At 40.1% G+C, this 111,747-nt stretch overlaps 1 protein-coding gene across 1 annotated transcript; it reads left to right on the top strand.

Annotated features, from left to right (window-relative positions):
- Nucleotides 1-36,248: 36,248 nt before the first annotated feature.
- Nucleotides 36,249-110,898, top strand: mov10l1 (Mov10 like RISC complex RNA helicase 1). Its single transcript, XM_059988486.1, has 26 exons — nt 36,249-36,333; nt 38,238-38,425; nt 43,098-43,266; nt 43,990-44,102; nt 46,327-46,517; nt 47,568-47,714; nt 49,349-49,846; nt 50,247-50,447; nt 67,892-68,006; nt 68,093-68,270; nt 68,907-68,977; nt 72,889-72,980; nt 73,071-73,129; nt 81,146-81,267; nt 82,682-82,760; nt 84,705-84,889; nt 85,501-85,647; nt 88,308-88,429; nt 90,113-90,212; nt 97,425-97,586; nt 100,713-100,886; nt 103,407-103,556; nt 104,768-104,875; nt 109,855-109,998; nt 110,258-110,347; nt 110,866-110,898. The coding sequence occupies exons 1-26, from the start codon at nt 36,249-36,251 to the stop codon at nt 110,896-110,898; spliced, it is 3,723 nt and encodes a 1,240-aa protein (XP_059844469.1).
- The last annotated feature ends 849 nt before the right edge of the window (nt 110,899-111,747 follow it).

The raw sequence follows: 111,747 nt of genomic DNA, 5'->3' as shown, positions 1-111,747 counted from the left end.
ACTATGATTACTTAAAACATACTCCCAATTAGCAACACACACAAAATGTTGGAGGAATTCAGCAGGCCAGACAGCATCTATGGAAAACAGTAAACAATCGATAAATCTGTACATAGCTAGGGTGCCTAAGACTTTTGCACAGTACTGTAGTAATTCATTTATTGCACTATACTGCTGCTGCAAAGACAAAATATTTCTTGACATATATGAGTGATGATAAACCTGATTCTGATATGGGTCTCTATTGTGGACTGAGAGTGGAAAGGGGGCAGGGAGAGGGAAATCATAGTTGGGAAAGGGGGAAGGGAGAGGGAGTGGGAAGCACCAGAGAGGCATTCTGTAATGATCAATAAACCAACTGTTTATAATGACATGACCATGCCTGGTGTCTCAGGGCTGGGTGTGTGTCTGCAACTGTGCCAACACTGCCCCCCCCCCCCACCCCTGACACTCCATCTCTGCCTCTGCCACTTATCCCAATTCCCTCCTGCAGCGCTCCATTCTCGCTATTCCCAACAGCCTTTGCTCCTGCCATATTTATAAACTCACTCTCCATTCCATGTCGACAAGTACAGCACTGCACACAAGTCATAAGCACTCCAGCTATATATATATGTGCCTAAGTACTGTACGTGGGAGTCTGTGTCCCTCTGCACCTGGGTTCAGTCTTCTGTCAGCACACACCATGACTTGGATGGTCTTTAAAGCCAGGGTCATTCCAGTAAACTTCTACAAAGAGGAAACTGTGTGCGTAGGGGGGAGGGGAGGGAACAACAGCCAGAGTCCTCTCAATGAATTACAGAGTACAGTACTGCAGAAAAAGGTGAGATATAACTTGTCAGCTTAATAGTACAAAGGAGATCTTGTCTCAAGTTGTCAAATCAATTAAAAGCAGTTCCATAGCAAGAGGCATAAAGTAGTAAATATGCTAAATCTACTAGTTTATATGCTGAAAGCGTTAGTGTCTTCCAGTTGGAGTATTGTTCTCCCAAGGATACCAAAGAGAATTTCCTGAATAGTTCGGAGGATCAAGGATTACAATTACAAAAATAGACTGGAGTAGCTCGCGTTGTTCTCGTTAGTGTAAAGAAAACCAAGAGAGGGTGAAATAAAAGAGTTTAAAATCATATTAGGTAGGGACAGAATGAATAATAATAAACTAGAATTACTAGAGGTCATAGGTTAAGGGTGAAAGGTGAAATGTTTAAGGGGAGCATGAGAGGGAACTTCTTCACTCAGAGGGTGGGTAAGAGTGTGGAATGAGCTACAGCACAAATGGTAGATGGGGTTTCAATTTCAATATTTGAGGGAAATTTGGATAGGTACATGATTGGGAGGAGTGTGGAGGGCTATGGTGTGTGTGCAAATCAATGGAATTGAATTGAATTGAATTGAATTGAATTGAACTGACTTTTTTAAGAACATCCTTCACACATGTGGAGTAAAAATCTTTACATTACATCGCCATCTGAATGTGCAATGTGCAGTTATATTAATTTGTAATAAGTAGTATGTAGAACAGGACAGTTAATATAACATAGAAATACAATTGTATCAGTGTGAGTTCATCAGTCTGATGGCCTGGTGGAAGAAGCTGTCCCAGAGCATGTTGGTCCTGGCTTTTATGCTGTGATAACCATTTCATAGAACATAGAATAGTACAGCATATTACAGGCCCTTCAGCTCACAATGTTATGCCGACCCTCAAACCCTGCCTCCCATATAACCCCCCACCTTAAATTCCTCCATATACCTGTCCAGTAGTCTCTTAAATTTCACTAGTGTATCTGCCTCCACCACTGACTCGGGCAGTGCATTCCACCCACCAGCCACTCTCTCAGTGAAAAACCTTCCTCTAATATCCCCCTTGAACTTCCCTCCCCTTACCTTAAAGCCATGTCCTCTTGTAATGAGCAGTGGTGCCCTGGGGAAGAGGCACTGGCTGTCCACTCTGTCTATTCCTCTTAATATCTTGTACACCTCTATCATGTCTCCTCTCATCCTCCTTCTCTCTAAAGAGTAAAGCCCTAGCTCCCTTAATCTCTGATCTTAATCCATACTCTCTAAACCAGGCAGTATCCTGGTAAATCTCTTCTGTACCCTTTCCAATGCTTCCACATCCTTCCTATACTGAGGCGACCAGAACTGGACACAGTACAAGTGACAAGTACAAGTGACAAGTACAAGTGACAAGTGTGGCCTAACTAGAGTTTTATAGAGCTGCATCACTACATCGCATCTCTTAAACTCTATCCCTTGACTTATGAAAGCTAACACCCCATAAGCTTTCTTAACTATCCTATCTACCTGTGAGGCAACTTTAAGGGATCTGTGGACATGTACCCCCGGATCCCTCTGCTCCTCCACACTACCAAGTTTCCTGCCATTTACTTTGTACTCTGCCTTGGAGTTTGTCCTTCCAAAGTGTACCAGCTCACACTTCTCCAGGTTGAACTCCATCTGCTACTTCTCAGCCCACTTCCGCATCCTATCAATGTCTCTGCAATCTTCGACAATCCTCTACACTCTCTACTATACCGCCAACCTTTGTGTCGTCTGCAAACTTGCCAACCCACTCTTCTACTGCCACAACCAGGTCATTAATAAAAATCACAAAAAGTAGAGGTCCCAGAACAGATCCTTGTGGGACACCACTAGTCACAACCCTCCAATCTGAATGTACTCCCTCCACCACGACACTCTGCCTTCTGCAGGCAAGCCAATTCTGAATCCACCTGGCCAAACTTCCCTGGATCCCATGCCTTCTGACTTTCTGAATAAGCCTACCATGTGGAACCTTGTCAAATGCCTTACTAAAATCCATGTAGATCACATCCACAGCACTACCCTCATCTATATACCTGGTCACCTCCTCAAAGAACTCTATCAGGCTTATTAGGCATGATCTGCCCTTCACAAAGCCATGCTGACTTTCCCTGATCAGACCATGATTCTCTAAATGCCCATAGATCCTACCTCTAAGAATCTTTTCCAACAGCTTTCCCACCACAGACGTAAGGCTCACTGGTCTATAATTACCTGGACTATCCCTACTACCTTTTTTGAACAAGGGGACAACATTCACCTCCCTCCAATCCTCCAGTACCATTCCCATGGACAACAAGGACATAAAGATCCTAGCCAGAGGTTCGGCAATCTCTTCCCTTGCTTCGTGGAGTAGCCTGGGGAATATTCCGTCAGGCCCCAGGGAATTATCCATCCTCATGTATTTTAACAACTCCAACACCTCCTCTCCCTTAATATCAACATGCTCCAGATCATCAACCTCACTCATATTGTCTTCACTGTCATCAAGTTCCCTCTCAGCGGTGAATACCGAAGAGAAATATTCATTGAGGACCTTGCTCACTTCCACAGCCTCCAGACACATCTTCCCACTTTTATCTCTAATCAGTCCTACCTTCACTCCTGTCATCTTTTTGTTCTTCACAAAATTGAAGAATGCCCTTGGGGTTTTCCTTTACCCTATTCGCCAAGGCCTTCTCATGCCCGCTTCTTGCTCTTCTCAGCCCCTTCTTAAGCTCCTTTCTTGCTACCCTATGTTCCTCAATAGACCCATCTGATCCTTGCTTCCTAAACCTCATGTATGCTGCCTTCTTCCACCTGACTAGATTTTCCACTTCACTTGTCACCCATGGTTCCTTCTCCCTACCATTCTTTATCTTCCTCACCGGGACAAATTTATCCCTAACATCCTGCAAGAGATCCTTAAACATCGACCACATATCCATAGTACATTTCCCTTCAAAAACATCATCCCAATTCACACCCGCAAATTCTAGCCTTATAGCCTCATAATTTGCCCTTCCCCAATTAAAAATTTTCCTGTCCTCTCTGATTCCATCCTTTTCCATGATAATGCTAAAGGTCAGGGAGCGGTGATCACTGTCCCCCAGATGCTTACCCACTGACAGATCTGTGACCTGACCCGGTTCGTTACCTAATACTAAATTTAGTATGGCATTCCCCCAGTCAGCCTGTAAACATACTGTGACAGGAATCCATCCTGGACACACTTGACAAACTCTGCCCCATTTAAACCCTTGGAACTAATCAAGTGCCAATCAGTATTAGGGACGTTAAAGTCACCCATGATAACAACCCTGTTATTTTTGCACCTTTCCAAAATCTGCCTCCCAATCTGCTCCTCAGTATCTCTGCTGCTACCAGGGGGCCTATAGTATACCCCCAGTAGAGTAACCGCTCCCTTCCTGTTCCTGACTTCCACCCATACTGACTCAAAAGAGGATTCTGCTACATTACCCACCCTTTCTGCAGCTGTAATAGTATCCCTGACCAGTAATGCCACCCCTCCTCCCCTTTTCCCCCCTCTCTATCCCTTTTAAAGCACTGAAATCCAGGAATATTGAGAATCCATTCCTGCCCTGATGCAGCCAAGTCTCCATAATGGCCACTACAATCATAATTCCATGTATGTATCCAAGCTCTCAGTTCATCACCTTTGTTCCTGATGCTTCTTGCATTGAAGTACACACACTTTAGCCCTTCTACCTTACTACCTTTATAGCCTTTATTCTGCTGCTCTTTCCTCAAAGCCTCTCTATATGTTAGATCTGGCTTTACTCCATGCACTTCTTTCACTGCTCTCCGCTCTGTGTCCCATCCCCTTGCAAATTAGTTTGGTAGCAGCTGGAACAGTTAGTGGTTGGGGTGACTCACGTCCCCAATGATCCTTCGGGCCCTTTTTTACACACGTGTCTTTGTAAATGTCCTGAATTATGGGAAGTTCATATTTACAGATGTGCTGGGCTGTCTGCACCACTCTCTGCAAAGTCCTGCGATTGAGAGAGGTACAGTTCCCATACCAGGCAGTGATGTTGCCAGTCAGGATGCTCTCAATTGTGCCCCTGTAGAAAGTTCTTAGGATTTGTCGACCCATACCAAACTTCTTCAACTTTTAAGGTGAAGGAGGCACTGCTGTGCGTTTTTCACCACACAGCCGGTATGTAAAGACCACGTGAGATCCTCAGTGATGTGTATGCCGAGAAACTTAAAGCTGTTCACCCTCTCAACCCCAGATCCATTGATGTCAATAGGGGTTAGCCCGTCTCCATTCCTCCTGTAGTCCACAACCAGCTCCTTTATTTTTACGACATTGAGGGAGAAGTTGTTTCCTTGACACCACTCTGTAAGGGAGATGACTTCTTCTCTATAGGTTGCCTAGTTATTAGTTGAGATTAGGCCAATAAATGTAATATTGTCAACAAGTTTAATTAGCAGATTGGAGCTGTGGGTGGCAACACAGTCATGGGTATACAGAGAATTAGGACACGGCTCTGAGGGCACCTGTGCTGAGCGTCAGTGGGGCCCACTCTTACCACCTGCCAGCGATCTGACAGGAAGTCCAGGATCCAGCTGCACAAGGGAATTATGGTGTTGAATGCTGGACTATAGTCCAAGAACAGCATTCTCACATAAGCATCCCTCTTCTCCAGATGTGTACAGACAGTGTGTAGAGCTGTAGCTATTGTGTCACCTGTCGATCGGTTGAGTTGGAAGGCGAATTGTAGGGGATCCAGTGTGGGCAGTAGCATGCTGCAGATGTAGTCCACGACCAGCCTCTCAAAGCATTTGCTTATTATTGGGGTGAGTGCAACAGGATGCCAGTTGTTCAGACATGTTACCTTGGTCTTTTTAGGTAAAGGGACAAGTAGGCAGATCAATGGTTTGGCATGGACTGTATGAGCCAAAGGGCCTGCTTCTCCGCTGTAGTGCTCTGTAACTCTACACTGCTCCCGGTGGTGAAAGTGTGAATAACTAATGTGGTCAGATTTAAGATGAGGCAACACGAGAAATCAGGCTCAGTGGATGGCTTTCAATAGGGAACTGCATAATTTCTAAGAGATACAGGAAAGCAACCGATGAGCAAGATTAACTAGAATGTACCTTCAAAGATTTGCTGCAAACAGAGAAATAGACTCCATGTTACACTACTTTTTATCAATGCATCCATATATCTGTTGTAGAATCTGAAACTGAGACAATGTTGGACAGAATCCACTCAGGGAAGATCTTTGACCACGAGGGTGACTGGCTTATGAGTAACCTAGCAGTGACTCTCCCTGTAATCAGACTTCTTCTCGTTCTTGAAGATGTTCTCCATTCTAACATCTCATCTTCCCAGATGTGGATAATGAGACCACGGACCCAAGAATGAACCATCTGCTCCTGAGACCTCTTTATTTTCTAGTTGGGATATGGCCTTGTTCAATTCTTGTAGGTCAAGGCAGGTGGCAACTTTGGACAAACTAGGTGGCCATGGAATAGACTCGAGGGCATTCACGAGAAGAACAGGGTCATAATCGAGGCACCCCTCCTTCCATGATGCACTGTCCCTGATAAGTTCAACCAGTTCTTGGGTTTCAGTTAAATGGGACACTTGGTATTTGGGTGCAGATGTCTTGACAGTACTTAAGAACTCACGTACATCATGGTTGTCAGCAAGTTACTGCATCTCCAACAGTCTCTACATCCATCATGTTTTTGTTTAAATTATGAGTTCTGTGCAAGTGGAGTGTTACCTTTACACTTGGGTAACAGTGGGGCTTCCTGCCCAGGATGCCTTATATTTGTGAATAATTAGCTCCTGTTCATTCTTATCAAACCATTCTTTGTTCTTCTTGGTAGTGTTATGAATGCACCAAAGCTCTGAGGGGCCGAAGGGGCGGGAGGAGCCCCCTCCTTTGTGAGAATTGCAAGATCACTATTGAGTCCGTTCAGGAGACCCAGGAAATGGGAGAGAGATGTGCCGAATACCTCATTCCACCGCAATGCAAAATAATGCGACATTGACCATTGTCTCCTGGAGACCATGTTTGTGGATTGGGGTCTATGCTACGTGCAAGCCCTCAGGCAAAGTGGGCTGGTTGAGAGAGAGATTGCATCATCCCAACCTGATTGACACCTGAGACCCCGTGAGGAAGTATAAAAGAGGGTCTGGGGGAACACCCCCTTCAGACGCACCAGAAGAAACGCTAACGATCCCGTAGTAGCGGGAAGCCATTTGAAGGAAGTCACGTGCGTTCAATTCCGTTACTGGAATCGGTGACTGGAACCACGGAAACCAGCTTTTAGCTAACAACGGGGAAGTCCACTCCCCTGATTCAACGGATTCGCTTCATAAAAGACCCGGGCAAGTTTCTTTTTTCACCAACCTCTCTCTCTCCAACAAGTGAAAACCCAGCGATCCCCCCCCCCCCAAAAGGCTGAGGCCTGCAGGAACTGAGTGACTTTTATATTTCCATCAGACAAAATATTATCCCCTAGACAAAGGATAGAGCTGTTTCTTGTTGATGGTTATTATTAGACCCGCGCTTTTAGATTGAGTAGTGACGATGTATATTATCTGAATGTTTGTCTTAATCTTATTTTTGTGCCCCTTCATAAATAAAGACTTTTAAAAATAGTACCATCAGACTTCAACGGACCTCTCTATCTTTGCTGGTAAGTGATCCAGTTACGGGATTTCGTAACAGTAAGAAAATAGAAGTCTGTTCAGGAGAGCGAAGTATTGCAGACTCCAGAACAGCCCACATACTGTGGATACCTTCTGAAGTCTGGGAGGTGACAGATTATTTGTCAAACACCCTCCAGGAAGCATTACCGATGGAGTGTCCTTCTTCTTACTGCAACATTTTAGTCACTGCTTATGCTTTGAAGTCATATTGATGGAAAAAGGGAAAGTGTACTTGTAGATGAAGGGCCATGGTCTTCTAGGCAGCAGTTATCTCTGATCTTCTATATACATCAGACAACAGGACTATCTACTCCAGGTGTCTGCTGCCTTTCTTATGCCATGGAACAATACCATCAAGCAAGGGGCCCATGGACTCCAGATTGAGAATGTCGAATATTTCTCCACTAAATCTCACAAAACACAATACCAACACTGAGTGCATCTTTATTAAGCGCATTTATTCTTTATTACTTGCAAGGGGAAAGTACACCACCACTCCCACCGGGGATGAAAGGGGACTTCCAACACACTGTTTATAACGTTTTCCTTTTGTACATAAAAACGAGGTGGGGTTACTATTTCCATTGAGTTCAGTCCTTCTGATACATTTGTTGTAGTCTGCCATCTGACTCACCTCTTCTATTGCCTTATTCTTGGACAATGTTCAGTACATTGGATGCTTGTAAACACATATTCCTTTAGTAAGCACATTTTTGTAGTCACTATATATAAATTGCAACATAAAAGCTTATCACTCTGGGATTTGTATAACTTCATTTTGTCATAATTTAAAATTCTCTTCCATCACTGTGGCAGCAAAGTTGGGATCAGATGAAGAAAAAACAGCATTTATATAAAATTCAAAGGATAGTTGGTATTCAACTGGGAGATGGATATAAAAGGAGGGAAGTAGTTATATTTACACCTTTACATACTGTCACGGTGCACGCTGGCATCCACAGAACCCAGATGTGGAGGAACGACAAACTCCCTTGTAGAGATGTAAACAAAAGCTTACACATAAGAACTCCAACAGAACTTTTGTGGCTTGACTGAGCAGCACCACAAAAAAAAATCAATCAAGACAAAGACCCCGCGATAAGCGCTAATCAGGAGTTTGCTTTAAATAATCACAGAACATGGAAAACCTGTGTCATTCAAAATAAACTTGACAACATTAAGTAGAAATCACAACTCTAGTTAAGACAGCAATTAACAAGTACAGGAGGCCAGCGCAGGGCTCCTGACATGCATTGGACATAATAGGTTCAATAATTCCTTGTTCCTAATTAATATGCATGATGCAGGAATTTGAAGGGAGTGCACTTGTCAAGAAATGCTGCAGCATATTTTGTTTGGACGAGGTGCAAATGAAACATCTAATCATTAAATTGAGACTTTCGGAATAGACAGTTTAACATGGAAAGTTTGTTAGTATATCACTGCCATCAGAATGTACATAAGTTCATATTTGAATTTCTGAAAAGCTTTAGACTTTTTGATGTTATTTGAAGTTTTTTGGGAAAAGAGGTAGTCAAGTCAAGTCACTTTTTATTGTCATTTCGACCATAACTGCTGATATAGTACATAGTAAAAATGAGACAATGTTTTTCAGGACCATGTGTGTTACATGACACAGTACAAAAACTAGACTGAGCTACATAAAAAACAACACAGAAAAAAACTACACTAGACTACAGTCCTACCCAGGACTGCATAAAGTGCACAAAACAGTGCAGGGCAGTAAGGTGTCAGTCCAGGCTCTGGGTATTGAGGAGTCTGATAGCTTGGGTGATGAAACTGTTACATAGTCTGGTCATGAGAGCCCGAGTGCTTCGGTGCCTTTTCCAGATGGCAGGAGGGAGAAGAGTTTGTATGAGGGGTGCATGGGGTCCTTCATAATGCTGTTTGCCTTGCAGATGCAGCGTGTAGTGTAAATGTCCCTAATGGTGGGAAGATGATCTTCTCAGCTGACCTCACTAACTGCTGCAGGGTCTTGCGATCCGATTTGGTGCAATTTCCGAACCAGGTAGTGATGCAGCTGCTCAGAATGCTCTCAATACAACCTCTGTAGAATGTGATGAGGATGGGGGGTGGGAGATGGACTTTCCTCAGCCTTCACAGAAAGTAGAGACGCTGCTGGGCTTTCTTTGCTATGGAGCTAGTGTTGAGGGACCAGGTGAGATTCTCCGCCAGGTGAACACCAAGAAATTTGGTGTTCTTAATGATCTCTACCGAGGAGCCGTTGATGTTCAGCGGGGAGTGGTCGCTCCATGCCTTCCTGAAGTCAACAACCATCTCTTTTGTTTTGTTCACATTCAGAGACAGGTTGTTGGCTCTGCACCAGTCCGTTAGCCGCTGCACATCTACTCTGTAAGCTGACTCGTCGTTCTTGTTGATGAGACCCACCACGGATAGGGGAATTTAGTGGGTATGCTTCCTGTCTCATTATTCCACACTGCAACTCAGTAGGTGATGATAATGCGCCTTTATATTGGTCTGCCAAAAAGACATTAAATGTTGCAAGAAGCAGTGTAGGCTCAAGGAACAACACATGAACTTTGAAATTGAGCACATTGTCAATAATGAGTTCTACAATTTCAGGTAATGATTCCGTTGTTCCCTACAGAGTCCTCTTTCCTAATTCCATTTTCACTCTCAATGACCTCAAACCACTATTGCTCTTATTATTTAATCTCTCCAGCCTTCCAGCTTATCGCTTTCCTTCCCTTCCCACTTTATGTATTTACAGTACTGTGCAAAAGTCTTGGGCACATATATATAGCTAGGGTGCCTAATTCTTTTGCACAATACTGTAGTAATTTATTGCATTGTATTGCTGCAAAAAAAACAAATTTCATGATGTATGTGAGTGATGACAAACCTGATTCTGATATGGGTCTCTATTGTGGACTGAGAGTGGGAAGGGGGCAGGGAGAGGGGAATCATGGTTGGGAAAAGGGGAAAGGAGAGAGGAGGGAGCAGGAAACACCAGAAAGACATTCTGTAATGATCAATAAACCAATTGATCACTTCCTGGAGTATATGACAAATAAGCTCTTCTCAGGCTCCCAGCCGTGTACAGGTATCGATTATAACCAAGGTTTCGATGACCAACTCTGCCATCTTCATCAGGGATGATGCCTGGGAATGTCTAGTCTGGTGGTATTTTTACCCACGTAGTCCATCCCTCCTAATTGGTTCGTCCTCATCCAATCAGGTTTCCGTTCTCCCACCTTGTTTACAATTGAATTCTAGTTCTTACTTAGGGTGAGACACTGTATATTTATTTCAAAGCCTTGCTACCACAACTCAAGAAATGAATGCCTCCATGATAATTCTTTAATGGAGGAAAATATTATTCTAAACCTGGAGCAATATACTTAAAATGCCAGAGGATCTCAGCAGGTCAGGCAGCATCCTCGTCCCGAAACATCGACGGTTTATTCCTTTCCATAGATGCTGCCTGGCCTGCAGAGTTCCTCCAGCATTTTGTGTGTGTTGCTCTGTCTGCAGAATCGCTTGTGTTTACCTCTAATACATTGTGTCTTTCTTTTTTTCACTTTGATCGTGGCACTAGCAGGGATCTCATCGTTGGTGCATTAGTGAAGCTACATCTGAAATAGGGTCTGTGGAGCTCACTGCTGGAGTCTACATTAAATGCAGCAACACATGCAAAATGCTGGAGGAACTCAGCAGATCAGGCAGCACCCCTTCAGGACTGATGAAGGGCCTCAGCCCAAAACATTGTCTGTTTGTTTATTTCCGTAGATGCTGCCTGATGTTGAATTCCTCCAGCATTTTGCGTGTGTGGCTCTGGAATTCCAACATCTCCAGAATCTCTTGTGTTTATTATAGTTCAAAGTACATTCATTGTTGAAGTATGTATACAACTCTACACAATCCTGAGATTCATCTTCGCACAGATAGCCACAAAACAAACACCACAGAACCCACTAAATAAAAATCAAACAACCAATGTGCAAAAAAAGAACAAATTGCACAAAACGTGAAAAAAAGAATATAAAACATCAGACCACAGAGTATAAACTCACATTTTGATTTGGAAGGATGAGAGGTGTTTGCTGTATATCTGTAGTCCGGAATGATTATTACAAGTCCAGACTCTACACTAGGCACTGCACCTTCTGGAATACAGAGTCCAAGATTGACGTCCAGGTTCTGACACTAGAGATAGCACCTTCTGGAACATGGAGCAGAAATCAATCTGCTAAATGCTGGAGGAACTCAGCAGGCCAGGCAGCATTTACGGAAAAGAGTAAACAGTCGATGTTTCAGGAAGACTTTTCATCAGGACTGGAAGGGAGGGAAGAAATTAGAGTAAGAAGCTGGGAGGAGGGGAGGAAGAAGTACAAGGTGGTAGGTGATTGGTGAAACTGGCAAAGGGGTGCAGGGGCAAAGTAAAGACAGGGAAGCTGATTGGTGAAAGAGATCATGGGCCGGAGAAGGGGGAATCTGATAGGAGAGGATAGAAGACTGCGGAAGAAAGGGAAGTGGTAGGAGCACCAGAGGGACATGATGGGCAGGTAAGGAGTTAAGGTGAGAGAGGGAAAAAGTATTGGGGAATGGTGGTGGGTGGGAGGGTAGAATTACTGAAAGTTAGAAGAATCGAATTTTCATGCCATCAGGTTGGAGGCTACCCAGGTGGATTATAAGGCCAACCTGTGTGTGGCCTCATGGTGGCAGTAAAGGAGGCCATGGACTGACATGTTGGAATGGGAATGAGAAGTGGAACTGAAATGAGTGGCCACTGGGAGATCTGCTTTTTCTGGCAGATGGAGCACAGGTGATCGGCGAAGTGGTCTCCCAATCTATGGTGAGTCTCACCATTACACAGGCAGCCACACCAGGAGCACTGGATACAGTAGATGACCCCAAAAGACTCGCAAGTGAAGTGTCACCTCACCTGGAAGGATTGTTTGGGGTAGTTAGGAAGGAGGTTTAGGGGCAGAGGTGGCATTTGCAAGGGTAAGTACCATAAGGGAGATCGGAAGGGAGGGATGAAGGAGCAATCTCTGCAGAAAGTGGGAAGTGGGGGGGGAGGTGGGAAGATGTGCTTGGAGATGGGATCCCATTAGAGATGGCTGAAGCTACGGCGAATTATGTGCCAGACGCAGAGGCTAGTGGATGATAGGTGAGGACAGGAGGAGCCCTATCCATGGTGTGGCGGTGGAAGGATGGGGTGAGGGTAGATGTGCTCAAAATGGAAGAGATGCAGGTGAAGGCAGCATTGATGGAAGAGGAAGGAGAGCCTCTTTCCTCCCCTCTCTCACTTTATCTCCTTACCTGCCCATCACCTTCCTTTGGTGCTCCTCCTCCTTCCCTTTCTTTCGTGGTCTTCTATCCTCTCCTATTAGATTCCTCCTTCTCCAGCCCTTTTATCCCTTTCACCAATCAACTTCCCAGCTCTTTATTTCACCCCTCCCCCTCTCAAGTTTCACCTATCACCTGCCACCTTGTACATCTTCCTCCCCCCCCCCCCCCCCCCCACCACCTTCTTACCCTGGCTTCTCCCCTTCCTTTCCAGTCCGGATAAAGGTTCTCTGCTCGAAACGTCGACTGTTTATTCATTTCCATAGATGCTGCCTGAGCAGCTGTGTTCCTCCAGCATTGTGTGTGTGTTGTTTTGGATTTCCAGCATCTGCAGATTCTCTTGTGTTTGTGCTGAAAGAACTCAGTGGATCAACCAGCGTCTGTTCAGAGGGGGTGGGGAGCAAGGAGCTGTTGAAACCCTGAGTCAAGGCCCTGCCTCAGGACTGCACGTGGGGAGGAAAGATAATTACTATAAAATGCAGAGGGAAAGGGTTGACACAGGAGTCTGCAGGTCATAGTCAACCGAGAAGGGATGAAAGGTGATATGCAAGTGGACCCAGAGGGGGAGGGGAGTTTGGGGTAGGGGAAGAAGAAGGAGGTTGAGGGTGGAGATTCTGTCACACAATTCCACCCCTCACCCTCTCCCTCTCCTCCCACCATCAGTCCAGATACAGAGTTCCGACCCGAGATGTCAGCAATTTATTCCATTCTGTTCCCACCCCACAAACAGACAGACATACTTTATTGATCTTGAGGGAAATTGGGTTTCGTTACAGCCGCACCAACCAAGAATAGAGTAGAAATATAGCAAAATAAAACCATAAATAATTAAATAATAAGTTAATCATGCCAAGTGGAAATAAGTTCAGGACCAGCCTATTGGCACAGGGTGTCTGACACTCCGAGGGAGGAGTTGTAAAGTTTGATGGCCACAGGCAGGAATGACTTCCTATGACGCTCAGTGTTACATCTCGGTGGAAAAGAGTCTCTGGCTGAATATACTCCTGTGCCTAACCAGTACATTATGGAGTGGATGGGAGTCTCTCTCTCTCTCTCACACTCACACACACACACACACACACACACACACACACACACACCTTGACCCAGGGTTTCTCCAGCAATTTGATCTTGAAGTCTAAATTCTGCTTGCCAGATCAAAACTACAGCAAGGTGTTGACTGTTTTTTTTCAAAAGATGATTCTTAAATATGTAATGTCAAACTAACACAATTAATCCAATGCCAATATATCCATGTAATTTAATATTTCAGGTGTGATCATTAGAATTCCTTTCAGTATTGTTGGAACTTTCAGAAATACATCAGAGCGATTTGTGGTTAGGCATTTAGCTCAAGGCATAGGTGGCAAAACTCTCAAAAGATTTGTGCTTAGATTTGCAATACAAAACCACTGGAGCATAAAAAAATGTTACCACATCCTGGAAAACAATTTGGCCCTTTGAATCCATAACAGATCTGTTCTGCTGTTTAAGAAAAGACTCTAAAAATAAAATAGGGAATTACAGGCCAGTGAGTCTGACATCAGTAGTGGGAAGGTTATTGGAAGGTACTCTAAGGGACTGTATTTAGAGAGTATTATGGATAAACAGGGACTGATTAGGGAGACTCAGCATGGCTTTGTGCATGATAGGCCATGTCAATCCAATATTATGGAGTTTTTTCGAAGAAGTTACCAGGAGAGTTGATGAGGCAAGGCACTCTGAAAAACTTTGTTCTTGATAGCCCTATTTTACTTAATTTTTTTTTCAAACCTTCTTTGACAGATCAAGCCTTTAGCAGATGGAAAAGGAAAGGTATAAAATGCTTTCGTGATCTCTTCTTTGAAGGTAGTTTGATGTCTTTCGACCAACTTTCCAACAAATTTGAGTTACCTAAATCTAACTTTTTTAGATATTTACAAATTAGAAATTTTTTACATAAAATTCTACCATCCTTCCCCAATTCAACTTCAATGGACTTTTTAGGTATGATTTTTACCTTAAATCTCTATCAGAAGGGATTAGTGGCTTTTATTTATAATATGATTATGAAGATACAACCAGAAATATCAGATAGAATTAAACAAGAATGGGAAAAAGAACTTCAATATAATATATCAATAGAAAAATGGGAAAAAATTTTACAAATGGTTAATTCTTCTTCTATATGTGCTAAACATGCTTTAATACAATTTAAAATTGTACATAGAGCTCATATGTCTAAAGATAAGCTTGCTCGATTCTATTCTCATATTAACCCTCAATGTGACAGATGTCATTCAGATGTGGCTTCATTGACCCACATGTTTTGGTCATGTCCCACTTTACATAACTATTGGAAGGACATATTTGCTACCATTTCCTCAATTTGGAATATCGATTTACAACCTCATTTCATTACTGCAATTTTTGGTATACCAAATGAGGATGATAATCAGTTTTCCCCTTCAATTAGACGAATGATTGCTTTTGTAACATTAATGGCCAGAAGGTCTATATTACAAAATTGGAAAGAAGTAAATCCTCCTACCACGTTCCAGTGGTTCTCTCAAACTATTTCTTTTTTGAGCTTGGAAAAAATTAGAAGCACTATTTTTGACTCACCAATTAAATTTGAAGAAACTTGGGGACCATTCATTCGATATTTTCATATGAATTAATTTGGCCTCTTCCAGACCTTCTCTTTACTTATTCTTGTATGGAGTTCCGGAGTTTTTGGCACTATCCTATACAAATAAACTGTTATTATTGCCCATGTTAGTTTAGTTTAGTATTTTTTTTATATTTTTTGCCTGTATTTTTATATTTTTTTCTTTTTCTTTTGATGATTATTTTTATTTTTTTCATATAATTATTATAGACTTGATTGATAATGTACTATGTTTTTCTGTTGATATTTTAATAGGATATTGTTATCCTACTATTAATTCAATTTCAAGTCTTATGCATTTATAACCTATTCATTATTATATTATGTTTTTTTTATATATGAAATTCAATAAAAAGATTGAAAAAGAAAAGAAAGAAAGAGGCAAGGCAGTGGATGGAGTCTACGTGGGCTTTAGCAAGTCATTAGACAAGGTCCCGCATGGGAGTTTGGTCAGGAAGATGAAGTCACTCGGCATTCAAGATGTAGTAAATTGGATTAGACATCGGCTATGTGGCAGAAGCCCAGAGAGTGGTAGTAGAGGGTTGCCTCTCTGACTGGAGGCCTGTGACTAGAGGTGTGCCACAGGGAATGGTGCTGCATCCTTTGTAGTTTGTCACCTATATCAACTATCTGGATGATAACGCGGTTAACTGGATCAGCAAATTTGCAGATGACACTAAGATTGGGGGTGTAGTTATCAGCGAGGAAGACTGTCAGAGCTTGCAGTGAAATCTGAACCAGCTGGAAAAATGGGCTGAAAAATGGCAGATGGAATTTAATGCAGACAAGTGCAAGGTGTTCCACTTCGGTAGGACTGACCAGGGTAAGTCTTTCACGGTGAATGATTAGGCACTGAGGAATGCAGTAGAACAGATCTGGGAATACTGGTCCATAATTCATTGAAAGTGGCGTCACAGGTGGATCGGGTTGTAAAAAAAGCTTTTGGCACATTGGCCTTCATAAATCAATGTATTGAGTACAGGAGATGGGATGTTATGTTTAAGTTGGATAAGACATTGGTGAGGCCTAATTTGGAGTATTGTGTGTAGCTTTGATCATCTACCTACAGGAAAGATTTAAATTAAGATTGAAAGAGTGCAGAAAAAAATTACAAGGCTGTTGCTGGGACTGGAGAACCTAAGTTATAAGAAAAGATTCAATAGGTTAGGACTTTATTCCTTGGAATGTAGAAGATTGAAGGAACATTTGTTAGAGGTATACAAAATAATCAGGGGAATAATCAGGGTAAATGGGACTACAACTAGAGGTCATGGGTTAAATGTAAAAGGTGAGAAGTTTAAGAGGGACATGAAGGGGGGACATCTTCACTCAGAGAGTCGTGAGAGTGAGAATGAGTTGCCAGCACAAGTGCAACATGTGAACTCGATTTCAATGCTTAAGAGAAGCTTGGATAGGTACATGGATAGTACGGGTATGGAGGGCTATGGTCCCAGTGCAGGTAGTTGGGAGTAGGCAATTTAAATGGTTCGGCATGGACTAAATGGGCCAAAGGTCCTGCTTCTGTGTGTACTCTTTTATGACTCTGTCTATCTGCCTCTTTCCACCTTTGATCAGGTCGGGTTGTGGCATCTTAAGTAGGGGATTTCTGCCACCACACCCACTTCAGAGAATAAGTTCCAGTCTCTTATACCTTATGGGTGAAAGAAATTCTTCTGTCTCCTCTAATCCTTCTGCCACTTCCTTTAAATTGAACCCCAGTATATACCAAGGACAATTTGAATACTATCCTCCTGCTCTTAAATACATCTCATAATAAAGGAAAGAGTCTCATATGCCTTTTATGCCACCCTGTTGATCCACCTTTCGACCTTTCTTGATTAGTCAGGTCATGTAGGGTCATGGGGAGAAGGCAGGAGATCAGGGCTGAGACAGAAATGGATCAGCCATGATGAAATGGCGGTGCAGACTCAGCGGGCTAACTGGCCTGATTCAGGTCCTATATCTTATGCTCTTACATTTTTTTTAAAGCTCTGTGGACATTGTAACAAGGATGGTGGTTATGGTTGGTGGTGAACCCAAGTGCAGAGTAAGGATTAAAATTAACTCAGACTCAAACTCAAAATAAACAAGATGACCCTTCAAAATCCAAAGGCAAAAACACAAACTACAGCACTAGAAATGGAACTCCTATGATAGAGCACTGAGTGCTCAGCATGGGACCTTAAAGGTGAGACTTTCCATGAAGGAATGTGGAGGTAATAATTGGCAGTCAGAGTCTTAAAGGGACAGTAGCAGCTAACCATACTCCTGTGAATTGGAGTGCAGAAACTTGTATGCCTGCCACTGTTCAGTCAGGACTATGACAGACACAAGCCCCTCTATTCCTTCGCATCCCTCTGCATCCACCCACTTATCGCACATTCCTTTGCCTTGTTGGATCTTCCAGGATACATTGCCTCACATTTCTCTAGTCTAAAAGGATTTCAATTTGCCAATGACCAGACCAAATGAAAAAAACATTCCACATGAGTTCTATACCTTGCATGTGTCCAGTCACTTGGTGATGAAATGCTTTTTGTCAGTCAAAGTTGAAACAAAAATATATTTGAACAATTCTATCCTATTATGTTATCTAACAGAGACAAAATAAGATAAAGGATTCCCTTGTTCAAGTATAAAATATTATGATCTAATTATTTCCCATGATTAAATCCACAAGACAGTCTCCAGTCATGCAAGATTTGTAGAAAAGCACGATCTCTCAGCGTGAAATAGTCCGCTGGAAATCGCTTCTCTGTTATATATTTTGTATGGAACAGAGAGATAGAACTAGCAACAGAGCATTAGGAATAATCAGTTGTCGGTCGGAACCTCACCTCGATGATAAGCTGTCACTACAAAGACTTCATTCTATAAGTGCCATTACAAAGAAGGCACAGCAGCGCCACTTCTTTTTCATAAGTCTCTGCAAGTTTGGCATGTCATCTAAAACACTGACAGAGTTCTACAGATGTGGAGAGTATCCTAATTGTATTGCGGCCTGGTGCGGAAACACCAAAGGCCAAGAATGCAAGAGTCTCCAAAAAGTAGTGGATACAACCCAGTCCGTCACAGGAAAAGCCCTTCCCACCACTGAGCACATCTAAAAGGAGTACTACTACCATCTATCATCAAGGATCCCCACCATCCAGGCCATGCTCTCTTCTTGCTATTACCATCAGGCAGGAGGTACAGAGGCCTTAAGACTCACACCATCAAGCTCAGGAGTGGTTATTAAAATTCAACATCAGGCTCCTGAACCAATGTGGATAACTTCACTCATCTCAACACCGAACTGATTCCACAATCAATGGACTCACTTTCAAAGACTCAACAACTCATGTTCTCAATATTACTTATTTACTTACTTATTTATAGTTGTTGTTGTTATTATTATTATTATTTTATGTATTTGCACATTTTGTCTTCTTTTTCACATTGGTTGTTTGTCAACCTCAATTTGTGAAGTGGTTTTTCATTGATTCTGTTGTATTTCTTTGTTCTACTGTGAATGCCTGCAGGAATCTCAGTGTTGTATATGGTGACATATGTGTAGCTTGACAATATATTTACTTTGAACCTTGATGCTGTCTTACCTGAGACTTGTAACAACACAACTGACACAGTCTGGGCCATCAGAATTATGCAGGCTTCAATGATGAGGGAGGGGTTAATGTGTAATCCCTCTCTATATATTTTTCTGAAATTCTGAAGCTCATTCCCCCTCACATTTGCCCCTCAACCTGACTTGGATTCCATACCCAGTTTATGCTTATACAGTAAAATCAGATCTGCGGCGTTGGAGGTTGAAAAGGAACCCATGCAGTCAAGGAGAAAAAAAAACACAAACTCCACACTGACAAGTCAGGATCAAACTCACGTCACTGGGCTTCTGAGGCAACCGCACGAACTGCAATGGTATTCCATTCAAAATGAGACGCTCTCAGTAAATGTCATTTGAATCACAATCTCGTGAATCTTTAAATCTTCATTCAAGAACTTCAGGAAGCTGCATTTTCTTAAGTACTACTCTCGTAATCTATAACGTATAAATAAAAACAGAGGAACAGCTCAGCAAATTCAACAGCATCCATTTTGAGTGTGTTAGCATGTTAACACTATCTTTCTTAGTGTACTAGTTTTAGCATGAAGACTAATATTTTACTTAACTTGATTACATTTTCATTGAACAAAAATCCTTAAGCTGTAGAGTTCCATCGGCCCAATCAGCAGCAAGAGCAACACACAGTGAGGTGGTTTCCCGCATTTAAAAGGAGAGTTTCGCGGGCTTTTGGTGTCATTCCAGCAGCTCAATCAGCAGTGGGAGCAGCGCAGAGAAGAGTAAATAAAAGTACAGAAGGAACAAGTGGGGCAGCCATTGTTGGGAGTGGGCCAGTGCTGAGAGTGGGAGTGTCAGGTTTTGGCCCAAAGGAGGCTTCAGCTCAGTAGAGGTGTTAGCTTTGGAAAAGTTGTCTGGGTAAGTTTTTGTTAAGTTCCCCTTTTTTCTTACTGTGTCAGGGGTACTTAGTGTAGTTTAAATGGCCACTGTGTGTTCTTCATGCCGGATGTTGGAGTCCTGGGAGACCCAGAGTCTCGTAGGGAAGTACATCTGCGTGAAGTGCATCCAGCTAGATGGTAGATCCACAAACCTGCCTGTCCAGGTAGACCTATTGTCTCAGCTTGCTCCTGCCCCACTGAACTCATTTCTGCATACCTTGACACTGTCTTATCCCCCCTTGTTCAATCTCTTCCCACCTATGTTCGTGACACTTCTCACGCTTTGAATTTTTTCAATGATTTTAAGTTCCTTGGCCCCCACCGTCTTATTTTCACCATGGACGTCCAGTCCCTATATACCTCCATCCCCCACCAAGGTGGTCTCAAAGCTCTTCGCTTTTTTTTGGATTCCAGACCTAACCAATTCCCCTCTACCACCACTCTCCTCCATCTAGCGGAATTAGTTCTGACTCTCAATAATTTCTCCTTTGGCTCCTCCCACTTCCTCCAAACCAAGGGTGTGGCCATGGGCACCCGTATGGGTCCCAGTTATGCCTGCCTTTTTGTTGGCTTTGTGGAACCGTCCATGTTCCAAGTATATACGGGTATCCATCCCCCTTTTCCTTCGCTACATTGACGACTGCATTGGCACTGCCTCCTGCACGCATGCTGAGCTCGTCGACTTCATTAACTTTGCCTCCAACTTTCACCCTGCCCTCAAATTTACCTGGTCCATTTCCCTCCCCTTTCTGCATCTCTGGAGACGACCTATCTACTGATATCTACTGATATCTACTATAAGCCTACAGACTCTCACAGCTACCTGGACTATTCCTCTTCCCACCCTGTCTCTTGCAAAAATGCTATCCCCTTCTCACAATTCCTCCGTCTCCGCCGCATCTGCTCTCAGGATGAGGCTTTTCATTTCAGGACGAAGGAGATGTCTTCCTTTTTTAAACAAAGGGGCTTCCTTTCGTCCACCATCAACTCTGCTCTCAAACGCATCTCTCCCATTTCCTGCACATCTGCCCTCACCCCATCCACCCGCCACCCCACTCGGGATAGGGTTCCCCTTGTCTTTACCTACCACCCCACCAGCCTCCAGGTCCAACATATAATTCTACGTAATTTCCGCCACCTCCAACGGGATCCCACCACCAAGCACATTTTTCCCTCCCCCCCTTTCTGCTTTTCGCAGGGATCGCTCCCTACGCAACTCTCTTGTCCACTTGTTCCCCCCCCCCCCATCCCTTCCCACTGATCTCCCCCCTGGCACTTATCCTTGTAAACGGAACAAGTGCTACACCTGCCTTTACGTTTCCTCCCTCACCACCATTCAGGGCCCCAGACAGTCCTTCCAGGTGAGGCGACACTTCACCTGTGAGTCGGCTGGTGTGGTATACTGTGTCCGGTGCTCCTGGTGCGGCCTTTTATATATTGGTGAGACCTGACACAGACTGGGAGACTGTTTTGCTGAACCTAAGCTGGGTCCACCAGAAAAAGCAGGATCTCCAAGTGGCCACACATTTTAATTCCATGTCCCATTCCCATTCTGATATGTCTATCCATGGCCTCCTCTATTGTCAAAATTAATCCAAACTCAGGTTGGAGGAACAACACCTTATATACCGACTGGGTAGCCTCCAACCTGATGGCATGAACATTGGCTTCTCTCACTTCCTTTAATGCTCCTCCTCCCCTTCTTACCCCATCCCTGACATATTTAGTTGTTTGCCTGTTCTCCATCTCCCTCTGGTGTTCCCCGCCCCTCCTTTCTTTCTCCTGAGGCCTCCCGTCCCATGATCCTTTCCCTTCTCCAGCTCTGTTTCACTTTCGCCAATCACCTTTCCAGCTCTTAGCTTCATCCCACCCCCTCCGGTCTACTCCTATCATTTCGCATTTCCCTCTCCCCCACTACTTTCAAATCTCTTACTATCTTTCCTTTCAGTTAGTCCTGACGAAGGCTCTCGGCCTGAAACGTCGACAGTGCTTCTCCTTATCGATGCTGCCTGGCCTGTTGTGTTCCACCAGCATTTTGTGTGTGTTGTTGTCAAAAATAAGCAAATGCTTTGAGAGGCTGGTTAAGGATTACACCTGCAGATTGCTACTACCCAAACTGGACCCCCTACAATTTGCCTACCAACACAACCAATCGATAGACAACGCAATAGCCACAGTGATGCAACATCAATAACTCTGAGACGTGGGTTAAGGTAGGCTTTTATTGACTGGAAGAAAGCACAAGCAGCAAGTCACCAGCACACAATATCCTGGAGACTGAGGAAGGGTCTCCAATCGCCTTTATACCAGGGTCTGTGGGAGGAGCCACAGAGCCACAGGAGCAGTCAGTGGGGGGGGGGGGCGTGTCCAGACAGGTATATGTAGTTCACCACACACAGCTCTACATACCGTCTTTACACATCTGGAGAAGAGGGATGCTTATGTAGGATGCTGTTCTTGGACTACAGTTCAACATTCAACACCATTTTCCATCCAGGCTCGACAAAAGGCACACAGACATCGGCCTTGACCCTGCCTTGTGCAGATGGATCCTGGACTTACTGTTAGATCGCCAGCAGGTGGTAAGAGTGGGCTCCCTCACCTCCACCCCTCTGACTCTCAATTCAGGAGCCTTTAAGGGCTGTGTACCAAGTCCACTCCTTTACTCCCTGTATACCCATGACTGTGTCGCCACCCACAGCTCTAAGCTGCTAATTAAATTTCCTGATGTCACTACATTGATTAGCCTTATCTCAAACAATAACAAGGTGGCCGACAGGGAAGAAGTCATCTCCCTGACACAGTGCTGTTAAGAAAACAACCTCTCCCTCAATGTCGCAAAAGCGAATGAGCTGGTTGTGAATTACAGGAGGAATGGAGACGGGCTAATCCCTATTGACATCAATGGATCTGGGGTTGAAAGAGTAAACAGCTTTAAGTTCCTTGGCATCCACATCACCGAGGACCTCAGTGGTCTGTACACACCAGCTGTGTGGTGAAAAAGGCACAACAGTTTGGCATGGGCCCCCAAATCCTAAGAACTTTCTACAGGGGCACAATTGAGAGCATCCTGACTAGCAACATCACTGCTGGTATGGGAACTGTATCTCCCTTAATCACAGGACTTTGCAGAGAATGGTGCAGACAGCCCAGTGCATCTATAGTTGTGAACTTCCCATGATTCAAGACGTTTACAAAGACCGGTGTATAAAAAGGGCCTGTAGGATCACTGGGGACCCAAGTCACCCCAACTACAATCTATTCCAGCTGCTATCAACTGGGTAATGGTATCGCAGCACAAAAGTCAGGACCAACAGGCTCTGGGACAGCTTCTTCCACCAGGCCATCAGACTGATTAACTCACGCTGATCTGAGTGTGTTCTATATGAAGGATGTAAGAAATAAAGTCAATTCAATTCAATTAATTCTTTGGTTAATCGCACCTTTGACCATTGAAAACAATTTCTAATTTAGTTCTTTTAAGTAAGCCATGCATAATTTAATCAACTGTTAAATTTTGCCAAGTCTCACTTTGGAGAAGCATCCCAAATTGTGATCCCTTGTTTATGCCACTACTCCAGCCAACACATTCTTTTTATATACTGTATACATTTTAGAGACATAGCATAGTAATAGGTCCTTCTGCCCTATTGAGACCACACTACCCAATTACACCTATGTGACCAATTAACTTACTAACCCAAATGTTTTCGGAATGTGGGTAGAAATTGGAGCACCTGGAAGAAACACATGCCATTACAGGGTTTTATCCTAAAGCAGGGGTTCCCAACCTTTGCTTAATTGTATTGGTCCATAGCATAAAAATGGTTGGGAACCCCTGCTCCAAAGTATTTTTCCATTCTTCCAAATGTATATTATTCTGCTAGATATTCTTAATAATTATGGTCAGCAGTAGTTCCTGCCTATTTTACTCAAATCCTCAATTTATGTAGCATAAATCCTATTTGCTTTATTGTAAATTCATTCATTACCAAACCCCATTTAAAATCAACTTTACTACTACCGTCTGTGTGCATTGCTCAGATTTCCTGCATCTGCACGTTTTCTCTTGTTCCCACTACCCTCGTTCATCTGACTAACATCACCAAGCCACTTATCAATGTCAATTTCATCTGCCTAAACTTCATTTGTTATTCCACCCTCCTGTTCGTAAATTTGTTAATGTGTAACAAAATTCCAAGTTTTGTTTCGTGCAGGATTTATGAATTTTAGTCACTAGACGCATTAAGTACATTAGTTGTCTAGGTTTTGAAGCTTGTAGTGTACTGCTCAGATGAGCCGGCCTATTTCCATTCTATATAACTATGTGATTCTATAATTCAATCTCCATAATTCTTGATGTATTCTGCTCTCTAGTCAAAGAAGCCAACTACTTTCTGCTTCCTTTTTCCTTTTTCCTTTTCTGCATCTATGCTGTTGTTGTTGCGATGCTAATGCTTTATAAGGCAGTGGTGAGGTCTCACCTTGAGTATTGTGAGCAGTTTTGGGCTCCTTATCTAAGAAAAGATGTGCTGGCTTCGGAGGGGGTTCAGAGGAGGTTCACAAAGATGCTTTGGGAATGAAAGGATTATCATGTGAGCAACCTTTGATGGCTCTGGGCCCGTACTTAGAACTTGGGAGTTTGAGGAGGGTTCTCATTGAAATATTGAAAGGCCTAGACAGAGTAAATGTGGAAAGAATGTTTCCCACGGTGTCTAGGACAAGAAGGCACAGCCTCAGGCTAGAGGAGCATCCATTTAAAACAGAGATGGGAGAAATTTCTTTCACCAGAGGCTGGTGAATTTGTGGAATTTGTTATCTGTGGAAGCCAGGTCAATGGGTGTATTTAAGGCAGAGATTGATAGGTTCTTGATTGGCTACAACATCAAAGGTTACAAGGAGAAAGCTGGGGAGTGGGGCTGAGGAGGGGAAAAAAGAATCAGCCATCATTGAATGGTGGAGGAGACTCGATAAGCCAAATGGCCTAATTCTGCTCCAATGTCTTAGGGTTTTACTATCTTATACAGTAATTGTAAACTCAGTCATCTCCATCATGGGTACTAGCCTCCACAGTATCTAGGACATCTTCAAGGAGGATTGTCTTAGAAAGGCGGCATCTATCATAAAGGATCCCCATCACACAGGTCATGCCTTGTTCTCATTGCTACCATCAGGAAGGATGTTCAGAAGCCACACACTCAACAATTCAGAAATAGCTTCTTCTCCTCTTCCATCCGATTTCTGAATGGACATTAAACTCATGAACACTACCTCACAAAATTTTTATTTCTATTTTTGCTCTATTTATTTAATTATGATACATACATAAAAAACATCAGGTATAAACACACACGCACGCACGCACGTACACACACACACACATTATGAATTGCGTTGTATTGCTACTGCAAAGAAACAACTTCCACAAAATATGCCAGTCATATTAAACCTGATTCTGATTATGAATGCTACCACTGAATGTTTCAAATTCATGGTACTGAAATGTTATGAACATGTTATTAACATGTCATTAACAAGAATCTTCATTTTCTTCAATGACTAATAAGGAGCTGAATTGACATAAATTTATTTGCAAAGCTTTACATATTTCAAAAAGTATTCTCTCCCAGCACTCCTGCTATTTTTAATGCAGGGACGTGTTGGGGAACAGGGAGGGAGTTGCTTGTAGCAGAGGGCAATGAGAACAAGGAAGAAGTTCTTGGAGATAATGCTGAGAGATAAAACATCGCAATTTTGTCCTATGGTTGATTGGATCCATTCATATCATGGCGAAATGATTTTCTAAAGTAAAAACAAAATTTAATGGAATATCAATGTTATCCTATTATGTTACCTTAATGAAGGTATGAAAATAAAAGTATCATTTAACATATTATACTATGCAATGATATTCTGAATCTCCTTCATGATATTGAATTGGTTCTTCCTAAAACCATAAAGTCTTATAGAAAAGTACCTTGTTCTTTTACCTTGCATAGTTGCTTGACAACTGGTGATTCAGTACTTGTAAAATAAGAATCTTTTTGAAAGGGGTAATTTAAAAGCAATCATATACTTTAGTGCCCTACAAAAAAATCATGAAAAGTTCAAAGTACATAATTATCAATTATGCGATTCATGTTCCCCATAGACAGCAACAAATTAGAACCCTGGAACCGGTTCAAAGGAAAACATCGACCCCTACCCTTACAATCAACACACAAATAACATAACAAGTTGTGCAGACGACAAGAAACAAAAAGAGCAAAAACTCTGAATATAAAACACGAAATCAAAAGGCATATTTCAGTTCGGTTTAGTGTTCATTATCTATATGAGGCCCAATTCAAAAATCCCCCAGAAACAGCAACAATAAAAAGGAGTGATCAGAAATGCAACACATCATACCTCCTGACTATTTCCCCAGGGACCATTACTCCCAAACACCACCTGACCATTTCCCCGGACCATTATTCCCAAATCCCTCCTGACCATTTCCCCAGGGACCATTACTCCCGAACACCTCCTGACCATTTTCCCAGGGACCATTACTCCCAAACACCACCTGACCATTTCCCCGGACCATTATTCCCAAATCCCTCCTGACCATTTCCCCAGACCATTATTCCTAAATCCCTCCTGACCATTTCCCCAGGTATCATTGATTCCAAATACCTCCTGACCATTCCCCCAGGGACCATTACTCCCGAATACCTCCTGACCATTTCTCCAGAAACCATTACTCCCAAATCCGTCCTGACCATTTCTCCAGCTGACCATTCCCCCAGGGACTATTACTCCCAAATCCCTACTGACCATTTCCCATCACCATTACTCCCAAATCCCTCCTGACCATTTCCCATCACCATTACTCCTGAATACCTCCTGACCATTTCCGCAGGAACCATTACACCCAAACATCAGCTGACCATTCCCCCAGGGACCATTACTCCCAAATCCCTCCTGACCATTTCCCATCACCATTACTCCCAAATCCCTCCTGACCATTTCCCATCACCATTACTCCCGAATACCTCCTGACCATTTCTCCAGGAACCATTACACCCAAACACCAGCTGACCATTCCCCCAGGGACCATTACTCCCGAATACCTCCGGACCACTTCCCATCACCATTACTCCCAAACACCTCCTGACCATTTCCCCAGAGACCATTACTCCTGAATACCTCCTGACTTATTGTTTGCATGATTTGTGTTTTTTCTCTTTCTCTGTACATCAGGTGTTGGCCTTTTCTTTAATTAGGTTCTTTTGGGTTTCTTGCTTTGTGGTTGCCTATGTGCAGACAAATCTCAAAGTTGTATAATTTATGCATATTTTGATAATAAATGTACTTTGAATCCTTGAATACCTCCTAACCATTTCCTGTTACAGCTTCTCCAAAAGATGTTGAGCAATTACACCAAAAAGAAAATATTAAAGTTCAGTGTGCAAAGAATCAGAATCAGGTTTTATATCCATGGCAAACAGTACTTCATGAAATTTGTTGTTCAGAATCAGGGGCAGGTTTAATATCACTGGCATATGTCGTGAAATTTGTCGTTATGCGGCAGCAGTACATTGCAATACATAATAAAATCTGTAATTACTGTAACAATTATATACATATTTGAAAAGTTAAATTAAATAAGTCATGCAAAAAGAAAAAAAAGAACAGTGAGATAGTGTACATGGGTTCAATGTCCATTCAGAAATCTGATGGCCGAAGGGGAGAAGCTGTTCCTGAAATAATGAGTTTGTGTCTTCAGGCTCCTGTATCTCCTCCCTGATGTTAACACTGAGAAGATGGCATGTCCTGGATGGTGGGGGTCCTGAATGACAAATGCAACCTTTTTGAGGCATCACCTTTTGAAGGTGTCCTTGATGCTGGTAGGCTGCTGTCCATGATGGAGCTGACTGAGTTTACAACTTTCCACAGCTTTTTCTGATCCTGTGCAATGTACAGAGATGTTGTCAGCCAGGAACTTGAAACTGCTCATACTTTCCACTACTGACCCCTCAACTTCCCCTTCCTGAAGTCCAATATCAATCCCTTGGTCTTACTGACATTGAGTGCAAGGTTGTTGTGGCACCACTCAACAAGCTAATCCATCACACTCCCACACTCCTGCTTGTCACCATCTGAAATTCTGCCAATCAATAGTTGTGTCAGCAGCAAATTTAGAGATAGTATTTGAGCAGACCCTAGCTACACAGTTATGGGTGTAGAGAGAGTAGAGCAGTGGGCTAAGTGCATATCCCTGAAGTGTGCCTCAATTGATTGCCAGCGAGATGTTATTTCAATCCACACAGATGGTGGTCTCCCAGTGAGGACGTCAAGGATTTTGTTGCAGAGGGGTGTAAATAGGCCCAGGTTTTGGAGCTTGTTGATTAGAATGGAAGATATGATGATGTTGAACGCTGAGCTGTAGCCAATCAACAGCAGCGTGATGCAGGTATTGCTATTGTCCAGGTGATCCAAGATCAAGTGGAGCGGGGAGCCAGTAAGATTGCATCCACCATAGACTTATTGTGGTGATACACAAATTGCAGCAGTTCCAGACCCTTGTTTTGACAGGAGTTGATGCTAGCCATGACCAACTCCACAAAATACTTCATCTCAGTGGATGTGAGTGCCACTGGGCAATAGTCTTTCAAGCAGCTCACTCTGCTCTTCATGGGTACTGATATGATTGTCACCCTTTTGAAGCAGGTAGGAACCTCCAACTGTAGCAGAATGAGATTGAAGATGTCCTTGAACACTCCTACTAGTTGGTTGGCACAGGTTTTCAGAGCCCCTCCAGGTACACCATCAGAGCCTGATGTCTTGCGAGGGTTCATCCTCTTGAAAGAAGTTTTAATGTTAGCTTCTTTCATTTGGATTTTGAGCAGATTTAGTGTATCAATAAAGTCACTTACAAATTTCCAAAGATGTACTGTGGAGAGCACCCTAACTTGCTGCATCACTGTCTGGTATTGGGGGCTACTACACAAGATCAAAATAAGCTGCAGAGAATTGTAAACTTAGTCAGCTCCATCATGGGCACCAGCCTCCATAGTATCCAGGACATCTTCAAGGACCAATGCCTCAAAAAGATAGCATTCATCATTAAGGAAACCCATTGCCCAGGACATGCCTTGTTCTCATTTCTACCGTCAGGAAGGGAGTACAGAAGGCTGAAGGCACACACTCAACAATTCAGGGGCAGCTTCATCGCCTTTGCCATTTGATTTCTGAATGGACATTGAACCGATGAACACCACTTCACTCCTTCTTTATTTCTATTTTTGTGCTACTTATTTAATCTAACTATTGTGTGTATATTGTGCCTAAAAGGTGTTGAGCTCACCTGGGAGTAAAGCATCACAGCCAATCGTGATATTAGGTTTTGCTTTGTAGGAAGTAATGCCCTATAAACCCTCCCAGAGCTGATAGACACCCAATTACAACTCTAGCCTCAAGCTAAATTATTCTAGTTTTGCTCTTAAAATAGCCTTCCATAGGTTGTACTGGACTACTTGTATAGTTCTGGATTGCCGGTCTTGAATGCTGCAGATCTTGCCCTCAGCAAATTACAAATCTCTTGGTTCATCCTTAGCTTTTGGTTTGGGTATGTTCTTGAAGATTCACACTCGGCCAAACAGGTCTTGATGAAGTTGGTGACAACCGTAGCATATTCATTAAAATTTGAAAATGAATCCCTAAATATTGCTCAGTCCACCAACTCAAATTAGTAAATCCTCCTCTGTCTTTCTTGACCATTCCTTCTTGATCCTCACCACCGGTGCTGCGGTCTTTCATCTCTGCCTATATGCTGGGAAGAGATGTACAACCAGGTGATTAGAACATAGGTGAACATGGGTGTGGAATGGCACAGTAGGCATTCTTGATGGTGGCATAACAGTGGTCCAGTGTGTTGGGTCCTCTGTCTCCATGGGAGATATGTTGGTCGTAGTTGCTCAGAGACTTCTTTACACTGGCCTGGTTGAAATTCCCTGCAATGTAAGGAAGGATTCAAGGTACACTGTTTCGCACCCGCTGATTACGGTGCTCAGCTACACCACTGCTTGTCTGATGTTGGCCTGAGGTGGAAAGTACACCACTACTAGAATAGCAGAAAACTCCCTTGGAAGGTAAATAGGACGATGTATGACTGCTAGATGTTCTAGGTAGAGTGAGAAAGACTGAGACAGAACTGTAACATGTGTGCACCATGATGAGTTAATCATGAAGGATACCCCACCTCTTCTGTTTTTAACAGACAGAGCTATCCTGTCAGCATCCGAAATAGCGAAGAACAGCTATGCTTTCGTGAAGCAAAGTACTCAGCAGTTCCTGATGTCCGTCTGATTTAGCAATCTTGCTCTGAGGTCTTCAATTTTATTTTCCAGAAACTGTGAATTTGCCAGCAAGGTAGTCGGGAGTGTGGGTCCAAACCCTCAGGTTTCAATAGTACCTGTAGACCAGCTGAACTACAGTATGTGTGTTCTTATAATGGAGGAATCAAAAGCCGTAACAGACTGACAAATGACCTTAAGACAAAACATTTTGTAATGATTGAACGTTGTTCGAGAAATCTCTGTAAAAATGCACTTGGAAGAGGTAAATGGCTTCCTGCATTCATATCTCAGATGGTGACGAGTCTTTCTGAAGGTCTGCTTTCTATTTGGCTGGAACGGGTTAACTTTACACAACCGAGCAGTTGGCCAGTTATTTTCAGAAGGTGCTTAACTCTAACCTAAAAAGCTGCAGATCTGGCGTCAGACTTGGTAAGAATAGACGTCTTTCTTTAAAGAGCACGGTGAATCAGATGGGGTTTTAACAATGTTTTTTTTTCTCAGTCATCTTACTATACAAGTTAAGCGGTACATAAAGCTCACCGCCGCTCGAAGTGAATGGAAGCTTTTATCGGCTTTTTTTTTAAACAGTACTGTACAAAAGTTTTAGAAACATATATACAGCTAAAATGCCTAGGACGTTTGCACAGCACTATATTGGTCAATGTGGAGCGGAGAACGAGTTTGTAAACCTGGCGGGAGCAAACGGCGAAAGTGGAGCGCAGAGGGAGTTGAGTGGGACAGTGCTGGGGCAGGGGGTGGAGTAGGTACAGACACACACAGCCCGTCTCAGGGCAAGGTCATTTGATTCCAAACGATGGGTTTAATGATCATTACAGAATGTCCCGCTCCCTCTTCTCCCTTCTTTTCCCAACCATGATTCCCCCTTCCCAGTCAGTCCACAATAAGCCCTATATCAAAATCAGATTTATCATCATTCACATATATCATTAAAATAGTTTTTGCGGCAGAAATACAGTACATTAAATTACAACTCTGCTGTTTCAAGAGTCAAATGCACCCGATATCTAGATATGCATATACTCAGTGGAATAAAATAGCGCGCATGTCAATGGCCATAGAGGGAAGATTCACCTGGCGCTCTACACGCGGCCAGTTCCCGACGCTTTTGGTGCGCCATTCCGCTGGTGCTTCGTGTCGCCCCGAGCCGTTGGGCCTTGCGTGAGGCAGGTGAGTTGTCGGAGGGCCCGGGCCGGGCTCGTTAACGGGTGTGAGGTTGGTCCGTCACCCCCACCTAGGGCGTAGGCCGCCAACGGCAGCTCGCCAGAGTCTTCACTCCTGGGCCGAAGGTTGATCTGCCCCGTGGCTTCAGCTTTCACCATACATCTTTTAGGCGAACATCCACCCTCTCCCGGGGAATGAGGTCTTTGGAGCTTCTCTCGGCGTTTGTTTTTCCGAGAATGGGGGTTGCTTGCTTCACGCCCAACCCTCTCCCTTTCGTGGCCGGGTTGAGGACAGTCCAAGGAGGAGTTAAACGTCTCCCTCTCCCAGGGCTGAGATCTTTGGAGCTTTTGTTAAGCGTTTCTGTTCTGGATTTGTTTTTACGGGTTGGTGGGGTTGCTTTCCCCATTACAAACCCTCCACCATTCACAGCCGGGTATAGAACCGTCGATGGAGGGGCTAGTTGGTGGTGTATTTGCTCTTCAGTCCTCGTGTGGAGAAATGCCCATCGTTGATGGTCGCCTTGAACCTATTCACAATTAACACGAAAGCACACTCTCCCTCGATATTGACAGTGTGATGCATACCCGGCCAGACGTTTCTTCTTCTTGTCATTTAAAGGCTTTTGTCTTTCATGCCTGGCTCACGTTTCCAAAAGGTAATTCGTATAAAACTATGCATTGTGAATAATAGATTAACATTTCCAGAAACGGAGAAAAGTGCTTAATGCAAACGTTACTATCGTTCTAATATTTCAGCAACGCTGCCACATGAGAGTATTATCTTAATTACTGAACATAGTATGGATCTGGACTGTTTACTTTGGTAAAAACCTATGAATAATAAGCTGTAATCTTAGAAACTGAGTTACTTGAAGTGGTATTGATAAACACATTTATTGAAATAATAACTAAATTCTTTGGGTGTGGTAATAAGGTACTGGTTTAAGGACAGCTACTTCCCTTCAATCATTCAATTCTTGAGGCAACTAGCAATCCTCCAATCACTACAGCTTACCAACACTATGACCACTTTGCAATATATTAGGCCTTCATTTCAAAGTCTTGTCTTGCAGACCCTGTGCATGTGTGCAAAAAGTAACTTATAAATTGGCTGGCTGGGTGGAGATGTGCCTCTACCAAAGTAGGTGTAAGGCACTTCTTCCTTCCACTAGCCTGCAGGTCACCCTTGGGCAAGGTGCTTAGACCCTCCCCCCACCCCAAACTCAGGATCACCATGGGAGCAGGTGGTAGATGGTGGTATGAGTAGTTAATCACAAATCCTGGTTCTGTGATCACCGATGCCAGGCAGACAAACTCTGAAGAGTATTGATAATGGCTGGGGTCACCCATCTTGTATAGATACTGCCCAGAAGAAGGCAATGACAAACCACTTCTGTAGAATTGGTCAAGGACCATAATCACCTACATCATAGATGTGGTACATAATAGTGATGAACTCATAAAATTATGCATTGTAAGTAATGGATTAACACATGCAGGAAATGAGAAGAGTTCTTGGACCTTTTTTATAATTGTGGACCATCTTGTAAAAAAATTGTGTATAGTTAATGAATACTTTTTATATGATGCTACATGCCTGTGCTGCAGCTGCAAGTAAGTTTTTCATTGCATGTACTTGTGCATGTGACAATGAAGTTGATTGACTTTTTCTGCAAGTTGAAGATGTCTGAGCATTAAATCCAACATTTCAGTTTTTTCTCTACTAATATAAAGCAAAGAACATGTTCCAAGTAAATATTATGGAAAGTGCATGTTTGTCACCATTTATAACCTTAAGATTCAGTTTCTTGTAGGTACTAACCATAACAGAATCAATGAAAGGGCATTTAACCAGTGTGCAAAAGACAACACTCTGTAAATACAACAAGATGGAATAATAATTTTAAAAAATGAACAATAAATATTGAGAATGTGAGATGAAAAGTTCTTGAAAGTGAGTCCATTGGTTATGGAAAGGTTTAATGATGGGGCGTGTGAGGTTATCCTCTTTGGTTAACTTGGTTACCTTCATGGTTGAAGGGTGGTTTGGATGTCATTTAACTATTTTTCAGGCTAGTTTCTGCCCTGAATAAGGCCAAATGTATTTTAAGCACTGTTTGTTCACTTAACTTGCCTTTACAGTTGTTCTGGGCCAATGTTTCAGCTTGCTACTAACCAAACTCCAAGTAGTCTGGGCCCACGAACTCATTTATTCTGTAATCACCAAGGAGCAATGAGATTGCATCCAATTTTAACTTTGTAATTTTCATTAAATTAAAACCTTCTCTGATATTACAACCTTGTTACTGGAATTCTACATTCCTCTATTTTACTTATTGATAGTTGTATCTTAGCGTTTGGACAGCTTGGAGTGTGTCAGGGGTTCCCAAACTAGGTCCACAGATAGGTTCATGGCATAAAAAAGGTTGGGAACCCCTGGTGTACATAAACCGTTTTCCAATCCTCTTCCCTATTAAGTTACTTTTAAAATCTATCTTATTAATGATGTTTTAGAGAAATGCCTTAATATCTCTAGGTATGGCATCGTGCTCACTTAGAAAGAATCCTCCAATTTCTTTCACCTTTAAATTACAAATTGCAGCATTAAAGATTGTTTTGCGTTCCTGTCCAGGACGTAGAACTGTAGAACTTTACAGCACAGAAACAGGCCTTTTGGCCTTTCTTGGCTGTGCCGAACCATTTTTCTGCCTAGTCCCACTGACCTGCACCTGGCCCATATCCCTCCACACACTTTCATCCCTGTATCTGTCCAAGTTTTTCTTAAATGTTAAAAGTGAGTCCATATTTACCACTTCATCTGGCAGCTCATTCCACACTTCCACCACTCTATGTGTGAAGCATTCCCCCCAATGTTCCCTTTAAACTTTTCCCCCTTCATCCTTAACCCATGTCCTCTTTTTTTTTTCTCCCCTAGCCTCAGTGGAAAAGGCCTGCTTGCATTCACTCTATCTATACCCATCATAATTTTATATACCTCTATCAAGTCTCCCCTTGTTCTTCTACGCTCCAGGGAATAAAGTCCTAACCTATTCAACCTTTCTCTGTAACTCAGTTTCTCAAGTCCCGGCAACATCCTTGTAAACCTTCTCTGCACTCTTTTAACCTTATTAATATACTTCCTGTAATTCAGTGACCAGAACTGTGACATGTTTTTTTTCTTTGAATTCTTAATGTGTTTAACATTGCTGTTGTAAATCTTAAATCTGTTTATAAAACAACAAAAATAAATAAACTATCATCCTTAATTTCAAAGGCTAATAAAGTGAACCATTGGTGGCAGGGTGGAGATAAGTTTTTACCAGAGTTGTAATAAATGCAACTCTGCTGATGCCTCTTTAATTCATATGTTTTGATTTTGCCCTAAAATTGAAAAGTTTTGGCGGGAAGTATTTCATACTTTTCATACTTCATACTTTCATATTTCACAACTTTTTATGGTCCAATTTGACCCAAATCCCCTTACTGCCTTGTTTGGTATTATTGCAAATGAAGATATAACTTTAAATACTCCTAACCTACAGGTTTTAGTTTCTACCTCTCTTTTAGCAAGAAGAGCAATCTTGCTTAAATGGAAGGAGTCTACCCCTCCCACACATCTTCAATGGCTATGTGATATTATGTCTTATTTAAATTGAGAAACAATCTTTTTATGATATCTGGGGACCTTTCCTAAATTACTTTTCCAATTTATAGAGTTTAATAGTGCACAGACTTTTATGTATATTTTTATCTTCTCTTCTTAAGCGAATGTCTTTTTTTCTAGTTATCCATTATCATCCATCAGCTTTTTTCTTTGGTAGTTGGCAAGTGGTTAACTTTTTTAAAAATTTTAAAAATTTCTTTTATGATGTATGACTTTAAATTTTTGATTACAGAGTGGTATACCTTTATGTGTTATGCTATAACATTTTGATCAATTTTATTACAATATATGAATGTACACAAGTTATGTTGAGATGTATCTATGTGTTGCACTCTGTAAATCGTGTTTTTTTTTCTTCTGAATAAAAATATTGTAAAAAAGAAGTTTTTACCAAAGCAGGTGTACACTAGCCTGCAGGTCACCCTTGGGCAAGGTGTAGCACCTGCTTGTCCCCTCCGATCAGGGTTGTGTGAAGCCATGGGAGCAGGTGGTGGATGGTCGAATGAGTAACTTGCGCATATCACAAGTCTTGGTTACATGACAACTGACACCAGGCAGACAATCTCTGAAGTGTATTGATAATGGATGGGATCACCAGTCTTGTAAAGGCACTGCCCTGAAGAAGGCAATGCAAACCACTTCTAAAGAAAAATTTACCAAAAGCAATCGTGGTTAAGATCATGATCTTCCATGTTAAACAACACGACACATAATAATGCTGATTAAAGTGACAAGGACATGCACCGTTAATCGAAGAAATACACTAAATGCTGGATGAAATCAACAGGTTCAGCCAAGACCCTTCCTCAGGACCCTGGAGAAAGGTCTCGGCACAAAACATCAACTGTTCATTCATTTCCATAGATGCTGCCTGACCTGCTGAGCTCCTCCAGCATTTTATGTGTGTTGCTCTAGATTTCCAGCATTAGCAGAATTTATGTTAGTCGAAGCATCATCCTTGTACAGACAGATCAAGTTACTTGTATATGTAGAACTTACTTTCCTATGCATGCTCATCTAAGCAAGCCGCATTTTTTCCCTCAGCATTAATACCTTCTACCAAATTTCAATACTTAGAAAGGAAATGCTGTCTCTTCTGTTGAAAGCTGCCACCTTCCTGTTGAGGAAAGCCGATGTTGACTTGGAAGAGGATGAATATAAGGCATCAGGTAGTGGATTTTACTCAATTAAAGGAGTAATTTGTGGTGTATTTTTAAAGAATGAATTCAAATATGTATTGGAGAATGTCACTATAATTGAAATCTAGTTGCCTAAAGATGATCCTTCTTACTGTTCAATGCTCCTCCTGCACTGATAGTCTTATTAATATTAGCACCAAAATGGAAGTGCATTCCTTTTTAGTGCTGTTCATGGGCTTTCCTCAATTTTATGCCGTATGGGTTATGTACAGTATGCAAAATGGATAATGACTTACGATGGGCTTAGAAAAAATTGTGAAATCTTGATATATATTTTTAAATAACAGTAATAACACTGATGAAAGGATGAGGGGTATATTTTATGTCTGACACTGGATTTGGCTAAAATATTGAAAATTCATTGTATTCTTCATCAGTTACCTTTTTACAAATTTTTTAGGATTTGACAATAATTTTAAGAAATATTTAGCAATTTGAACTTCTTTTTAATTTCTACCATATCCAATGTTTTTATGAAATGAAAGCAGAAAATCCTCGAAAGACCCAGTAAGTCACGTAGCATGTATGGAAAGGGAAATGAGGTTAGCATTTCAGGTTACAAATGCTTTGTTTTTAAAAAAAAACAACTGCTAGAAGTCTAACTGTTCGCTTTTCAAACAGTGAAGAGGGTGCAGAAGAGGTTTGCCAGAATGCTACTTGGTTTAGAGGGCATATGTTCTCGTGAGAGACTGGACAAACTTGGGTTGCTTTCTCTGGCATGGTAGTATCTGATAGATCTGATAGAGGTTTATAAGATTATGAGAGGCATAGACTGAGCGTATCTATTTCCCAGGATAGAAATATCTAATACCAGAGACACGTATTGAAGGTGAGAGGGGGTAGGTTCAAAGGGGATGTGAAGGGTAATTTTTTTTACTCAGAGTGGTGGATGCCTGGAATGTGCAGTCTGATATGGTTATAGAGGCAAATATATTAGAGGCTTTTAAGAGACGTTTAGATAGGCCATGAATATGAGGAAGATGGAGGATATGGACATGATGTAGATAGGAGGGATTTGTTTTTAGGAATTTTTTAAATTTACTTTTTAGCTGGTTTGGTACAACATTGTGGGCCAAAGGGCCTGTTCCCTGGCTGTGCTCTTCGATGTTGAATGTTTCTGACTTATTAGTTTCCAGCTCTCAGTATATCTCTGAATCTGCCAATTGATATTTGCCATTGTTGCATTTAGTCCCTGTGTTTCAGTACCCTTATTGTATTAAAAATAATATAATAATATATATTCTTAATATATTCTCATTATATTAAGAATTATCTTGTATTAATATAATGGGAATTGTCATAACGTTTAATGTTCTTTAGATCAGCTGCACGGTTTAGACAAGCCTTTTGAAATTGTTATATAGTGAAATATTATGCATGTTAGAATTTGGGTGACATATACACCAGTTATTTATTTTTCAATGGCTTTTGAAGTGCATGCAGTAGCTTATCTGAGTACTGATGCACTTTTCACTTCCTGTAGCTACAATCTTTATAGAATTGCATACCTGTTTCGAAAGTGCACAACTGTTACTGCTTCAATCTCTATGAACGGTTATACACTTGAAGGGGCTTCTTTTGTTTAATGAATTATCATTGTCACGGTGTTACCTTTGCTTTCATGACTGTGGGACCTTCATTGACAGGCCATGGGTGAGTCATTGAACTGGGATGTATCTCGGCCATCTTAAACCCTTTCAATTTTGGTGTGCACTCCTAGATCAGATTGGGAAATGTGAAGTGAGGACAAGGACACTGCATTTTTCTTCTACAATTTTTTAAAATTTAATTTTCAAAAAATTAGTGTTATTTTAAGTGTTGTTGGGTAAATCATTGAGAATAAAGTAAGTAACTTCCGAAACACTGTTTTTCAGATTGTACAGAATACAAAAATGTGCTTGGAGGTATTGTGACCAGGTTTTGTGGTAAATCTGGTTTAGTTGATGACTCTATCTATTTCACATTTGATGATGTGCTGGGAGGTGCTCCTTTGCAAGTTGGTCAGAAGGTGAACATACTGGCCCAAAAGAGTACACCATCTGGAGGTTGGAAAGCAGTCAAGGTAGGAAGTGATCTAGATTATCACTTATTTCCATTCAGACTATACAGAATTCTGTGTTTAAAAATGCATAATTTAAAAATTCTAACATTGTTTATTCTGCTTCTCACTGCAATTCTTGGATTGTAAATCTAATGCAGTGTGGAGGTAAGCATGTCAGCTTGGTCACTACATTTGGGTGTATTGCTTGGAATTTCCCAGAATATACTTTCATACAGAATGATCATGCTGGAAATCAGAGATGAGAGAAAAATGCTGAAAATATCTCTGTATCTGAAAATCCATTCTGTATCTCTAAGAATAAAAATACAAGTTTTGTCTACTTCAAATACAGCATCTTGGTTGTTGCTGTTGGCTTCATGCTCATTTGCTGCTCCTGTATGGTGGTGGCTGTCCATTGTGTCCAACAATGACAGGAGACCTGTGCAGGAGAGATTTTAAAGTGGAAAAACCGTAGCACTGGAGCAATTCCATTCTCTCGACCTCAGAAGTCCAGTTCCAGTGGTACAGCGAAGCGTAACAAACTGGGGTCTTTCTTGGTTGCAGTGGATGACCATGACATCTTCTGTGCCTTGTCATGTCCTTCGCTCTCCATGGAGCATTGTAGTACCTCCTTCCTAGCTTTGGATCTCACTGTAGATCTCACCTGCCCAGTCTACCAGAGCTGACTTTGCATGCTGGGACAGGTGTGTCCCTATATCACCAGGGTATGAGGCCACTGGCTACCCTCACCTGGTTTAGCTCACCTGTTGAAGGGGTGTATCGGGGTGTGGCTGCTGTCACATGCAAACAGCTGTTTGGAGCCACAGCTGAGAGCTGAGTGTCTGGAGGGGACCAAAAATGATTGAGCTGCCCCTTCACCAGAGGTGCTACCCCTCCCTGGACATCCTGTCAAATGTATGGTGATTAATAAACTGGACTAAAGCAAACAATGTGCTTTTGAGACCACTGTCATCATTCCTTCACCTCTGTCCCTGAACAGCAGTCTTGACATGACATCACCCATACTCTGTAGTCAACCTGTAATGGGTTGTGATCTTTTGCCTCCCAAATGGAGGATTGTTTTGGGGTCTATAGACTTTTGAGAATGGGGACTATATTTCTGCAAATACGAATTAAAACTATTTAGTCTATACAAGTGGGAATTAGGTAAAAACTTGTAACATAACACTTACAGAATTGAGGGAACAGTGGGTCGATTGAAGGGGGGATTAAGATCTGTAGGTCCAGGGTAAAGCTAGCATGAGTACAGTGAGATCTTTATTGCATGTAGAATTAGTACCTTTCAATGGAAGGTACTACACTACTACAAATCTTCACATCTGGCAAGTATGAAATGTCATGCCCTAACAGGCTTGCATGCCCTTGCAGCTGTTTCTCTTGCTATCAGTGGCAGCCAATTTAGTCAAAACAATTTTTTTTTCCAAAATTGCTTTCTAAATTATTTTTATGACGAGACGCTGTTCTCCATGTAGCAAACCCCATAATTAGTTTAATTGCTTGGTGTGGATTTCAGATACTGAGTGAAATTATCTCTGTGCACTCACTGGTGCCAATTTATTTTTCTCTGTTTACCACCTTTATGATATGTTAGCCTAATGCAAAAAAAGATTTATTTGCAAGCATGAGGATATCTTACTGCAGCTATCTGGGGCTCTGGTGAGGGTGCAACAGGAATATTGTGTACATTTGATTTCTGCACCAATGAAAAGATGACAGAGAATATGACACATTTTTGGGAGATTGATTCCTGGGATTAGGAATAGGATTAAGATTAGGATCTCACCTTAAAGCTTTAGTAGACTGGACCCATTGTTGCTATGAGTTTGAAAGGAAAAATAATCTTACTGAAACATACAAAATCCTTATTGACATGAATGATTTAGCCTGTGAAGTCAAGAAATTGCAATTTCAGTTATAGATTAAGGGGTCAGCCATTCAGAGTTGAGATGGGAAGAAATTTCTTTAAGAGTAATAAATCTTTGAAATTCTCTAGCCAGTGGGCTATGGACACTCGGTTGCTGAGTATATTCAAGACATACACTTGAGATTCTTCAGATGCTGGAAGTCCAGAGTAACATACAGAAAATGCTGGAGGAACTCAGCAGGTCAGGCAGCATTTATGGAAATGAATTAACAGTCGATGTTTTGGGCCAAGACCCTTCTTCAGGACTGAAGAACTGTTTATTAATTTCCATAGATGTTGCCTCACCTGCTGAGTTCTTCCTATATTTGAGACGGATGGATTGAGTTTTATATATAAAGTGAAATTGAAGGATAAAATAAGTAGCGGTGTGATTAGACTGTTTGGTCCCTTCTGCCTGCCTGCTTTGCCACTCAATATTGCCATCTTGGTCATTTCTCTTTAGTGTTACTTACTTGTACTAATCCTCTGGAAACGGTGGGGAACTGGGCCTTGTTGCATTCAAGCATGAGAGGAATTCCATTCTGATGGCCCTTCATTAGAACCAACCAGTTCTAATACAAAATGTAAAGGATGGTTAGTTGAAATTGCTATTGAATCCTAAGGGATATGAAGTATGTCGTCAAATGCTGAGCTGCTGCTCTTTGAGCTTATTTTTGGCACTTTCATAAAGTCATAGAAAAGTACAGCTCAGAAATGGGCCTTTCAGCCCATCTAGTTCATGCTGAACCATTTAAGATTCCTACTTCCATCGACCTGTACTTGGATCAGAGCCCTTCATACCCAAATCATCCACGTACCTATCCAAACTTCTCTTAAACCTTGAAATTGAGTTGGCCTTCAGACCTGTGTTGGTAGCCCATTCCACACTTTCATGACCCTCTGAGTGAAGAAGTTCCCCTCATGTTGTCCTTAAACTTTTCACCTTTCACCCTTAAGCCATGACCTCTCGTAGTCCCACCCACCCTCTGGGGAAAAAGCCTGCTTGCATTTACCCTATGTATGCCCCACATAATTAGCTAAAGACAGTGGTCAGAAAGGCAAAAGGCTGGAGAGTTGAAGTGATGGGCATTTGGATGTTCGGAGTCACCCTTGTGTTTTCTGCAAAGTAGACCCCCCCCCCCCCAGCTTTTCCCACCGAGTGGAGACTGTGATATGTTGTTAGCTGTTTATAGATGCTGCCTGACTCCTGAGCATTAACATCATTTTCTTCATCCCATCACCAAGATTTATTTTGTTCTCTTCATTTCATATATGAAGTGACCTCTTCAAATATGATTTGATTCCTGTGTTTTCTCATTTCCAATAAAAGGTCATCAAACTGAATCATTATCTAAGGAAATTAAATCAATAGTTGACATTACAGGCCGAGATCTTTCTTCAGAGATGCTGAAGAAGGACCTCAGCCCAAAAATGGCAACTGTTTATTCCAGGGGTCGGCAACCCGCGGCTCCGGAGCCGCATGCGACTCTTTCATCTCTGTGCTGCGGCTCCCCGTGGTTTGTTAGTTTTTGAAATGTAATTCGAAATTTGAAGATTATGGTGATCTTGTACAATCTAAAAACTTTGTGGAGACCCCATTTCCTGGCACATCCGAACCGGCTCACAATTAGCCACCGTTCCGGCTAAGGGAGATAGCCTATGGGGATTTGTGAGTACGTGTCTTTTGGAGCATCCGCGCCCACGGGGACGGGTTGAGGGAGGCTTTAAAGCAAGGCTGTTTAGTTCGAATAAAGTTACCTTTGACTGCAGTGTCTTTATTTTAGTGCTACACCGCTACAACGTGTTTTTTATCGCTATTAATATACATCACCACTGCCAATGCCTGACACCCGCCAGTGCGCGCTTTCTTTTAATTCTTCGATCCAAGGTAGGCTAACTATGGAGTAACCTTCAACCCAACGTCTTTTTTTCTGTGTTCAAAATGTTTTTGTTGGATGCAGAAATGTAATTTCGTTTTCTCTGCAGGAGTTCATCAATTTCATAAATGCAACACATTATAGTTTGTTTATACATAGCATAAAGGCAAAAAAAACCCCGTTGTATGCAGTGTTATTTCATTTTAAATGTCAAACGGGTTTTGTGGCTCCCAGTGTTTTCTTTTCTGTGGGAAATGGGTCCATATTGGCTCTTTCAGTGGTAAACGTTGCCGACCCCTGGTTTATTCATTTCCGTGGATGCTGCCTGACCTGCTGAATTCCTCCAGCATTTTGTGTGTGTTGCTTTGGATTTCCAGCATCTGTAGAACCTCTTGTGTTTATGAATCATTGTCTGCTTTTGCTACCACAGATGCTGCTCTGTTTGTTTTGTGTTTTTTTTTTGGCATTTTGTATTTTGTTGTTGATAATGCTGCTGTCTTGATGAAGTTAAGATGAAGAATGAACGTTGTGTGGATTATGGGTGTTGTTCGTGGCTCTCAGTGACTTGTAAATATCCAATATTGGACCATAAGATCTAAAATATTCCATTTGACACAATATAATTGTTGGCGCCTTGTCTGTTTGGTTTTATTCTTAATTTTTACGGTAGTTCAGTGACTTCTGGTGTAGTTTAGAGTCAGTCGTGTCATGAGTCATAATTGATAATTTCCTCCCCAAAAGATTGGCAAGACCCCTCCCACCGCAGACATTATTTCTTCTCCTTTTTCCCATTGGACCAGTTGCTGCCTGTCATTAAAATTTAATGTCACTTTCATGTTGTTCAAATATTCAAAATTTAATATTCCTACAGCTTTTATACTTTTATTTGCAGGTAGAACTAGTAACCAGTCAGTGGGATGAAAATGACTCTTGTGCAGCCTTTTCAGATCCTTCAGACCAACTGAGCTCTCACAAACTGATAGGCAAGATATCTTCATTTACCAGTGAAAATGGCTACATTAATGAAACCATTTATTTTACCACGGCAGATCTCTGTGAAGGTAAAAGTTCAGCATATTCTTTTATTAAGATGCCACGTAAAGTCCCAAGTTCTCTGCCAACTGCATCAGTTGAGAGTCCATTCCATATCTTAGTGTAGCGATAAATGTATTAAAAGCTTAAATTTACAAACTGACTCTGTGAGCAATTGATTGTTATTATTTAGTGCATTGCTGGTGTGAAAATAAATGTTCTCTGTTATTTGATAAGCTTTGTCTGATTTAATTCAGCACAGAGTAAAACATTTGATTACTGGAAAAGCATGCATGGAATGAGTGGTGTGCTGACATTCATTATAGCTGAAGTACATTTGTAACACCTTTTCAAACATTTCTTCATGCTCGAAAGGGAGGTTTACAACACAATTAAAGCCAGACAGACTAGCAGATCACAGACTTCATCCCTCAACTGTTGCCTAAGCAAAATCTGATTTTAATGTGGTTCCATCGCCCTCAGCTGGACTTTTAATTCAAGATTTGACAATTCAAAACTGAAGATCTGAATATAGCCCATCATTGAGCTGTGCTGCCAATTCTAGCTGTACACCGATTTTCCCCAGGCTTGTGGGCATTTTAATTTATAATGACAATTAAATTGCGATGTAATTTTATATACTCTGATAAAAGTTACCTAATGTGTATTGACTGGTGTTTTTGATTGTGCTTTTCTTTCTCAATCCTCTGGTATGTAATGTTCTGCAGAATTATTGCTGCTCTGCTTTGCAGGTTTTCAGCCTTTCAAAGGTGACTGGGTTCAAGCACAATATTTCATTGAACAGGCAACTTGGAAAAGTCAAGCTTTCAATGTGAAACCACTTAGATATAAACGAGTAGATAAAGTAAGTGCTTTAGAAAAAAACTTGATCATTGGGAATTAGATTTTTTGCATTTGAAAACTAATTTTATACTGTTGAGCAAATAGTATTTGTAGTCCATCCCCTTCAATTGCTTTCTATCCCATTAAAGCTGTAAAATATACTTTGCCTATGTTTATGGTGATAGGATTTGCAAATGCCAAGAGCATGCACCATATGCCACAAGCTCCTCTTCTATAGTCTCAAGCGTACTGGCAACACTCCATCAGTAATGTGCCTGTTTGAACCCATCCCTCCTTCCTTTCTCCAAGCAATGCAACATATCCTTAGTCAACAGATCAACCTGCATCCTTTCCCATCAAACAAGTACCAAACTATTTATTTAGAGATACGGCGTGGAACAGGCCCTTCTGGGCCACCGAGCCATGCTGCCCAGCAACCTTAGATTTAGCCCTACCCTAAACAGAGGGCAAGGTACATTAACCAATTAACCTACCAACCTTTATGTCTTTGGATTGTGGGAGGAAATCAGAGCACCCGGAGGAAAGCCATGCACACGTAAAGAACATGCAAATTTTATTACCGAGGACGCCAGAAATGATCAATGAACTCCAGCATCCTGAGCTGTAATAGGGTCACGCTAACTGCTACACTACCCATGGCATCCAATTTGTATGCATTTGATCTGGAAAATGTTTACAGCTGTTTCCAAGGTGGCAACATCTGTCTGGCTTTGCCATTCTTCCTTGCTAACCACAGTATGGGAGCAGTGTTTTGTGGCATATTTCTGTACTGTGGAGTGTACCATTTGAAAGACTGGTGTAAACGGATTGCATAATTACTAGATACATCAAAGTTCAAAGTACATTTATTATCATAATATTTATACTATATACAACCTTGAGATATTAGGCTGTGTTTAAAGAAAGTGAACCCTCGCAAGGCAGAAGGTCCCAATGGAGTACCTGGTAAGGCTCTGAAAACCTGTGCCAACCAACTAGTGGGAGCATTCAAGGACATTTTTGACCTCTCACTGCTAGGGGCAGAAGTTCCCAATTGCTTCAAAAAGATGACAATTATACCAGTGCCTAAGAAGAATAATGTGGGATGCCTTAATGACTACCGCCTGGTAGCACTCATATCATCAGTGATGAAATGCTTTGAGATGTTGGTCATGACTGGACTGAACTCCTGCCTTAGCAAGGACCTGGATCCACTGCAATTTGCCTATCGCCACAATAGATCAATGGCAGATACAATCTCAATGGCTCTCCACATGGCTTTAGACCACCTGGACAACACAAACACCTACATCAGGATGTTGTTCATCAATTATAGCTCATCATTCCCACAATCCTGATTGAGAAGTTGCAGAATCTGGGCCTCGACTCTGCCTCCCCTTGAAAGGGAAGAATTTTCCTTGTACTTTCCATGCCCTGGACTTTCATGTTTTTTTTTTGGCCTAGTGCTTTCCTCAGTAATATAAACAAGTAGTGGAAGGTCTTGATATTTATAACAAACGTAGAACAGAAATACAAGGTAAAAGAAGAGTTTGTTAAGAGAAAAGGTCAAGGTACAGGAATTTGTTTATTAGTTACACTGATAATTTCAGTTCATCCTTCATTTTTGTGATGAGAAACGGAGAGAGGAGCGAGGTGATTTGTCATCACTCTGTATATTACACATACAGACTGGTCTAAGCAGACCGGGGCCAAGCTTTTGCTCCACTTGAGCCCCCTCCAATCAGTATGATCCAATATGTTCCTACCCAACTTTCTTTTAAATCCATTCAGAATTTTGATCACAGTAAGCCCTTCAGAGGGAACGTTCACACAAATCAAATTATTACACAGTGCATTAAAGTAGTACAAGGCAAAACAATAATGATGCAGAACAAAATGCAATGGCTACAGAGAAAGTGCAGTATTTTGGTCAGCGGTGACCCCAACTTTAGTTCTGGCCTAAGTTTTGATTTTTTTTTTGCATCCTTTCTTTGTCCTTTATGAATTATAGGACAGCTATGTCATTCCAAATATGTTCTCTGTTGGGTCTGTGTTTACTCAAGGAAAGATGCTAATCAGTATGATGGTAATACCATTATACATCAATGGGTCGACTATAATTGTCTAGATTCAAAACTTTCTCTTTTAATGCTGAATTGCAGCATAAAAATAATCTGGGTATTTTTCTGGTTTCCTGCTTTGATTAAACATCCAGCATCTTTTTTTTTTGCTGTGTTTGTGTTAAGGTACCGATAACTCGAATGCTTCATCAGAGTGGTGTTGTGGATGACAACATTTTCTTCACTCTCGCATCTCTCCAGTTACCACTTGATTATGTTCCAAAAAAAGGTGATGTGATCAACACCGTGATTGTGGAGAGTAGTCAATCTGTTTACCAGTGGAGATCTTTATGTATTGCACCTGTAGAGAAAGAGAGGTGAGATGAGATCCAGCTTTGCAGTTCGACTGAACAACTTGCACGTGGAGATTTTATTACAGAGTTGAGGTTCTGTGATTTGGGATCAATTTGTTCAGTCTGTCCATTAAGTGTTTATTGACAAGTTGCCCATTTTAAGAGAATGTATAATTGGGTTTCACTTTACTTATCAATGGAGCATTCTTTTTTTTTCCCCATTTGGATATATTTATTTTACGATAGTCTTTGAAAACTACGTTGTGCTTATTTATAGCTTGCCATTTTATACCAAAACTAGCCTAGAAATTTGAAAATGACACTTCCTGTTATGATTAGTCGTAGTTCTGTTGTGAGTCTACCACATTGGCAAAAATTAGACAAGAGATAGTGGAAACACGTTTTTATTTCAATAAAGCGAGAAGTGCATCAAAGCGCAAGTAGTGATACCTTGTGTGATATCAAATATTATTTTATGTCCCAACTTTTTATACTTGTCTATGTTTTAAATAAGTTGTACTTCCAGTGAAGGACAACCAGTTCAGTGTAGTTAGGATGGTGCAAAAGCAGAGCATGGAAAATAATTGCAAATTCCAAATCATTGTCAAACAATCTGAAAGTAGCAGTCCCAATACTGACCCATGAGGTACACCACTAGTCACTGGCAGCCAACCAAAAAAGGCCAGTATCTCTCCTGTAACACAATAGGATTTTATCTTGTTAAGTAGAGGGTGTCCAGAACTAGATGGCACTGCCTCAAGATTAAGGGGCAGCCTTTTAGAACAGAGGTAAGGAGGAATTTTTCTAGCTCGAGAGTGAATCTGAGAAATGCTCTGCCACAGACTGCAGTGGAGGCCAAGTCCGTGGGTGTATTTAAGGCAGAAGTTGTTAGTTTTCTAATTGGTTGGGGCATCAAAGGATATGGTGAGAAGGCAGGTGTATGGGGTTGAGTGGGATCTGGGATCTGCCATGATAGAATGGCAGGGCAGACTCAATGGGCTGAATGGCCTAACTCCACCCCTATGTCTTATGGTCTTGTTCCAATTCTGAAATATACTTCTATCCCTTTCTCAGTTTTTCAGTGCCTTTAATAAAGAACAGAAATCTGGAACAAGTTGATTTGGAGTTATTCTCTGACAAAGGAGGACTGGAAGTTGCAAGGAATTTTGACTTTGGTACCATGAAGCATGGAGAGAAAAAAGACTTGATGGTGTGGATTGAGTAAGTCTGTGTACTTGTTATCTATAGGAAACACATTTTTGCATCCCCATTTTTCTTTTAAGTAAGACAGTTATAATATTTTTGTCAAGAATTAGATTCACTTTTATTTCAAAAATATATTGAAGAGACAGAGGTATAAGTGATTTGAATATGTTTTTAAACCGAATAAATAAAATGTCACCACTTCTGCCCAGTCAGTGTCCCAGATAAGCTCTGCAGAGTGATCAAAATGGGATGTGTGTCAGTCAGCCTGGGATTGAGCAAAACATTAAATATATTTGATCACAAACGAGAAAATTTGCAGATGCTGGAAAGCCAAGCAACACACACAAAGTGTTGGAGGAACTCAGCAGGCCAGACATCATCTATGGAGGGAGAAAAGTACAGTTGACGTTTCAGGCCGAGACCCTCTTTGGTCCAAAGAGTCTTCCAGCATTTTGTGTGTGTTGCCCTGATTTTTAAAAAAAAAATTGAGTCTGTTGAGCAGAACCAATAATATTACAGCAGGTCAGGAAGTTTCATCCAGAATGATTTTCCTGAAGGAGAATTCTTGACTTTTCTGGTACAGTTAAAGGTCACTATAATCTAGATTAGGTTCATTTTATTTGGAGTCCTGGAGTAGGACGCCCAGTACCGAATGGATACCATGACTTGTGTGTGACTATGAACTTGCAATATCATACTAAGACATACTAAAATCACAATTCATGGGTCAAAGCACTGTAGTCAATGATGCTACACTTCTTATAGCTTGCTGATAGTTACACTAGTATTAAATTGGCCATTGTTGTACCTTTTCACTCCTCATGGTGCATTGGGCGACATTTTTTGCCGTTTTGGTCACCTTTGACTTTTTTTTTTAACGAGGCTGAATTGCTAGCTCAACCCAGCATGGATGGCAAGCATACAATTTACAAAGCAATTTACAGTAGCCAAAAAATACGTCTTTGGATTGTGGATGGAAACTGGGTGGCTGGGGAAACCCATCAGGAATGTGCAAACTCCACACAGACAGTAGGTCGCTGTGTCTGTGAGCTGCAACTCTACTGACTGCTCTACTGTATAGTCCCCAGAGCAGAAGACCCTGTTGGACTAAGATTTAAGTGTTATTTTGGAGATGTAAGGTGATGGCCAAGAAGGAAGAACTTGCTTGGTCCAGGTTCTGTTATTGGACGGGTTTAAGAAGTATTGTTATTCTAGAGTCTGGTAGGGATGTATTGCCACTGTGCCACAACCCCCAAAGGAGGTGTAAGGCACTCCTTCTCTTTGCAAGCCTGCAGGTCACTCTTGGGCAAGATGTAGCTCTTGCTTAGTCCCAGCCCCAAGGGGTCACATGAAGCCATGGAAGCAGGTGGTGGATATCACAAGTCCTGGTGATGCGACCACTGTCACCAGGCAGACAGCCTCTGAAGAGTATTGATAATGTGTGAGACCTCCTGTTGCTCAGGAAAAGGCAATGACAAACCACTTCTGCAGAAAAATTTGCCAGGAACAATTATGGTCATGGAAAGACCACAACTGCTCACGTCATACAACATGTCACGTTATGATGGCTTTCTTTAATGCTGAGAGTAATGGAGGAGCTAGTCCATTTGATTTTTGTGTATTCTGTTATTTATCTGTTTTATTTTTAGGAACAAAGGAAAAGAGACTCAGACCCTTCTACACTATTCAGTGGCAGGATGGGTAAGAGAAAAACAATTCTTTTTCACATCACTAGAAGTGGTTCCTTCTGCATTATCCTGCAAAAGCACAGCCACACAACAACAGATCTTCTCCAGAAACATTTCGAGCTGTGACACAACTAGATCCCACTCATTATCTAAAGGCCTTGAGTCTGTTCTTTCCAGAACAACAGTTCAGCCTGATTCTAGTACCCCCTGTACAGCAGCGGGTCACATACATGAACCAACACCTCATGAGGATCAAGATTTGGAACACATTTCACAAGATATTCGGGCTAATCTGCCACCAGCTTCAATGGGTATGGGAAATCAGACAAGCTGTCTGAAAGTTAATGATGCTGTTGAAAAGATAAAACAGCATGTCTGTACAGATACAGAAAATCATGAAGCATCACGGCGCATACCTCCTGGAGGAAAAGTCTGCATAAGCCTGACATGTGAAGCAAAGTAAGAGTCCTTTTATTGAAAATATTTTATTACTGAAAGTACTTTTGATGTGCAGATAAATGACTGCCCATAGTTTAAAACAAAAAAGCAAACTTGAACTTGTAAACTATATTGGATGCATGTATTAGATGTGATCAAAAATGATAGCTCATGAAACAGACATTTGGCCAACATTCTCAAGTGGCAAATTCTAAGTTCACACCACATGGAAGTGTGGTAGATTTTCAAAACATGAACTCAATGAGTATTAGGGTAAATTATTGTCAATGATGTAGTCCAACTCTAATCAGTCAGTATGATTTTGAATTTTTCAGATATTACATGAAATTTAAATTATTAGAACAGATTATTATTTTTTTCAGTTGATCCTTAATTATTATATCTTAATTTTTTTAAACAGAAATCCTGGCCGTGGCAAAGATCTTCTCCTTCTTTATTTTGACAACTTTGTGATGGGTCGCTATGTGGTGGTAGATGTGATCAGTGATGAGGAATCTCTTCTTGCACCAAGTTCGCAATATTATCCCATAAAACCCAGATCCATTCAAACAAATCAAAAGGAGACAAATGCTAAGATCGTGTCTGTGCAAAATCCTAAGAGGTGCCGTAAAAATTCTTGGCTAATGTATCACACGTAGAATAATCGGCAGTGCTTGATCTCTAGTAGACTTATGAAGTAGTTTCATGGAATTGGTGTTCATTAGGAAGGAACTGGGTTGGGTGGATTGACATTCTCTAGTGTTTAGAAGAATTAGAGATGATCTTATTGCAGTATACAATATGGAGCGGGCTTGCCAGATATTAAGTCCTGATACAAGGGTTTCAACCTGAAATGTCCAGAGTTTCTTCCCTCACAGATGTTGCTCAACTGCTGAGTTCCTCCAGCAGGTTATTTGTTACTCCAGATTCCACCATCGCAGTCTCTTGTGTCTGCCTATTAATCCCTTCAGGGAATTGAGAGTTTGTATTACAGGTTAAGGGTGAAGGATCAGGGCAGATTCCAAATTTACCTGAATACACCTTGTTCAAGGGGAAAGAGGGGGAGGAATAAAGGAATGTAACAGTATAGATTAAGGAAAATACTGCAGTGCTTCAGAAGGAATTACCTAGAAATGATCCACGACAGTATCTGTCTAGTGTTAAGTAATAATTTAAATGTAGTTACATAACTGCAACTTTGGTGCAGATTGCCACCACTGGGAAGAGCAGATTTCCAGGATTTATTTTTTTTACAGAAGTTAAAGCAATAGAGTAGTGTAAATTATCCAAATATAGTCTAGAACAATAATGACATCAGTGATCTTGAATACATTCAAAACTTGCTTCATGACAATATTTCTGGCATTGCTAAACTTGGTTCTGACTGAAGCAGAGTGAACCAAATATCATTGGGGAGCATCTAGGAAAGAGCAGTTATAGTATCCTAAGCTGTCATTTTGAGACCTCTGTTGGTCAGGGTCAGCCATGGATGTTATGTCCTATCTGTCTAGATATGCATGTCTGGGCATTACAATATGGGGTGCAGGCTCCCCCTCTCTACACATCTGATAAATCCAAAGGAATGCCAGAGACCAATACAGTTTGGTACCACCAGCATTGCAGGACTTGCCAGTCGTTGACCTCAATGTAGGTCTGCCGTAGGAGCTTGAGCTCTAGATTTCCCTTGGGATTTACTCTTGAAGCCTTCCACATAAGTGGGTATAGCCACATGGCAACAGTGGTTTGAGATCAGAGTTTCCTTCGCCTGTATGAGCTGCCAATCACAGCTGAGCCCCATCTGCATGAAGTGACTGGTTTTAAGCTGCCAGCGCCTGTCACTAGAAACTGTTCTGCATCTTGGCAGCTAAGCCACACATGAAGGCCATCATGGACTTGGTTATCAGAGGCTAATTGAGGCAGAGGCCGTTGGAAGCATTCAATAGGTACAGGGAGCATGTCCCCATTATCACCCCCAGCTATAACAACCTTAAGGAATGTAAGCTGTCATATGAATTGCTATAACAAGACGTTGACCACTGGAAGGTCCACGAAGTTGGGGGGATCTCTGAGAACAGAAGAGTTGCAAATGTTGCATTGTTGTTCAAAATAGTTACTGGGTTTGTTCTTACATTGTACAAGCCAGGGGTTGGTGGGTGGAGTTGTAGAAATAATAATTATTTCTAATAACTGAACTAGCACATTAATTAGATAGCTCCACATTGATTAGAGAAAAGCAGCATGGATTTGACAAAATACATCAAAGTAATTTCATATATAGGGAGAAGTGCTGTCGACGTTTCGGGCTGAGAAGTAACTGAGGACGAGTGAAGGCAGTGTAGTTGATTAGGTCTGTCAGGAGTATTTGGTAAGGTGCCTTGTCATCAGTATTGAAGATCATGGATCTAAAAGGGCTATAGCTGTATGAATAGAGATATGTGGTTAGTAACAGGGAGAGGGTTGTTTTTGCACTGGAGGGTAGTGTATAGCAGGGACCCCCATAAGGACACTTTTTTTTCTTAACATAGATTAGGGGTTCCCAACCTGTGATCCATAGACTCCTTGCTTAGTGGTATTGGTCCAAAAAAGGTTAGGATCGCCTGACAAAGATCAATGGCATGGGCTCAAGTGTACAAGGCAGTTTGCTAAACCACAGATGGCACAAAATCTGGAGGTGTAGTGATCTATAATAGGACAAGTAGAATAGTAATAGACATCAAGGAGATGTAGTCAGCTAATGAAATGAACAGACAAGTGACAGAGGAAATGTAATGCTAATAATACAAAGTGTTTAATTTTGCAAGAAAGAATTCAGAGTCATTATAAACCAGAGGGTAGGATAGCATTCTGAAAGGATGCAAGAGAAAGGTTTGTGGTTATATGTGCATTTTTTAAGTGCAAATGTCAGGACTGGTTGAGAAAGTGGTTTAAGAAGTATTCAAGTTCTTGGACATTATAGACTGAGGATCAAGGATGTAATTATGAATGTTTATGAAATGCTGGTTGACTGACAAAATGTTTGTTGTGTATGAGTAACTTTAGGAATGCAATGAGGATGCAGAAGGGATTTACCAAGGGAATTCAGGTGATTCGAGCCAGTGAGGTGTCATCATGGAAATAATGAATGGGGCTGTGGGAAGTGAGGGCAGCTGGGTTACACCTGCATAAAGTCAGTATGGATTCAATATGTTGCAGCCATTCTGTGAGTTTTTGGGATTTTTTTTCTCTCCCTAGAGAACTGGATATTTTATCTTTTTCTTTGTGTGTGTGTAGTCACAGGATGCTGAGAAATCTCAGTAAAAGAGGATAAAGATAATTGAAATGGAGCTGAGATTGGAAGATCAGTACAGTCACTTTGTGAACGATAAGGAAGGCTCAAGGGCTAGTTGTGCATTTGTGTGCTGGCATATTTGTTGTGGTTTTGCTCACATCTTGCTTGGGTTTCACTCTTTAACTGTTAAAGGAAAATGGACAAAATGTCCGCGAAATGAACTGTGCATCTTGTGGATGGGGTTTACGGCATTGCACACCGATCAGCCAGAAATCTATTATTTCTGCATTATTCACATTAGTCTAAATAATTAAGTCCCTGCTTTCAGTGTAAATGTATTCATGAAAAATATAAATCATAGATTTAAATATAAAGTTTTTGTAATAGTGTCAGAGAGGGGAAAGTCCTACATGCTTCCATCAGGGGTGGGGTAGATTAAAAAAAGCTGTTGGGTGAGTTCAGTGTGTCAAGCAGCATGTGTGAAGGCATAGGATTGTAGACAGTTTAGGTTGAGACCCTGCATTAGCACTGAGTGTAAAGAGGTGGGGTCAGGTAGGAGGTGGCACCCACAAGGCAGAGGGTGAGGAGGGGATAATGAACAGATGAAGTTTAGTGGATGACTAAAAAATGTAAGTGATAGGTGGAGACCAATAGGGAACAAAATATCAATGTAATGAGAAGGGGAAGGAGTGAATGGAACCTCATGACTATTTGGTCAAATGGGAACAGTAGGGGAGGTGGTAAGGATAGCAAACTGAATGGTTGGTCTAAGTATGTAGGTGATCAGCAGATGGATCCGCTGGATGTGAGAGAGGGGACCAAAACTAGATAACTGAGCTGTGAGGTAGGGGTAGGTTAGTAAGAAGAGGATCTGTAAGAGGACCTGGGTGGATCAGGAGAACAAAAGGAAGAGACTGGGAATTAATCTGAATTCGAAGTTCACGTGGTTGGGTTGTACATTCCCCAGGTGAAATGAGGTGCTTTTGTACATTTGGTCTCACCCCTGGTGGAAGAGACTGCAGATGGACAGGTCGGTGTGGAAATGGAGAGGAGAACTCAATTGGCTAGCAAATGGGAGCTCAAGATGGTACAGGTGTCCCCCATTTTTTTGAACGTTTGCTTTACGACACCTCGCTGTTATGAAAGACCTACATTAGTTACCTGCTTTCGCTAACAGAAGGTGTTTTCACTGTTACAAAAAAGGCAGTGCGCCCCGAACAGCCAAGCTCCTCCCCCAGAACTGCATTCTAGCCGGTATTGCTTAAATACGTGCCTGTGAGCATCTGTGCTGTATGTCAATTTATTTTGGGCAGCCGTTAGCAAGATGAGTTCTAAGGTATCGGAAAAGCCTAAAAGAGCGCATAAGGGTGTTATACTTAGCGTAAAACTAGAATTAATAAAGTGTTTGATTGTGGTGAATGAAGTAACGATATAGTGAGTTTGGCTAAGGGTTTGTGGAAGTTGACGACGAAGATGTTGAAGAGGTTTTGGCATCCCATGACCAAGAACTGAGAGATGAAGAGCTGATGAAGAGAAAAGGATAAAAATTGAAACCGAACGCAGTAGTGAACAGACTGAAAGTGAAGTCGTCCAGGAACGGAACAGGAAGCAACTGCGTGAGATTTTTGCTGCGACTGACAACGCTGCAATGATTGCAGAAAAGTATGGCTTTAATTTTGAAAGGGTACGTAGGTTTAGGGCGGGGGTCGGCAACCTGCGGCTCCCGAGCCATTTGTGGCTCTTTCACCTCTGTGCTGCGGCTCCCTGTGGCTTTGGGAAATAACTGGTCAGTATTTAATTAAAATGTATTTTATGTTAGTTTGTTAGCTTTTGAAATGTAATTCTAAATTTGAAGATTATGGTGATCTTGTACAAACTAAGTGTGGCGACACATTTCCTCACAATTAGCCAGCATTCCGGCTAAGGGAGATAGCCTACGGGGGTTTGTGAGTACGCGTCTTTTGCAGCATCTGCGTCCATGGGGGCTGGGTTGAGGGAGGCTTAAAAGCAAGGCTGTTTAGTTCGAATAAAGTTATTCGACTGCAGTTTACTGACTGCGTGAGCACACCGCTACAACGTGTTTTTATCGCTATTAATATACGTCACCACTGCCAATACCTGACACCCGCCAGTGCGCGATTTCTTTAATTTTTCGATCCAAGGTAAGCCAACTATGGAGAATTCTAAAAAAAGAAAAGTGACTGAAGAAAACAGAACGTTTAATGATACGTGGACAGATTCATTTGCTTTCACTGTTGACGAGACTGGTTTACCGGTATGCTTAATATGCAATGAGAAACTAGCAAACAACAAAAAGTCAAATGTCGCAAGGCATTTCCAGAGTAAACACGCAGCCTTTGCTCAAAAATATCCGGATGGAGATGAGAGAAAAAAAGCCGTTTCGGAACTGATGCGGAAGGTTGATCTGAGCAAAAATCATTTCCAGAAATGGATGAAGTCTGGAAAATCAACGACATACGCCAGTTATATTGCCGTCAGGAAATAGTCAGGCACGGGAAGCAGTTTACAGATGGTGAATATATAAAAGAATCTTTCATTAAGATTTCAGAACATCTATTCACGGACTTTAAAAACAAGAGTGAAATTGTGCAGAAAATCAGGGATATGCCCCTCTCTGCAAAGACTGTCAAAGACAGAACCATAAAAATGGCAGAAGACATCACAAGACAGCAAATTAAAGACATCAATTCAGCTGTGGCCTACTCGATTGCCTGTGACGAGTCTAAAGACAAAGGTGATATTGAACAAGTAGCGTTGTTCTGCCGGTATGTAAACTCTGCCGGGCCACAGGAAGAACTGATTGAGTTGATACCTCTAAAAGACCAAACACGGGGGGAGGACATCTGTGAGGCTGTCTTGAATTGTTTAAGAGCCAAAGGAATAAAGACCACCCATCTGGTGTCAGTAGCTACTGATGGGGCTCCGAATATGACGGGAACGCACAAGGGATTTGTGGCTTTACTGCAGAAGTCGCTGGACAGAAAGCTGCTGACTTTTCACTGCATCTTGCACCAAGAGGCACTGTGCGCTCAAACATTTCCTCCGGAATGCACAGAAGTAATGGATGTTGTCATTCAGATTGTCAATAAAATAATGGCAAAAAGTTTAAATCACCGTCAATTCCGTTTGTTACTGGACGAGATGGAAAGCGCATATTCTGATCTCCTGCTGCACAACAAAGTCCGGTGGCTGTCCAAAGGGGAGGTGCTGAAACGCTTTGTCGCGTGTCTGGAAGAAGTGAAAACTTTCCTGGGCAGCAAAGGGCTCACCTTTCCTGAGCTGGAACAGCCAGAGTGGCTGGAAAAGCTACACTTCATGGTAGACATGACAGCGCACCTGAACACGCTGAACACAGCTCTTCAGGGGAAAGGACGCACAGCCCTGCACATGTTGGAGGATGTTTTGGCATTCGAGCGCAAGTTGACAGTGCTTGCCAGAGATTTACAGAAAGGCACTTTGTCTCACTTCCCCAATTTGAGAGAGTTCAAACAAGGTCACGACATGATAATTTCGGAGTATTTACATTCTGCAATCATCGCAATGCAAACATCGTTTGGGAAACGCTTCTGTGAGTTCAGAGAGGAAAAAAACACGTTATCCTTCCCGGTCACTCCCCTAAGCATCGATCCTTCCCTACTGAATACGACTGCATTGGCAGGTGTGAGTCAACCTGATCTTGAGATGGAACTGGCCGACATAGCCGACAAAGACATATGCGTGTCCAAGTTTAGACGCTTGACAGCAGACCTTGAAGATGTTGCCCGTCAGAAGGCCGTTCTTGCTCAGAATCACAAATGGAGTGATATTGAAAACCTTCCAAAACTGAACAAACTTGTGTTCGAAACATGGAATGCTATGCCCGACATTTGTAAACATGAAAAAGTATGCGCTTGGAGTCCTGTCGATCTTTGGATCCACATATGTATGTGAGCAGGTGTTCTCCAACATGAACTTTATTAAAAACAAACATCGCGCACGCCTCACAGATGACAGCTTGCGATCCTGTGTAAAGATGAAGGTGACGTCATACAGCCCTGATGTGCAGACGCTGTGCGCTGAGGTCCAGGAGCAGAAATCCCATTAACCAAGTATGATAAATATTTTAATTGCCTATTATTTTATGTATATTCATATTTTTTCATTGTTCAGTGAAATAGTCCTTTTATTTTTCAGGCTGACAGCTGGCTGATGTTATTTTTGGTTTGCTGCTGGCGGCAAATTTAAGTTTGGCGTTTTTCATAAATACAAGAAGGACTCAAATAGACGTTGAGTATTTTACTTAAAAGTAACCTTCAACCCAACGTCTTTTTTTCGGAGTTCAAAATGTTTTTGTTGCATGCAGAAATGTAATTTCGTTTTCTCTGCAGGAGTTCATCAATTTCATAAATGCAACACATTATAGTTTGTTTATACATAGCATAAAGGCAAAAAAAACGTTGTATGCAGTGTTATTTCATTTTAAATGTCAAACGGGTTTTGCGGCTCCCAGTGTTTTCTTTTCTGTGGGAAACGGGTCCAAGTGGCTCTTTCAGTGGTAAAGGTTGCTGACCCCTGGTTTAGGGCATACTTGCAGGATGGTTTGAGTGCTTACAAAGAACTGAATGATAGAAAAATGCGCAAGGCTAAGCAGGCAAGCATACTGTCGTTTTTCAAGCCTGCCACAGCAGACGATAAAACTTGACCTTCAGCATTGAGGCAGGCAGACATAGAAGATAGTGGCCTGCCTGCCCTGATGGAAACAGACGATGATGAGATGACACCCCAGTCTCTTCTACCTCTCACCACCTCAACCTCCGACGACTCAGCCTGACACACCATCATCAGTGTGCTCACTGTCTTCCCGATTCCGGTAAGTGAAACTACACTGGACATAGATTCTTTCTACTTTATATAGGCTGTGTATTTTTATGTGTTATTTGGTATGATTGGGCAGCTTCATAGCTTAAAGGTTACTGGAAAGAATGTTTCTGCCAAGAGTGCTTGCACCGAGTCTTTCTGCTGAGAGCACTTGCGTGAGATTTTTGCTACGGTGGACAGTGCTGCAATAATTGCAGAAAAGTATTCCTGCTTTATATAGGCTGTGTATTTATCAGATCATTCCTGCTTTTACTATATGTTACTGTTATTTTAGGTTTTATGTGTTATTTGGCATGATTTTGTAGTTTATTTTTTGGGTCTGCGAATGCTCACAAATTTTTCCCATATAAATAAATGGTAATTGCTTCTTCATTTTACGACATTCCGGCTTATGAACTATTTCATAGGAACCCTATACCTTCGAATAGCAGGGGAAACCTGTATCTGCATGTAGAACACAGGTGCTCGACAAAGCAGCTGCTTGGTCTCACTGACAGGAGGCATGTAATGCAACAGACAAAGCTGAAGGAAGTGCATGAGCCCCTACCTCACTTGTAAGGGCTGTTTAGGTCCCTGGGTGGAAGAATGTATTGGAATAAAGGTATCACCTCCCATAGTTTCAGGGGTTATGTCTGGGGAGTGGTAGGGAATGAACTAACTGGGGAATGACAGTGGTCCCTGCAGAAAGGAGTGGGAAGTTGCAACTAGCAGAAAAGACAAATGATGATATGCTGGATGTGTAGGCTGGTAGGTGAGAGGTGAAGACCAGGGGAGCACTATTCTGACTGATGAAGGTGGTGGCGGGTGGTTATGCATAGCTCAGAAGTACAGGAATTAGAGGGGATGTAGGTTAATGCTCAATCAACCACAATAGTGAGGAAGCCACATTTCCTGGGGAAGGAGGACATCTTAAATATCTTGGAATGGAAAAGCCTCATTTCAAGAATAAATTTGGGTAAAGTTTTGTTGCTTTTTAGCTGGAGTAAGATTTTAAATAAAAAGTGTGATGAAGTAATTTAATCAGCTACCCTGTGGATTTAAGTGATTTATATCTACAAGTAAATTAATTTGGTTCAAGAATAGAAAGCTGCATTAGAAAGAGTGGGTTGAAATAACTTCAGAAGAAACCGAAGCAACAGATAAAGATGTCTGGCAAAAGCCAGTAAGACATTTGCAGTGACCTAATAACCAAAAGGTGCTGGAAACAAGACAAGTGATTTTTTTTTGCTTAGAGGAAAACATAATTTTCTTACATCAGAATAAATAGGAGTGTGAGTTAGCTGGACTCAGCAGGCCACAAAGCATCTACAGAAAAGGGTGAACAGTCAACATTTTGGGCAGAGAGTTCCTTCTGCATTTTGTGTGTGTTGATTTGTATTTCCAGCATCTGCAGATTTTCTTGTGCATGAGTTGGCCAACAGGCTCCCTCAAACCTGCCCACCACCATGGGTTTATGGGGAGAAGAGAGAAAATTGCAGAGGTTCACTTCCTTCTGGGAGATAAAATTTCTACTACCTCAATTTTAAATGACCAGTCCCTTATTTTGTAGTGCCTTGTTTTGATACTTTCAGTGAAAGCAGGTCAACACCTCTGTCAAGCTCCCTTAGGAATTCATATATTCAAATAAGGTAGCCCCCCTCATTCATCTAAACTCCAGCCAACACTGATCCAAACTGTCCAGGTGAATCTCCTTCGGTCTGTCTATATTTCTTGCAGAGACAGTGGTGAGTGAATAGGAATTGATAAGATTGTTCTACAAAGGTCTACCCTAGGCCCAGTAAACTAAACAGCCACCTTGTCTGCTACACTCATACTTTAAATCAATGAAATAAATTTCAATTTATAGTGACGAGTGGGAAAACTAATTCAGTGATGATGCTGAGAAGATCTTTGCTGATGAGCAAAAAAAAAGAAACAATGCTGAACTCATTTAGAGAACGAGTCAGCTGGAGACGCTCATGGAGTGAGTACTGTTTTGGATTCGCTCCATAACCTTTATTTTTTTTTAACCTTTGATCACCCTTACTCAGCTTATTTTTACCTATACCGAAAGTTTCTTTGTTAATTTTTTTTTGAATTTACTGTCAAGAGTTTGTTGTGAACTTTTGAAGATATGCAAACAGAAATGTCTCTCAGGTCTAAGGGACGGGATCCCGGACGCAATCAGAACGGTAACGGAAAGAAGCAGGCTCCGCCACAACAAACTCAATTAACTTTTGAATTGTTTATGGAGGTTTTGGATAAAAAATTTGCTGAACTACAACAATTTTTTAAAGAAGATATAAAGGCTTTTCAAGAGTACATGGTTAAGACAGATTTAGTAATTAAACAGCAACAAGCTCTTATTGCGTCTCTGCAAGAAGATGCTCGGAAGCGAGATTTGACTATTGAAAAACTGCAACAGGATTTAATTTCGACCATTAAGCTGATGGAAGCCCTTAAAGCCAAGAGTGACGATCTTGAGAATCGGTCCAGAAGACAGAACTTACGTATACTTGGTCTTCCAGACGGCATAGAAAAAGATGACCCTTCTGATTATTTTGCTCAACTTTTAAAAGAAGCGTTTCCGACGATTTTCCCGAATAACCCCCCTTTATTGGATCGGGCACATAGAATTCGGCGTCGATCACCGAGTGTTTAGACAAACCTTCGGTGGTAATTGTCCGGTTCCATTATGTACATGAGAAAGAACAACTTATACGAGCAGCTCGTCGGGCAGGAATGATTAAATTCAAAGTATTCTGCTTCCGCCGGGTCGAAGACTTTAGCCCTGACCTTTTAAAAAGAAGGCTTCTTTTTAAACCGTTGATGGCTGAATGTTATTAGAAAAATCTGAAACCTGCACTCCTATACCCTGCGAAGCTTCGAATCTCTCCGTCGAATGCTCCACGACAGGTTTTTCTTTCAACTTCAGAAGTGAGAAAATATCTGGAGGAGAACTTCCCTACTGCTACAGACACCAGTCTCTAATAAATGAACGATTCTAATCGTGTAAGATGGTTCTCAATCTCTTAAACCAGAATTAAAATCTGGTTATTGGTGTAGGTTCATCCTATACTTTATACTTAAGTTAAAGTGTGTTTTCGTCATATTAATTGTTCTGCCTTATACACTTTAACCATTATACTACATACTTGTCCATTAACTTTGTTCCTTCGAAGGTATATTTTTAATTCTTTGAAGGTGAATTTTTCTTTGATTAAGATGGTGGTTTTTTGAAAAAGATTTTTGGTTTTGCTTAAGATGGCGTTATTTTTTTTCTTTCTTTCGTCTTTTTCCTACAATGCATCGCTTATCATAGCTTAAATATTTTTTGTTTTGTCTGGGCTAGAGCCCGATTTATAATTTTTTTTAGTGATTATATTTTTTTTTGCAACTAACTATACTTAGAAATATGGTTTTTATTATAGCGATTTTAATTTTTAAAGTTGGGGTGATTCTTTTATATATATCCTTTATATGTGGAGTGTTCTTCAGCTGACATGGGGGTAGGATTAGTCTTACTTTTTCCCTTTTTAAGTCATATTTTGGCTTTTTCTCTTTCTCTTGGGGGGTGGGGGGATGGTCTGTTTTCTAATTCTATTTTTTTTGCACCAGTTTGTGTTAGTTTTTTTATTTGGGCTGTTTTTGAACTTCAAATATGTCTGTGTTGTCGTCACTTCCGGGTCTTCTCTTTACTTTTGTTCCTCTTCCGGGTGCATGAGTTTAGAAGTTGGTTAACCCTTTCTATACCAAAGGGTTGATTTTAGAATTATGGCTCAGACCATTAATTTTGTGTCTTGGAATACTAATGGTTTAAATCATCCAATTAAACGAAAGAAGATTTTCAAAGTATTCCAAAGACTTAATGCTCATATCATTTTTGTACAAGAAACTCATGTGAGGAAGGAGGACAAATTTCGTTTTTTTAGATTTTGGCGGGGTCAACAGTATCACGCAAATTCGAATGCTAAAGTAAAAGGAGTTTCAATTTTTATTGACTCCTCTATTCCATTTGTTCAACATGATATTTTTTCGGATCCGAATGGTAGATTTTTGTTAATTATGGGTTTACTTTGTAATAAAAAGGTTGCTTTGGTTAATGTTTATGCTCCAAATGTGGATTGTCCTGACTTTTTTAAGTCCTTATTTACCTCTTTACCCAATCTAAATGAATATAAGTTAATAATGGGTGGTGACTTTAATTGTTGTTTAAATCCTCTGATGGATAAATCTTTATCTATTCAGACTTTACCTAATAAGTCGGCCACTTGTATTAACTCTTTTTTGACTGACAATGGAGTTTTTGATATTTGGAGATTCCGGCATCCTAATGACAAAGAGTTTTCTTTTTTCTCACATGTTTATCACTCTTATTCGAGAATTGATTATTTTTTTGTAGACTCTTGTTTTATTCCATTGGTAATCGGTTGTAACTATGATATTATAGCTATCTCTGATCATGTTCCATTATTACTTTCTATGAAATTTACGGATACAGCTTCTAATGCCAGACAATGGCGATTTGACTCTACCTTGTTGCAAGACTCTTGACTTTATAAAATTTATGGAGGAGCAGATCGACTTCTTCTTTTCAACTAATTCTACAGATGATATCTCCTGCGGAACACTTTGGGACACTTTTAAAGCGTATATACGTGGACAGATTATTTCTTATTCTGTTGGTTTGAGGAAACGTACTAAGATGGAAACTCTTTTATTGGTTGATAAAATTAAAGAGATTGATAAGAAATATTCGATTGCTCCTAGTAAGGAGCTTTACAAACAAAGGGTTGAACTTCAAATGGAACATAGTTTATTACTTACATCCTCGATTGAAAATCAATTAATGAAAACTAAATCTGATTTTTATATACATAGTGATAAATCTGGTAAACTGTTAGCTAGTCAATTGAAGAATGCTTTGGTTAAACGTCAAATCACTAAGATTGGTCAGCAGAATGGGAATCTGACAGTTAATCATGATGAGATAAATAAGGCATTTCAAGACTTCTATACCTCCCTGTATCAATCTGAATTTCCTCAAGATCATAATATCATGTCTGATTTTCTTGGGAAATTAAATTTTCCAAGATTATCATCTGATGATCTTTTGATATTGGATACTCCTATTACGGATGTAGAAATTAAAGGGGCTATTTCCTCAATGAATTCTGGGAAAGCACCAGGTCCAGATGATTATACACTTGAATTTTTTAAAAAAAATTCCGCTACTCTTTCCCCTTGGTTAGGTAAGGTTTTTGGGGAAGCCATTAGATTGGGGAATTTGCCACAATCTTTTTATAGAGCTTCCATTTCTCTAATATTGAAGAAAGATAAAGACCCTACTAACTGTGCTTCCTATAGACCTATATCTTTATTGAATGTAGACTCCAAGATTTTTTCCAAGTTACTGGCATCTAGATTGGAGAAGGTATTACCCAAAATTATTTCAGTTGATCAAACCGGTTTTATTAAAAATCGCAATTCTTTTTTTAACATTAGGAGATTGTTGAATATTGTTTATACTACCTCACATGACACTTCAGAATGTGTGATTTCATTAGATGCGGAGAAAGCATTTGATAGAGTTGAATGGCCTTACTTATTTAATGTGTTGGAGAAGTTTAATTTTAGTCCGATGGATTAAATGGATTTATCATACTCCAGTAGCCTCAGTGTTTACCAATAATCAAAGATCTCCCTTTTTTCGCCTATTTCGGGGCACTAGACAAGGATGTCCTCTTAGTCCATTACTATTTAACATTGCCTTAGAACCTTTGGCAATTGCCATCAGACAATCACAGGATATTTTGGGTATTAATCGAGGGACAGACATTCATAAGTTATCTTTGTATGCAGATGATTTATTACTATTCATTTCTAACCTGGAGAAATCCATCCCAGCAGTTTTATCATTATTGGCTCAATTTAGTGAGTTTTCTGGGTATGTTAAATCTTAATAAAAGTGAATTGTTTCCTTTGAATAAACGGGTCCCAATTTATGGAAATTTACCTTTTAAATTAGTTAATGATTCTTTTACTTATTTAGGGATCAAGATCACAAAAAACCATAAAGATTTATTTAGATTTAATTTTTTACCCTTACTTGATCAGATTAAAGGTTTGTTTACTAAGTGGTCACCTTTATCTTTATCCCTAATAGGTAGGATTAATGCTATTAAGATGGTTATTTTACCTAAGTTTTTATATATTTTTCAAGTGATACCAATTTTTATCCCGAAATCTTTTTTTACTAATGTTGACTCTAAAATTTCTTCATATATATGGCAGAATAAAAATCCCAGGTTAGGTAAAATATATTTACAGAAGACAAAAAAGGAAGGCGGGTTAGCATTACCTAATTTCAGATTTTACTATTGGGCAGTTAATATTAGATATTTGTTATGTTGGTTGAAAGATGGGGGTGGATCTTTCGGCCCTTGTTGGGTGAGTTTAGAAACTAAATCTGTATCAGCTTAAGCTCTGGGTTCTATTTTAGGGACTTCTCTCCCTTTTGCTCTTTCTAAATTGAACATACTTTGCATATATGGTTTCAATTTCAGAGATTTTTTTGGGTTGACTCAATTCGTTTTAAATAGTCCTATTGTATCTAATTGTTTTTTCCACCCTTCCATTATAGATCAAACTTATTCGGCTTGGAAAACTAAGGGATTACTAAGATGTTCTGATTTATTTTTAGACAATTATTTCATGTCTTTTGAGCAATTATCCAACAAATATAACTTGCCTAGATTTAATTTTTTTAGATATTTACAGATTAGACATTTTTTAAGTTCTGTACTCCCTATGTTTCCAAATTTTGTGCCTTCAGATATTTTGGAGAGTTTATTTGAATTAGACCCTTTTCAAAAAGAGCTTATTTCAAAACTTTATAATATAATTATGAAGATAAGTTCAGAGCCTCTTTATAAGACTAAAAAGGATTGGGAAAGAGAGCTTAGTCTTATTATTTCTAGTGAGAATTGGGATAGAATTCTTCAATTAGTTAATACATCATCGTTATGTGCCAAACATTCATTAATACAATTTAAGGTCGTACATAGGGCCCATATGTCCAAGGATAAATTAGCTCATTTTTACTCTCATATTAGTCCTATTTGTGATAGATGTCAATCTGAAATTGCGTCTTTAACTCAAATGTTTTGGTCTTGTTCATTTTTTCAGAAATATTGGAAAGATATTTTTGATATTATTTCTGTGGTTTTGAATATTGATTTACAAGCTCATCCTATTACCGCAATTTTTGGTTTACCAATGTTAGACTTACTGCATTTATCTTCTTCTGCCCGTTGAATGATTGCATTTCTAACTCTGATGGCTAGAAGATCTATATTGTTGAATTGGAAAGAAATTAATCCTCCCACTGTATTTAATTGGTTCTCTCAAACTATGTTATGTTTAAATTTAGAAAAAATTAGAAGTGGTACTTTTGAGACTTCTATTAAATTTGAAAAGTTATGGAGACCATTTATTCAACATTTTCATATGATGTAATATGACCCTGTGCCAAATTCATTTGATTTACCAGCTTTTAGCTTACGTATGTTGAGAGGACCGGAAGTGACGGCATTGATGAATACTTATTTTTGTGAGATATTATAAACAGCCCCCCTTTTTTTTCTCTTTTTTTTTGCTTCTTTTTTCTTCTATATTAGTTATTAGATTAGTAGATTAGCTAGTTTTGCATTATATATATATATTTTTTTTTCTTTTTTCTGTTTTTTTATATCATATATTATGAAATATTTAGACTTACCATGTTCATACATATATTTTATGGCTTATATCTAGGTAAACTCATTTATATTGTAACTTATGTATATTTTTTTCATATGTAATGGAATTTGTATGTTGGTAATTTCTTTATAAATATATCATTTGTATTCTGTTCATATTACTAATAATAATAAAAAGATTTAGAAAGAAAGAAAGAGATAGTCCGTCTGAATGGACTGAACTTATTTAAATAGTCATTTAAAAAATATTGCTGTAACTATTTAAAACGAAAACAAAATAGGAAATAACACACACAAAATGCTGGTGGAACGCAGCAGGTCATTCAGCATCTATAGGAAGAAACACAGTTGATGTTTCAGGCCGAAACCCTTCGACAGAAGTAAGTTTTTTTTCCCCTTGTATGAATAAGCATATTACCTAAAGAGCTGAGGAAATTCATTAACATCAGATCTGCAGCTGTTTGAAATCTTGATCAATACACATAAAATGCTAGAGGAACTCAGCAGATCAGGCAGCAACTATGGAGAAGAATAAACAGTTGATATTTCGGGCTGAGACCTTTCACCGGGACCAAGCCAGTACAGTCTTAGTCTAGTGTTTGGAAACTCAGGTCTATGAATCTTTGTCCAATGCTCAAGCTCCATCACACTAAGCACTGTTGCACCTCAGGTCTGTAGTGCTCACACTGCTGACTTGTGTGCACTGCCAGACCAGCTCAAACAGCATCTACAATGGTTGGCCTCAGTGGCATACGAAGATGAGGTACCACAAATAATGATGCAGGAACAACAACCTGATTCCAAGTGAGGGCAAGACAAAAGTGATGATTGTGGACTTAAGGAAGGCAAGATAGACCACTTTCCATTACACATCAATGGCACTCCTATGGAGAGAGTCAAGAGCAAAGAAGTCATTAGTCAAGGAGGCATGCAGTGTCCACACTTTCTGAGGAGATCGTGAGTCCTGCAAGATTTCCTTCCTCCATACTAACAGCTTTCTACAGGAGCACCGTCGAGAGTGTTCTGTCTGGCTGCATCATTATTTGGTACAGAAGCTGCAAGGCATCAGGCCACAAGACCCTACAGAGGATTGTAAAAACTGCCGAGAGACTCACTGGGGTTTCTTCCCCCCCCCCCCCACATTTCTGATATGACCGCATTGTAGGACGTGATACATTTTTGAGGATCCCTACCATCCATCTCACAATCTCTTTGACCCATTACCGTCAGGAAGAGGGTACAGCAGCATCAGGACTAGGACTGCCAGACTGCATAACAGCTTCTTCCTCAGGCCGTGAGATTAATGAATATCTTGCAACTACCAAGGTCTCATCACAAGGACGATAAGCTGTTTACTATACTGTTTACCTCTGCTGGTACTGCATGCATTTTGAGTTGTATTTTATTAACTTATTTGTGGTAATATTTTGTTTTATGTGCTGTGTGTGATTATGTGTTTTGTGGGTGCACTGTGATCCTGATGAACATTGTTTCATTTGGTTCTATATCTGTACAGTCAGGTGACAATAAACTTGAACTTGTTTGATAGGCGGACATTTAAGACTAAATTTGAAGCAGCCCCAGTTCTATAGACACTTGGATCTGATTTTATAGATGGCCAGATGTGCCGCCTCCATTCAGAATCCAGTGCATGGTGTCACTAGTACAGGCTGATTCCTATGGGATACTCAGCCTCATGTGAGACCAGCTGGAGGCCAGTTTGTGGATGAGCAAAGGGGTTCTGACTTCCAAAAACGAAAACTTTTAAGCACCATCAGAAACTAGAGGTTGGTGTAAAATATATTTACTGGCACTTCATTGCAGCATCAGTTGAACCTATTGAGAAGATAATTAGTAAGTGCTGTTAATCTGTTCCATACCCTACAATATTTAATTTATGCACTTCATGCATAATTCATCTGTAGATTTTATCCTTAGTTTCATAAGTTATTGTGCATTATGTGTACTACTGTGCTTTACACCCTAGTTCGGAGCAACATCTTGTTTGACGATATACATGTACAATAAACTTGACTTGATTTCAAAGTTATCTTAATTTTGATTAAATCCTGACCATGGTTTTAGAGCCTGGTTTGTGGTTGTGTGACAGAGTGCAAGTTTGCAAACAAGTTTTCTTGGATAAAAGCTTGTCAGTTTTAATACTGTGTGTGTTCTGTCTAGGCTTACAAGAAGACATGTACCGAACTTCCTAGCTCAGTATCCTATTCCTGAGCAATTGAAGGAATGCATTGATAAAGGTGGTGATGTTCTCACAGTAGCGCCACATCTCACTGACGTTAGTAACTCTGCTTATTTTTCTAGATTTAAAAGAAAAGCTGTTGCCTTTTTTAATTTGAAAATTTGTTATTTAAATCTCCCCAGCCTTTGAGCGTGTTGAACTATAAAGACCATTTTTCAACTCTTCTGTGGCTGGAAGAAATCAAAGTTGTGGCAGACATGAGAGAGTTTGATATGATGGCAGTGGTTTTGAGAAAGCATGGAGACTTCCTCGTTCTAGAGGTGCCAGGGCTGGTTGAAGGAAGGCCATCTGTAATTATTGGTAAGTTATTTATTAAACCTGGGAACTGAGCGTTATTAAAATCAAGCGAAGAATGGGAATTGAAGCAAAAGATCAGCCGTAGCCTTACTAAATGACACAGCCAGCAAGGGAGGCCAGATCCATGTTGATTGGTGAGATATAGGCACTTGCAAGCCTCATGACCATAAACGTCAAGCCCTGGTAACACTGAAAGCCAGCAAGCTGACTGTCAAAACCATCAGTCTAAATTTGCCAAATCTCTACACCGGTTAAATAGATTAAAATTAGCAGTTAATGCCAAAATATGTATTCATTCATCAAAGCTCATCCTCTTCACGGAAGTAAATGGAGTTGCAGAAACTTTGCTTGTCTAACCTGCCACAAGTTCTAGTGGGCAGGTTTCCTGTCATAAATGCTGTGAAGGTGCAAAAATTATTGTTTCCAAGGAAGTTCAGAATTATAGGACTATGCATCATAATTGGAGAAATCCCAACTGACTGAAAAAGATGGTAATGCTAGCATTTCTTAAAACTCCAGGCTGAATTTGTTTTACATGAAAAGTCAGGGAATGATTAGATCACAAATGTCTTGCTAAATATTCTTTGTACACTTGTCTAGATACTGATTTCATTGAAGCTTACTTGTGTTTGTCCTTAGGTGATCAAATAATATTGAAGAATACTTATTGCACAGAAACAACAGTGCAGTATTTGGGCTTTGTAATCGAGGTAAATGAGCAATGAAATTACACTCTGGATGCCATTTATTGCTAGGAAACAGTATGTTATTGTTCAAAATCATTCACATTCTTATTGGCATACGGTGTGTTAAAGCCAATATTTCAATTATAGCTTCAGATTTAACTGGAGTAATATTCATATGTCTGTAAATTTTGATATATCTATAAAATCTTTTGATACTGTATCTCATATTTCTTATTCCTGACAGTATCAGGTAAACATGTTAGACAATCCTGTGAGAAATTGGAACATAGCTTCTAATTTTCCTGCATGTGAATTGTTCAAAACATTCTTCCTTCAAGATGGTTTGTTCAGCTTTCAACATGTAATCCCTTTGATATGGGATATAGCTACCTGCCTTCACTATTCATTCCCTTAAATGAACATAGGTTCCTGCAAGTCTCACCTTTTCCTTGCACCTCATATAGAATGTTGTCCATGTTGCAAGGTTCTGAGTTCTTTTGAAACTGTTTTCCATAAAGGAACAGAGTGATTGGGGAGGTAGACAAGGGATAGTGTAAAAAGAACTGTTAAATGATTAAGCTTTTAGATATGATGGCTTTTACACATAAATATGGAGGGATTTGGATCATCTGCAAGTAGAAAGAGATTGAGTTTATAAATAATTCTGAAAATGTGTTGCTCAGATGGTTGATCATTGAGTTGAGTTCTTCTCCAATCTTGGTCATTTGCATACAAGTATTTTGTTCACCCACATCACAATTGAGTTTCCAAATGACAACTATTCAGCAGATTAGTAAGTATATAAAGGCCAAGCATTTGGAGGAGTTAACAGCGCACTAATGATGTCACCTCATATGGTGATGAAATGTTCGCAAGAAAATTGTGAAGATTGGAGAAAAACTCAGCCCAAACAGATTTAGTTTAATTTGGCATCATGTTTACCATGGAGATCATGGGCTAAAGGCCCTTTTCCTGTGCTGTACTGTTCTGTGTTGAAGACTTAAGAGGTGTATACTCCCACTTTTCCATTATCGTTTGCCTTTTTGCCTTCTTGAATGACTTTAACAGTACATTATTGTGTTCAGTGCCATATGGACTCAAAAGTATCACTGTACCACGATTGCCAGGCTAAATTTAAGGGTGCTTCCATTTTAATTGATGCAGACAAGTACCATGCTTTGCAAAATGAGCTTTCAGGATGTAAAAGAATCTAAGCAAGTACTGGAGTTGAGGCATAGGGGGAAATAGATTTGACAGGCTGGCTTGCCTTGCCTAGTTTTACTTTATGATCCAGATGTCTCTTACAATACCTGAAGATGAATAATATGTATATTTTATAAAGCATACTTATTAATATATATTAATAATTTATTGTATTTACTTCATGTACATGAGTAAAAATATTTATATTACATCTCCATCTAAATGTGCCAATTATAGTAATTTATAATAGTATGTACAACAGAACAGTCAATATAACAGAGAAATACAATTGTAACAACATGAATTAATCAGTCTGATGGCCTGGTGGAAGAAGCTGTCCCAGAGCCTGTTGGTCCTGGCTTTAATGCTGGGGTACTGATGCACCATCAATAACTCTCTGAGACGTGAGGCGAGATATAGGCTTTTATTGACTGGAAGAAAGAACAAGCAACAATTGACCACCATACTACATCCTGGAGACTGAGCAGGGCTCAGGCCCCAATCGCCTTTATATCGGAGTCTGTGGGAGGAGCCACGGTCAGTGGGAGGAGCCACAGGAGCAGTCAGTGGTGGGTGGCGTGTCCAGACAGGTATATGTAGTTCACCACAGGTACAGTTTCTCAGATGGTGGTAGCTGGAACATTTTGTGGATGGGGTGACTTGGGTCCCCAGTGACCCTTTGGGCACTTTTTACACATCTATCTTTGTAAATGTCCTGAATGGAGGGAAGTTCACATCTACAGATGTGCTGGGCTGTCCACACCACTCTGCAGAGTCCTGCGAATGAAGGAGGTACAGTTCCCATACCAGGCAGTGATGCAGTCAGTCAGGATGCACTGTGCCCCTGTAGAAAGTTCTTAGGATTTTTTAACAAATATAAGTATAACTGATTAACTTTTTATAATGCTTGTCCTCTTAAAATATTCTAGGGCTTACTGTATTTCCTCTATCTTGTGTAGTGAAGTAAGTTTGAATCTTTAAATGATGCTAATGCCATCATTGGTTTTACTCATGTTGTTGGTGTTCATGCCTCATTTTCTCTCCCCTCACTTATCTTGGTGTTCTGCACCAAAGCTACTGTTCTGCATGTGGCTTGCACTATCAAGTTTTTCTCTTGGGTGGCCATCACTGTCAGGATGCAGAGGAGGTTTGACCAAAATGAATTCAGCCCTTCACCTTTGCACCTCTCGGTAGCTTCATTGTACAGTGGTCAGGGATAGGAACTTGGTCCTTTTTTTCTGTTTCCTTAATAGTATTGAATAAAACAAAGGTGAGGGTACAAACCTAAATTATAATTATGCATAATTTTGGTACCCACCAGTCATAGACCATCTCAAATATAAACCAGTAAATGAAATTTTAATAAAACTGCAGATGCTGGAAAAACTCAGCTAGTCAGTCAGCATCTGTAGAAAGAGAAGCAGTTAACTTTTCTCACATACAATACTTATCTGTCACATATACTGTGTACTTCCTCGCTCCAGCTACACAATGAAAAGACATTGGAGATGATGTGCACAGTCTAAATGCTCACCTAACCCCTGTGACCATCCTAAACTCAGAGGATATTTGAACTTGCATCATTGCTGAATCAGAACCCACTAAATTAACTACAGCATCAGTTTTGGAGTCTTGTAGTTCTATGCCCATGTTCTAAGATCTTTTGTAAAGTCTGTTATGTACCCTGTAACTGCATTTACAGATCAGCAAAGATAGAAGTATCCGTTGTAGTCTGGTGGTACCAAAACTAAAGGTGTTTATTAGTAAACTACACAATATAGTATCAAAAATGCAAATATACATATAGAACAGGTTAGCAATAATAAACATAGAAGTATAGGAATAATAATAAGCAATAATAAACAAGCTCTATCGATGTCTAGGGGTAAACGAATTGTCATAGAAGAGTATAAAGTTCAGTTTATGCATGCTGAAGTATTGTAATTGTGTTGTAATCGTTGGAGAGAGAGAGAGCGAGCAAGAGATTAGGCAGCTTCAGCAGGCAAACCTTCTGTTGCTTTCTTATCCCGTCGTATCGTTGTGGTCATTCAGCTATGACCCCTCTTCTTCAGCTAGACTGTTCTTCTGTGGTGGACTTGTCACTCTGGCATGAGTGGACACACACACAAGTCCCCACCAGCCCTGCTGTCACACTGTGAGCTTTGTTGACCGATCTCCTGATTCGGTCCTCGAAGCCCCCACCTTCCTGTGGGTTCACAACACTCAGTCAGTGTCCACTGGTGTGTCTGAGGGATGTCTCCCCACACTTGTCTTTTATCCTCACTCACGGGGTATCAGCCATCCATCAACTCAAGATGACCATGTCCATCAAATCAGGCCACTCCTGCTGTCTCCTGAGGAATGTTAACGAGCAAAGTAAAGTCCTTGTAGTGAAAGGTAAATAATCCAGGAAGAGTCAAAATACAATAAATCAACGGTCTCTCTCTCTCTTATCTGTAGCAGATGTTCCTGCCTCTGTGCTTCATCTCTCTCTCTCATTAGCAGCATAGTTCATAGTTCTCAAAGGGTTTGGGGGGGGGGGGGAATGGTTAACTCTTCACCCCATTTCCATGAGGTCTGTTCATCACTCATAATAAGTCATTTTCTCTGAATTGGATGCAAAGAGCATGTCTTCTTGTACTCAAACTGAAGTCAGTTTGTGTTCCCTACTTTAAACCTCTCGTGTGTCCCCACAAACCATTCCCCAAACCCCTCCAAATCTCCTACTACAGATATGTGATGATGAGCTCATGATGAAGTTTAATCCAGCATTTCAAAAGAACTATGACGGGCAGCCTATGGATGTGGAGTTTACTTATAACAGGTGAAGTGTAACTTCAAGTCGGAACTAAAATTTACCATTATTAATCAGTACATCAATAATGTTAACTAACTTAGAATGCTTAAATTTCAGAGCCTTTGTCCGGAGATGTCACTTTGCAGTGGAACAAGCTACATACCTTGGTGAAGCAGGTACAGTGATTCAGACTCTTGAGAGATTGGACTTATTTTCTAACAAATGTCAAGTTGATAGAAATGTGTTTCTTTTTCCCCCTCTAGCCTCAACAAAATACATTACTATTGAGCTTTAAGAACTGTTAATTTTTTTTATAAAGGTTTCAAAAACAGCTCCAAAGGAAAGCTTTCTTTCTTTTCTTTATCAATCTTTTTATTAATTAAAAAAGAACATACATATATATATAAACAAGAGAATTATCTCAAATATCTATATCGATAACAATTCATATAAAAGGTAAAATAAACATTATCAAGATCAAACATAGTATTAATGTAATAGTATATAATAAAAAAGATAATCAATTCTCCTATCATTCCATGAAAAGAAAAAAAGATGAAGAAGCTTTAATAATTTTTATATACATTTTTTAAAAAACACTAAATGAAAAAAACAGAAAAAAAAGGACTAGGCAGATCATACTGAGAGTAAAAGAAAAAAAAAAGAAATTTTCTGATCAAATCCAAAGTTTCGAGAAAGTAGCTGGAAGATCAATAAATCAAACCATATAAAAATATTGGATAAAAGGTCGCCAAGTTTCTTCAAATTTAAAGAATGTATCAAATGTCCAATTTCTTATTTTCTCTAAACGTAGACAGGACATAATGGAGGTAAGCCAGTAAAAGGCAGGTGGATTAGAGTCCTTCCATTTAAGCAAAATGGCTCTCCTAGCCAATAAGTTGTGAAAGCTATCATCTGTTGAGTGGAAACAGGAATATATCCTGCTTCCAGTGGAGTGATCCCAAAAATTGTTGTAAATAAATTCAGCTGTAGGTCCAAATTCAAGACTTTTGATAAAGTTTTGAAGACATCTTTCCAAAAATTATCTATCTCGATACAAGACCAAAACATATGAGTTGAAGTAGCCACCTCAATATTACATCTGTCTCAAATAGGATTAATATTGGGAAAGATACAGGCTCATTTATCCTTTGACATATGTGCTGGATGTACTACCTTGAACTATATCAAGGAATGACGGGCACAAATAGATGAAGTATTTACCAAATGGAAAATTTTATCCCATTGATTATCTAAAAGTGACTCTCAAAATTCCAATTCCCACACCTTTAATTTTATCGTTAGATACCTTTTGCAAATTCAATAACCATTTATAAATTATAGCTATCAGTCCTTTTTGAAATGGTTTAACCTGAAAAAGAGTATCTATCATATTGAGTGAATAAGCAGAGGGAAAATTTGGAAGTAAATTACATTAAAAAATTCCTAATTTGTAAATATCTAAAAAAAAAGTATGCATTAGATAAGTCATATTTGTCCACTAACTAACAATCCCCCATAAACAAGTCTAATAAGGTTATTATTCCTTTGGTTTTCCAAATTAAAAAGGTCTGATTGGAAATTGATGGTTTAAAAAATAATTAAGATGGATTTTACTAGAAAGCACAAAGTTATTAAACTCAAAAAATCTACGAAGCTGAAACCAAACTCTCAATGTGTGTTTATTAATGGGATTGAGGTCTCGACTACCAATCTTAGAAAGCAAAAAAGGAAGAGGAGCTCCCAGTAAAGAGGTCAAAGAATACCCCTTCTCCAAGTTTTTTTCCAAATCCACCTATAAAGGGACAGTCATGTATGTCTGAATAATGAATCCAAAACAAAATATATCGAATATTAATTGCCCAGTAAGATATTCTAAAATTTGGCAAAGCCATACCACCATGCTTCTTTAATTTCTGCAATAGAGGTTTACTCAATCTAGGATTTTTATTATTCAAAATTTAAGATAAAATTTTAGAGTCTACTCTATCAAAAACAGTTTAGGTACAAAGGAAGGGATTGCTTGGAATATATATAAGAACTTCAGTAACACTATCATTTTAATAGCATTAATTCAACCAATTAATGATAATATCATAGGAGACCATTTAGAAAGTATTTGTTGTGTGTGTTCAATTATTGGAAGAAAGTTATATTTATACAGGTCCTTAAAATTTTTGGTAATTTTAATACCAAGATAAGTAAAGTTATTTTTAGCAATGCTAAAAGGAATTTGATCATATTGATCCAAGTAGTTATTACTAGGAAATAACTCACTTTTGTGCAAATTTAATTTATATCCAGAAAAACTACTAAATTCAGAAAATATAGATAACATAGGAATCGATTTCTTAGGATCTGAGATATAAACTAACAAATCATCTGCATATATTGAAACCTTATGCACTTTATCTCCTCTCTTAATACCTTGAACATTGTTAGAGTCCCAAAGAGCAATAGCAAGAGGTTCTAAAGCCAGGTTGAATAACAGCGGACAAAGAGGATAACCCTGCCAGGTACCTCTGTATAGCCTAAAATAAGGAGATTTTTGATTGTTAGTTATAACTGTCGCCATAGGAGCTTGATAGATCAGCTTAATCCAGGAGATAAAACCTGGACCAGAATTAAATCTTTCTAAAACCTTGAATAAATAAGACCATTCTACCCTATCAAAGGCTTTCTCTGCATCAAGGGAAGCAACACATTCGGATTCTTTAGATGGAGAGGAATGAATAATATTCACTAATCTCTGAATATTAAAATATGAATATCTATTAATAAATCCAGTTTGATCCTTAGAAATAACTATAAAATAACTAAAAATCCTTAGAAATATTTTTGAGCCTGTTAGGTTAAATCTTAAAAAGAATTTTGGAATCCGCGTTTCATAAGGAAATTGGTCTGTAAGAGGCACATTCAGATAAATCTTTTCTTTTTTGGGAATTAATGAAATTGTTTTCGGGAGGATCCGAGGATATAGAATCAGTGAAAATTTGGCATAAATGAGGTGTAAGTATTTCAGTAAATGTCTTAAAAAATTCTACTGTAAATCCATCCGGTCCCAGAGCTTTATCTGATTGAAAAGAGGATATAGCCCTTGCTGTTTCCTCTTGTTTAGTAGGAGCATCTAATGTATTCATATCTTGAATAGAAATTTTGGGTATATTCAATTTTTGCAAGAATCTATTCATAAAAGTAGTGTTGTCTGGAAAATCAGATTTATAAAGGTTAGAGTAAAAATCCAAAAATACCTTATTAATTTCCTGACAATCTGACGTTTCAGTTCTATCAGATCATCGTATTTTCAAAATCTGCCTTCTAGCCATAGTTGCTTTAAGTTGACCGGCCAACAATTTACCTGACTTATTCCCATGTATAAAAGATTGATTTTTAGATGTCAAAAGTTGCTGGTCAGTGGGAAAAGTCAAAAGCAGATCATGCTGTGTTTGAAGTTCCACCCTTTCCTTATATAGATCTTCACTAGGTTTTACTAAATATCTATTTTTTTAATCCTGTTAGTAATCACTAAAAGCTCTGCTTTAGTTTTCCTCCTGAAAGCGACTGAATATGAGATTATCTGTCCCCTAAGAAAATATTTCATCGCATCCCAAATAACCAAATTTGACATACCCTCAGTTGTATTTAATTAAAAAAATAGAGAAATGTGCTCTTTAATAAAGCTTACAAGTGCTGAATCATGTAGCAGTGTTGCATTAAATCTCCTCCAAGATGGATTCCATGTATTATCAGGGAACTTCAGTATTAGTGTCGTGGGTGCATGATCCGATAACGCAATAGCGTCATCCGCACAGTCCGCAACAAAAGGCACCAATCGCATATCAAAAAAAATGAATTCTTGAATATTTATGATGTACATGTGGGGAAAGGGAAGAAATATCCTTTATAAAATATCCTTTGGAGAAATCTCCAAATATCAACCAAACCATATTCTGGTAAAAAAGAATGAATACGGGTCACAGCCTTATTAGGAAGCCACAGGTTGGTTTTTGACCTATCAATCGAAGGATTGGGACAACAGTTAAAGTCACCTCCCCAGGATCAACTTGTATTCATTTAATTTCGGCAACACAGAAAATAACCTCTTAAAAATTCAGAGCTTCCTGCATTAGGTGCATATACACACACACACCAAAGCCACCTTTTGACCACATAACAAACCAGTAACAATTGAGTATCTTCCAATTGAATCAGTGACAGTATTAAAATGTACCAAAGGGATTTTAAAATTAATAAAAATAGGTATCCCTCTAATTTTAGTTACTGATGAAGAATGAAACTGAGAGCCCCTCCAAAATTTAAAAAGAACAGTTTTCATCCTCCCTATGGATATGGGTCTCTTGCTCAAAAATAATATCAGCTTGGAGTGTTTTTAATTTCTTAAAGATCTTTCTGCGCTTAATAGGTTGGTTCAAGCCATTCAAATTCCAAAAGATTATATTAATTTTATTAACATCCATAATAAGGCTTTAATTTAAAATTTTATAAAATAAGTTAGTGCGCTGGCACAGACCAAACCCACAGGGAAGAACAAATTATAGATTCAGTCAGAGGGGGGAAAAAAACATGATTGACAGGAAAACCTCTCAGGACTGCCCAGTCAAAAAAGCCTAAACTCATTGTCCCGCCCCTCTCCTCCCACAGCCCGAAAAGCATCCAATAGGCGGACAGCATGCTAAACTAAAATCCCTAAACCCCTGTCTCCAATAGGCAGACTCTTTTTAAAAAGTTATACGCTAACACCGCTAACTAAAGACACAACAGATACATAAAGAAATAAACTAATTCCAAATATCTTGATATGTCTAACAGCGGTTAGAACATACTTAACAGCAGCCATCTTAAATTCATTTAATAAAAATTGATTACATATTCAAAAAAGATAGATCCAACCAAATAATATGTTACAACTAGTGCTAAACTCTTCCAAATCCTAAAGGAAAAAATAAAACAGCCAAAATGATGTCTGGGCAGACATAAAACGTAGATTGAACTTTCAACGATACAGCTGCAAACAACTCCCAGCTAAAGATTGAGTGTTTAAGTTGCTTGCAGGCTTAAGCTCCTTTATAAATTTCCAAGCCTCTTCTGGGGAGTCAAACTGTTTTGGATGAGCATTGGGGGGGGTGGGGGGGGGATATTCTCAAACGAGCTGGATAACGCAAAGAGGGATGACAGTTCTTCTTAAAAAGTTCAGCCATCACTTCCCAATATTTAATTCTTTCTGCATAAACCTCTGGGTCAAAATCTTCATCTATACAAATCTCTACTCCATTATAAATTAGCTTCCCCCGCTTCCTAGCTTCTGTAGTAGCAAAGTAATGCAAACATAAAATCACCAGGCGAGGTTTCATCTCCACTGAAGGCTTCGGGCAGAGGATTCGGTGAGCTCTATCTATCATTGGAGGAGCTTTGACTATCTCACTAAAAAGTGAGTGTAGCATATTCATAAAAAAATTTAGTGGCTCACCAGTTTCCATGTTTTCAGACAAGTCCAGTATGCATAAATTCATCCTATGACTTCTGCTTTCCAGATCAATCGTTTTCTTCTTAATTCTTGATAATTCTGAAGAAACCTCAACAATTTTCTTTTCCATAGTAGATATCTTTAATTCTTGTTCTTTAATCACTTGATTCACTGTCTCCTGTTATCTTCCGATTCTTTTAGTGGCCTTTTTAAGCGTCTGATGTTGAAATTCCAGATTCTTCAGAGATTCCTGGACAGCAGAGATGGTTTTTTCAAACTTTTCATTAGCATTCGTCAGTTTATCAACTTGGTGCCCACCATTCCAATCTTGGTGTTAATATCTTGCATCAAAGAAAACATTCTTTCTGAAGTAGAGACGTCCTCTGCCTCCTTTGTTTGTTCAGCTTTGGAAACAGTTTTGCCACCTCTTAATTCGATTCCAGTTTGGGTTCCAGCCATCGTAATTAAATCGTAAATCCTTCATTAAAAGTAATGAATCTTCAAAGTTTAAACAAAACTAGCAGTGGAAAGTAAGTTGTACAAGGAAGGAGTAGCGCCAACACGCATTTTACTCCATGGACTGCGGAGAGGAGACTCCAAGGGAAGTTAATTTGCTATTTGATCATCTTGATAATTCACAACTGTATTGTCAAGGAATTGGTCATGTTGAGAAGGAAAAGGAATTGTTCTTTAATTCCTTGGATTCAGCTTAATACTATTCTATTTTTTGTTGGATTTTATAACTAGTGGAAGCAGAAAATCTAGAGGATCTTAATCAGAATTTCTGAAGCCATTGGATTAAATAACTTGCACTCAGTGACCGTTTTATTAGGTACACTTGTACGCATCAGTAATGCAAATACCTAATCAGCCAATCATGTGGCAGCAGTTCAGTGCATAAAATCATGAAGATGTGGTCAAAAGGTTCAGTTGTTGTTCAGGCCAAGCATCAGAATAGGGAAGAAATGTGATCAAAGTTATTTTGATTGCAGAATGATGGTTGGTGCCAGACAGGGTAGTTTGAGTATCTCAGAAATTGCCAATGTCCTGGGATTTTCAAGCATGTCTAGAGTTTGCAGAGAATGGTGCGAAAAACAAAAAAAAACATGTAGTGATTGGCAGTTCTATGAGTGAAAACACCTGGTTAATGAGAGAGGTTAGAGGAGAATGGTCAGACTGGCTCAAGTTGACAGGAAGGCAACAGTAAGTCAAATAACCACACTTTACAACAGCGGTGTACAGAAGAGTATTCACACTACATGTCAAACCTTGAAGTGGATAGGCTACAGCAGCAGGTTCCACTCCTGTACCTAAAAGTGGCCACTAAGTATAGGTTATAAATGAAAAGTGGTGTTCTAGGGAGATGTCTCATAATCTGAATGTATTTATTGACTGAACTGAGAAACTGGTTTTTAATGATGGAATGTAAAATAATACATTGAAACAGGCAATGTGTAATTTATGAATGGATACCCAAAATTAGAAAAAATACAATTTTTTGGCCAGGCTTTGAACTAAACTGTTAGGAAAAGAGCATTTCAAATCTGATGTTCAGAGCTTGATTAACACTTGAAACATTCTTTTAAAAATATTATACATTGTTTGAGGATATTTTGGTACACCTCTTGCCCAATGTTTTAAAATTTAAAAAACAATCACTGTGTATTATGAATCTGGCATTCTGGGGAGATTTTCATTTAAAGGGATCGAGGGCATGAAAATGATGAGAGGCATAGACGATGCATTTGTTTCATTGAAGTGTCTGATCATGTTTTTGCTTTGTTAGAAACCTTTTAAGCTTTTACCACAAGCTAATGGACTAATGCAATTGATTTCTAGCAAAACTTATTTTTGCAGGACATACCGTTGGCTTAATGTTCAGTTTAAAAATAAAGCAAGTATTTCCCGAACAGTAGTTCTTGGGTTGAACTGCTTGGCAATAGGTTGGCCTTTTGAATACAATGCCATTGAGCTTTGCAACAGCACCTTCTGAATTTTAATAGAAATTGTCCTAAGGATAATATAATAAAAGCAAGGACATAATGTTGAGGATTCATAAGACATTGGTGAGGCCTCACTTGGAGTATTATGAGCCGTTTTGGGCCCTTTTTTAAAGAAAGAATGTGTTGCCATTGGAGAGGGTTCAAAGGAGGTTCACGGAAATTATCTCAGTATTGAAAGGCTTATTGTATGAGGAGCGTTAGATGGCTTTGGGCCTGTACTCACCGGAATCCAAATGAATGGGGGGAGGGGGATATCATAGAAGCCTATCGAATGTTGAAAGGCCTTGATAGAGTGGATATGGAGAGGATGCTTCCTTTGGTGGGGGAGTCTAAGGCCAAAGTCACAGCCTCAGAATGGAGGGATGTCCTTTTAGAAGGGAGATAAGGAGAAATTTCTTTGGTCAGAGAGTAGTGAAACTGTGGAATTTGTTGCCACAGATCATTGGTTATATTTGAGCAGATTCTTGATTAGTCAGAGCATGAAGGGATACCGGAGAAGGCAGGAGATTGAAGCTGAAAGGGAAATGGATGATGAAATGGCAGAGCAGATTCAATGGACCAAATGGCCCAATTCTGCTCCTATATATTATGGTCTAGTGATCTTATTTTACAGTGGAACAAGCTGAATCCAGTGGCTTTGAACTCACACTTCCTCAGTTCCTATCAGTAACCTGCCATTCCTTTTTTACCCATCCCAACCCCAGTTTTATTTCCAGAGAAGATTGTGCCCAAATCTCCACAGGCTGTCACCACGTGGAATGACATTGACATGGTCTTAGGAAACCGAAGGAAAAATAGCTGTAGGTCACAAGACAAGACCAAGAATGTAAGTGAACTTCAGTGTTTTTGTGGGTGTGTGTATTTCGTAGTGGTTACAGTTTTTCTGTCTCTTTCTTGAAGTTTCTTGGGTGTTGCATTATTTGAATAGGGACTGTCTGGTTCTACAAAATTTAAATGGCATTTATTGCTGGTAAGATATTGGTATAAGAAGGCTAAATCATGTTGTCTAGGTCTCTTTCCCATCTTGGTCTTCTCTCACTACTTTTCTTTCCCACTCCCTTTGTTTTCTCAAGCTTGAAAACAACCATAAGTAACAAGTTTTATGCCTAATTCTTGACTTTAAAGAACCTCAGATTAAAATATCAGCATCCAACAGAAGTTTGAAATTTTGCATTTTCTCGGTTTGGACAAGGTTTACATAGTTTTTTTTCCCATTTCTGTTGTAAACCAAAGAGTGCAACGTGTGAGTTCAGTACTTCCTATCCAAGGCAAATTCTTTGTTGTTCTTGAGAACCTGAGCTTTCTCCTGATCCTGTGGATAATTTGCTGGAAAAAGTTCAGGATATATTTTAAGATTTAGTTCCTTTTCTATATCAAGGAATCAAGGTGACAAACTAGTCTGGTTTAATACAGAAAAAGGGGAGAAGTCCGAATACACAGTCACATTCTGCTTTTGGAGTGTTAGCTTGTGTTGATTTGCCTTTGACCATTACACTTTCTAGTTCAAATAAAAACTACTTTTAATCTTCATTTTATAAGCATTGTGAATTGAACTGATTTACAGTAAATGAGAAAATACAAAATCTAGCTGCAAAACTTTCAAGCAGCTAGTTCAATTTTTACATCTTTCTGTAGGGAAAACAATTGTCTTGAAGATTCTGGAGGGTGATAGTATGGGCAGATCTGTTATGGACATTTAAGGGACTCTTTGGGCATGTAGATGAAAGAAAGATGGAGGGCATTTGGGACAAGTAGATTAAAAGTTTGGTGCTACATCATGGGCTGAAGGACCTGTGCTGTGCTGTTCTATATTTTTATTTCTTTCATTGTGTGAAATATATCTTCGGCAAGTTACCATGAAAGTTACAACATCTCTGGTGTAATTAAAATATGCATTGCTAATTTCTGCAAAATGTACTTCAGTAACCTTTTCTTTCAACCATAAATCTCATATAAATCTTTTTTTTTATTTGTGCTTCTATCCTTTTAAACTGGGAATAAAGCCAGATAGGATTTTAGATTTCTAAAGCAATTTAGCCTTGCATCATTAGCATAAATGGCTTGTGTATAAAGTTCTCCATTTCAGAAGTTTGGCTGCTTGGCTACAAGTGAACGGCACTTTGGAAGCTGAAGGAATTGTATTGTTTATTTAGCTTGTATTAAATGGCTAATTGCTATGTTGGTATATATTGTCAACAACACATTTTTATGATGAAATTTTATTCCAACGTCATCTTCAGGAAAAGGATATGAGTACAGAGTTAAATAATTCCCATACAAGTAAAGGGAGCTCGTGGCAAGATACAAGAGACAAAGCTGGTAAGGACTGTGTACCTGTAGTAATTACATGCCTAATAGATTATCTGTTTCTGCATAGACTGGGTGACATGAATGCACATAAAACATCTTAAATTTCTGAAAGATAAACCCATATTTTCAGCGGGGTGGGGATGTGTCTCTGCTGAGGTAAGTGTAAGGCACTCCTTCCCTCCGCTAGCCTGCAGGTGTCGTGGTTTTTCGTGCCTCACAAATGACCAGGAGACAGAAGATTCTTCAAGAAGGGTTAAACTTTAATTTGCAAATCAAAGCTGAGACAGTCATTGAGCTAGTCGCTGATTGCCCACAGATCCTCGGACACAGCATTTTTTATAGCAAAATCCTGGTCTAGTTTCACACGTACCACAGGTACAGTTCTAATCTACATCTCTTTAGCTATCTTCCATTAACACACCATTGTCTTTTACATTCCTAAGATTTCATTCTCTTGCTAAATTGGGTACATGCATAGCAAATAGCAAGTTTCAAAGCTGACTACATCTCCTTGCTACCTCTCATTAACATATATTAACACACCATTTGTCTTCTACATTCCTAGGATTTCATCTTCGGTACATGCATAGCAAGCTGACTACATAGTTTTGGTTACACAGCAAATGATACATTTTATACTCCATAATATTTTTATACTCCAATACAGGTCACCCATGGGCAAGGTGTAGCACCTGCTTCACCCCCGATCAGGGTCATGTGAAGCCACGGGAGCAAGTGGTGGATAGTCATGTGACGTGCACTAGCTGCTCATAACCCCTTGGTTACACAACCAACTGACACCCGTACACAGTGGCTGGTGTCACCAGTCTTCTAAGGATGCTGCCCAGAAGAAGTCAATGGCAAACCATTTATGTAGAAAAATTTGACAAGAACAATCATGGTCTTGAGACCATGATCGCTTACGTTATACAACATAGCACATAATGATGAGTGATGATATTTTCAGCTGAAAGAGACGGCTCTTTTTTCAGTATAAAAGTCAAATTTGACCCAACCACAACCAATCCAAACTGGAATTGAAACCAAGCCTAAGGTCTTGTAATCTTTTCCAAGTCTGACCCAAATAGTCACAATAACAATAACCTTTAAAATGACAATTTCAGATGTATTATTCCAATGCAGCAATATTAGGCAAATCATCCAGACTCAACCTGAAGCCAAATGTCTTATCAAAGTATTGACCCGACCATATCCAAACCCCTATACTTGTAGTTAGCTCCAGAGTCAGGAAGCCTACTCCATAGGATGCCAATGTTTGGAAGTTGTTACAGTGAATGATTAAGCCCAAATCAAAAATATGATGTTTGAGTTTTATTTTCCTAATTTGTAACTCAAAATAACCATTTTCCTCCTTCCTGAAGGATGATGATAACAACTTTATTTATAGAGCACTTTTCATACAGACGATGTAGTTCGAAGTGCTTTATGATGGAATAAAAGTACAAACATGAAAGTAAAAGAGATGTTAGTTAAAAGTAAGGTTAAATAAATAGGGTTTGAGCTGGCGTTTAAAAGAGACAACTGAGTTTGCATCTCTTATAGTTTTAGGTGTTGAATTCCATAGTTGAGGAGCATGTTCAAAAAAGCTGACCTGCCGGTTATCTTTTGAGGGAGATTGTATAGTCCACTTGGAGGGATTACACTTTGGTCATTCTGTGCTTCTATTTTAGTGTCACATTAATCATAAGTGTTGGCAGAGAAGTTTACTGGGGCCTTGGCACTTCATTTAAGTAACGTGTAGAGAAATCTTTGTGAGATCAACTAGCAAAGTCTAAGTCAATAAGCCAACAACCTGGAGAGCTAATGGTGGAGTCTGAAGTCATTTCTGCTTTAATAGTTTCACTTTGGTGTATTATGCTTGGGGATTATACTATGAACATTTCAAGATCTCAGACAATTAAAAGCTTGAAATTACTTATGATTTCAACATAGGAAAGAATGTGGGAGCTGAACCATCTAACCAGAAAGTTGGCAGATTTTACAATTCACTGCTGAATGACCATCAAAAGTTTGCAGTCAAACAAATTGTCCGTGGCGAGTGCAGACCAACACCATACATTGTGTTTGGGCCCCCTGGCACTGGGAAAACAGTCACCATTCTTGAAGCTATTTTGCAGGTATTTGATATCTTCAATGTTTTTAGTATATTTTAAGATTCATTTGGCTGTTCACAGCCTCTTCAATGCAGTGAATGGATTTGCTGTCTGTGCCATTGCACCATTCCAGTAGCGATCACTGGAGAGAGGAACATTTCCTTTCATTTGCATTGGTTGATCTGACATTCTCACTTTAGCTATCATCAAAGGTGTTTTTTCCCTCTCTCATTCTCTGAAAAATGTTGACCTCTGCATTTCCTGATCTACAGGTGAAAATGGTAAATCACATTTCAGTGAACTCTCACTTTCATGTACAGTATATAACTTCTGCATTATTTATAATTCAATGCTTATTGTTATTTGATGAAAGAGTGTGCTGTGTTCTCATATCTTGCTGGTTACTTAATGTTGAACTGGAAAGAATCCATCTGCTCAGAGTTCCAACTCGTATTCTTTAAGGCAGATAGATTACATACAATAGGAAATTCTTTGAACTGTCAAGCATAAAAATTGATCCATACTATAATTGGGATAGTTTCAAGTTTGTTTCAATAGAAAACTAACTTTCTGCACTTGCTGTCCTTCGTTGTTTCGGCAAAGTTTAATGCCAGTATTGATATTCTTCTGTTTAGATTTACTTTACTTTGCCGCACAGTCGGATTTTAGCTACTGCTCCATCTAATAGTGCTGCTGACCTGCTCTGTATTCGGTTGCATGAAAGTGGTCTGCTAAACCAAGGAGACATGGTGCGAGTTAATGCTACCTGGAGGCTTGAAAAGGTGTGATCATTTAATCTGCATAAAAGTCTTTAAGGAATTTGCTGCCAGGATAGAAAGAATCTATTGTACCTAGAAGCATTCTGATTTAGACACCAAAATGTTAGATATGAAAAATGCTAATTTTATGATTTATTAATAAGTCTTTTTCTTCTGACTGTCTCTGTAGAACTGCACTTAGATCTTCCTTTGCACTACCAGTTTAATATTAGTGTTTTTGGGGGCTTTCTGATTGAGAATTGGCTACCACATTTCCGATACTACAGGAATGCCTCGACTTTAAAATTGTCTGAAAAGGATTTGGGATATCCTGAAGGAGGTGATGTGACTGGCTCAATGCAACATCCACTCACTTCAGCCTTGTTTTTTTTTTAAATCGTGCATCTACTCTGACCTTTGGTCTTGATTGGCTTTGTGCATTGCATAATGATTGTTACTTTTGTCTATTAAATACTCCCAGCACCCTCTTTTCAAATTCATTCACATGCTTGTGATGAACCGTCACTGGAAAACCGCTTTCAACATTACATATTTTTAAAAATACATAATTTTAACCACAGCCTTTCTGCCTTCCACCCCAAGACACTGGTAATTTAGTGAGCTTTGTTTTTTTTATGTTGGTTGGTTTGCAATTTGATTGGCTGTAGTATTTGTGGACCACTTGTTAGGGATCACTTATTTGTCTGCTTCATTTTAAATGTTCACATCAAATCAAATTCAAGTTTAATTATCATTCAACCGTACATGAATACTTCGGAGGGAAACAGTGTTCCTCTGGGGCCAAGATGCAAAACATACATTGCACATTTAAACTATCAAGCAAAAAAATAGTCATGTAAAAAAACAGATATATAGCCAAGACCCTGAGCGACATGTCCTGCAAATAGATGGTACAGATTCTGGCAGTGTGCAGCCACTACAATCCAGCCTGTCGTTCTACCAATTAAACACTAGAGGGGGCAGCACTGATGGGAGAGGCCAACCCCACGCCCCCACCTCCCCCCCCCCCCCAGACATCGCCATGGCATCCCCAGCATGGATGCCATGCTGCACTGCCTCCAGTGTCCCCTCTCCTGGACTACAGCAGCAGGCAGGCCAGCAGCTTGAGGCCCTCAGTACAACTAAGGTTATGCAACTTCCCCACCACCAGTTTGCACTACCAAACATTTGATTGTACACTTATCTCACGAGGATATTTCCATTACTCCCCAATTTACTTGTTAGAAATTTAAATATTGAAAGTTGGAATCTTACAGAAGATGACTAGTTGATCAGATATCACTTCACTCTCATAGGGTTGTCAGGAAAGACAAGGAAATGTGTTAAATGCTGATCAATTAAATGGATATTAAACTTAATAATCTTCAAGTCAGCATTATAGCTTTTGATTCTGATACCCCTTCAGGGGTGTATGGTAGCATAGTGGTTAGCATAAAGCTGTTGCAGCTCGGAGTGCTGAAGTTCAATCCCAATCTCCTGTCATGAGTTTGTATGCTCTCCCTGTGGAATGCAAGGGTTTCCTCCAGGTTCTTCAGTTTTTTCTCAAAGTTCAAAGATGTAATGGTTAATTGATCATTGTCCTGTGAGTAGGCTAGGGTTAACCTGGTGGATTGCTTAGTTTACTCCGTCTTGTATTGCTAAGAAAATAAATTAAATACAAATTCTGTAGTACAAGGCTCTGAATCTGAATAAAGAAATTACATTTTTAGTTAGTCCAGCCATTCTGTAGCTCTGTGCACTTCAGGACAATGATCGCCTTTAGAGAAGATTTGTGGTCAAGGCTTTTAAAAAGCTTATGATTTGGCCCATTATTACTGATCTGAAATGATGTAAGTTTACTACATAATGTTAAGAAATAAATTGGAAGTTGGTATTTGAACATTTGTGCTGCTGTATGTTTTTTTTGCAAAAAGTTTTGGTTCAGGCCTTTTCAGAATATTAGATTGTACATTTTCTTTATTCTCACAACTTCATATTTTTTTTACCTTTACTGCATTCGTCAAGATTCATATATATTGGAGTTTCAATCTATATTCTCTGTACTGATTCTAACATGTTTAATGGTTTTCTTTCTTGCACTAAGTGATCCAGAGTTAATAGTTCCATCTAATATCAGAGAATACATACAAAAATTTTTGTTCTTAGTAGACATCCATGAAAACAGAAGAGTGCCCCATAGAATGTGACAGTAAAAACGTTAGAGCCCTAAAGCCTCCCCTGCTCCACCCACCATATCAAAGCATATATAAATTATACAACCTTGAGATTCGTTTGCTTACAGGTTGTATAATCTATGCATTCTTTGCACAGCAGCAGCAAGCAACACTTCCCCCACTTCAACTTTTAAAAAAAGCATCAACACCCTCCACCCACCAAGCAAAACTGCCAAGACCTCCATTCACCATCTTTATCCTACTTCGGACCTCTGCCTCAAAATGTGCACCAGTTAAATACTGTGACTGGGGTATTTTCCCAGTAAGACTCATCTGAAAAGGGAATACAAACATTTTAATACCTCCTCCAGCTAAAAGCCACAGAAGCTTCCATGTATTCATATTTAACGCTGTTGAGTAATTGTTTTATTGCAATTTCCACTTATGGCCATAAATAACCTGAGGTAAGAACAGAAATAAGTTTCTGATTTAACCCCATTTCCTTTGCAGTACATACCTGAAACTGTACAGTTGTACAGTAAAGATGGAGAAGATCTCTGGGAGGCAGCACGCTGCAGGATAATAATAAGCACCTGTAGTTCAGCCGCATTATTCTATCAAATTGGATTGAGGTAAAATGAAGCAAATAGCAATGAAATACTTTGTAATGAAATTCCTCTAAAATAATTGTAAACAGATGTTTTTTAGACTTCAAAGAACAACTATAACAATCCTAAACACAAAGTAAACTGCAGATGCTGTGTCAAATCAACACGTACAAAAGCTGGATGAACTCAGCAGGTCGGGCAGCATCTATTGAAATGAGCAGTCAGCGTTTCGGGCCCTCCTCTCTTACCACCGTTCAGGGCCCCAAACAGTCCTTCCAGGTGAGGCAACACTTCACTTTTGGGTCTGTTGGGGTAATTATTGCATCCAGTGCTCCCAGTGCGGCCTCCTCTACATCGGCGAGACCCGACACAGATTGGGGAACCGCTTCATCGAGCATCTCCATTCCGTCGCCACATCAGACAGGATCTCCGGGTTGCCACCCACTTCAACTCTGCTTCACATTCCCATTCAGATATGTCCATACATGGCCTCCTCTACTGCCGTGATGAGGCCAAACTCAGGTTGTAGGAGCAACACCTCGTATACCGTCTGGGTAGTCTCCAGCCCCTTGGTGTGAACATCGAGTTCTCCAACTTCCAGTAATTCCCTCCCTCTCCCTTCCACCATCCCACTTTCACTCTGCCTCCTCTTCTAGCTGCCTATCACCTCTCTCATGATTCTGTCTTCTTCTTTCCCCTTACATTCCTTCTTCGCCTCTCCTGCCTATCCCCTCCCTGCTTCCCCTCCCCCACCCCTTGATCTTTCCTCTGATTGGTTTTTCACCTGGCACCTTCCACCCTCCCTCCATCTTCTTTATAGGGCCCCTGCCCCCTCCTTCTTCAGTCCTGACGAAGGGTCTCGACCCGAAACATTGACTGCTCATTTCAACGGATGCTGCCTGACCTGCTGAGTTCATCCAGATTTGTAAGTATAACAATCCACTTTCTGATTTTCCTTTTGGTATTGATCTGTTCTTGCAGATTTGACAAGTTGCAACTCTAAGTTAGGTGTCGGGGCGGAGATGCATCTCTACTAAAGGAGGTTGTAAGACGCTCCTTTCCTCTGCTAGCCTCCAGGTCACCCTTGGGCAAGTTGTAGCACCTGCTTATCCCTCCGATTAGGTCATGGGAGCAGGTAGTGGATGGGCATATGAGCAGTTGGTGATAGCACAAGTGCTGGTTATTTGACCATTGATGCCAGGCAGACAATATCTGAAGAGTATTGATAATGGCTGGGGTCACCCATCTTGTAAAGACACTGCCCAGAAGAAGGCAATGGCAAACTATTTCTGTAGAAAATTTGCCAAAAACAATCATGGTCTTGAAACCATGATCACCCACATCATAAGACACAGCACATGAAGATGATGATGCACTTAATGTGTAATATTTGAAATTGTGAAACTAGCTGTATTCACTTAATGGTTGGGCTTAGTATTTGTCTTTTTTGATTTTAACATTCAAATATTTGACAAAAGAAATTTATTGTGAATACTGTTTTATACAGAGAAAAACAGCTGTTAATGGAACATTATGTCGTAAGTTTATCAGGAACAAAAGAACTGAGACTATTGATAAAATTATTTTTAGTGACTTGGACTGGTTTGTGTTAAGGTTTCCTTTTTGTAAATAGCTGGTGAATAGGAATATTTTCCTTCTAAAGCAGCTGATTGTGCCCTATTTTTGTCTTTCCCAAATGCATTAAAGGAATGGCCACTTCACTCATGTGTTTGTGGATGAGGCTGGACAAGCAAGTGAACCTGAATGTCTCATCCCTCTTCTGTTGATATCTGGGAAAGATGGACAGGTACGTATGATGTGATAGTGGAAAACAAGCAGGATATGGGTTGGTTTGGACAGAACAATTGGTATACACCTACTTTATAGATGGTAGCATTTGCACTTCAGGTAATGGGCTAGATCTCCTATGTGCAATTCTCGTCTTAATTCACTTGAAAAATCTTCAACTGATTAACTGGTGGATGTTGTAAAGTAAGCTAGTCGAAACAAAAACTTGTGTTCTAATTTTTTAAAAATCTTAATTCCATGTCAATCTTGAGATTCCTCCTGATCTAAGTATTTTCAGCAATTTGTCCCTTTGTTTCCGATTGCAACATCTGTAGTGTTTTCCCTCTATTATGCAGAACAGGAATTATTTATATTTCGCCTTGCCTGAACTGCATATTATTTTGATAGACAAAATTTGGAAAGTACTTGGTGATGAAATTTCCAACTAAATTGGATCTTAGAATTATGGTTATTCAAAGATTCAATATCAGAAAAATGTATATAGGTAGTCCCTGAGTTACGAACAACTCGCACTTACGAACCGAGGAAGAAGAACACTGTCCGCCATTTTAAGTCGGATCACAACGCCGTCCACCACTTTACCCCTCCCCGTCCCCCTCCCCCGTTTCCAGTCGACTGGTGGCGCAGTGAGATCAGCGCCAGGCTCAAGAACAGAGGTTCTTGAGTTCGATCCAGTGAAAGACCACTGCCGAGCAAGCTCTCCATCTGTGCTGGGTTGATATTGAGCTCGCAACTCGACCTCATAAAAAAAGACACTGCCACCTCCAGTTTAAATTCCCACGTGGAATATTGTGGAGGATCAAATACCCAAACTGAACACCACCCCCACTTGTCCCATTTGTCCTGTCTCAGTGCAGTGGACTTTAGGACCCAGGGAAATCAGTGCAGCGGTCCTTGGGACCTGGCGGAGCTTGGGATCCGCCACCCGCATTGTTTCTGTTCCATTGACAGGAAATGATAACGTTTGAAAATAAAGTGGAAATAATAAAGCGATTGGAAAGAGCCATCAGTCATTGGAAAAGCGTTAGGCTACAGTCGGTCAACGACCAGAACAACTTTAAAGGATAAAGTGAGAATAATGGAGCATGTGAAAGGCCCTGCCCCAATGCAAACTACAATTATTACTAAGAAACGTGCTGATTTAGTTATTGAAATACATACGTTTCTTAAGTGTTTTATATGCATAGAAAGGTAAAATATATACTATATACTAAGACAAACGTTTGACTAACTGATGCTAAATAATAACCAAATGTACTTGTTCCGACTTACGTACAAACCCGACTTAAAGACGGACTCAGGAATGGAACTCGTCCATAACCCGGGGACTGCCTGTACAATATACATCCTGAAATGCTTTTTCTTCGCAACCGTCCATGAAAAGGCGTGAAGGAGGCCTGGGAAGGCAGGAAGATATAAAAAAGAACACAGCCTTAAGAAGCGGGCAGCTTCATTTGTGGGCAGCGGAGTGCGCCGGGAGCAGAGTGTAGGGCTTGGGCTCAGGGGGCTTAGGCGGAAGAGGGCACAGTAGGCTTATCTTTTAGTTCTTGTTATTTTCAGTTATTTGGGAAGTATGAGTGTGAGGGCAGCTTGTTGTTCTCAGTGTCGGATGTGGGAGGTCCTGGAGTCTCCGAGCCTCCCGGACGTCCACATCTGCACCAGGTGCACCGAACTGCAGCTCCTGAGGGACCGAGTTAGGGAATTGGAGCTGCAGCTCCATGACCTTCGCCTGGTCAGGGAGAGTGAGGAGGTGATTGAGAGGAGTTACAGGCAGGTGGTCACTCCGGGGCCACGGGAGGCAGATAGGTGGGTCACGGTCAGGAAGGGGAAGAGGCAGGTACTAGAGAGTACCCCGGTGGCTGTACCCCTTGACAATAAGTACTCATGTTTGAGTACTGTTGTGGGGGACAGCCTACCTGGTGGAAGTGACAGTGGCCGGGCCTCCGGCACAGAAGACGGCCCTGTAGCTCAGAAGGGTAGGGATAGAAGAAAGAGGACCATAGTAATAGGGGACTCAATAGTCGGGTTCAGACAGGCGGTTCTGTGGAGGTGATCAGGAGTCCCAGATGGTAATTTGCCTCCCTGGTGCCAGGGTTCGGGACGTTTCTGATCGCGTCCAAGATATCCTGAAGTGGGAGGGTGAGGAGCCAGAGGTCGTGGTACATGTAGGTACCAATGACATAGGTAGGAAAGGGGAAGAGGTCCTGAAACAAGAGTATAGTGAGTTAGGAAGGCAGTTAAGAAGAAGGACCGCAAAGGTAGTAATCTCGGGATTACTGCCTGTGCCACGCGACAGTGAGAGTAGAAATGGAATTAGGTGGAGGATGAATGCGTGGCTGTGGGATTGGAGCAGGGGGCAGGGATTCAAGTTTCTGGATCATTTGGACCTCTTCTGGGGCAGGCGTGACCTGTTCAAGAAGGATGGGTTACACTTGAATCCTGGGGGGACCAATATCCTAGCGGGGAGGTTTGCTAGGGCTACAGGGCAGACTTTAAACTAGTAAGATGGGGGGGGCAGGAATTTATTTGAGGAAACTATGGGAGAGGAGGTTAGTTCACCAGTAGAGCAAGTAAAGAGACAGTGTGTGAGGGAGGAAAGGCAGGTGATGGAGAAGGGATGCGCTCAGCCCGAAGATGTAGGGGAGAAGAAAGAAAAGGATAATAAATTTGAATACATTGTTAGGGATGAAAAGAGAGGAGGAGGTGGAGAGTATCTTAAATGTATCTATTTTAATGCTAGGTGCATTGTAAGAAAGGTGGATGAGCTTAAAGCATGGATTGATACCTGGAATTATGATGTTGTAGCTATTAGTGAAACATGGTTGCAGGAAGGGTGTGATTGGCAACTAAATATTCCTGGATTTAGTTGCTTCAGGTGTGATAGAGTAGGAGGGGCCAGAGGAGGAGGTGTTGCATTGCTTGTCCGAGAAAATCTTATGGCGGTGCTTTGGAAGGATAGATTAGAGAGCTCCTCTGGGGAGGCTATTTGGGTGGAATTGAGGAATGGGAAGGGTGTAGTAACACTGATAGGAGTGTATTATAGGCCACCTAATGGGGAGCGTGAGTTGGAAGAGCAAATGTGTAAGGAGATAGCAGATATTTGTAGTAAACACAAGGTGGTGATTGTGGGAGATTTTAATTTTCCACACGTAGACTGAGAAGCTCATTCTGTAAAAGGGCTGGATGGTTTAGAGTTTGTGAAATGTGTGCAGGATAGTTTTTTGCAACAATACATAGAAGTACTGACTAGAGATGGGGCAGTGTTGGATCTCCTGTTAGGGAATGTGATAGGTCAGCTGACAGATGTATGTGTTGGGGAGCACTTTGGGTCCAGTGATCACAATAGCATTAGCTTCAATATAATTATGGAGAAGGACAGGACCTAGAGTTGAGATTTTTGATTGGAGAAAGGCTAACTTTGAGGAGATGTGAAGGGATTTAGAGAGAGTGGATTGGGTCAAGTTGTTTTATGGGAAGGGTGTAATAGAGAAATGGAGGTCATTTAAGGGTGAAATTATGAGGGTACAGAATCTGTATGTTCCTGTTAGGTTGAAAGGAAAGGTTAAAGGTTTGAAAGCACCATGGTTTTCAAGGGATATTAGAAATTTGGTTCGGAAAAAGAGGGATGTCTACAATAGATATAGGCAGCATGGAGTAAAGGAATTGCTTGAGGAATATAAAGAATGTAAAAGGAATCTTAAGAAAGAGATTAGAAAAGCTAAAAGAAGATACGAGGTTGGTTTGGCAAATAAGGTGAAAGTAAATCCGAAAGGTTTCTACAGTTATATTAAAAGCAAGAGGTTAGTGAGGGATAAAATTGGCCCCTTAGAGAATCAGAGTGGTCAGCTATGTGTGGAGCCGAGGGAGATGGGAGAGATGTTGAACGATTTCTTCTCTTCGGTATTCACTAAGGAGAAGGATATTGAATTGAGTAAGGTGTGGGAAACAAGTAAGGAAGTTATGGAACCTATGACAATTAAAGAGGTGGAAGTACTGGCGCTTTTAAGAAATTTAAAATGGATAAATCTCCAGGTCCTGACAGGATATTCCCCAGGACCTTGAGGGAAGTTTGTGTAGAAATAGCAGGAGCTCTGACGGAGATCTTTAAAATGTCATTAGAAACGGGGATTGTGCCGGAGGATTGGCATATTGCTCATGTGGTTCCATTGTTTAAAAAGGGTTCTAGAAGGAAGCCTAGCAATTATAGACCTGTCAGTTTGACATCAGTGGTGGGTAAATTAATGGAAAGTATTCTTAGAGATAGTATTAATAATTATCTGGAGAGACAGGATCTGATTAGGAGTAGCCATCATGGATTTGTGCGTGGAAGGTCATGTTTGACAAACCTTATTGAATTTTTTGAAGAAGTTACGAGGAATGTTGACAAGGGTAAGGCAGTGGATGTAGTCTATATGGACTTCAGCAAAGCCTTTGACAAAGTTCCACATGGAAGGTTAGTTAAGAAGGTTCAGTCGTAGGGTATTAATGCTGGAGTAATAAAATGGATTCAACAGTGGCTAGGTGGGAGATGCCAGAGAGTAGTGGTGGATAATTGTTTATCGGGATGGAGGCCGGTGACTAGCGGGGTGCCTCAGGGATCTGTTTTGGGCCCAATGTTGTTTGTAATATACATAAATGATCTGGATGATGGGGTAAATTGGATTAGTAAGTATGCCGATGATACTAAGGTGGGAGGTGTTGTGGATAATGAGGTGGGTTTTCAAAGCTTGCAGGGAGATTTATGCCGGTTAGAAGAATGGGCTGAACGTTGGCAGATGGAGTTTAATGCTGAGAAGTGTGAGGTTCTACATTTTGGCAGGAATAATCCAAATAGAACATACAGGGTAAATGGTAGGGCATTGAGGAATGCAGAGGAACAGAGAGATCTAGGAATAACAGTGCATAGTTCCCTGAAGGTGGAGTCTCATGTAGATGGGGTGGTGAAGAAGGCTTTTGGAATGCTGGCCTTTATAAATCAAAGCGTTGAGTACAGAAGTTGGGATGTAATGTTAAAATTGTACAAGGCATTGGTAAGGCCAAATTTGGAATATTGTGTGCAGTTCTGGTCACCGAATTATAGGAAAGATATCAATAAATTAGAGAGAGTGCAGAGACGATTTACTAGGATGTTACCTGGGTTTCAGCACTTAAGTTACAGAGAAAGGTTGAACAAGTTCGGTCTCTATTCATTGGAGCGTAGAAGGTTGAGGGGGGATTTGATCGAGGTATTTAAAATTTTGAGAGGGATAGATAGAGTTGACGTGAATAGGCTGTTTCCATTGAGAGTAGGGGAGATTCAAACGAGAGGACATGATTTGAGAGTTAGGGGACAGAAGTTTAAGGGAAACACGAGGGGGTATTTCTTTACTCAGAGAGTGACAGCTGTGTGGAATGAGCTTCCTGTAGAAGTAGTAGAGGCCAGTTCAGTTGTGTCATTTAAGGTAAAATTGGATAGGTATATGGACAGGAAAGGAGTGGAGGGTTATGGGCTGAGTGCGGGTAGGTGGGACTAGGTGAGATTAAGAGTTCGGCACGGACTAGGAGGGCCGAGATGGCCTGTTTCCGTGCTGTGATTGTTATATGGTTATATGTTAAAACAGAGGAGTGCCCCAAAGAATGTATGACAGTTGAGTGCTAGAACCCCAAAGTCCCCCCTCCCCCAGCTCACTTCCCTCCCGCGTCTAAGTGATAATCCAACTCCCCCGATGACACACTGGTCTCCTGCTGTGACACCAACCCTTGATCCACTGGACTCCAGAGCACTGAGATCCTAGGCTTCAAAATCCAAGCCGGATACTTAGGCTGAGCCCTTGGCGTGCTGAACAACAACAGTCGGTTATGAAACCCCAAGAGTAGGTCCCATTCCGCAAAGAACCGAAGTCAACATGTAACTGCAGGTCAGGGTCTTCCAAAGAACCCTGAAAGGGAAAAGTAGAGATATTAAAGATGGAAATAGAGCTGTTTCGGAAGATGCAAGCGAAGGAGTTGCCATTTAGCACCTTCGTTGCTCTGCTCTGCTTCTTCAAAGAGTGAACAAAAGTGAACAATCTGTGTTGATATAGTCACTGCTGGAGAAATAATACATCAGAGGATTTTTTTTTCTTTTTCTCTTATACCTGCTTCTATAGAGCAAAGTAGCAACAGTGAGTTTATTCATCTCTCAGTGAATTGAATAATCACCTTCCAATGGCAAAGACGTCTTTCTCAGGAAAGGGTAATACTTATAAACAGGAGAAAGTGTGCAGATGCTGGAAATCCAAACCAACACACACAGAATGATGGAGAAGCTCAGCAGGCCAGGCTGCATCTATGGAAAAGAATAAATAGTCAACACTTCGGGCTGAGACTTGTCCTGGTGAAAGGTCTCAGCCAGAAACATCACCTGTTTACTCTTTCCCGTAGATGCAGCTGGCCTGCTGAGTCTCTCACAACATTTTGTGTATATATTCATATCTGTTTGTTGTGGATTTCTGGTACAGACTCCTTGAAATGTTCATTTTAATTAAGGAAGGACATGAGGCCATAAAAGAGAGCAGCACTGCGATTCTGTGATGGCTTAAAATGTATTTCTTCAGAGTACAGGAATAATAGATAAATGCATAAAGACGTATAAACTATAGCACTACAAAAAGTAATGGATACAGCCCAGTCCATCACAAGTAAAGCCCCCCCCCCCACATTGATCATATCTATACTGAGTGCTGTTGCAGGAAAGGAGCATCCATCATCAAGGACCCCCACCATCCAGGTCATGCTCTCTTCTCACTGCTGCCATCTGGAAGAAGGTTCAAGAGCCTCAGAACTCACATCACCAGTTTCAGAAACAGTTACTACCACAGCCCCACCACCCCAAACCATCAATCAGACTCTTGGAAAATGGGGATAACTTCACTCACCCCATCACTAAACTGTTCTCACAACCTAAGGACTCACCTTCAAGGAGTCTTCACCTTATGTTCCAGATATTTATTGTTTATATATTTATTATTATTCTTTGTGTTTGCACAGTTTGTTATCTTTTGCACATCGGTTGTCTTTGTCCATCCAGGTGGGTGCAGCCTTCCATTGATTCTATTATGTTTCTTGAATTTGCAGAGTATGCCCACAAGAAAACAGATCTCAGGGTTGTATATGGTTACATAGTATGTACTTTGATAAATTTACCTTGAAATTTGAATAATATTTATGCAATTGTTTATTAAACCAACAGATTGTGCTTGCCGGAGATCCAATGCAGCTGGGGCCGATTCAAAAATCTAAAATTGCTAAAACATATGGTCTATCCATTTCTCTCTTAGAGAGACTAATGACCAGGCCTTTATATTCTAGAAACGATATCTTGTGTGCATCTGGATCCTACAATCCATTTTTTGTGAGTTTAAATCTTCATTTACTGCAAATACTCAGTATCTGAGTGATTAGTATGTATGCACCATTTGTACAGTAATTGCAATAATGGACGTATGATTGAGGGAAGGCCAGGACTGGCAACTTGGTGTTCCAGAGTACAACAGTTTTAGATTGTGGCAGAGAGAATGCAGAAAAAAATGAGTCATTACTCACTTTTTGGAGACCATAACAGCTGTACTTAAGGTAGCCTGGAGGACTCATTCATTGAGTTCACATGGTTGGAAATTTGGGAACGTAAGTGTATGTGGAAAGGATGTTCTCAATAGGGGGAGTTCGAGACCAGAGGGCACAGCCTCAGTATACAAGGATGGCCCTTTAGAAGAGAGATGAAGAATTTCTGGAATTCTTTGGCACAGAGGCCCTCACCAATCAAGACCCTATCAACCTCAGCTTTATACCCAATAACCTGGGTAGATTTAAAACAGAGATTGGTACGTTCTTGATTTGTCGGGGTGCTAAAGATTGCAGGGAGAAGGCAGGTGAATGGGAGTTGAGAGATAATAAATCAGCTTTGATGGAATGGTGGAACAACCTCAATAGGACAAGTGGTCTAATTCTGTTCCAATGTCTTGTGATCTAATAAGGGTTTATAGTAGTGGACAATTTTAACTTCCCTAATGTTGAATGAGATTACTTCAGTGTAAAGTGCTTAGGTGGGGCGGAATTTGTTAAGTGCTGCCAAGAAAGTTACTTGAGAGAATATGTAGAGAATCCAGCTCATGGGGCAGTATTCAACCTTAGGAAATGGAACTGGGCAGGTGGTAGGAGTGTTAACGGGTGAGTACAGTGACCATAATTCTGTAAGTTTCAAGGGAGCAATGGAAAGCGGTAAGCTTTGTCTTGAATCGAAGAAAGGCTGATTGCAAAAGCATAAGCAAGAACTGGGTAAAGTAGACTGATTATATGTTTGCAGAGAAGACAACAGCTGACAAGTCAGTGAAAGTTCAGGGCCAGCACGTTCTAGTGAGGATGAAATGCAAGCGTGTAATTTTGGATATTTAAGATTTGATCGGGGGGTGGGGGTGGGGAACGTTTACAGGAAGTTTAGATAACTTGAATTGAGGTAGGCTCAAGGAATATAGAACGTTCAGGAAAGAAAAGAAGAAAGTTCTGGGTGGGGGGCAATACAAGGCCATTTTTTATTAACGAAATACTTATAGTAAGTTTGAGTCAGAGCCACATGTTTTGAATTCTACTAAAACATAGAAAGCGTACAGCACAATACAGGCGCTTCGGCCCACAAAGTTGTGCCAAACATGTCCCTACTTTAGAAATTACTAGGCTTACCCATAGCCCTCTATTTTTCTAAACTCCATGTACCTATCCAAAAGTGAAAGAAGGAATGAAATTAATTTATTTCAGTCAGTACAAACATAACAAAAAGCATCATTTACAACGATGATTTCATAGGACAAAATTACAACAAAAAACATAGATATTCTTTAAGACAGACCAAAAGGGTGTAGGCTGAAGTTACAGCTTATTACGTCTATGCCTCTTACTTATACAACATATTTGGCGTCAATCACCACATCAAAAACAAAAAACCTCATAATCTTCCAACACAAAATCCAATTCCAAATATCATTTATTTACAATACTCCCATTCATTTTAAATCATGTATTTTATATTTGTTCATTAAATAATTTTTAAGTGATTTTTAAAAACTTTTTAAATGTAGTGCATGTTTTAAAATTCTTGCTACAACTATTCCATAGATTCACTCCTCTGACTGAAATACAATGATTTTTTACATTTGTTCTTATCTTTTGTTTTTGAAATATACTCTCAAATCATTTTGACTTTCTTTCATTTTAAACAACCTTTGGATACTTTGTGGTAGCTGTTCATTTCTTACTTTATACATAATTTGTATTATTTTAAAATCTACAAAATCTCTAAATTTTAAAGTATTTAGTTGAATAAATAGTGGATTGTTTGGCTCATAATAACTTGTCTTATTTACTATTTGTACAACTTTCTTCTGCAGTATAAAAATTGAGTTTGAATTTGTTTTGTATGTATTTCCCCATACCTCTACACAGTAAGTCATGCATGGGACTATAAGTAAACAGTCTAATGAATACAAAGATTCCTGATTTAAGAAATCTTGTGCTTTGTACAGTATTGCAGTAGATTTTGACAAGTCTCTTAAAAGACCCTATCGTATCCACCTCCACCACCATTGCTAGCAGCCCAGTCCACGCACTCACCACTCTCTGTGTTTTTAAAAAAAAAACAACTTACCCCTGACATCTCCTCTGTACCTACTGCCCAGCACTTTAAACCTGTGTCCTCTTGCGGTGACCATTTCAGGCCTGGGAAAAAGCCTCTGACTATCCATGCGATCAATGCCTCTCATCATCTTATACACCTCTATCAGGTCACCTCTCATCCTCCGTCGCTCCAAGGAGAAAAGGCCGAGTTCATTCAACCTGTTTTCATAAGGCATGCTCCCCAATCCAGGCACATCCTTGTAAATCTCCTCTTCACCCTTTCTATGACTTCCACATCCTTCCCGTAGTGAGGCGACCAGAACTGAGCACAGTACTCCAAGTGGGGTCTGACCAGGGTCCTATATAGCTGCAATATTACCTCTCGGCTCCTAAATTCAATTCCATGATTGATGAAGGCCAATACACCATACGCCGCCTTAACCACAGAGTCAACCTGCGCAGCTGCTTTGAGTGTCCTATGGACTCAGACCACAAGATCCCTCTGATCTTCCACACTGCCAAGAGTCTTACCATTAATACTATAATCTGCCATCATATTTGACCTACCAAAATGAACCACTTCACACTTATCTGGGTTGAAATCCATCTGCCACTTCTCAGCCCAGTTTTGCATCCTGTCACTGTCTCACTGTAACCTCTGACAGCTCTCCACACTATCCACAACACCTCCAACTATTGTGTCATCAGCAAACTTACTAATTTTTTTAAAAAGTTAATTTGTAAACTGATTTTAATTTAGTTTGGGATTATTTAGGAGTATTCTAAAGGGTGATATGTGATGTTGGAAGCTCAATGGAGTATACAGAAATTGTATTCCGATTTGCAGTTAAACTGTAATATTTCTTTTTAGGTGACAAAACTACTGAACAATTATCGCTCGCATTCGTCTTTGCTTGACCTGCCCTCTAAACTCTTCTATCATGACGAACTGGTGATGCGCGCTGATCAGTCTACAGCCAGCAAGTTTTGTAATTGGGAAAAGTTGCCCAAGAAAGGATTTCCCATCATTTTTCATGGATTGAGGGTACGTTGTTGAGTGCGGTGCATTTCCAAACTCTTCAAACTTATTCATAATTAAAACATTATAGTTTTATCCTTCCAAAATAAGTTTTTTGAGGTTCAGTTATTAGTTTTACTATCTCATTCATGCAGGGCATCAGTGAGATTATATTTGGAGTATTGTATATGGTATTAGTTTTATTATGTGTAGTTGCCAATAATTTGGAAGCAGTTCAGAGAAGGTTTATACGACTAATATCTGAAAGGAGTGACTTGTAACAAAAGGTTTGGTGAGGCTACACTTGTGTCTGTTTTGAGTTTAGAAGATGTGAAGCAGATAAAATCCTGGGGGGTCTTAACAGGGTGGATGCAGAAAGGAATTTTTTCTTTAGGGAGAATGTAAAACAAGGTGTCATTTTATATAAAAAAAAACAACAACAAATTTATAGAGAGAGCTGAATGGAAATGTTTTCTCTCAGGTGGCTGGGATTTTGTTCTTCAATGGGTTGTTGAGAGGAGCCTTTGAAAATTTTGGAGGCAGAGCTGGATAGATAATTGATTAGCAAAGAGGTGAATGAATAAATGGGAAAGCAGAGCTGAGGTTACATTAAGTTTGGCCATAAAGTACAGGAGCAGAGTTAGGCCATTCGGCACATCGAATCTGCTCCACCATTCCATCACTTATCCTTCTCAACCCCATTCTCTTGTGTTTTCCCTGTAACCTTCAACCCTTGCTAATTAAAAAGCTATCACCCTCCACTTTAAATACACTCAATGACTTGGCTTCCTCAGCTGCCTGTGGCAATGATTTCCACAAATTCACTATCCTCTAGCTAAAGGAATTCCTCCTTGTCTCTGTTCAAAAGGGACGTTCTTGTATTCTGAGGCTGTGCCCTCTGGTCCTAGACTCCCTCACTTCAGAAAGCATTCTCACCACATCCACTCTGTTTAAGCCTTTCAACACTTGGTAGGTTTCAGTGACATTCCACCCTCATTCTTCAAAAACTTCCAAGTACTTGCCCAGAGCCATCAAATGATCCTCATATGTTAACCCTTTCATCCGTAGAATCATTCTTGTGAACTTCCTCTGGACTTTCTCCAATGTCAACACATCTCTTCTTCAAAAAGAGGCCCCAAACTGCTCACAAAACTCCCGATTGCAACCTGACTAATGCCTTATTAAGCCTCAGCATCACATTCTTCCCCTTATATTCTAGTCCTTTCAAAATGAATGCTAACATTACATTTGTCTTCCTCACCACCAAATCAACCTGCAAGTTAACCTGTAGGAAATCCCACACGAGGCCCCCCCCCCCACCCCCAAGTCTCTGCATCTCTGATTTTTAAATTTTCTCCCTGTAGAGTAAATAGTCTACGTCTTTTTTTCTTCTACCAAAGTGCATGGCCAGACACTTTCACGCTCTATATTCCATGTGCCGACAGTAATGTGGAGCATGAAAGCAGCACTTTGAGGAAATGCAGTCCTAGTTAAAATACAAGCCCTGACGTCCATAAGGCAGAGCTTATTCAGATCTGCTGGAAATAATGGCCTCAATACAATTGTGACAACACAATCTTTGGGTGACTTTCAAGACTAAATTCTAAATAATAACAACTTACCAGTAATTGATGTGGTTGGAGATGGTGTGGTCCCTGTCACCTCTGCCATAGCTGCTGTTTGTCTGCAACATATAGGAAATTTAACTTCCTCAAAGGAATTCCTGGTATTTCCTTAAACTACACTCGGTAACTATTTTATTAGATACCTCCTGTAAAGTGGCCACTGTAGACCATCGACTTTAAAAATTCAGCATGTGTTTTCAGAGATGCTCTTCTGCACACCACTTCTATAAACCACAGATTCTCTGAAACGGTTCAGGTACGTTCTGTTCAGTTTAGCGCTGTCATTTGTTTACTGCAGGCCACAAAGCCAGTCTGCCCCAATCAAAATCACGCAAAACAGCAATTTTTTAAAAAAGAGAAACTAGAAATCAGAGACTCATATAACATGAACTGCAGAGTCCTCTGGAAATGAGTCCAATCCACAAACTGTGCCAATCAAACCTTGCCCAGGACCCAAGACTCCTGCATCTTCCTCCGGCAACAGTGAGCAAGAGAGAGAGGGAGACCAGGCAGACGGCACTGAACACAGTAGGTCAAGAATTGGAGCCAATTACGAGTTCTTGCTCTGCCACTAGGCCACCCACTCCATTCTCAACCACAGCAAATTCTCTCAGATTGCTCAGTCAGCCCAAAATAAATTATCAGAATGTTAAGTTTCAGGTTCCCATCGTACACAGATTAGTAGTCAAAGTATATTTAAAAGAAGGAGAAGTAGTAGTTTTGTTAACTGTTTGCAAATGATCACCGTTAGTCTTGTTGGTTGCTGGCATCATTTTGCACTAAATTATTATTTTAGATATAGCAAAGATGCATTGCATTCCCATAGAATATGTTTCAGCTGCAGGAAAGGGTGTGTGAATGATATTCCCTTCTTACAAGTACTTTTAAATTCAAATTTTATAACCATATGCTTAAATTTCAGGGAAATGAAATGAGGGAAGGTAGCAATCCATCATGGTTCAACCCTAAAGAAGCTATTCAGGTTATGCGTTATTGTTGTTTGCTGGTTAAACTTTGCACTAGCCCAGTACAGCCCTCTGATATTGGGATCATAACCCCCTACCAAAAGCAGGTATGTAAGATAACTTCATATTTCTCTTTCCCTGCTCTGAGGTGCCTTCATTAATTGATCTTTTGCTTCTGCCTGCAGTGGAAGTCAATGAATTTTCAGGACCTCATGAAATTTAACTTCAAACGCAGTGTGGTATTTGTTACTTATTAATTATGTTTCCTTATTAAAGTTACAATACTATACAAAAGAGTTTTTTGCATAGTACTGCAGACTTTGTTTTATATCATTTCCTGTGGGTTAATTTTGATTTGATTTTAAGCACATGATAGAAATCCACCTACCTCCGTCTTCTCTTTATTTATCCTTAAACTACAGTTTCTATGAGTCTTAAGTTTTGTGTTAATATTGGTAAACATTTAATCAATACAGTACTGTGCCAAAGTTTTAGGCACTTGAGTTGATCAGACCCAAAAGACCCAAACCAATTCAAGTGTCCAGGTAATGTGCATACAAGAACAGCAAAGTAAATTAAGCCTAATTTATTACCATAAAACAGAAACCACAAATAAACTACATAAAGTACCACATAGAGAGTTATAAAGATTTCAGGGCTCATGATTCTTAGTCTCCACTTGATTGTCGCTGTTCATGAAATCACCCAGGGTCTGGGTCCTTGGCACGGATTGATCTCAGTCTAGGTGAGATCCCAAGAACTGAGCGAAAGGTGCTTCGATTGATCTAGGTTCATTCCACCAGCATAGCAAGAGACACAGAAGCGGGCAAACTATTTAGTCTTTTGTTCTCATGCTACTTGTGCCTTGAGGCCAAGAAAGAATCCAGCCATCATTAGCAAACATTTAACAAACCTACAGTATTTAACTTGTACAGACGCCTTACATGCTGCAAGCTCACAAAGAATTAGTGTCACTTGGAATTGTTCAGACTTTAATCTAATATTATTGTAATATTTAATACACCACAACACAACACCCTAGCTAAATATACGTGCTTAAGACTTGTACACAGATTGTAAACATAAAACAGTGTAATAGTAATTTAGTTAAAAATCCATAGAGAACTTACAAAAGAAAATGCTGACTCTGTACATTAGTGGATGTGAACATTCGTATCCCTGGGTCATTACAAAACCCTTGTATACTCTACTCTATTTCTACTCTATTTTTGGTTGGTGCAACTGTAACGAAACCCAATTTCCCTCAGGATCAATAAAGTATGTCTGTCTGTAAAATTGTCTTGTTTTGTGAACACAGGTTCAAAAAATTAGAGTCCTCCTTCGAACTGTTAACCTTACTGACATAAAGGTTGGATCTGTTGAAGAATTTCAAGGCCAGGAGAAAATGATTATTATTTTATCAACAGTAAGTTCCATTAAAATTTGTATTATTTGACATCTTTAAGTCATGTATTAACAATTTAGTAATGGTTGACATTAATCTGGAAATATTGTGGTCAACAAACTCCTCCTCAGTTTAAGTACGCCACTCTGCAACTGGATGTTGGACTTTGTAATCAACAGATCTCAGATGCTTAGGGTATGGAACTACTCTCTCCTCATCATCCTCAATATGGGTGCCCCCTCAGGGATGTGTGCTGAGCACACTGCTGTACACTCTGCTCAAAGATGACCACACGGCCAAATACCCAAGTAAGCTCATTGTCAAATTCGCCAATGACGCAACAGTAGCGGTGCTCATCACCAACAGTGATGAGAAGACCTACGGGAGAGGAAAGGGAAGAGCTTGAGGTCTGGTGCCAGGCAAATAACCTCCTCTTCAAGACAAAGGAGATGGTTATTGACTTCAGGAAAACTCTCATTATCCACACTCTCCTTCACATCAGCAGCACAGCAGTGAAAATTCCAGGAACTGCACATCTCACACGACCTCTCTTGTTCACAACACGTCCTACACATTCAGGAAAGCTTACCAATACCTCTACTTTGAGGAGGCTCAAGATAGCTGGATTTTGCACATCTATACTCGCGTCGTCTACAGATGTGGAGTCGAGATCATCCTAACAAGTTGCATCACTGCACTGTATCAGCCAGGAAGGCTCTACAACAGATAGTCAAAACTGCCCAACACATCGCCAGCACCAACCTCCCGTCATCAGGGACCTATCTACAAAAAGGTGCTGATAAAGGGCCAGTTACATCATGAAGGATCTCACCCACCTTGCTCATGGACTGTTTGTCCCACTCCCATGTGGGAGAAGGCTACATAGCATCCACTCTAGGTCTGCCAGAGTCTAAAACAGTTACTTTCCCCAAATAGTAAGGCTAATTAACACCTCTACCCAATAATTCACCCTTCCACACCCATCACCACCACTTTATCATTTCCTGTCAGTCACCTTAGGTACAGACATTCTTGTGCCTAGTGTCATATTATGGACAATTTGTGTATATAAATTATCTTGTGTATTTATCTATTTATTATGTTCTTTGCAAATACAATGTGTTTTTGTTTGTGCTGCATTGGATCCAGAGTAGTAATTATTTTGTTCTCCTTCACATTTGTGTACTGGAAATTACATTAAGCAGTATTGAATTGTGTCTGCTATTTGCAGCTCCAATAGATTTACGAAATGAAAGCATTTACTTTTCCATTAAACTATTTCTGCTGTTTCTAAACATTGATCTGTGTTTTTAAGGAGATAACCTTTTGCCTGATGTTTGATCATTTAATAATTGATCAGTAAAATATGCAATTACAATAGAAATCATTTTGGGATCATTGGATGACTTCAGGACAGTAAATTCAGATTTAGCATTATTACTATAACTGTGCACTGTGGTAATATAGTGCATTAATGTCCAATAAAACTGTATAATTGTTTTGGCGAATTTGCGGATCACAGATAAACAGTCAAATATTTTCAAACCACAAATGAATTATACAATGATGATGCTCTTGAAGTTATTTGAATATACTAGAAAATGAAGCAAATATTTATTCAAATTATTACTTTAATGTCCACAGTATGGGTAGAACTTAGAAACAAGAAGGGAGGGCCATTCTAGTGAGGCTATATTATAGATCTCCCCCCAGCAGTCAGAGGGAATGAGGAGGGTACCTATAGAGAAATTGCTCGCAGTTGTAAGAATAAATAGGGCTGTATAGCAAACGCAATAGAGTCAATGAAAGACTGCACCCTACAGCATGGACAATAACCAGTGTGCAAAGCAAAACAACAAACTGTGCAAATACAAAAAGAAAGAATAATAATAAATAAGCAAAATAGATAGAGAACATGAGATGAAAAGTCCTTGAAAGTAATTCAGTTAGTTTGTGGGAACAGTTCAGTGATGGTGTGAGTGAAGTTATCCACTTATCCTGATGGTTTTGGGGGTAATAACTGTTCCTGAACTTGATAGTTCAGTATTGGTGCTCCTCTTAATGAACAGGGTAGTGCAAGTAACTGAAATGGCAGTCAGGGGTATTTTAACTCTACTGACCATAATTCTGCTAATTTTAAGATAATGTTGGAAAATGATATGCCTTAGCCTCATCTTAGGGTCCTAACTGGAGTCAGGCTAATTTTGGGGGAATTGGATAGGATCTTGCAGAGGTTGGAGTGAACATGTTTGAAGAGAAAGAACCAAATGGCAAGTGGGAGGCTTCTAAGAATCCAGGACCAGAATATTTCTGTTATGGTGAAGAGTAAACTTGGCAAATTCAGAAAACATTGGCTGAAAAGAGGTGAAGGCTTTTTTTTCAAGAAAAAGGACACGTACGTTGGATTTAAGAGGTCAGGATCAAGCAAATCCCTTGATAACTATAAAAAGGTTTAAAACACTCTAATGAGGGATGAAGTGGATCTGGCAGGTGAGATTAAGGAATATCCCAAGAGGTTCTATAGCTATATTAAGAGTAAAACAGTGGCTAGGGAGAGCAGAGGTCCATTCAGAGATTAACAGGTTTTTACTTATGTCTTGAGCTGGGTGAGATTTGTAACAAGTATTTGTTCTCTGTGTTTATTGATCGAGAGATGAGTGAAACAAGTGGAGATACTTTGGAGGACATTCATTTTACTTGGGAGGAGGTATTAGCAGCCTTTTAAGTGGATAAATTATTAGTGTCTGACCCGTGCATCCTTGGACTTTGTGGGAGGAAACTGCAGAGGTCTGTACAGAGATAATTGCTTCATCATGAAATTTCTGAAGATTGGAAGGAGGCTAATGTCATCTGTTGTTTTAAAGAGTGTAACACAGACAAGCCAAGGAACTGCAGACCAGGCAGTGAGAGTGTTGCTGGAGGGAATTCCAGCCTTTAGATAGACATAATCTCATTAGTCAGTATGACTTAGTGTATGTGAAATTGTGCCTGATGAATCTCTTTAGTTTGTTTTTGAAGAAGCAACCAAAAAGGTAGATGGGGATGGGATAGTTGATGGACTTTGATCCACATGGCAGGTTGGTCTGGAAGATAAAGTCCCATTTAATCCAGAGAGCTAATTAGGTAGCTTCAAAATTGTCTTTCAGGTAGGAGGCAGAGGGTGGTGATTAACAGCTGATTCTCGAATGGAGGCCAGTCACTAGTAGTGTGCCACAGGAGTTGCTGTTAGTTATTTATGTAAATAATTTGGATAGGAATACCCAAAAAGGCTTCTTCAATAAGCTTGCAAATGACACAAAATTAGGAAGTTGTTGACAATGAAGGTTATTGTAGATTACAAGGTGATCTTGATCAGGTAGAGAAGTGGGCCAAGCAGCAGTGAATGGATTTTATTGCAAATAAGTCTGAGGTGATGCATTTGGAAAGTCAAACCAGCATAGGACCTGTACTGTAAATGGGAGGTCACTGGGGAATGTGATGCAACAGACAGACCTAAGAGCACAAGTGTATAGTTTATTGAAAGCAGCATCACGGGTAGTTGGGTTGTAAAAAGGCATTTAACACGTTGGCCTTCGGCAGTCAGGGCAGTCAGTATATGAGATGGGACATTTTGTTGCAATTGTCTAAATCTCTGGTGAGGCTGTACTTGGTATTTTTCCAGTTTGGGTCACCCTGATAAAGAGAAAAAGCTGCCAGGACTATAGAGCCTGAGTTATAGGATGAGGTTGGTCAAACTAAGTCCTTATTCTTTGGAACATCAGAGAATGAGGGGTGACCTTATAAAAAATGTTTCAAATTATGAAAGGCATAGATAAAGCAGAGTGCTAATAATTTTTCCCCAGGGTAGGGGGATTTTAAAACTAGAGGGCATAGATTTAGGGTGAGAAGGAAAACATAATAATGGGACCAGGGATGCAACTTTTTCCATGCAGAGGATGGAAATTGTTCAGGCAGGTATAATAGTATCATTTAAGAAGCACTTGGATAGATACATGGATGGGCAGGCTTAGAGAGATGGTGCTAAAGCAGGAAGTTGGGACTAGCTGAGTGGCACCATTGTTGGGGTGGACTCTCAGCTGAAGAGCTTGTATCTGTGTTATATTGCTCTATGACTAACCCTTTTTTGGGCCGTATGAACTGGGGGCTTTTCCCCCCTAGCGCCTTTGAATTCTGGAATCAAACTCTGCATCATAAAGCAAAGTTTTTGATTAATTTATTTTCATCGGTGCTGAGGTAGAGAGGGTTGATAGCTTCATATTCCTAGATGTGAACATCAACAGTAGCCTATTCTGGTCCAACCATGTTGATGCCATAGCCTAGAAAGCTCACCAGTGCCCCTCCTTCAATCAGGAGAAAGTTTTTATTGATGCACCATAGAAAACATTCTGTCTAGATGCATCATGGTGTGGTACGGCATTTTCTCTGCATGTGACCACGGCTCAGCACATCACAGGAACCATCCTCATCTCAAAGGCCTCTGTCCCTCAGTAAAGTAGCCAGCATAATCAAAGACCCCAGACATTTTTTCGTTTTCCCCCCTCCCAACAGGCAGGAGATTTTTTTAAAAGCCTGAAAGCATGTCTAACGGCTCCATTCCCACTGTTATCAGGCTCTAAAATGGAGAGATGGAGTCTTGAGCACACTGCTTTTATACTTTATTCTGCATTGTTACTGTTTTACCTTGTTGCTCAATGTCTGTTTGGTATAAATGGTGTAGAAGACAAACTTTTCATTGTATCTTGGTACATGTGACCAATACCAAATTGCAAACTATTAACCATACCTGTCTACAAGTGCTAATTAGAGGTAACACAACTTACAACTAATCCTGTTGTGCAAATTAGTTTTTACACTTACATAGTAATATTTTAAATCTATTTCACTTGAGGGTATTAAATATAAAGCATATAGAGGTGAGCATGCTGTATGGGGTTTTTTTGTTAGGTTGCATTTTTGTTTACCTTTTCCTTGAAGTCTTAAAAACAATATTTATTGCAAAGGTACGTTCAAATGAAGAAGAAAATCTGTTTGAGGATAAGCATTACAGCTTAGGATTTCTTTGCAACCCCAAAAGATTTAATGTGGCAATCACCAGGGCTAAAGCATTACTGATCTTGGTTGGGAATCCCCATATTCTTCTCCAGGTGAGTAGAGTTCTTTATGGAATAGAATTTTGGTACAAGCAGTAATCAAAATATAACAAATGCTTTCTGTGTAAAGGCTATATTAAGGACTGTATGAATGTTCTGTAATTTCAAATTATTTAAAAATAATTGTATGAAAATTAATGTTTAAAAGGGGATTTTCTTAATACTGAAATAATAGATGGCATTTAGTACATGGTACTGTGTTGATAATATTGTTAAGTTTAAAACTGTTTTCAAAATATGTGAATCATTACAGGATGCATGCTGGAGTGCACTTCTGGAATACTGTGTTCTAAATGATGCATATGTCGGTTGTAATCTCCCAAATGTACTTTTAGCCCAGAGGGTAAGTTTGTTATTAATTTATGGTTCCATTTTGTCCACAATGTAGTGATGTAAACTATGCTAATAAAACTAAACTTGGTAGTATCTCTCAAAAGATTGGCAAATGTAATTTTATAAGTATATTGCTTTATTTCTGAAAGTAGTACCATTGTGAGAGGATGGTTGTATGATTTCTGCAGCATCTAACCTCATCACACTAGTACTAAAGTAGTAAAAGAAAATCTGACAAGTTATGAGAAATAGGAGAGTTGCAAGCAAGAGGATAATTCTGCTTCACTGCTTGGTAATGTGGTGCCACTAGGGCTAGAGTGAGCCAGTCATAGCTGGTTTTCATCAGGTTTATTTGAGAAAGTTCTAAATTTAAGCATTTTAGTTGCTGCTTCATTGTTGTGCCACTGAAATGGCAAATCACATAGTCACCCCCTTAGTCCATCTTCCCAAGAATGTATCTTTAAAAAAAACATGAATACACTTAGCTAAAGTGCTGCTTGTATCACTTAACGTTTTTCTCATCCTCAGGTGCCTTCATCTATTTCTGAGATACCTGCTTAAGAACACTGCAATTTTTGAAACAAGACTTCAGAAGAAAATGGTACCCATTTTTTGCAAGTTCAGAGGTTAATCCCCTTCATGATTTCTTGAAATGTTAGGCTTCAAAGTAGCAAAGTTGTTTATTTAGTTGTGCATATGTACTTAGACATATTATTCAAGATCCATGACAGTTTCAGAGATGCTAAAAAGAAAATCTAATGTGAGTATTGATGTTGGTCAGATTGCTTTTTTCAAAACCTTGGAAATGACAAAGCTCAGTTGGAATTGCACAATATATTTAAATGCTGTTTCTTCAAGAATCTGGCCACAAGATGGAGCACAGATACAAGACATAGAAATTAATTGCAGTCATCTGCAATAAACAGTATGTGGGTGTTGGGAGTCGTAGAAAACAGCAGCACAGAAACAGGCCTTCAAGCCATCCAGTCCATGCCAAACCATTTAAACTGCCTAGTCACATTGACCAGCACCCAAACCATAGTCCTCCCATTTAAAATTAAAGATTGAAATCAAAATTGCATCCAACACTTGCGCTAGCAGTTCATTCCACATTTGCCGCTGAGTGAAGTCTCCCCTCACGTTTCCCTTAAGCATTTCACCTGTATCCATGACTTCCTGTTAATTTCATTCAACCTCTAGTGGAAAAAGCCTTCTTGCATTTACCTTGTCTAACTTATGTCATTAAAACCAGTATGTACCTCAACTCACCATCAGTGTCTCTTTCACAGTAGTAATCTCTGCAGTGCTGACTGTGCCACATGAATAGGATGATTTGGCTGCCGAATGAGTGGCTGAAGAATTGGTGCAGTGAGCAGGGCTTCAGATTTCTTCTGGGGGAAGGCATGACCT

This window comes from Hypanus sabinus, chromosome 13 (assembly GCF_030144855.1).
Source record: "Hypanus sabinus isolate sHypSab1 chromosome 13, sHypSab1.hap1, whole genome shotgun sequence".
Classification (NCBI taxonomy): Eukaryota; Metazoa; Chordata; class Chondrichthyes; order Myliobatiformes; family Dasyatidae; genus Hypanus; species Hypanus sabinus.
This window is presented reverse-complemented; position numbering and strand designations above follow the sequence as displayed.

What these genes read in the sequence shown, in the direction of transcription:
- mov10l1 (XM_059988486.1), top strand. Translation starts at nt 36,249, where the DNA reads ATGCTGTCTCTTCTGTTGAAAGCTGCCACCTTCCTGTTGAGGAAAGCC. An exon ending in TGATTATTATTTTATCAACA is followed by an intron (nt 104,876 to 109,854) that starts GTAAGTTCCATT and finishes TTTATTGCAAAG; the next exon opens with GTACGTTCAAATGAAGAAGA. An exon ending in ATCCCCATATTCTTCTCCAG is followed by an intron (nt 109,999 to 110,257) that starts GTGAGTAGAGTT and finishes GAATCATTACAG; the next exon opens with GATGCATGCTGGAGTGCACT.